This window comes from Bufo bufo, chromosome 5, assembly GCF_905171765.1.
Source record: "Bufo bufo chromosome 5, aBufBuf1.1, whole genome shotgun sequence".
NCBI classification, from domain to species: domain Eukaryota; kingdom Metazoa; phylum Chordata; class Amphibia; order Anura; family Bufonidae; genus Bufo; species Bufo bufo.
The window spans coordinates 99,502,895-99,647,073 of record NC_053393.1 but is presented as its reverse complement, the minus strand read 5'-3'; positions in this window follow the sequence as shown (position 1 = coordinate 99,647,073).

The following is a 144,179-nucleotide window of genomic DNA, read 5'->3' as shown; positions in this document are numbered from 1 at the left end:
AGCAGAGAATCAAGCTTCATGTCATAACAGAGAATCAGGCTTCATGTCACCCACCACTGGAACAGGCCACTGTCAGATATTTTTAGGCCCCGCCACCCAGACAGAGGAGAGAGGCCCCATAGCAGAGATTCAGGCTTCATGTCATAGCAGAGAATCAGGCTTCATGTCACCCACCACTGAAACAGGCCACTGTGAGATATTTAGGCCCCAGGACCCAGACAGAGAATAGAGGTCCCATAGCAGAGAATCAGGCTTCATGTCACCCACCACTGGAACAGGCCATTGTCAGATATTTTTACGCCCCGGCACCCAGACAGAGGAGAGAGGTCCCATAGCAGAGAATCAGGCTTCATGTCACCCACCACTGGAACAGGCCATTGTCAGATATTTTTAGGCCCCGGCACCCAGACAGAGGAGAGAGGCCCCATAGCAGAGATTCAGGCTTCATGTCATAGCAGAGAATCAGGCTTCATGTCACCCACCACTGAAACAGGCCACTGTGAGATATTTAGGCCCCAGGACCCAGACAGAGGAGAGAGGTCACATAGCAGAGAATCAGGCTTCCTGTCATAGCAGAGAAACAGGCTTCATGTCACCCACCACTGGAACAGGCCACTGTCAGATATTTTTAGGCCCCGGCACCCAGACAGAGGAGAGAGGCCCCATAGCAGAGATTCAGGCTTCATGTCATAGCAGAGAATCAGGCTTCATGTCACCCACCACTGGAACAGGCCATTGTCAGATATTTTTAGGCCCCGGCACCCAGACAGAGGAGAGAGGTCCCATAGCAGAGATTCAGGCTTCATGTCATAGCAGAGAATCAGGCTTCATGTCACCCACCACTGGAACAGGCCACTGTTCAGATATTTTTAGGCCCCGGAACCCAGACAGAGGAGAGAGGCCCCATAGCAGAGATTCAGGCTTCATGTCATAGCAGAGAATAAGGCTTCATGTAACCCACCACTGGAACAGGCCATTGTCAGATATTTTTAGGCCCCGGCACCCAGACAGAGGAGAGAGGTCCCATAGCAGAGATTCAGGCTTCATGTCATAGCTGAGAATCAGGCTTCACGTCACCCACAACTGGAACAGGCCATTGTCAGACATTTTTAGGCCCCGACACCCAGACAGAGGAGAGAGGCACCATAGCAGAGATTCAGGCTTCATGTCATAGCAGAGAATCAGGCTTCATGTCACCCACCACTGGAACAGGCCATTGTCAGATATTTTTAGGCCCCGGCACCCAGACAGAGGAGAGAGGTCCCATAGCAGAGATTCAGGCTTCATGTCATAGCAGAGAATCAGGCTTCATGTCACCCACCACTGGAACAGGCCACTGTTCAGATATTTTTAGGCCAAGGAACCCAGACAGAGGAGAGAGGCCCCATAGCAGAGATTCAGGCTTCATGTCATAGCAGAGAATAAGGCTTCATGTAACCCACCACTGGAACAGGCCATTGTCAGATATTTTTAGGCCCCGGCACCCAGACAGAGGAGAGAGGTCCCATAGCAGAGATTCAGGCTTCATGTCATAGCAGAGAATCAGGCTTCATGTCACCCACCACTGGAACAGGCGATTGTCAGATATTTTTAGCTCCGGAACCCAGACAGAGGAGAGAGGTCCCATAGCAGAGATTCAGGCTTCATGTCATAGCAGAGAATCAGGCTTCATGTCACCCACCACTGGAACAGGCCACTGTTCAGATATTTTTAGGCCAAGGAACCCAGACAGAGGAGAGAGGCACCATAGCAGAGATTCAGGCTTCATGTCATAGCAGAGAATCAGGCTTCATGTCACCCATCACTGGAACAGGCCACTGTCAGATATTTTTAGGCCCCGACACACAGACAGTGGAGAGAGGCACCATAGCAGAGATTCAGGCTTCATGTCATAGCAGAGAATCAGGCTTCATGTCACCCACCACTGGAACAGGCCATTGTCAGATATTCTTAGGCCCCGGCACCCAGACAGAGGAGAGATGTCCCATAGCAGAGATTCAGGCTTCATGTAATAGCAGAGAATCAGGTTTCATGTCACCCATCACTGGAACAGGCCACTGTCAGATATTTTTAGGCCCCGACACCCAGACAGAGGAGAGATGTCCCATAGCAGAGAATCAGGCTTCATGTCATAGCAGAGAATCAGGCTTCATGTCACCCACCACTGGAACAGGCCACTGTCAGATATTTTTAGGCCCCATCACCCAGACAGAGGAGAGAGGCCCCATAGCAGAGATTCAGGCTACATGTCATAGCAGAGAATCAGGCTTCATGTCACCCACCACTGGAACAGGCCACTGTCAGATATTTTTAGGGCCCGGCACCCAGACAGAGGAGAGAGGTACCATAGCAGAGAATCAGGCTTCATGTCATAGCAGACAATCAGGCTTCATGTCACCCACCACTGGAACAGGCCACTGTCAGATATTTTTAGGCCCCGGCACCCAGACAGAGGAGAGAGGTCCCATAGCAGAGATTCAGGCTTCATGTCATAGCAGAGAATCAGGCTTCATGTCACCCCCCACTGGAACAGGCCACTGTTCAGATATTTTTAGGCCCCGGAACCCAGACAGAGGAGAGAGGCCCCTTAGCAGAGATTCAGGCTTCATGTCATAGCAGAGAATAAGGCTTCATGTCACCCACCACTGGAACAGGCCATTGTCAGATATTTTTAGGCCCCAGCACCCAGACAGAGGAGAGAGGTCCCATAGCAGAGATTTAGGCTTCATGTCGTAGCAGAGAATCAGGCTTCATGTCACCCACCACTGGATCAGTCCATTGTCAGATATTTTTAGCCCCCAGCACCCAGACAGAGGAGAGAGGTCCCATAGCATAGAATCAGGCTTCATGTCACCCACCTCTGGAACAGGCCATTGTCAGATATTTTTAGGCCCCGGCACCCAGACAGAGGAGAGAGGCCTCATAGCAGAGATTCAGGCTTCATGTCATAGCAGAGAATCAGGCTTCATGTCACCCTTCACTGAAACAGGCCACTGTGAGATATTTAGGCCCCGGGACCCAGGCAGGGGAGAGAGGTCCCATAGCAGAGAATCAAGCTTCATGTCATTACAGAGAATCAGGCTTCATGTCACCCACCACTGGAACAGGCCACTGTCAGATATTTTTAGGCCCCGGCACCCAGACAGAGGAGAGAGGTCTCATAGCAGAGAATTAGGCTTCATGTCATAGCTGAGAATCAGGCTTCACGTCACCCACAACTGGAACAGGCCATTGTCAGATATTTTTAGGCCCCGGCACCCAGACAGAGGAGAGGTTCATTCAACTTTGGGCTGCCCCGCAATATAATGGTAAAATTAAATAAAAAGGATTGAATGAGGAAGTGCCCTGGAGTACAAGAATATATGGTTAAGGGGAGGTAGTTATAAATGTCTAATTTGCACAAGGGATGGACAGGTCCTGTGGGATCCATGCCTGGTTCATTTTTATGAACGTCAGCTTGTCCACATTGGCTGTAGACAGGCGGCTGCGTTTGTCTGTAATGACGCTCCCTGCCGTGCTGAATACACGTTCTGACAAAACGCTGGCCGCCGGGCAGGCCAGCACCTCCAAGGCATAAAAGGCTAGCTCTGGCCACGTGGACAATTTGGAGACCCACAATGTATGGGGCCAAACCATCAGTCAGTACGTGGAGGGGTGTGCACGCGTACTGTTCCACCATGTTAGCGAAATGTTGCCTCCTGCTAACACGTTCCGTATCAGGTGGTGGTGCAGTTAGCTGTGGCGTGGTGACAAAACTTTTCCACATCTATGCCATACTAACCCTGCCTTTAGAGGAGCTGGCCGTGACACAGCTGCGTTGGCGACCTCTTGCTCCTCCTCTGCCTTCGCCTTGAGCTTCCACTTGTTCCCTTGTGACATTTGGGAATGCTCTCAGTAGTTGTACTCGCGCATCTTCCTATCACGCTCCAGTGCAGGAAGTAAGGTGGACGCATTATCACTCTCCAGTGCAGGAAGTAAGGTGGACACATTGTCTTTGTACCGGGGATCCAGCATTAAAATGTGGGCAACCCTGCTGTCGTTGCGCAGGCACTGCATTATGTAGTCGCTCATGTGTGCCAGGCTGCCCAGAGGTAAGGACAAGCTGTCCTCTGTGGGAGGCGTATCGTCATCGTCCTGCGTTTCCCCCCAGCCACGCACCAGTGATGGGCCCGAGCCGCGTTGGGTTCCACCCCGCTGTGAACATGCTTCATCCTCCTCCACCTCCTGCTCATCATCGTCCTTCTCATCCTCCAGTAGTGGGCCCTGTCTGGCCACATTTGTACCTTGCCTCTGCTGTTGCAAAAAACCTCCCTCTGAGTCACTTCTAAGCGACTGGCCTGATAGTGCCAAAAATGACCCCTCTTTCTCCTCCTCCTCCTCCTGGGCCACCTCCTCTTCCATCATCGCCCTAAGTGTTTTCTCAAGGAGACATAGAAGTGGTATTGTAACGCTGATAACGGCGTCATTGCCACTGGCCATGTTGATGGAGTACTCGAAACATCGCAACAGGGCACACAGGTCTCGCATGGAGGCCCAGTCATGTGCAAGGTGGAGTTCCACCTGGTGGGCACGTCGCATATGAGGCGGTGAGCGGGAAGGCCGAAGTTACGCTGTAGCGCAGATAGGTGAGCAGCGGCAGGATGGGAACGCCGGAAGCGCGCACAGACGGCCCGCACTTTATGCAGCAGCTCTGACATGTCGGGGTAGTTGTGAATGAACTTCTGCACCACCAAATTCAGCACATGCGCCAGGCAAGGGATGTGCGTCAAACCGGCTAGTCCCAGAGCTGCGACAAGATTTCGCCCATTATCGCACACCACCAGGCCGGGCTTGAGGCTCACCGGCAGCAACCACTCGTCGGTCTGTTGTTCAATACCCCGCCACAACTCTTGCGCGGTGTGGGGCCTGTCCCCCAAACATATGAGTTTCAGAATGGGCTGCTCACGTTTACCCCGGGCTGTGCTGAAGTTGGTGGTGAAGGTGTGTGGCTGACTGGATCAGCAGGTGGATTAAGAGGAGGAGGAAGCCGAGTAGGAGGAGGAGGCTACAGTAGGCAAAGAATGTTGCCCTGCGATCCTTGGCGGCGGAAGGACGTGCGCCAAAGAGCTCTCCGCCTGGGGCCCAGCCGTCACTACATTTACCTAGTGTGCAGTTAGGGAGATATAGCGTCCCTGTCCGTGCTTACTGGTCCACGTATCTGTAGTTAGGTGGACCTTGCCACAGATGGCGTTGCGCAGTGCACACTTGATTTTATCGGATACTTGGTTGTGCAGGGAAGGCACGGCTCTCTTGGAGAAGTAGTGGCGGCTGGGAACAACATACTGTGGGACAGCAAGCGACATGAGCTGTTTGAAGCTGTCTGTGTCCACTAGCCTGAATGACACCATTTCATCGGCCAGTAGTTTAGAAATGCTGGCATTAAGGGCCAGGGATCGAGGGTGGCTAGGTGGGAATTTACGCTTTCTCTCAAATGTTTGTGAGATGGAGAGCTGAACGCTGCCGTGTGACATGGTTGGTGACGGAGGTGGTGGTGTAGGTACATCCTCTGTTTGCGGGGCGGCAGGTGCCAACGTTCCTCCCGAGGCGGAGGAAGAGGCCGAGGCGGCAGCAGCAGAAGAGGTAACAGGGGGAGCCTGAGTGAGTTCCTTGTTTTTAAGGTGTTTACTCCACTGCAGTTCATGCTTTGCATGCAGATGACTGGTCATGCAGGTTGTGCTAAGGTTCAGTACGTTAATACCTCGCTTCAGGCTCTGATGGCACAGCGTGCAAACCACTCGGGTCTTGTCGTCAGCACATTGTTTGAAGAACTGCCACGCCAGGAAACTCCTTGAAGCTGCTTTTGGGGTGCTCGGTCCCAGGTGGCAGTGGCTAGTAGCAGGCGAACTCTCTTGGCGGCGAGTGTTCTGCTTTTGCCCACTGCTCCCTCTTTTGCTACACTGTTGGCTTGGTTTTACCACTGCCTCTTCCTCCGAACTCTGAAAGTCAGTGGCATGACCTTCATTCCATGTGGGGTCTAGGACCTCATCGTCCCCTGCATCGTCTTCCACCCAGTGTTCCTCCCTGACCTCCTGTTCCGTCTGCACACTGCAGAAAGACATAGCAGTTGGCACCTGTGTTTCATCATCATCAGAGACGTGCTGAGGTGGTATTCCCATGTCCTCATCATCAGGAAACATAAGTGGTTGTGCGTCAGTTCATTCTATGTCTTCCACCGCTGGGGAAGGGCTAGGTGGATGCCCTTGGGAAACCCTGCCAGCAGAGTCTTCAAACAGCATAAGAGACTGCTGCATAAGTTGAGGCTCAGACAGTTTCCCTGATATGCATGGGGGTGATGTGACAGACTGATGGGCTTGGTTTACAGGCGCCATCTGTGCGCTTTCTGCAGAAGACTGGGTGGGAGATAATGTGAACGTGCTGGATCCACTGTAGGCCACCCAATTGACTAATGCCTGTTCCTGCTCAGGCCTTACCATCCTTAGAAAGACATTGGGCCCCACCAAATATCGCTGTAAATTCTGGCGTCTACTGGGACCTGGGGTAGTTGGTACACTAGGACGTGTGGCTGTGGCAGAACGGCCACGTCCTCTCCCAGCACCAGAGGGTCCACTAACACCACCACGACCATGTCCGCGTCCGCGTCCCTTACTAGATGTTTTCCTCATTGTTACCGTTTACCACAATAAGAAAAAAATTATTTGGCCCAATGTATTGAATTCAAATTCAGGCCTTTTTTTACAGGCCTATTTTAGTACTGTATTACACTAATACAGGTACAGCAGTAACCACAGATTTAGCTGAATATAAATTGTAGGCCTAGTATTTAGGCCCTGGATGACAGGTATCCCTTTACGGACAGAAATAGATTTGGAGATGTACGATAGCGTGTGAAGTTATTGAGGATGACCCTATCAGCACCTTCAATGTAATATACCCTTTTATGGATAGATTTAAACTTGGCCTGCTACAGCAGAAAACACTGATTTAGGGAATTGCTAATTTGGGAATTGTATTTCAACCCAGAAAAAAATATATCCTTTGCCAGACAGCAGACAGTATTACAATTGGCTAGCCACAGCTGAAACACCAGATTTAAAGTACTGCTATTTTGGCAATTGTATTTCACCCCTCAATAAAATAGCAAGCACAGCCAAGCCCCTGATGTAGGATATAGCAAAAAACAACAACACACTATTGATGGTTAAATGGACTTGGTGGCAGCTTGTGCTGGCGCACCACAAGACACAAAATTGCCGCCGATCACCCCAGAAAAAAGTGACAGAAAAACGCTCTGGGCAGCCTAAAAACAATGAGCAATTAACTAGCAGAAGTTGAATGATACACAGCTGTAGATCGATTACTTCAGTAAGTGTTTTTGATGAGTAAATCCCTGCTTAATCACGCCCCAAGCAGCAGCAGCTGCATCCTATCCCTACACTGATCAGAGCAGAGTGACGTGCGGCGCTACGTGACTCCAGCTTAAATACAGGGAGTGCAGAATTATTAGGCAAATGAGTATTTTGACCACATCATCCTCTTTATGCATGTTGTCTTACTCCAAGCTGTATAGGCTCGAAAGCCTACTACCAATTAAGCATATTAGGTGATGTGCATCTCTGTAATGAGAAGGGGTGTGGTCTAATGACATCAACACCCTATATCAGGTGTGCATAATTATTAGGCAACTTCCTTTCCTTTGGCAAAATGGGTCAAAAGAAGGACTTGACAGGCTTAGAAAAGTCAAAAATAGTGAGATATCTTGCAGAGGGATGCAGCACTCTTAAAATTGCAAAGCTTCTGAAGCGTGATCATCGAACAATCAAGCGTTTCATTCAAAATAGTCAACAGGGTCGCAAGAAGTGTGTGGAAAAACCAAGGCACAAAATAACTGCCCATGAACTGAGAAAAGTCAAGCGTGCAGCTGCCAAGATGCCATTTGCCACCAGTTTGGCCATATTTCAGAGCTGCAACATCACTGGAGTGCCCAAAAGCACAAGGTGTGCAATACTCAGAGACATGGCCAAGGTAAGAAAGGCTGAAAGACGACCACCACTGAACAAGACACACAAGCTGAAACGTCAAGACTGGGCCAAGAAATAGCTCAAGTTTTATGGAAATGAGAGTGAGACTTGATGGGCCAGATGGATGGGCCCGTGGCTGGATTGGTAAAGGGCAGAGAGCTCCAGTCCGACTCAGACGCCAGCAAGGTGGAGGTGGAGTACTGGTTTGAGCTGGTATCATCAAAGATGAGCTTGTGGGGCCTTTTCGGGTTGAGGATGGAGTCAAGCTCAACTCCCAGTCCTACTGCCAGTTTCTGGAAGACACCTTCTTTAAGCAGTGGTACAGGAAGAAGTCTGCATCCTTCAAGAAAAACATGATTTTCATGCAGGACAATGCTCCATCACACGCGTCCAAGTACTCCACAGCGTGGCTGGCAAGAAAGGGTATAAAAGAAGAAAATCTAATGACATGGCCTCCTTGTTCACCTGATCTGAACCCCATTGAGAACCTGTGGTCCATCATCAAATGTGAGATTTACAAGGAGGGAAAACAGTACACCTCTCTGAACAGTGTCTGGGAGGCTGTGGTTGCTGCTGCACGCAATGTTGATGGTGAACAGATCAAAACACTGACAGAATCCATGGATTGCAGGCTTTTGAGTGTCCTTGCAAAGAAAGGTGGCTATATTGGTCACTGATTAGTTTTTGTTTTGTTTTTGAATGTCAGAAATGTATATTTGTGAATGTTGAGATGTTATATTGGTTGCACTGGTAAAAATAAATAATTGAAATGGGTATATATTTGTTTTTTGTTAAGTTGCCTAATAATTATGCACAGTAATAGTCACCTGCACACACAGATATCCCCCTAAAATAGCTAAAACTAAAAACAAACTAAAAACTACTTCCAAAAATATTCAGCTTTGATATTAATGAGTTTTTTGGGTTCATTGAGAACATGGTTGTTGTTCAATAATAAAATTAATCCTCAAAAATACAACTTGCCTAATAATTCTGCACTCCCTGTAGAGGCTGGGTCACATGCTGCACTGGCCAATCACAGCCATGCCAATAGTAGGCATGGCTGTGATGGCCTCTTGGGGCAAGTAGTATGACGCTTGTTGATTGGCTGCTTTGCAGCCTTTCAAAAAGCACCAAGAAAGCGCCGAACACCGAACCCGAACCCGGACTTTTACGTAAATGTTCGGGTCCGTGTCACGAACACCCCAAAATTCGGTAAGAAACCCGAACTATACAGTTCGGGTTCGCTCATCCCTAGTCACAGCCCTATAAATAGCGGCAGCCATCTTAGATTCTGCCATTTACCAGTGCAGGGAGAGACGTTTGCAGGCAGTAGGGACAGTGTTAGAAAAAATGTCATTGTGCTGAAAAAAAGATTTATAAGTGCAGGGAAAGGATAGGGAGGAATCGTTCCACAGCATTTATGTAGAACAGGGTTCAGTAGGGGAGGTTGACTGGGTAATAGGAACAATCCTATTACACCTTGGTGCCCTGACTGGGGATCCAAATTGCCATTATACAGCTCTTTCACTCCAGCAAACCGTTCTTATTAGGGTGCAAGTGCTGTTTGATACAGCCATTAGCAGGGTTTATTACAAGGAAATATTTCTACAGTACGTCCTATTTGCCCTTGTGCGGTGCAGTGATATATTCTACAGCCCTGTTTGCCATGAATTAGTGGCAAAATAAAAATATATTCGCCGTTCTGCGTTACACTTACAGTATATGTTGAAAAGCCTTTTGTGTTGTGTCAAAGTAGAGAATAATTTGTGCCTAATTGCTGTGCAGCAGTGCAGTGATTTACTCTAAAGGCCTGTTTGCCGTGTATTAGTGGCAAAATAAAAATATATTTGATCTAACATTTGGTTATTTGATCTAACAGTATGTCAGACAGAGAAGTGCCAGGCCCTGCACAGGGGAGTGGCAGAGACCTAAATGTTTCTGGCGCAGACAAAGTCGCAGCAGAGTAAGGGGGTGTGGCAGCAGGGGTCGCCGCGAGAGGCCTGATCTAGCAGTCGTGTCTTGACCAGCAACCCAGCGGATCTTGAATGGTTGACTCGGTCATCCACTTCGTCCCAACTGACACAACGCTTAGTTGGCATGGCCCTGGAGCAATCCCTGTGCCCCCAGCTGTACTGAACCTTCCTCTCTCATTTTCAGTTCCCTCATTGCGAGAAGTCATATATACTGTAGGCTCGGCTCCACTTATCAGCGAAGAAGAGCTACTAGAGGGCAGTCAGCAGCTACTGCCCAACCAAGATCTGGAGAAGACATCCGCCGTTTGCTCCACTAGGCGGGCAAGTACAGGTAGTGCAGAATTATTAGGCAAGTTGTATTTTTGAGGATTAATTTTATTATTGAACAACAACCATGTTCTCAATGAACCCAAAAAACTCCTTAATATCAAAGCTGAATATTTTTGGAAGTAGTTTTTAGTTTGTTTTTAGTTTTAGCTATTTTAGGGGGATATCTGTGTGTGCAGGTGACTATTGCTGTGCATAATTATTAGGCAACTTAACAAAAAACAAATATATACCCATTTCAATTATTTATTTTTACCAGTGAAACCAATATAACATCTCAACATTCACAAATATACATGTCTGACATTCAAAAACAAAACAAAAACAAATCAGCCTACCTGCCCTGCGTCAACATATGCATCATCACCATAAAGTGGTCTCGGAGAACCGTGGCTCCGATGTGGTGGTCCTGCCTGCTGCAACAACCGCTGCATCACCTAGTGGCACGCACCAGGTTTCAGGAAGTCAAGGCTCCACCATCTCAGAAGAAGGAAGCTGTCTGTCATTCCCATCATCTGCTTGTCCTGATGCTCCTGCTCCTTCTACTCCTTGTCACTCATTCTGTCAGCAATCGATCACCAAAGAGATTGCTAAGAGACAACAGGTCATCCAACGGTGCAGAAGCTGAATGTTCTCCTGTGCAAGTTGCTGGTGCTACAGTCCTTCCCTTTCAAAGTGGTGGACTCTCCACCTTTCAGACAACTGATGGCTTGTGCCAAGCCGAGGTGGAGTGTCCCAAGGCGTCATTTCTTTGCAAAAAGGCAGTACCAGCCCTGCACACACATGTGGAACAGAAGGTGGGCCAATCCCTAAGCCTGTCGGTGTCTGCCAAAGTGCACGGCAGCGACGACGTGTGGAGCTGTAACTACGGCCAGGGACAGAATATGTACTTTACGGGCCACTGGGTGAATGTGGTTTCTGCACAGCCACATCAGCAACTTGGCCAGGTGACGCCGCTTCTGCCTCCACTTTGCCATGTCGTTGGTCCAGCGACAATGTCCTCCTCTGCCTCCTCATCCTCCACCGTGTCCTCAGCCTCCACTGCAGGGACAATTCAGTGCCCCTCCAGCATACCACATGTGCAGGGCACGGCGCTGTCACGCTGTTCTGCACCTTGTTTGCCTGGGCGAACGGAGTCACACAGGGGAGGAACTGCTCCATGTCCTTCAGCAAGAAATCGAATCCTGGCTTTCTCTGCGACAACTGAAAATCGGAACCATGGTTACCGACAATGGAAGAACATTGTGTTGGAGCTGTGTCAAGCGGTTCCTGAAATCTTCCACCTATCTGCAAGACATCCTAAAAATGGCCAGGAAACTTTGTATGCACTTCAGCCACTCGTACACCGCAAAGCACACCCTCCTTGAGCTGCAGTGGCAGAACAGCATCCCCCAACATAGGCTGATATGCGACATTTCCACCTGTCTGAATTCCACGCTCCATATGTTGAACCGACTGTACGAATAAAGAAGGGCCTTAAAGCATTTCCTGATGATCAAAGCGGACAGGAGTACTCCCCTGTGTAACTTCGATGTCAGCCAGTGGCAGCTCATCCGTGACAACTGCCGTTTTCTCAGGCCCTTTGAGGAGGCCACGTTATTTGTTAGTCGCCAGGACTACGGGATGAACTACGTCATTCCACTGCTTCATGTCCTGGAACAGATGCTGGTAAATCTGGCTGGTTAGGGGACGGGAGATGTGGCGCCTAGATCTCACGGCCACATGAGCCCTGTGGGGGCTGAACTGGAGGAGGAGGACATTGGAGCACAAGCAATGTGTAACAAAACATAGGTAACACGAGAGGAAGAGCAGGAGGAGCAGGAGCACCTAGAGGAGCTACAGGGCGATGAGGAAGATGAGGCAGAGGACCCAGACACATCGTGGCAGTATGCAGTGGAGATGGAGGCAGGGAGTCCTTCTGAGTCACTTGCGCAAATGGCCCACTGCATGCTCACTTGCTTGGGTAGTGACAGCCGAATTGTCACCATTCGGCAGAGGGATGACTTCTGGCTATCCACCTTGCTAACCGTCCAAAATGGGGGCCTTTTTTACACCCGCTGAGAGGGAGGACAAACTGAACTACTATAGAGACATTCTATTTAGTCAGTTGGCTGCTGCCTATCTGTGTCATCGTCCATCCTCTCGCAGGTCTGATTGGGGGGGGGCCCTCTGGGATCACGTTACACTGCCATGGCTGCTGGGGAGGGATGGGGTGGCAGGAGCAGTACCAGCTCCATCAGCAGCAGCCTGAGTCTACAGTCGCTGATGAGCAGCTTTCTTCATCCGCCTAGTGAAGAAACTATTAACCAGCAGCTACACGTAGAGCAGAACCTAAACCAGCAGGTAGTGACATACTTGGAGTGCACCCTGACAGCCATCCTTGAAGATCCGCTGGACTACTGGGCAGCCAAACTTGGTTTGTGGCCGCAACTGTCCAAGTTTGCCCTGGAAAAGCTGTTCTGCCCGGCCAGTAGTGTGGCATCAGAGTGGGTGTTTAGTGCGGCGGGGGCCATAGTTAACACAAGAAGAACTCGCCTGAGCACGGGGAGAGATTGATCTTTGTCAAGATGAATCAGGCATGGATCGGCCAGGATTTCCACCCACCAATTCCTGATTTATCAGACTAGATCATCCATGGTGCCACACCAACACTTTGACAAAAGAGACCAGTTTCTTCTGGCTGCCTGCCTCAGCTACTATTCTGCTGCTGCCACCCGCCTGATGCCACACATCTGATGCCAAGTGCTCCTTCTTTCACCCACCATCTTCAGCGGGTACAGGTATTGCCACCTACCTCCACACTATGTTACCTTGCCACTCTATGGCCTCCTAATGCTGCCGCCACCTGCACACTATGTCACCTTGCCACTTTGTGGTCTCCTCATGCTGCTGCCACCTCCACACTATGTCACCTTGCCACTCTGTGGCCTCCTGATGCTGCCGCCACTTCCACACTCTGTCACCTTGCCACTCTGTGTTCTCCTCATGCTGCTGCCACCTCCACACTCTGTCATTGTGCCACTCTGTGGCCTCCTGATGATGCCGCCACCTCCACACTTTGTCACTGTGCAACTCTGTGGCATCCTGATGCTGCCGCCACCTAAAGACTCTGTCTTTGTGCCCCTCTGCAGCCTCCTGATGCTGCCACCACCTCCACACCCTGTCATTGTGCCACTCTGTGGCCTCCTGATGCTGCCACCACCTACAGACTCTGTCATTGGGCCACTCTGTGGTCTCCTCATGCTGCTTTCACCTCACCACTATGTCATAGGGTTACTCTTTGGACTTCTCATGCTGTTGACACCCTCCCCCCTTCATGACTGGGCCACTATTTAGCCTTTTTGGCTTGGCTGACATCATCATTTATTTGACCCTTCCTCTGATATGGAAGGTAAAATGAGATGCACAACGGATCCTCTCTGTGTAGCAGCTGTAAGTTCTCTATGGTCCCATCAGAATTGGCTTATGATTTAGTAGCCAAAAGCAGGAGCGCAAAATAATCAGTGATTTCAACACAAACTTACTGCTGACACCCTCTGTCGGGGGGTGGGGGGGCTCTACTTGTATAAGTGTTTAATAGAACAGGTTCTGTTGACATCTATGTGGAATTAGCTGATGATGGTATAAAAGGAGTTTGCTTCTTCTTGGCGCTAACATCGACCTGTAAGGCTGAGTTCATACTTCAATTATTGGGTCAGTTTTGGCCCTGTGACTACCCAAATATGTGAAGTGTGCAGTGATTCTAAGAGCGACGCCTGTCATCTGCATGTCATACTGACTCACAGTATTATTTCACTACCACAGCAGACTCCCTATGTGTGTTACTGCAAGGCACAGTGTTCTACATCACTATAAAGGCTCTCTGCAGCCAGGAAATAAACGTTTTTAAATGTATTTCACCGCAAATTTATTCGGATAAAACCAAATTTTCCCCCCAAAATTTGGCGAACCATTGAATCGAATTTTTGAAAAATTCACTCATCTCTAATTATTACACTCCAGAAATATATCCAGGCCCCTCTTGAACTCTTTTAGTGAATTCACCATCACCACCTCTTCAGGCAGCGAGTTCCATAGTCTCATTGCTCTTACCGTAAAGAATCCTCTTCTATGTTTGTGTACAAACCTTCTTTCTTCTAGATGCAGAGGATGTCCCTTCGTCACAGTCCTGGGGAGAAATAGATGATGGGAGAGATCTCTGTACTGACCCCTGATATATTTACACATAGTTATTAGATTTTCCCTTAGTCGTCTTTTTTCTAAAGTGAATAACACTAATTTTTAAAAAAAATCTGGGTACTGTAGTCCACCCATTTCAGTAATTATTTTAGTTGCTCTCCTCTGAACCATCTCTAGCTCTGCTATGTCTGTCTCGTTCACAGGAGCCCAGAATTGTAGACAATACTCCATGTGTGGTCTGATGCATGATTTGGTATAATATACCATACACATGTATTCAGAATACTGCTAATGCTTAAACTAAAAACTATTCAGTTGTGTAGACTAGCTTGAAAAATTGTGTCCCTCATTGTCTATCCAAAGGTTGGGAGGTGTATCTTTAACCTGTTGCGGACACATGACGTACCGGTACGGCATGATGTCCTGGTACTTAAGGACACATAAGGTACCAGTACGTCATGTGTAGTTCCGATCACCACCGCCCGGCAGACGGTGATCGGAACAAGGTGCCTGCTCAAATCATTGATCAGGCACCCGGGGACAATGCGCGGGGGGGTCCTGTGACCCACCCGTGTCGGCGATCGCCGCAAACCGCAGGTCAATTCAGGCCTGCGGTTTGCGGCTTTTACAGGTTGCGGCGGTGCCATCAGGTCCCCGTGCAGCTGTAGGTGGGAGCTGATGGCATGGAAGTCAGCGCGATGCCTACCTTAGGCATTGACGCTGCCTTCCGGTGACGAGCCTGTGAGATCCAGCCCCCTGGATCTCACAGGCTGGAAGCTGTATGAGTAATACACACTGTATTACTCATACAGCTAATGCATTCCAATACATTGGAATGCATTGTAAAGGGGATTAGACCCCCAAAAGTTGAAGACCCAAAGTGGGACAAAAAAGAAAGTGAAAAAAAAAGTTTTCCCAAAAAAAAATTTAAGTTTCAAATAAAAATAACAAAAACAAAAACGTCATTTATCCCAAATAAAGTAAAAAAAAATTGGTAAAAATTAGGGGGGAAAAAAAGACATATTAGGTATCGCCGCGTCCGTATCGACCGGCTCTATAAATGACCTAACCCCTCAGATGAACACCGTAAAAAAAAATTATAAAAACGGTTTAAAAAAGCTATTTTTTTGTCACCTTACATCACAAAAAGTGCAATAGCAAGCGATCAAAAAGTCATATGCACCCCAAAACAGTTCCAATCAAACTGTCATCTCATCCCGCAAAAAAATTCGACCCTACCTAAGATAATCGCCCACAAACTGAAAAAACTATGGCTCTCAGAATATGGAGACACTAAAACATGATTTTTTTTTTGTTTCAAAAATGAAATAATTGTGTAAAACTTAAATAAACATAAATAAAAAAAATTGAATACATATTAGGTATCGCCGCGTCCGTGACAACCTGGTCTATAAAAATACCACATGATCTAACCTGTCAGATGAATGTTGTAAATAACAAAAAATAAAAACGGTGCCAAAACAGCTATTTCTTGTTACCTTGCCTCACAAAAAGTGTAATATAGAGCAACCAAAAATCATATGCACCCTAAAACTGCCACCCTATCCTGTAGTTTCTAAAACATTCATTATTGTGGAACACTTAAAGGGTTAATAAAGTTTGTAAAATCAGTTTTGAATACCTTGAGGGACGTAGTTTCTAAAATGGGGTCACTTTTTTTGGAGTTTTTACTCTAGGGGTGCATCAGGGGGGCTTCAAATGGGACATGGTGTCAAAAAACCAGTCCAGCAAAATCTGCCTTCCAAAAACCGTATGGCATTCCTTTCCTTCTGTGCCCTGCTGTGTGCACGTACAACAGTTTACGACCACATATGGGGTGTTTCTGTAAACTACTGAATCAGGGCTATAAATATAGAGTTTTTTTTGGTTGTTAACCCTTGCTTTGTTACTGGAAAAAAATTATTAAAATGGAAAATCTGCCAAAAAAGTGAAATTTTGAAATTGTCTCTCTATTTTCCATTAATTCTTGTGGAACACCTAAAGGGTTAACAAAGTTTGTAAAATCAGTTTTGAATACCTTGGGGGGTGTAGTTTTTCGAATGGGGTAATTTTTGGGTGGTTTCTATTATGTAAGCCTCACAGTGACTTCAGACCTGAACTGGTTCTTTAAAAAGTTGGTTTTTGAAAATTTCTGAGAAATTTTAATATTTGCTTCTAAACTTCTAAGCCTTGTAACGTCCCCCAAAACTAAAATGTCATTTCCAAAATTATTCTAACAAGAAGTAGACATATGGGGAATGTAATGTAATGTAGTAATATCCATTTTTGTAGGTATTACTATGTATATAGTTTTTATAAATAAAAATGCATTTTTTTTACTCCATTTTACTAGTGTCATGAAGTACAATATGTGATGAGAAAACAATGTCAGAATTTCCTGGATAAGTCAAAACGTTTTAAAGTTAACACCACATAAAGTGACACTGATCAGATTTGCAAAAAATGGCCTGGTGAAAATGAGCCCGTTCCCTAAGGGGTTAATATTATATTTAAATATACAAGCTAGAATGTTTTACATGAAGGTGGTGTTATGTTATTCTGTTATGGCTAAAGAGGTTTCCTGAACTCCAACCTAAACTTAATTAAAGGTTATATTTAAATGGTCACTAACATTTCACACAACTTTGCATAAATCAGTAGTATAAGCGACCACAAGAAAATTTGTAATATGTCTTATGAGTGATAAATGTCTAGTTCTAATGCTATCATCTGTTTACCTCCTGGTAACCACTTTGGTTTTCTCTTTGAAATATGTTTTTAATCCGTCCCGGACGAATCCACTCCACTGAAAGATCGTATTACATATGTCACTATAAGTCTATGGAGATGGGAGGGGAAGGAGTTAGCCAGAGTTGACTGAGACTTCTGCAGCTAAATAGGAAGTTTATATTTCAACATAAGTGTTTTATTCACAGCCATACAGGTCAGTACTTGTTGACAATGTCCTCCATGATCCTGGTGCTGCTTCTGAGTGAGAAAGAAGGTTAGGAAGCAGATTCTCCTCTACTTTAGGTGTGCAGGGGATTGTCACTGATATCCATTCACCACTTCTGGGAGAACTGCATAGTAGACATTCAGCATACACAGGGAAAACTGGTAAAAATGCCATATACAAGTCATATAGTGGCCAGAAATAGTGTTATTCCTAATGCACACACACTGTAATATTGATAAATGCAAATTTTTTTTTAAATGTTAGGCACTCTTTAAAGTTTGGAATTTGTTTAAAATAAATAAATAAATAAATTCACTTAATGAAAGCAGTTTTCTACCAGTACTGAGGGTCCCCACCATTTCCAGTCCCCTGTGGAATGGAATTGTGACATCCCATAGGTTCTCACTTGCACCGCTGCAGCCACTTACTGGCAGTAGCATGTGGCCACTAAGCCTCTGCAGTCCTGTGCCACTTAGGAATCATCTCTGAAACCAATGAATGGGTACAGCGATGCAGGTCACCACGGATGAAAATTCACACTTCTGGTCCACAGGGGGCCAGAACCAGTGGGGATGGGGCTCTTGTGCTGAAGCAGAGCTGCTTACTGGAGGTAAATGTCTTTTTTTAATTTAAAGAGAGTCTGTCACCTGGAAATGTACTGTTAAACTAGGCACAATGGGGGAGATTTGTATGTCAGACTTGATTTCCTTCTTTATTAAGAAGCAGATGCTAGGGCCTGGAGTACACTTGAGCTACAGACTGGTGTAGTAAATCAGACGGGCTTCTATAGGACCCACCCCTCCTACTAAGCTCCACTCCTTTTCTTGCCACTTCAAAAAAGTGATGAGAAGCTGAAAAAGTTGCAAATTATGGCACAAATATGTCATATGCCATATTTAGCGACTTTTTAATGCCATAATAGTGGAGTAAATAGCATAATAAATGTCCCCCAATGTCTTGTAGATCTAGCTGAGCTAAATGTAATGATACCTTTCATATAGCAATTTAATGCTTCATTTTGGTAAAAAGGTGTATATGAAAGTGAGCAGTTATGTTGACAAAGCCAGACAAGATGACTATGCAGGAACCTACTGCTGTCAATCAAGATCTACAATGCCTTGCAAAACTATTCACCCCCTTGACTTTATTCGTGTTTTGGTACCTCGCAACCTGGAATTAACATAGATTGTTTGAGGATTTGCATCATTTAATTTACAGAACATGCCCACAAATTTGAATATGTTTTTTTTTTATTGTGAAGCAAACAACAAATAGAACAAAATAACACAAAAAGTCAATGTGCATAACTATTTACCCCCCTAAAGTCAATACTTTGTAGAGCCACCTTTTGTGGCAATCATAGCTCCAAGTCGCTTTGGATAAGTCTCTATCAGATTTCACCATCTTACCACTGGGATTTTTGCCCATTCCTCCTTGCAAAACTGCTCCAGCTCCTTCAAGTTGGATGGTTTGCGCTTGTGAACAGCAATCTTTAAGTGTGACCACAAATTTTCTATTGGATTGAGATCTGGGCTTTGACTAGGCTATACTAACACAATTACATGTTTCCCCTTAAACCACTCAAGTGTTGCTTTAGCAGTGTGTTTGGGGTCATTGTCCTGCTGGAAGGTGAACCTCTGTCCTAGCCTCAAATCAAGCACAGAGTGGTATATGTTTTGCTCGAGAATATGTCACCATCGGTGTGGGGGAAAAATTCCACACTTAACACAGGAGGTAAGGAGAACAGTAACTGGGCCTGGAAAGTAGGGAAGGAACAGGACACCTCCTAAACAACCCTGATTCGGGCACTAGCTACTTATCAATATGAATAGACCTTAAAGGTAGGAATATTCATATGCAGTATACCTAGGCCCTTTTTCCCTATAAGGCCCTGGAATAAGGTTAGGACCAGAGACAACCCATTCCTCCCCAGATGGACAAACTGAAGTCTCTGTCTCAGGCCCAGATACAAACAACAGGGAATATAACAAACTCAAACAAACGCGACACTTAACTTATGTAGAGATGGACGAGCAGGAACACCATAGACAACCTCACACCTGCTCAGCCAAACCCAAATTAAATCTATCTACCGCATAGTCAGAAGGGTGGGGGTCAGACAATAAAGGGTAGAAATGATAACCACTGAGCAACAGCTGAGAAAAGGGAAGTGGTCATTAACACTATCAATACTGAATCAAGAGAAATCAAGGAGGCTGTTAGATTCATCCACGCTCAGTCAGTCTACTTGATCTCCTGACATCAGTCACCTGAGAGACTGTGACAGAATATCCCTGTATTTAGCACCATCCATCTTTCCCTCAACTCTGACCAGTTTCCCAGTCCATGGCTTTCTTCTGGCCACTCTGCCATAAAGCCAGACTCTATGGAGCGTATGGCATATTGTCATCCTATGTGCCGATACTTCAGTCTATGCTATGGAACTCTGCAGCTTCTCCAGGGTTACCTTAGGTCTCTGTGCTTCCTCTCTGATTAATGCCCTAATTGCCTGGTCCATGAGTTTTGGTGGGCGGCTGTCTCTTGGCAGGTTTGAAGTTGTGCCATGTTCTTACCATTTGGTTATGATAGATTTGATGGTGCTCCTGGGGATCTTCAAAGATTTGGATTTTTCTATAACCTAACGCTGACTTGTACTTCTCAACAACATTGTCCCTTATTTGTTTGGAGAGTTCCTTGGTACTGTTTGGTTAGTGATACCTCTTGCTTAGGTGTTGCAGCCTCTGGGGCCTTTCAAAAAAAGGTGTGTATATGTAATGACAGATCATGTGACACTTAGATTGCACACAGGTGGACATAATTTCACTATGTGTCTTCTGAAGGTAATTGGTTGCACCAGAGCTTTTTATGGGCTTCCTAACAAAAAGGTTGAATACATACGTCAAAGCCAAATTTCTGTTTTCTATTTCTAAACAATTTATATATTTTTCTCATTTCACTCCACCAACTTAGACTATTCTGATCCATCATATAAAATTCTGATTAACAAAACATTGAACTTAAGGCTGTAATGTAACAAAACACAAAAAAAGTCACTTTTGCAAGGCACTGTATTTCATTTTTGTCCAAAATAAAGCTAAACATCACTAACTCCCATTCCGGACTCAATGAAAGTTGGTGTAGGGTGGGTAAAGCATTCTTTCATTCTTGCCCAGCACTATATTCTGGTTTAGTCATGTTAACTGTTTTTCCAAACTACTTTGAAGAGGTTGAAGTCAGTTTGCCATCTTGAAATGTCATATGTCATACTGCTTCTAGATAATCTCTAACAAGAATCTGAGAATTTCTAGTGCTCATGGGAACACAAAAAAGTGCTATTATATCTGTTTAAAATAATTGCAAGTGGTCATATGCACTAGGTATAGTACATGGGTTTCATCTAAGCTGAAAGCAATAATATACAGTATCAACCATTTTTAATTACTGAAAGAATCCTATCCCATGGGGAAACCAAATTTACAAAGCAGGTCATTGTAATTGAGGAACCTCTACACTCCAGTAACTAATTAAAATATTATTTAGAATGGGTCTTGGCACCTGTTACATTAAATGGGGCTGTATTGAATCTGACAGCTTTTATACTGTATATCAGCAATTTCTAAACACTGGAATAATCCTGTCTTAGGGTTGTCAAATTTGCCAAAGTTGATCACTGCCAAATCTTTGTGACTATGCCACCGTGAAATCATTTAGTTTGTTGGTTTAGACCAATTTTTGTTAGGCTTACAAGTTTAATGAATTTATTGGCATGGACAGTGAAACCGTGGTGATTGGATATCTTCATCTATGCTTCCAACATCATGCTTATGATACCTAGTTGCATGGATGCTTTCTCTGTCTGTCTTAATTTTTCAGAAGAATTCTGATTTCTTGACATTTTACATCAACAATAGCCTTAAGGTATGTTTCTCCATTTTTTCTCTGCCATTAAACACCAACATTTTAAACAAGTTTCCTTTATACTTAAATGAAATGCTACACATTAATGCTCAGAAGCCATTTATCTTCATGATTTTACATTATGAAACTTTCCTCCCTTTTCACCCCGCTTCTTTCTGTCAACTGCAAAGCATAGAATCAAATATGGGAAATTGTGAAATTGCTTTTAACCACATCTTTGAAGGCTTTTTGTCCCAAAGGGAGCTAAATAATGATAAACATATTCAATTAATTTTCATTCACTGCTTTCTAAGCACAATCTAATTTACGGTGTATTCACATGCATCAAAGAGCCATTCATTTTCTGTTTGTAGTAAAGAATAATATCAGCAGTATTTATAAAGAAAGTGTTCAAGTGCAGAAACTGCCAGGTAGGTACCTTGAATACCTGTAACTAACATTCAAAGGGAATAGAAATAATAATACAAATAGTCCCACATACTGTACATAAAAAAAGCATTTACTGATTTCGCATTAAAAAAAAATAAAAAAAAAGCAGGCAGCTTAGTAGACCCTAGCATCCAAATTACACATAACTCTTAGGTTGAATTTACATCATTATGTTGCGGCCTTGTGCTAAAATTAAAAGAAAAATAGTAATAAAGTTTTCCCCCATTAAACTGCACTCAGTCCCCTTTCATGCATATGTAAAAATAGAATTTGCAAATTTATAAAAAAGGAAAAACTAAAATTTTGCATGGATATAAGTATTCATATCCTTTGTTATGACATTTGACATTTAGGTTAGGAGTAGGGTTGAGTGAACCTGAACTGTAAAGTTCGGGTTCGTACCGAACTTTAGCATTTTTGGACCCTGGACCTGAACCCGAACTTTTCAGTAAAAGTTCGGGTTTGGGTTCAGTGTTCGGCGAGTTAATGGCGCTTTTTGAAAGGCTGCAGAGCAGCCAATCAACAAGCATTTAACTCGGGTGCCCTTAGAATCCATCACAGCCATGCCTACTAATAGCATGGCTGTGATTGTCCAGTGCAGCATGTGACCCAGCCTCTATATAAGCTGGAGTCACGTAGCGCTGCACGTCAATATACTCTTATTAGTGTAGGAATAGGATGCTGCTACTGTGATGGAGAGAATAGGAAAGAATCTTTTATCAGAAGTGCTTGTTAACTCAGCGATCTACAGCGATTTTGTTTTGTTTGTGAAGTGCACAATATTTTTTACCCTGCCCTGAGCCCAGTGACACAGAAAAATAACTTTTATCCGTCTGTTAGTTAGGTGGGCGTCGGCGGCCATTTTATGCAAGTTCAGTGCACCAGCACAGCATACAGTATGTGCATTTGTGACAGTCAAGTACAAGCTTGAAATACTGCAATTATATTCTGGGTTTTAAAAAATCACCCATTTTAGGACCCTTGCAGCATTTGTCACAGTGAAATACAAGCTTGAAATACTGCAATAATTTTCTGGGTTTAAAAAAAACACCCATTTTTGGCAATAACCTACATCTGGGGCCTTTGCTGCATTTGGCACTGTGAAATACAAGCTTGAAATACTGCAATAATATTCTTCTTTTTAAAAAAAACACCAATTTTTGCAATACCCTACATCTGGGGCCTTTGCTGCATTTGTTATTGTGAAATACAAGCTTGAAATACTGCAATAATATTCTTGTTTTAAAAAACTCCCAGTTTTGCAATACCCTACATCTGGGGCCTTTGCTGCATTTGTCACTGTGAAATACAAGCTTGAAATACAGCAATAAAATTCTGGGTTTAAAAAAACACCAATTTTTGGCAATATCCTACATCTGGGGCCTTTGCTGCATTTGTCACAGTGAAACACAAGCTTGAAATACTGTAAAAATATTCTGGGTTTAAAAAAAACACCCATTTTTAGCAATACTCTACACCTGGGGCCTTTGCTGCATTTGTCACAGGGAATACAAGCTTGAAATACTGCAATAATATTCTTGTTTTAAAAAAACACCCATTTTAGGCAATACCCTACATTTGGGGCCTTTGCTGCATTTGTCACAATGAAATACAAGCTTGAAAAGTTGTACTAATATTCTGGGTTTAAAAAAACACCCATTTTGGGCTAGATAATAAATTTGCGGCCTTTGCTGCATTTGTCACAGTGAAATACAAGCTTGAAATACTGCAATTATATTCTGGGTTTTAAAAAACACCCTTTTTTGAAAATACCCTACATCTGGGGCCTTTGCTGCATTTGCCACTGTGAAATACAAGCTTGAAATACTGCAATAATATTCTTGGTTTAAAGAAACACAAATTTTGGGCAATACCATACATCTGGGTCCTTTGTTGCATTGGACACTGCTTGAAATACTGCAATAATATTCTGGGTTTAAAAAAAACACCAATTTTTTGGCAAGATACAAAATTTCCGGCCTTTGCTGCATTTCTGACAGTCTAATACAAGCGTTATATACCGCTGTTATATTCCGGTATTTAAAAAAACGCCCATTTTGTGCAAGATACTAAATTTGCGGCCTTAGCTGCATTTGTCACAGTGAAATATAATCAATCAATACTGCAGTTAAATTGATGGTTGAAAAATTAACATTTTTGGGACCGTGAAGTAATTGTATGAAATTCGCCTGTCACACTGTTGTGTGACGATAGGAATTTTTCCCCTTTATGACACCGGCACTGCCTTACTCTCAGTGAACATTTTTTGCCTGACATAAATCATCTGTTAGTTTGGTGGGTAAACGCAAAGAATGAGGAGAGGGTTTAAATAAGGGACGTGGTCCCGGTCGTGGTGCTGCTGGTGGAGCACCTGTTGCAGGGAGAGGACGTGGTCCATCTGTGCCAGCTACACGCACAAGTGAAACACCTTCCTCAGGAGCGAGTAGGCGACAGAACCTTCAGCATTATTTGGTAGGGCCGAATGCGGCTCTACAGATGGTGAGGCCAGAACAAATACAGGCGATAGTAGATTGGGTGGCTGATAGTGCCTCCAGTTCCGTAACATTGTCTCCCACACAGTCTCCTGCTGAAAGATCAGCGTTGGCACCTGCAGCCAATGTCCATCAGTCCTTCACCTCACCCCCTTGCAAATCAGCCAAGCAGTCTGAGCCCCAAGTCATGGAGCAGTCTCTTCTGCTTTTTGATGACTCTGCTAGCAGGGTTTCCCATGGCCATCCACATAGCCCTGCCCCAGAAGTGGAAGACATTGAGTGCACTGATGCCCAACCACTTATGTTTCAGGATGAGTACATGGGATGACCACCGCAGCACGTCTCGGATGATGACGAAACACAGGTGCCAACTGCTGTGGCTTTCTGCAGTGTGCAGACTGACAAGGAGGGCAGGGGTGAAGACTGGGTGGAAGATGATGTGGAGGATGATGAGGTCCTTGACCCCACATGGAATCAAGGTCATGCGAGTGACCTGTGTAGTTCGGAGGAAGAGGCGGTGGTCGCCCAGAGCCACCAGCACAGTATGCCTGCTACTACCCACTGCACCAAGGGACCGAGCACACCAAAACCAGCTCCCAGGAGTTCCCTGGCGTGTCAGTTCTTCAGATAATGTGCTGACGACAAGACACGAGTGGTTTGCACTCTGTGCAATCAAAGCCTGAAGTGAGGCATAAACGTTCTCAACCTGAGTACAACCTGCATGACCAGGCATCTAAGTGCAAAGCATGAGCTGCAGTGGAGTAGACACCTCAAAAACAAAGAAAGGTCTCGGGCTCCACCAGCTTCCTCTGCTGCTGCAGTCTCGGCCTCTTCATCCACCTCTGGAGTGACAGTGGCACCTGCCACCCCACAAACAGAGGATCTGCCAGCAACGTCACCACCTGGGTCACCAAAGATCTCCACAATGTCCCATGGAAGCGTTTAACTCTCTATCTCCCAAACACTGGAGCGAAAGAGAAAGTACCCCCCTACCCACCCGCGATCCCTGGCCATAAATGCCAGCATTTAAAAATGACTGGCCTTTGAAATGCTGTCATTCCATCAGGTGGAGATGGAGAGTTTTCAAAGCCTTATGGCGGTGGCTGTCCCACAGTACACGACTTTTCCAGGTGAGCCATCCCTTCCCTGCACAACCAAGTGGGGGACAAAATCACGTGTGAACTGCGCAACGCCATCTGTGGCAAGGTCCACCTAACTACGGATAGGTGGACCAGTAAGCACGGTCAGGGACATTATATCTCCCTTACAGCATACTGGGTAAATACAGTGGCGGCTGGGCCTGAGGCGGATAGCAGTTTGGCGCATGTCCTTCCACCACCGAGGATTGCAGGGCGCTTCAGTTTGCCTCTTGTTTCTTCCTCCTCCTACTCCGCTTCCTCATCCTCTACCGGTCCTCATCCGGTCAGTGCAACACCTTCACCACCAACTTCAGCACAGCCAGGGGTAATCGACAGCAGGCAGTTTTAAAACGTATCTGTTTGGGGGACAAACCCCACACCACGCAGGAGCTGTGGACGGGCATGGAACAACAGACCGATGAGTGGTTGGTGCCAGTGAGCCTCAAGCCCGGCCTGGTGGTGTGCGATAATGGGCGAAATCTCGTAGAAGCTCTGGGACTAGCCGGTTTGACGCACATCCCTTGCCTGGCGCATGTGCTGAATTTGGTAGTGCAGAGGTTCCTTAAAAATTACCCCGATATGTCAGAGCTGCTGCAGAAAGTACGGGCTGTCTGTGCACGCTTTCAGCGTTCTCACCCTGCTGCTGCTCGCCTGTCAGTGCTGCAGCGTAACTTTGGCTTCCCGCTCACCGCCTCATATGTGATGTGCCCACAAGGTGGAACTCCAGCTTGCACATGCTGGCCAGACTGTGCATGCAGCAGCAGGCGATAGTGGAGTTTCAGCTGCAGCACGCACGGGTGAGTTGCTCTGCGGAACAGCACCAGTTCATCACCAATGACTGGGCCTCCTTGCAAGACCTGTGTGCCTTGTTGCGCTGTTTCGAGTACTCCACCAACATGGCCAGTGCCGATGACGCTGTTCTCAGCGTTACTATCCCACTTCTATGCCTCCCTCGGGCAATGATGGAAGAGGATGTGGCACAGGAGGAGGAGGAGGAACAGGGATCATTTCATAGGGTTTCAGGCCAGTCATTCACAAGTGGCTCCGAGGGTGAGTTTCTGCACCCACAAACGCCAGGTACACAATTGTACAGCCAGGGCACAGTTCTGGAGAATGACAATGTGGAGGATGAGGAGGAGGAGATGGAGGAGGAGGAACCGTGTTCACAGCAGACTTGCACCCAAACCAGGTCATGGCCATCACTGGCGCGTGGCTGGGGGGATACAGAGGACGCAGACAATACACCTCCCACAGAGGACAGCTTTTCGTTGCCTCTAGGCAGCTTGGCACACATGAGCGAATTCATGCTGCAGTGTCTCCGCAACGACCGCCGAGTTGCCCACATTCTAACTTGTGCTGATTACTGGGTTGCCACGCTGCTGGATCCCTGTTACAATGAAAACGTACAATCCTTGATTCCGTCACTGAAGCGTGATCGTGAGATGCACGAGTACAAGCGCACACTGGTAGACGCGCTGCTGGTGGCATTGCCACCTGACAGCGGGGGCACAGTGGAAGCACAAGGCGAAGGCAGAGGAGGAGGAAGAGGTCTCCAACACAGCTGGGGCACCACCAGCACCTCAGATGGCCGAAATGTGGAAAATCTTTGTCAGCACGCCACAGCAACCAGCACCACCAGCTGATATGGAACGTCTTAGCAGGAGGCAGCATTTCAGCAACATGGCGGAGCAGTATGTGTGCACACGCCTACACGAACTGGATGATGGGTCTGCCCCCTTCAACTTCTGGGTCTCCAAATTGGGCACCTGGCCTGAGCTTGCCCTGTACGCCTTGGAGGTGCTGGCCTGCCCTGCAGCCAGTGTATTGTCTGAACGTGTGTTTAGCATGGCAGGGGGCGTTATCACAGACAAGCACAGCCGCATGTCCACAGCCAATGTGGACAAGCTCACATTCATTAAACTGAACCAGGCATGGATCCCACAGGACTTGTCTGTACCTTGTGCAGAATAGACATGTATACCAGCCTTACTCAGCCATTGTTATACTACAGCGCAATTGCTCATTGTTGTATTTTTGATATTTCCCACTCTTTTGGGGTGTAACCTAATAAAATAAAAAAATATATATTTAAACCAAAAACCAGTGTTGACTACCTCGTCCTCCTCCACCGCCGCTTCTACCTACACTGCTACGTCCACTACCTCCTCAACCTCCTACTCCTTATGAGCCTCCACCTCATACATCAAGATTATTTTTTGTTAATTTTTACGTATTTTATTTTATGTCATTTCACTCATTTGTCTGATACATTGTTGGATTACATATCCCAAATTTTTGGCTGTGATATACCCCTGCTCTACCTAGTGGACAGGTTAATAAATTTCACTAATTTGTCTGTTACATTGTCGGATGAAATTCACCAATTTTTGGCTTTGATATACCCCTGCTCTACCTAGTGGAAAGGTTAATAAATTACACTAATTTGTCTGTTACATTGTCAGGTGAAATTCACCAGTTTTTGGCTGTGATATACCCATGCTCTACCTAGTTGACAGGTTAATAAATTTCACTAATTTGTCTGTTACTTTGTCAGGTGAAATTCACCAATTTTTGGCTATGATATACCCCTGCTCTACCTAGTGGACAATGAAAAAACATTTCACTAATTCGCCTGTTACATTCTTGGATGACATTTTATAATTTTTGCTGTGAATAAACCCCTGCTCTGCATAGGTGACAGGGACTTAAATTGCCAAAAATCGTCTGTTACATTGTCAGGCGACATTTTACCAATTTTGCCGTATACAAACCCTTGCTCTGCATAGGTGACTGGGACCTTATTTTTTGTAAAATCGTCTGTTAAATTGGTGGGTGACATGAACACAGTTTTACCATGAATAAACCCCCGCTCTACATAGTTGACAGGGCCCGAAATTTTTTTAAATCGTCTGTTTCATTGGTGGGTGACATTAGCCAATTTTTGTTGATGAAAAAACTCTGTTCTGCATAGGTGATAGGGACTTAAATTTTTAAAATTCGTCTTTAAGTGGCCCTTTCATTCCATCCTTCCGCTTTACTAACTTGTCCCACATTTCAGCTCGATCACATTGCAGCCATTCACTTCCCTTGGATGTAGTATCCCTTTCTCATGCTCCCTCTCCGGCGTGGAACCCTGATTCGCCTCTAACCGTGATCAACATGGTAGGCGCAGAAAAGAACATCGAAAGTTGATAGAGAAGATATCCAATTGGATCGGGGACGTCACGGGGACGTGCGATCAGGCAGAAGTTATCTAGAGTTAACAAAGCGGCAGCAGGGCCTCTCCTGTCTAACGTTTCCAAATCCAAAATACCCCAGTGACATTCCCTATCATTTTTTAATAATCATTCCAATAACAGGGCATCTTAAGAGTCCTGTATTGTTATTTATTGTCACTACCTCCCCTATTCGGAAGTGGGTAATTGCCGCTCGCCCCCTCCTTTACTTTGAAGCTTCGGCTTCAATAATTTGTCCCACATTTCCGCTCGATCACATTTCATTTCATCCATTTACCTCCCTTGGATGTGGTATCCCTTTCTCACGCTCCCTTTCCCGCGTGGAACCCTGATTCGCCACTAACCGTGATCAACATGGTAGGCGCAGAAAAGAACATCGAAAGTTGATAGAGCAGATATCGAATTGGATCGTGGACATCTCGGGGACCTGCGACATGGTGGGGCAGTATGTGTGCACACTCCTACACGAACTGACTGATGGGTCTGCCCCCTTCAACCTCTGGGTCTCCAAATTGGCACATGGCTCGAGCTTGCCCTTTATACCTTGGAGGTGTTGGCCTGCCCTGCAGCCAGTGTATTGTCTGAACGTTTGTTTAGCACGGCTGGAGGGGGTTATCACAGGTTATATTTCCCAATGTTTTGGGGTGTACCCTAGTTAAAATAAAAAATTAAAAAATTAAAACCAAAAGCCAGTGTTGGCTACCTCCTCCTCCTCCACTGCCGCTTCAACCTACACTGCCACATCCACCGCCTCCTCAACCTCCTACTCCATATGGACCTAGATTAAGATTATCATTTTTTATTTTTGCATATTTTATGTTATTTTAAGTCATATACCTATCCACATTTGTTTGCAAAGCACTTGCCATACTCTTAACCACATTCTGATGCCATTTGCAGCCCTCTAGCCCTTTCCATTACTTTTTTAGAGCCATTTTAGTGCTCAAAAGTTCGGGTCCCCATTGACTTTAATGGGGTTCGGGGTCAAGTTCGGCCGAAACCGTCGAACCTGAACATCCAGGTGTCCGCTCAACTCTAGTTAGGAGGCCTCCCATTTCTCTTGACCATCTTTAAATTTATTCTGTCACCAGTTTTCTGCTGCCCTCACTTATAAATCTCCAGCACCTACCAATGTGTTCCGATATTCATGAGCTCATGGCTCTCCCCGCTCCCTGCCTCTAAATGACAGATGCTTAGATTCTTTCAACACGAGTCACCTCTTTTATCAAGGCCCTTTTCCCTGATTACTTGGTTTGGTGGGGTGGCCAGCTCTAGGAAAATTCCTGGTTTTTCCAAGCTTCTTACATTTAAGAATTATAAATCCCACTGTACTCTTGGGAACTTTCAGTGCAGTAGAAATTTTTTATACCCTTCTCCAGATCTGTGCCACCACACAATCCTGCCTCTGAGCTCTACAGGCAGTTCTTTCTTTTGTTTAGGAAAAACTCAATTTGTCACAAATCTCGAATTTCCTTAAGCTTTGTGGTAAAGAATCGTCAAAATGGCTGCTGCATGTGTTACACAGTCAAAGTAAGAAACCCAAGAATGTGATATGACCCATAATGCGGTGCAGCCAGCCAACTAGCAGATATTCCCTGTGATGTCAAAGCCCTATAAAAAAAAATCCTGATCCTGCATGGTCTCTGACATTTCACTATTAGCTGAGCTTAGGGAAAGATGTGACGAGTGCTTATGTGCTAGGGACAGTGTTTCAGAAAGATTTTTATTGTAGAATATTGGATAGGAAGAGTGTAGCGACAGTGCAGGTAGATGGTAGGGAGAGCATAGGGAGACTGCAGGGACAGTGTAGGTTGAGTGTAATCACCGTGTGTATCTTGTTGAACTGCTGCAACAATCCCAGTTAAATTGTTACTTTATATATATAATTACTATGCCTCAGTTTTAAAGGGTGGCCTAATATATCACCGCGTTTATCTTGTTCAACTGCTGCGACATTCATAGTTAATTTGTTACATTACTGATATAGTTACTGTACACTTTGGCCAACAGACTGTTGCATGGGCCCTCAAAAGTAATGGGAAGTGGCAAAAATGTTGCTGTAGCTGGCACAAGTAGCAGCAAATGAAAGGGTGTTGGTAGCAGCAACAGGCCAGAGTTGCCACTGTCATCCAGCGGTCATGTTTTGAACAAAAATCACAGAGAAAAATAAAGATAAAAAACATTCTTCATGATATGATAAATGAATATGCGGATGTGCATGGATACATTTATGGAAATAAAAAAAATCACAGAAAATAATGCACTAACACTATAGATGCAAACATTATATATGGACTAAGCCCTCAATCTGAGACTCTCAGCCAGGGGCGTAACTACCATAGTGGCAGACCATGTGACTGCTATGGGGCCCAGGGCAAGAGGGGGCCTAATTGGGATCATCCCCTCTTCTACTGGGAGTAAAAACTTGGTCAGGACTCTACCATCTAAAGAAACAACTTTTAGCAAATGAAGCAGTGGAAAAAATAGCCCAAGGGTCATTGAAAGGTGTTTATGTGGAAACCCTTCTGTCCTGTGTGGGGGCCTGGTTTGATGCTTGCTATGGGGCCCTTACTTTTATATGTACGCCAATATATTTTGATCAAAATACATCTGTTCCCGCCTACCAGCGCCAAGGTAGTCTCAGTCAGGCGGGTCCCACTCTAAACCTATCTATTGAGCATCTACATTCAGGAGAGCAAACCCTGCACATATAATGTGCTGCTTCTTGTTACCTCTGTGTGCAATAAAGCGGTCGTGTTTTGACCAACAATACAGCTATACTGGAAAGGTTGGCTCTCTCTTCAACATATCGATTTCTTTATTGATGACACTGAGCAGTTCCTGCCTGGTGTGGCTCTGTTAACCAAGGCAGAACAGGTGCAGAACTGCTTGACATCGCCTAGCTTTGCATAGGTGATATGCAGCAGAACCTCATTGAGCAGGTGGTGGCATACTTGGACTGCACCCTGTCGCCCATGATCCAAGATCCCCTGGACTACTGGGCATGAAAACTTTAATTGTGGCCGCAACTGGCCGAGTTGGCATGCTTTCCTACCCAGCCAGTAGTGTAGCATCAGAGCAGATGCTCAGTGCAGCAGGCGTCATAGACACTCCTAAGAGAAATCACCTTTCCTCTTAAAATGTTGAAAGACTAACCTTCATAAAGATGAATCAGGAGTGAATCAACTCGGATTTCCAGACACCAGTGCCTGGTGCAACAAAATAAATTATTCTGACACTAATGAGCATACTGTAGTGTGCTGCCACACCAGAATATTCTACAAAGTGGGCTGTTACTTCTGGCCAGGTGCTGTTGCAATAGGCGGCCTCCCCCCAGGGCCCTCTATATATCGCGTCCCAGGTGCAGGAAATGCAGAGTGTAAATGTATCTTATTGTGTGTCACGGTGCTCCTACCTGGATACCGCTGGACCCCAGGCTGATGGATAAAAGTATAACTGGAGTCCAGACCTTTAGATGAGGTTCGATGGCAGATTTACTTTACGTAAACGTTCTCCAAAACGGTTTACAGACTTTGTCTTGGTTCCAGCAGGCTTTAGCATGAAATTGGCAGGCAAACTCCACTCTGCTATATCTGCTTCTCTCTGACTCTGCTGTACTGACAGGCTGGCTGTATAACTCAGCTTCTTCTGTATGCTGCACTTCACTTTGTAGTCTGACTCTAGGTTATGCCAGGGAACTTTCCTTCTGTCTCTTGAGGCTTTAAGCTTTGGCCTCCATGGCCAGCAGAGCTTTAGGTGCTCTGGCTGGTGTGGGCACGTCCAGCAAAGACAAGCCCCTGCACACCCTTCCCCTAGCTGGGGGTAAACTAGACTAACTAGAAACTGGACCTCACCCTTCCTGCAGAAAGTGGGACTCGCCCACCTCTCTCCAGAGGTGGGTTAGAATGGAATTGGAAGCTCCAATGTACCTAAGAACAGCTATTCCGTGTTTGCTTCCACCTGCTTGTGAACCAGGCACATTACATGTGAACATAACAGTTGCAAACAGATTAGGAATGCACAGTATGGAGGACCTGGAAATAAATGCATAGGATGACATTCAGGTTAGACCAATAAAGACAGTAACAAGGTGTAGAAGTGGTAACACCACTCTGGGGTCTTACACTTTTGCCACTATTCTGATGCTGCCACCCGCCTGCTGTCTCCTACAAGGGGCTTCTTGGCCTATTGATATATGCATGTTACATTTTTAAAAGGATATGCATGCCACTGGGCCTTGCTATCACACTGCTGTTTTTAGGTTCTGCTACTACTGTAATCTGCCACCATCTTATGCTGTATGCCACTGCTGCAGCCCCCCCATCCCACTCTGTTACGGGGCCACTATTAGATATGAGCGAATTTATGAAAAGTTTGATTTGGCTGATCCGCCGAATAAAATAAAAAAAATTGCTTTGTGAAGAATTACTACGTCATTAAGCGCATTTTCTTGTAAGCAGCGGTTGCAATGAATAGGAGCTGCGATAGCGCCACCCCACGTCATTGTACCCCTCAGATGCTGCGTTCATACATGATCCATTTGCTCACGAAAGACCGGCCGCCACCATCTTGCTTGAAGATCTGGAGTGAAATCTCGCACAGCGCGAGATTACATCATCATGCCGGCCAGCGTAGTGACATCATACGTCACCACGCACTGGATTTCGGCCGAGATCTTCAATCAAGATGGCGGTCGGCGGCCCATCGTGAGCAAATGGAGGAGGTATGATTTTATTTTTATTTTTTACACTATTTCAGGTTGAATTGATTCACTAACACGAAACACAAGGGAATTCGGCTTCGAGTCAAATCGAATGTATCCTAAAATTTGGATCGAATTCCACTTCGTGGGATTCGATTCGCTCATCTCTAGCTATTATTGTCCCTGTTACTGCCACTGCTGCTGGTCCCCATTAGTGATGAGCGGGAGGTGCCATATTCGATTTCGCAATATTTCGAGAACATTCGATTGAATATTCGTCTTATATTCGCCGAAATCGAATATTTGTCATTATTCTATTTATCTCGAATAATATGCGATTACATTTTTTGCTTATTGCGATTTTCTTTAAACTGTATAGGGCAACTTTCATATTGGTTGGCTAATATGTGTATTTTACGAATATTCTGTATTGCTATAACTTTGTTTTTTAGAATATTACGAATATTCTAAAATACTAAGTTATAGCAATATATTGAATATTCGTAAAATACACATAATTTAGCTAATATAGTGCTATAATCTTTTTTTTTTATAGTCAAATTTTTTTGTCTCTTCTGACACTGGAAAAAATTGACACTATTAAAAAAAATGATACAGCACTATATTAGCTAAATTGCAGTCTATATGTGTATATTACGAATATTCGCTATATTGCTATAACTTTGATTTTTGTAAAAATATAGCGAATATTCGGGATATACAGATATAGACTGCAATTTAGCTAATATAGTGCTGTAGTATTTTTTTTAATAGTGTAAATTTTTTCCAGAAATGGAGTTCAGAAGAGACAAAAAAATCAGACTATAAAAAAAAAAGATTATAGCACTATATTAGCTAAATTGCAATCTATATGTGTATTTTATGAATATTCGCTATATTGCAATAACAGTTTTTTCGAATATTCGTAATATACAAATATAGACTGCGATTTAGCTAATATAGTGCTGTACATAAAGAGGAAAATTATAAATCAGTAATGAGAATCGTTACTGATTTATAATTTCCCTCTTTATGTAGGATAGTTTATGTTATGCGACAAATAGGCAATTACATATGCGAGTGAATCGGGTCGCATAAGTGCTGTATGCTATTGGGTTGGCTTGGTCGAATAGACGAAGATAGAGAATATAGTGCAATATTCGCTATATTCGACAATTCTACCAAGCCAACTGTAAGTAACTGTTGGCTTGGTAGAATTGTTGAATGTCGAATATAGCGAATATAGCGCTATATTCTCTATCTTCGTCTATTCGACCAAGCCAACCCAATAGCATACAGCCCTTATGCGACGCGATTCACTCGCATATTTAATTGCCGATTTATCGCATAACATAAACTATCTTACATAAAGAGGAAAATTATAAATCAGTAATGAGAATCGTTACCGATTTATAATTTTCCTCTTTATGTAAGATAGTTTATGTTATGCGATAAATAGAGCAATTAAATATGCGAGTGAATCGCGTCGCATAAGGGCTGTATGCTATTGGGTTGGCTTGGTCGAATAGATGAAGATAGAGAATATAGCGCTATATTCGACAATTCTACCAAGCCTACTCATTAGTGATAGTAGTAATTTTTACTATCACAAAATTTGTGATGCTAAATTACTAGCACTAATTTAGTGATATTAAAGTAAATTACTAATATGACTAATGGGTTCAGATGGGAAAAAAACAAATATTCGTTATAACGAATATATTATAATATATTTGAAATATTCGCGAATTTACAAAGTTGTAATATTCGTACGAATATTTTGCTATTCTAATATTTGCGCTCATCCCTAGTCCCCATCCCCACTCTGTTATGGGACCACTATTGTCCCTGTTTGTCCATGTTGATATCACTGTTTATTTTTCTGTTCTTGTGATCCATCAGAAGAACAGGAAAAAAAAAAGGATATTGTATTTTGAGCATCCGTAAGGCCTCTCACAGCCAGTATTTGGTCAGTATTTGTAAGCCAAAAGCAGGAATGGGTCCAAAACACAGAAGAGATGCAAATATTTATATTACATTTTGTCTCTGTTTTGGACCCACTCCTGGTTTTGGCTTAAAATTACTGATCAAATCCACACATGGAGTACTGTGTACAGTTCTGGGCTCCTGTAAACAAGGCAGACATAGCAGAGCTGGAGAAGGTCCAGAGGAGGGCAACTAAAGTAATAACTGGAATGGGGCAACTACAGTACCCTGAAAGATTATCAAAATTAGGGTTATTCACTTTAGAAAAAAGACGACTGAGGGGAGATCTAATTAATATGTATAAATATATCAGGGGTCAGTACAGAGATCTATTCCATTATCTATTTATCCCCAGGACTGTGGCAGTGACGAGGGGACATCCTCTGCATCTGGAGGAAAGAAGGTTTGTACACAAACATAGAAGAGGATTCTTTACGGTAAGAGCAGTGAGACTATGGAACTCTCTGCCTGAGGAGGTGGTGATGGTGAGAACAATAAAGGAATTCAAGAGGGGCCTGGATGTATTTCTGGAGCGTAATAATATTACAGGCTATAACTACTAGAGAGGGGTCGTTGATCCAGGGAGTTATTCTGATTGCCTGATTGGAGTAGGGAAGGAATTTTTTATTCCCCTAAAGTGGGGAAAATTGGCTTCTACCTCACTGTTTTTTTTTTCTTGCCTTCCCCTGGATCAACTTGCAGGATAACAGGCCGAACTGGATGGACAAATGTCTTTTTTCGGCCTTATGTACTATGTTACTATGTTACTAAATACTGACTGTCTGAAAGAGGACTTATGGATGCTCAAAATACAGGTTTCCTTTTTTTTTATTTTCTGTTCTTCTGATGGCTCAGAAGAATGGAAAAATAAACAGTGATGTGAACACAGCCTTACTGTCACTGATGCTGCCACCCTCCCCACTCTGTCATGGGGCCACTTCTTGAATATTGGGGCATTGCACAGTTAAGTCCATGGCAATAAATTAGAACTCATGGTAAGGGCTCATTCAGACGGCCGTATGCTGTCCGCAAAAATACTGAATGCTATCCGTTTTTTTGCGGATCCGCAAAAAAAATGAAACATGTCCTATACTTGTCCGTGAAAATCAGGACATGGCCCCATTGAAGTCTATGGGTCCGCAAAAATACTGAATGCTATCCGTTTTTTTGCAGATCCGTTTTTTTGCGGATCCGCAAAAAAACGGATAGCATTCAGTATTTTTGCGGACAGCATACGGCCGTCTGAATGAGCCCTAACAGTGATCTGTAATACTGACGCACAGTAAATCTACAGCTAACAGAAGGGAATAAAAAGCATGTGTTTGGACTGCCACAAAATGCATTAAAAGATTTTTTTTTTCTCCACTACTTTATTGGCGCTGCCTACATTTCTTTATTTGGTTCCACTAAGGAGCCATTGCACTGCAGGGGCGTTCAGGTTTTTTGCCTTACTGAAGGGTGCTGTGTGCTTTTCTTTTTGTTTATTAGAAGGGATTAGCCATGACTCTTGGTGCACTGCACAATGATGTAGACAGTGATAAATTACACCTGTAATATTGACAGCACTGTACCTACAGAACAGATTAACTATGAATGTGGGTGCACTAGAATGTGGGTTCACACTGAAATTGTGCTACTAAGTGGAATGAATGCAATTAGACAGTGTGGCCTGGGTATACCTGATTTATCACAATTCGTGAGGTGACCAAGAAACCAATGGTCACTAGTGATGAGCGGCAGGGGCAATATTCAAATTTGCGATATTTCGTAAATATTTTGTAGAATACTCATCATATACAGTTGGATGCGAAAGTTTGGGCAACCTTGTTAATCGTCATGATTTTCCTGTATAAATCGTTGGTTGTTACTAAAGATGGGACGGGGGATTCGTCGAATCCACGAATCCCTCGAATCTTGCTGGATTCGTGGGATTCGTGGACTCGAATTCAGACGTAATTTGCCTGGAAACGAATCCGACGAATCCGGTGGGAGGGACTGGGAGGCGGAGCTGGGGGCCGGTGCGTTCACTGTGCTCCGGCCCCTCCGCTCCAGTAGTTATATAATGTGTAATTGTGATTAATAATCATGCTGCCCCCTCTGTGTGTAGTATTACATTCAATAAATCTTACTTACAGCCGGCTACTGCTATCGTAACAGGCCGGCCGGGCAGACGAGCGGCAGCGTCACTGACTGACGTCACCTGCTTGCGCCGCTTCATTCATAAAGCAGGCGGCTCAGGCAGGTGACGTCAGTCAGTGACGCTGCTGCTCGTCTGCCCGGCCGGCCTGTTACGATAGCAGTAGCCGGCTGTAAGTAAGATTTATTGAATGTAATACTACACACAGAGGGGGCAGCATGATTATTAATCACAATTACACATTATATAACTACTGGAGCGGCAATGGGGGGGTCTGTGGATGACACTGTTAAGGGGTGGGTAGGGGGGTCTGTGGATGGCACTGTTATAGGATGGGGGGGTCTGTGGATGGCACTGTTATAGGATGGGGGGGTCTGTGGATGGCACTGTTATAGGATGGGGGGGTCTGTGGATGGCACTGTTATGGGGTGGGGGGGGTCTGTGGATGGCACTGTTATGGGGTGGGGGGGTCTGTGGATGGCACTGTTATGGGGTGGGGGGGGTCTGTGGATGGCACTGTTATGGGGTGGGGGGGTCTGTGGATGGCACTGTTATGGGGTGGGGGGGTCTGTGGATGGCACTGTTATGGGTGGGGGGGTCTGTGGATGGCACTGTTATGGGGTGGGGGGTCTGTGGATGGCACTGTTATGGGGTGGGGGGGTCTGTGGATGGCACTGTTATGGGGTGGGGGGGTCTGTGGATGGCACTGTTATGGGGTTGGGGGGTCTGTGGATGGCACTGTTATGGGGTGGGGGGGTCTGTGGATGGCACTGTTATGGGGTGGGGGGTCTGTGGATGGCACTGTTATGGGGTGGGGGGGTCTGTGGATGGCACTGTTATGGGGTGGGGGGTCTGTGGATGGCACTGTTATGGGGTGGGGGGGGTCTGTGGATGGCACTGTTATGGGGTGGGGGGGGTCTGTGAATGCCAGGGGGAGAGGTGAGAGGCACTATGATACTACTGGCACATTGGGGGGAGGCACTATGATACGGGCACATTATGGGGGGAGATGGCACTATGATACGGGCACATTATGGGGGAGATGGCACTATGATACGGGCACATTATGGGGGGAGGTGGCACTATGATACGGGCACATTGGGGGGGAGATGGCACTATGATACTGGCACATGGGGGGAGGAGAGAGGCACTCCGCACTTGATACTGGCACATGATTAGGGGGGCATCTATGGGGACACTTACTGGCACATTATTGGGTGGCACTGTGGGGGCATCTACTGAGGCCACAAAGAAGGGGTATTTTATATGGGGGGCTCTGTGTGGTACTAGTATTATCAGGGGTAGTTTCTGCAGTATAGTATTGGGGAGCACAGCGGCACAGTATTGGGGGTGTTAGGATGATTTGTCCAGAAGATGGGAGGATGATGGAAAAGTAGTAAACTAAGATTTTTTTTTTTTTGTCAAGCTGCAGAGACGAAAAATGGCTGAAAACTGGTGGTCTGGTCTGAAGGTCTGAAAGAAGAAGATGAGGAAAGAGAACATCTACAAGAGACGTCACTGGATGTAAGAGGTATGTGGCTGTATTACCCTGTATGTTCTGTAGTGATAGGAGCAGGGGTCATCGCGGTCATATAGGGTGCGACCGTGACTGGGAGGTGGAGGTTCAGACAAACTGACGCGGTCTGACTTTGTTTCTTACACCGTTCACACAATTATGTACAGGATTCGTAGGATTCGAGATTCGAAAGATTCGATATATTCGAGAACCTTTTCGGATTCGGATTCAGATTCGGAAAAATTTGGATTCGTCCCACCTCTAGTTGTTACGATAAAAAATTTCGGTTAAATATATCATATAGGAGTGTATTGGATTTACATAAAGTGTGCTATAATTGTTTAAACAAAATTAGGCAGGTGCATAAATTTGGGCACCACAGAAAAGAAATGAAATCAATATTAAGTAGATCCTTCTTTTGCAGAAATTACAGCCTCTAAACGCTTCCTGTAGGTTCCAATGAGAGTCTGGATTCTGGTTAAAGGTATTTTGGACCATTCCTCTTTACAAAACATCTTTAGTTCATTCAGGTTTGATGGCTTCCGAGCATGGACAGCTCTCTTTAAGTCACACCACAGATTTTCAATTATATTCAGGTCTGGGGACTGAGATGGCCATTCCAGAACGTTGTACTTGTTCCTCTGCATAAATGCCTTAGTGGATTTTGAGCAGTGTTTAGGGTCATTGTCTTGTTGAAAGATCCAGCCTCGGCACAGCTTCAGCTTTGTCACTGATTCCTGGACATTGGTCTCCAGAATCTGCTGATACTGAGTGGAATCCATGCGTCCCTCAACTTTGACAAGATTCCCAGTCCCTGCACTGACCACACAGCCCCACAGCATGATGGAACCACCACCATATTTTACTGTAGGTAGCAGGTGTTTTTCTTGGAATGCTGTGTTCTTTTTCCTCCATGCATTACGCCCCTTGTTATGGCCAAATAACTCAATTTTAGTTTCATCAGTCCACAGCACCTTATTCCAAAATTAAGCTGGCTTGTCCAAATGTGCTTTAGCCCACCTCAAGCGGCACTTTTTGTGCTGTGGGCGGAGAAAAGGCTTCCTCTGCATCACTCTCGCATACAGCATCTCCTTGTGTAAAGTGCGCCGAATGGTTGAACGATGCACAGTGACTCCGTCTGCAGCAAGATGATGTTGTAGGTCTTTGGTGCTGGTCTGTGGGTTGACTCTGACTGTTCTCACCATTCGTCGCTTCTGTCTATCCGAGATTTTTCTTGGTCTGCCACTTCGAGCCTTAACTTGAACTGAGCCTGTGGTCTTCCATTTCCTCACTATGTTCCTAACTGTGGAAACAGACAGCTGAAATCTCTGAGACAGCTTTCTGTATCCCTCCCCTAAATCATGATGGTGAACAATCTTTGTCTTCAGGTCATTTGAGAGTTTTTTTGAGACCCCCATGTTGCTACTCTTCAGAGAAAATTAAAAGAGGAGGGAAACTTACAATTGACCCCCTTAAATACTCTTTCTCATAATTGGATTCACCTGTGTATGTAGGTCAGGGGTCACTGAGCTTACCAAGCCAATTTGAGTTCCAATAATTAGTTCTAGTGCCCAAATTTATGCACCTGCCTAATTTTGTTTAAACAATTATAGCACACTTTCTGTAAATCCAATAAACTTAATTTCACTTCTCAAATATCACTGTGTGTGTCTCCTATATGATATATTTAACTGACATTTTTTATCGTAACAACCAACGATTTATACAGGAAAATCATGACGATTAACAAGGTTGCCCAAACTTTCGCATCCCACTGTATTCGAGAATTCGAGATTATATTCTTGATTGCGAAAATCGACAATGTAATATTCGCGTAATGCGTGTGAAATACAGGCGTAGGTCACTTATGCTAAATTTTTCAAGCTGGTATAAGCCTCCTGAGACTGGAGAAAATGGTTTGCACAGCAGAACATTAAAATAGCTTTATATGCAGATAGAGTGCTCCAGTGCTTTAAGTGGGCCAAAAGAGGTGCCGGTACTCTATTAGGCGCCGGTGCTCCCCCCCCCCTGCACATCAGACCCCCCCATCACACACATATATATTAGTTCCTCTATGTACCAGTACAGTACCCCCCCCCACCACCGCACATTCGTTCCTCTCTGTACCAGTACCCCCCTGCACATCAGACCCCCCCCCCACTCATCACACACACACACATTAATTCCTCTCTGTACCAGTACCCCCCTGCCAGGGGGGTACTGGTACAGAGAGGAATTAATGTGTGTGTGTGTGTGATGAGGGGGGGGTCTGATGTGCAGGGGGGTACTGGTTCAGAGAGGAACGAATGTGCGGTGGTGGGGGGGGGGGTACTGGTACATAGAGGAACTAATATATATGTGTGTGATGGGGGGTCTGATGTGCAGAGGGGTACTGGTACAGAGAGGCACTAATGTGTGGTGGTGGTGGGGGGGGGGGGGTACTGGTAAAGGGAGGAACTAATGTGTGTGATGAGGGGGGGGGGGTCTGATGTGCAGGGGGGTACTGGTACAGAGAGGAACGAATGTGCGGTGGTGGGGGGGGGGTCCTGGTACATAGAGGAACTAATATATATGTGTGTGATGGGGGGGTCTGATGTGCAGGGGCCCCCTACACATCAGACCCACCCATCAGACACATATATATTAGTTCCTCTATGTACCAGTACCCCCCCCCCCCGCACATTCGTTCCTCTCTGTACCAGTACCCCCCTGCACATCAGACCCCCCCCCCCCCCCCCTCATCACCCACATTAATTCCTCTCTGTACCAGTACCCCCCTGCCAGGGGGGGGGGGGGGTACTGGTACAGAGAGGAACTAATGTGTGTGGGGGGAGGGGGGGTGCCTGTCACTCACCAGTACTCTTCAGAAGTTGGATTCCAAAGCAAAGTCGATGTTCTTTGCTGCACCGTCCGACTCCTGACTCCAAGGAGGACCAGTCACTGGTCGCCGCACTGATCGCTCCTCAGTCACAGGCGCGCGGGAAGGAGTTGACGTCACCTAACGTGAGGTCAACTCCCTGCCTGCGCCAGCCTGAGCCGTACTCTGCAACGACCCGCCCCCCTCCACTAGCTGCCCAGCCAACGACATTAGGGAGGAGATACTGCCAGCTCTCCGCTGCGCTCCGGTACCGGAAACCCACGTACTGGGCGCACGGAGAGGTGCTGGTACTCTCCAGGGCAATTTTTGGAAGTGGCGGTACTGAGTACCGCCGCGTTCCGGCCCACTTCAAGCACTGGAGTGCTCAATATATTCACGCTTGCAAATTTTTGGCAATAGTAATGGGTATGCAACTTTTCTATTTGTTGCTAGAGATGTTGCTAAGCTGTGACAAAGCCTTCTCATTGGCCCACAAGCTAGAAGAAGGGAGGGATGATCACCTGATGTGTACTGTGTTAAAAAAAATCCACCAATCAGGGTCTCCTCATTAAAATGCACATGAAAGTTTGCAAAAAAAGCACATAAAGGAAACAATATTTTCTGGTCTGATTAAACCAGAATAAAACTATTTGGCCTCAATTCTAAGCATCATATTTGGAGGAAAATAGGCCCTCCCCAATACCATCCCTACAGTGAAGCATGGTGGTGGTGTAGTACCCTAGAGTCGGCACTACCATTCCTACACCCTGCTACTGTCTCTAATGGCTAACTATTAATGTCATCTGTGTATTTATTCCAGGTCCTTTGATATTGTGCCTTAATAGTATTGCTATGTAACTGTTATTTATTGTGTTACATGCACTGTGCCTGGTTATTGAGCAGATGGCAGTGTCCCTTGGGCAGAATTGGGCTAGTCCTGTTTCCTACCAAGGGAGGGGTTGCAGGAAGCTATAGTAGTCTAGAGTTGGAAGCAGACAAGTCCAGTCATGGTGCAGTGAGGGGAATGCCCACCCCCCCCTCCTACAGCAGGAGTCTCCTAAGGTAAGCATCTCATACAGTACCATGACTCTTTACAGTTTACAGAGTATTATGAGGGGGTCAACAGCCAAAGGCACCCCGCTCAAAGGTACCAGAGCTGCTACAAAGTCCAGCTACCAGACCGCAGCCAGAGATTAGCACAGCAGACAAGGATAAAGCAAGGTATCCAAGTTTGCCTGCCAATTTATCCCACAAACTGCTGGAGTCAAGAGAAAGACGAAATATTGTCTGGATGCAAGTTTATTCAAGTAAAGCTGTCAAACTTTTACCAAGTCTGGAATCTTACTCCATCAACTATAACTCTCACCTTTATTGCTATGGAGGCTAACCCTAGGGAGCGATGGTATCCAGGTAGGAGTACCATGACACACAAAACTAATAAGGCCGAATCAAGACTCGGCATTCCTTAAAATGTGTGTCCCTGCTATCTACAGCCCACTGCGATGCAGGCCACACTGCTCTTCCAGCCTGCAGCTCAATTTGCTAGCTCAATGTCTTAGGAAGTCACAATAAAGTCAATGCACCACCTGCTGCTTGTCCCTGATTTGCAACCGCCTGTGCTGTTCTACTGCATGATAGGCCTCATGGCCTTGAACAGCGGGACAGAGCCATTACATACCTCCCAACTTTTAATAAAAGGAAATCTGTAAACAGATATGTATACAGTATAACCCAGACATACTATGTCTGCAATACGCAGCCCTGATATACAATACATTCCTGTATGAAGCTTCTATACAGCATACATGCCAAATACACCAAATATCATATTTACAGCTAGATATACTATGCATCCCTGTATAAAGCTCATGTACACCACATCCCTGTATTCAGCCCAGATACACCAAATGTCACTTATATACAGCCAGATATACCATACATCCCTGCATAAAGCTCATTTATACCACATCCTTGTATTCAGCCCAGATACACCATATATCAGCCTATATATAGCCTATACAAATACAGCCCAGGCATACCCCTCTACGTATACAGCCATATTCGATATATATCTAACATTGTTCAATATGGTCCAGATATAGCATACTTCACCTCGGCACGTATAGGCTATAAACCATATACTTTCTTTAAATGTACCCACCTACAATAAAGAAAGTCTCTGCAAAGCTTGGCAGGGCGTGAGACACACCTAACAGGACAGCCCTGCTGGATCTTTGAGGGGTATGAATATGTTATACTAGTTAATACCAGTTAATACTGTAAAAAAAAGTTGGCTCCCCCAATATATAATTAGACAAGTACATGCATGTCTGCTCCTCCTCTGATGGGACATACGTGCAACTCTCCCACTTGTCAGCTTCCCAGCAGGGAGAGACTTATTACTGGTGATGAGCGGCAGGGGCAATATTCGAATTTGTAATACTTCGCGAATATTTGGGCGATTATTCGCCATATATTTGCGAATTCGCGAATTTGTTATCTCCAGTCATTATTTTCTTGATTGCGGAAATTGAAAAATTTACATAAGAAAAATTCGCAATCAACACTACTCCTAAATTCAAAGATATTGCAGCCTTCTCATTGGCCCACTAGAAGCAGGGAGGTATCATGGGTACTGATAAAAAAAAAATCTTGAATATTCGAAATTACGAATATATATCACTATATTCAAAATATTCGCTATTACTCGAAGTGCCGATATTCGCAATAAAAATTAGCAATTCGAATATTCGTGATCAACACTACTTATCACTAGGGCACCCAGGATTGCTGGAAGAAGCAGCCATTTTAAAGACCCGACTACAGCTCATTGTAACAGGAGAGATTGGTCTAATTCTTGGCTTTGTAAGACATGTGAGCAGAGCTGAACGCTATTATCACTCTGTTTTCTTACTGACTGGCTCATCCCAGCAACACTTATGCGGGCAGTTCACGAACTGCTGTGCACTCTGCAGCATTGGAGCTTTTTTATCAGTACGTAAAATATTGGTATAGTCGGTGGCCATTACATCCGGGATCCAAATCTCAGATGTTTAGACCTAGCGACACCCCAGTAATAGTGCCACCACAGAGAAAATAACATAATGGGAGGCAAAAGTTCCTGCAGATTTAAGAAGTTAATTAAAACCACTCCCAGCTAATTGGGTATGTTTTCTGTAGTCAGGGAGGATTCTCATACAAAGTAACCCTCACAATTTTGGGGCAGGAGAGCATGGTCCTACATTACTCTTTTCATGACCTATGTAGGACAATGTGATGGCTTGACTCTGGTTATTTTCCAGACCTTTTTGGTATTTATTGGTGTGGTTTATTTTGGATGGGATGAGCCCATTGTAGAGAGTAATAGAGTAGTACAAGACAAGCAATGCTATGTGTCTGCAAAACTAATATTTTTTACTTGATTACAATTATGGTGCAAACTGTAACTTTAAAGACCTCATCCCACAAAGGACATGTATCCCCTATCCACAGGAGTTGTGGGCATACCTGAGATGTGTTCTTCTGTCAGAGAGTCCATGAATCCTGACACCACTTGGGACCAATGGACAGTCCACTTTTTGCTTGAGTATTTAGTCCACCGCCTTCTACAACCACACTTCAGCAATGTAAAATAAACATTTTTTCATCTTTTATTAATGTACTAGCAGAAGGACCCGAGTTTGCACGGGTATATTTCATCTATTTCATTTAATGTTTGTGTATGTCATTAAACGATATTGACAGTATCCACATAACAGTGACCTCTACAGCACCCCACCCCTTTAAAGCTGACCTACAGCAGTGAAGAAAAATAGCTGGGTTTTTATGGAAACCTGGTGTAAATCTGTGTGTATGTGGAGACTAAGGGCCTGGAGACTATTGGAGACTATTGGCTGATAAGGGACATGTGACCAGGCTTTTATTGGGTAATGCATTTTTTGGGAATATCTCATGCAGGGATGTCCTTTTGAACAGCTCATTTTCAGACACCAGCACTGTGCTGTCTGAGAGTGAGCTGCAGGGAGAAAGTCACCCTCCCTCCCATTACTGCAGCTGAAGTTGATTTTTACCTTCATTTTTTCACTCCCTGTCGGCTGCAGAGTGGGAGGGGGCATGGGCTAACTGGATTAGGGTGTTACTTAGCGGGTTCTGGGGGGGGGGTTAAGTCCGTTTTTTGAGAGTGGCCTGAATGGCTACCCTACCTGCCCCCTGAACTGTAACCTGCACAGCACTCCGCTCCCTCAACAGTGTCATCCACAGCGCCCTGCCCCTTTAAAGCTGCCTGCAGCAGTGAAGAAAAATGGCTGGGTTGTTATAAACATGGTGTAAAACTGTGTGTATGTGGATACTAAGGGCCGGAGAGCTTCTATTGACATGTGACCGTGTGTATGGCAGTTGGGATATGAAGAAAAAGACCTGCAGGCTTTTATTGGCGAATGTAGATCGTGTGATATGCCATATTTGTATTCTTTTGGGAATATCTCAGGAACGGTACGTGCTAGAGAGCTGTGACCCCGACAAGATTTCTTTCCAGGTAGCAAGGTATGTGTATACCAAGTTTCGTTGAAATCGATGGTTGCATTTTTGAGTGATCGCAGAACATACTGTCACGGCCACGGTTTTGGCCGTGACTCCTTGGGAGCCGCATACAGTTGCCCGCGGTTTGGGTTGTTGATTCAACCGCAGCTTGAGGCTTGATGTTGTCTGCCTCAAGTGCGGTTGCCGCGGACAACAGGTATGTGTGCGGTCCCTTTGGAGTTTGTGTGCGTGTATGTATGCACTGTCGTTTGTCTGTGTGCACTCTGTGTAGTGTGTGGTGTGCACGGACACCTTTCCTGCACTGTGGTTGCCCGTGGCAACGTTTGTCGTTGTGTACATGTGGTGGCAGTGTCCCGGCCTTCGGGCTGACTCCCAGGACACGGTTGCCACCCATGTCGTTGCCTGCAGCAACAACCACAGTGTGTTTGTTGTGTTGGACACTGTTCCTTTAAGTTGGTGTTTTCCCTTTCCTGTGGTGTTGGAAGGGTTAACTCCCTTCCCAGTGTGTGTGATGTCACTGGGTGTGTCTGACCGTTGGGTGTGGCCTCTTAGGCCTATAAAGCCTCTCACTTTGGCATGGCTCAGTTGGTTGCTTCAGTCATGCTTTGCTGTTGCAGCCTCCTGTGATTTCCATCTTCTTGTAAGGGCCACCCTTCTGGTCATAAGTTCTAATACCGTGATGTGTTGTTGATGTCTTGTGTCTTTGGTTTTTGTGCAGCTATGGATGTCCTGGTCCCTGTGTGTCTTCATGTGTGTGCTGTTTACCTTTGTCTGTGTGGACAGCCTTTCCTATGCACGGGTTCTAGTCAGCAAGGCTGAGACAGGTTTGTGTGGAACTGTTTGGTTCACCTGTCTTATCCATAGTCCTGTTTATGTACCCCCTTCTTCATGCTGCTTGGCCAGTGGGACTCCTGCTCCTCCGTGCCTAGGAGGAGTGGGTTGTCTTACCCTGCTCCTTAGCCCAGGGACCGGTCGGAGGGTAAGTCAGGGATCCGAGGTTCCTGCACATGGGTCCTCCTACCATCAAGGTCGGCCCATGCAGGTAGGAGACAGGGTCAGCGTTAGGGACGCAACAGGAGGTGACCTGCTCCCTGATTCTGTGTTCCTGGTGAGTAGCGACTGGACATCTTCCGTCACCGCACGGCTGAGGATTTCCCCCATCCTCAGCCGTGACACATACATACATACAGTACAGACCAAAAGTTTGGACACACCTTCTCATTCAAAGAGTTTTCTTTATTTTCATGACTATGAAAATTGTAGATTCCCACTGAAGGCATCAAAACTATGAATTAACACATGTGGAATTATATACATAACAAACAAGTGTGAAACAACTGAAAATATGTCATATTCTAGGTTCTTCAAAGTAGCCACCTTTTGCTTTGATTACTGCTTTGCACACTCTTGGCATTCTCTTGATGAGCTTCAAGAGGTAGTCCCTTGAAATGGTTTTCACTTCACAGGTGTGCCCTGTCAGGTTTAATAAGTGGGATTTCTTGCCTTATAAATGGGGTTGAGACCATCAGTTGTGTTGCGGAGAAGTCAGGTGGATACACAGCTGATAGTCCTACTGAATAGACTGTTAGAATTTGTATTATGGCAAGAAAAAAGCAGCTAAGTAAAGAAAAACGAGTGGCCATCATTACTTTAAGAAATGAAGGTCAGTCAGTCAGCCGAAAAATTGGGAAAACTTTGAAAGTAAGGGCTATTTGACCATGAAGGAGAGTGATGGGGTGCTGCACCAGATGACCTGGCCTCCACAGTCACCGGACCTGAACCCAATCGAGATGGTTTGGGGTGAGCTGGACCGCAGAGTGAAGGCAAAAGGGCCAACAAGTGCTAAGCATCTCTGGGAACTCCTTCAAGACTGTTGGAAGACCATTTCAGGGGACTACCTCTTGAAGCTCATCAAGAGAATGCCAAGAGTGTGCAAAGCAGTAATCAAAGCAAAAGGTGGCTACTTTGAAGAACCTAGAATATGACATATTTTCAGTTGTTTCACACTTGTTTGTTATGTATATAATTCCACATGTTTTAATTCATAGTTTTGATGCCTTCATAGTCATGAAAATAAAGAAAACTCTTTGAATGAGAAGGTGTGTCCAAGCTTTTGGTCTGTACTGTACATTAAGTGGGATGCGAAAGTTTGGGCAACCTTGTTAATCGTGATGATTTTCCTGTATAAATCGTTAGTTGTTACGATAAAAAATTTCAGTTAAATATATCATATAGGAGACACACACAGTGATATTTGAGAAGTGAAATGAAGTTTATTGGATTTACAGAAAGTGTGCTATAATTGTTTAAACAAAATTAGGCAGGTGCATAAATTTGGGCACTGTTGTCATTTTATTGATTCCAAAATCTTTAGAACTAATTATTGGAACTCAAATTGGCTTGGTAAGCTCAGTGACCCCTGACCTACATACACAGGTGAATCCAATTATGAGAAAGAGTATTTAAGGGGGTCAATTGTAAGTTTCCCTCCTCTGTTAATTTTCTCTGAAGAGTAGCAACATGGGGGTCTCAAAACAACTCTCAAATGACCTGAAGACAAAGATTGTTCACCATCATGGTTTAGGGGAAGGATACAGAAATCTGTCTCAGAGATTTCAGCTGTCTGTTTCCACAGTTAGGAACATATTAAGGAAATGGAAGACCACAGGCTCAGTTCAAGTTAAGGCTCGAAGTGGCAGACCAAGAAAAATCTCGGATAGACAGAAGCGACGAATGGTGAGAACAGTCAGAGTCAACCCACAGACCAGCACCAAAGACCTACAACATCATCTTTCTGCAGATGGAGTCACTGTGCATCGTTCAACCATTCGGCGCACTTTACACAAGGAGATGCTGTATGCGAGAGTGATGCAGAGGAAGCCTTTTCTCCACCCACAGCACAAAAAGTGCTGCTTGAGGTGGGCTAAAGCACATTTGGACAAGCCAGCTTAATTTTGGAATAAGGTGCTGTGGACTGATGAAACTAAAATTGAGTTATTTGGCCATAACAAGGGGCGTTATACATGGAGGAAAAAGAACACAACATTCCAAGAAAAACACCTGCTACCTACAGTAAAATATGGTGGTGGTTCCATCATGCTGTGGGGCTGTGTGGCCAGTGCAGGGGCTGGGAATCTTGTCAAAGTTGAGGGACGCATGGATTCCACTCAGTATCAGCAGATTCTGGAGACCAATGTCCAGGAATCAGTGATAAAGCTGAAGCTGCGCCGGGGCTGGATCTTTCAACAAGACAACGACCCTAAACACTGCTCAAAATCCACTAAGGCATTTATGCAGAGGAACAAGTACAACATGGCCAGCGCTATAGCATGGGAGAATGAGACGCCGTCACGTTCCACTGGGTGGAGCCTAACTATGAAGATACCGGAGGCTATAACGGGAGAATGAAGTGGTGCCCAGGTATAACAGTAAATGCAGGGGGATCGCTGGGCGCCGCTCTACATGTCTGTATAGTTAGTTTAGATGTTTTATTCTGGTGAAAGGTCCTCTTTAAAGATTGCAGTTCACAAGCGCAAACCATCCAACTTCAAGGAGCTGGAGCAGTTTTGCAAGGAGGAATGGGCAAAAATTTCAGTGGTAAGATGTGGCAAGCTCATAGAGACTTATCCAAAGCGTCTCGGAGCTGTGATTGCCGCAAAAGATGGCTCTACAGAGTATTGACTTTAGGGGGGTGAATAGTTATGCACATTGACTTTTTCTGTTATTTTGTCCTATTTGTTGTTTGTTTCACAATAAAAAATAAAAAAAACATCTTCAAAGTTGTGGGCATGTTCTGTAAATTAAATTATGCAAATCCTCAAACAATCCATGTTAATTCCAGGTTGTGAGGCACCAAAATACGAAAAAAGTCAAGGGGGGTGAATACTTTTGCAAGGCACTGTATATGTATGTACAGTGGGATGCGAAAGTTTGGGCAACCTTGTTAATCGTCATGATTTTCCTGTATAAATCGTTGGTTGTTACGATAAAAAAATGTCAGTTAAATATATCATATAGGAGATACACACAGTGATATTTGAGAAGTGAAATGAAGTTTATTGGATTTACAGAAAGTGTGCTATAATTGTTTAAACAAAATTAGGCAGGTGCATAAATTTGGGCACCACAAAAAAGAAATGAAATCAATATTTAGTAGATCCTCCTTTTGAAGAAATTACAGCCTCTAAACGCTTCCTGTAGGTTCCAATGAGAGTCTGGATTCTAGGTGAAGGTATTTTGAACCATTCCTCTTTACAAAACAACTTTAGTTCATTCAGGTTTGATGGCTTTCGAGCATGGACAACTCTCTTTAAGTCACACCACAGATATTTCAATTATATTCAGGTCTGGGGACTGAGATGGCCATTTCAGAACGTTGTATCCCTGGGGGCCGCTCTACATGTCTGTATAGTTAGTTTAGATGTTTTATTCTGGTGAAAGGTCCTCTTTAAGTCTGACCACAGATTTTCTATTGGATTGAGATCTGGGCTTTGACTCAAGTGTTGCTTTAGCAGTATGTTTGGGGTCATTGTCCTGCTGGAAGCTGAATCTCCATCCTAGCCTCAAATCACACACAGAGTGGGACAGGTTTTGCTCAAGAATAACTCTGACCAGTGTCCCAGTCCCGGCTGCTGAAAAACATCCCCACAGCATGATGCTGCCACCACCATGTTTCATTGTGGGGATGGTGTTCTTTGGGTGATGTGATGTGTTGGGTTTGCGCCAGACATAGCGTTTTCTTTGATGGCCGAAAAGTTCAATTTTAGTCTCATCAGACCAGAGCAACTTCCTCCATACATTTTGGGAGTCTCACACGTGCCTTTTTGTTTTTAGCTGAAAGTAATGTCTTTCTTCTGGCCACTCTGCCATAAAACCTAGCTCTATGGAGCATATTGTCATCCTATGTACAGATACTCCAGTCTCTGCTGTGGAACTCTGCAGCTCCTCCAGGGTTACCTTAGGTCTCTGTGCTGCATCTCTGATTAATGCCCTCCTTGCCCGGTCCATGAGTTTTGGTGGATGGCCGTCTCTTGGCAGGTTTGCTGTTGTGCCATGTTTTTTCCATTCGGTTATGATAGATTTGATGGTGCTCCTGGGGATCATTAAAGATTTGGATATTTTTTTATAACCTAACCCTGACTTGTACTTCTCAACAACATTGTCCCTTACTTGTTTGGAGAGTTCTTTGGTCTTCATGGTAGTGTTTGGTTAGTGATGCCTCTTGCTTAGGTGTTGCAGCCTCTGGAGCCTTTCAAAAAAGGTGTGTATATGTAATGACAGATCATGTGACACTTAGATTGCACACAGGTGGACATCATTTCACTATGTGTCTTCTGAAGGTAATTGATTGCACCAGAGCTTTTTATGGGCTTCCTAACAAAGGGGGTGAATACACACGCACATGCCAGTTTTCTATTTCTAAACGATAGTTTTAGGCCTCATGCACACGACCGTTTTTGGGGTCCGCATCCGAGCCGCAGTTTTTGCAGCTCAGGTGCGGACCTATTCACTTCAATGGGGCCGCAAAAGATGCGGACAGCACTTCGCATCCTTTGCTTCGTTCCGTGGCCCCGCAAAAAATATATAGCATGTCCTATTCTTGTCCATTTGGCGGACAAGAATAGGCATTTCTACAATGGGCCGCCCGTTCCGTTCCGCAAATTGCGGAAGGCACACGGGCTGCTTCCGTTTTTTGTGTATACGCGGTTTGTGGACTGCAAAAAACGGAACAGTCGTGTGCATGAGGCCTTATATATATTTTTTTCTCATTTCACTTCACCAACTTAGACTATTGTGTTCTGATCCATTACATAAAATTAAGATTAACAAAACATTAAATTTAAGGCTGTAATGTAACAAAATACGAAAAAAGTGAAGGGGGGGTGAATACTTTTGCAAGGCACTGTATACGTCCTTTTTTTTATATATATATATATATATATATATATAAAAACGTCCAACAATAAAGTATCAAGAGACATAAACTATTCTCATATCACAAGAGACATCCATTTGCTTTAATAATGCATTATACATATACCAAATCCTAGTACGAAAACAAAACGACTAAATTAAAATTCCATATTTCATGTTCTCTTTAATCACTGACAGCTCTGTTTGCCCTTTGCATGGACTATGCAGTGTTCTCCACTACTTAAGAAATTATGACATGCGGCAATTTTCGCTGCCTGTATTAAGCCCAAAGTCTTATGAAGAAAATATATGGTTTTTATTACCAAATTGTTCTTGTTTACAATTCTAATATTGCCTTCATTATCTCTTTTGCTAGACATTTTAGGCAGTGCTGAAGACCCGGGGCAGCTCTAGTCCTGTCATAAAAAGAAATTAATGTTGTTAAAGATGGCCTTGCTGCCCTGTGGGATCACTGAAGATGTAAAAATATAGGGCTCTGTCTTTAAGGAGGAAATGATTAAAGGTGCAGGCACCTCACCGTCCATGCTGCACTAAAACTTTTAATAACATACTTCAGCACAAAAAAAGGCTTATTTGTTCCCGCTATACTTTCATTCCTTTTTTTTATGTAAAGAGAACTTTGTTCTAGAAGAAAAGCTTTCTGTAAAGATTAATAGGCGTAAAAATGATCTCATCATTATAAAGAAGATATTCGCCTCAGGAACAGCTCACTTAATAAAGACTGGATAATAGGAAAGCCAGTAGTACTGTCTTCTATTAGCTGGTTAGCTAATTAGTGGCATTGTTAGAAGAGGCCTTACAAAAACTGACAAGCGCAAGCCATTTTGCCACACATACAGTAAATGAGAGCACTGTAACAGATGTAAAGTAGTTTTCTTCTACAAGGTGTCTTTGACTTGGAATATTACAATAAAAAAGAATTGCATACCCCTATCTTTAGATATTGTTAGAACAGGTCTTTCGACCCAGGCCCAAAACCTTGCTTAAGTGGTTATGGACTATGTACCTCTTCGTGATGCGATTGTTTAGATCATTAGTGGAAAATGGAAGGAGACAGAACACAAACTGAGAGCATAACCTTTGTCTTCTAAGGGATGGACCACTGCTGCTAAGAGCTTCACCCTTGCAATTTCACACACCTCAGTAATTTCTGCCTGTGGTGAAGTATACATCAACAGTTAAGAACAAGGCTGTAAATTCATCCGTTGGACATACTTAAGAAGACAGTTTTATATTTAGAATCGTCCTCAGATACAGATTAATATTATAAATATTTTGGGAACTAAGTACATATGGGCAGCACGGTGGCTAAGTGGTTGGCACTGATGCCTTGCAGTGCTGCCGTCCTGGGGTCGAATCTGACCAAGGACAACATCTGCATGGAGTTTGTATGTTCTTCCCATGTTTGCCTGGGTTTTCTCCAGGCACTCCGATTTCCTCCCACACTCCAAAGACATACAGTACTGATTGGGAACTTAGATTGTGAGCCCCATTGGGGACAGCTTGATGCTAATGTCTGTAAAGCGTCTCCGAATATAGTAGACCTATATAAGAGCATAATCAACATATGTGACGTTTCAGGGACCATTGTTTTCTGTACATCTAAACTTACCATATCCTTAGTACAAAATGATGTACAGTACATGTCAACATTGGTGGGATGTAGTTGTCGCAGAATGCCATAGCTGTACTTCATCCATGATCAGAAGCAGGAATTTAGCTGTTATTGACAATCATACTCCTGTACTAATGCCTGGGATTCTCAGAAAACTCCTATATCTGGCTTTTTTCACCCCTGAAGTACCACTGTCCTACCTATTTCTGTACACTCCAGCAACGTGATTGCGTGGGCTGGGCCTAATTAAGGTCCATAGGGATTTTGTCAGTGTCTATTAGGGCATTGTTTAGAGCATGTTCATGCAAGTCCACTTCCATGTGCTGCCCGAGCGTACACCGAAAAGCACAAGGACTGAACATTGATACAATGTAGCCAACGGGCCAATTCACATGTCCGATTTTCTTTACAGTCCATTGTTCCCCCCAAAGCAAATCACAGCTTAGACTACTTTGGTCCTTCTCTTGGAGCATAGACTCGCTCATTGAAGTGAAAGGGAGAAATGGACAGCACCTGGATGCACATATGCAATTTTTGCATCCAGGCATGTTTTATATCACTTGTCTGAATCTGGCCCTAAAAGAAACGTGTCACCGAAACTTTTATCTGCCAGTTATAACCAGACAGTGACACATATGTTTTTTTCATAATTCGTTTTTCTGATTCCAGATTTTTTGGGGCAGCCATCTTGCCTAAGCTGTTCTTAACAGCATTTAGAAAGCATTAAGAAAATTGCTTTATTGCAGCCCCATGGTCCATAGACACAATGGTCAGGAGGGGACCTCATTAACTTCTATGGGAGAGTTTTCTAAGCATGCTCTGTGACCTGTGCAGAGGTCATTGTACAAGGAAAGAATAGATAAGCTTTGACAATCACCTATTGTGAATGGTGGATCCTGTCTTATCTATACACAGAAGTGATATCATTCCAGACAGGATTAGAATTAGTGTTGAGCATGAATATTCTAATAGCAAATTTTTATCTCAAATATCGGCACTTCGAGAATTTGCAAATATTTAGAATATAGTGCTATATATTCGTTATATAGAATATTCTGCATTTTTTTCCATCTGAACACATGATTACTCTCTGCTTCTTGCTTGTGGGCCAATGAAAGGAAGCAATGTCAATATCATATGTGAATAGGGTTGGGCGTCACTCAGTATCGGGCAATAATATAGACAATACTTAGTGCACCAATCAGTAATCTGTAGTCAGACCTGCTAAAATGTGAAGTTGCACGTAGTGCAAAAAAATATTCTAATCACTGCCAATTAGCACAATTGCGAATATATTGGAGCACTTGACTCTATCTGCATATAAAGTTATTCTAATGTTCTGCCGTGCCAACCATTTTCTCCAGTCTCAGGAAACTTACGCCTGTATTTCGCATTACGAATTTGCATTACGCGATTTTTACATTGCCGATTTTTCGCATGCAATAAAATAATCTCGAATTCTCAAAATTCGCGAATATATGACGAATATTCTACAAAATATTTGTGAAATATCGCAAATTCAAATATAGCCCCTGCCGCTCATCACTAATTAGAATGACAGATAAGCAGGTAACTGCAGTAAGGACATCTGGACAGATCAAGAAGTGGTGCGTATTATTAGGCTTAGTGACCAGTGCAAAAACTACAGGGTTTTATGTTTTTTGTGAAAATATAAATATTGATGTGGAAAATTTGAGATTTTCCTTGCTGCTTGTGCAGGAAAATATGGATTTTAATAAGGACATGAGGCGAGCATTATGCGTAACTTTCTTTATACTAAACTGCAGCAGCTAAAGACAAAATATTAGTAATCATGAAAAAACTTGACTAGGTACAACCTAGATTGCTGTATATGCAATAACAAATGAGGGCACAGTACAGGTAATATCAGGTCCACAGGTGCAAACAGATATATAACATACAATGGAGAAGTCTCTATGAAGAAGAAGGCATCGCTGAAATCAGGAACAGCAGAGATAACATCAGAAACTTGTAGTGAACAAGTAGGGTAACAACAGGAAACAGTTCATGTAGATAGAGGTAAAGCTGATAGGGTTGAAGATAGAATAAATCCGGAAGGTGTGGAGTCATCCATCGAGGTATCTGAGGGAAGAACAGCCGATGTGGGAGTATCTATCTGTTACTGCAAGGCTGAAAGATAAGAACAGAAAATATAGGGATGGGTTAACATGGGTGGGATAATGCTCGCCTTGTGTTCTTATTAAAATCCATATTTCCCTGCACAAGCAGCTAGTAAAAGTTCAAATTTTATATTAGGACACAATGCTTCTCATTATGCGAGTTTAAAGCTCAGCATCATAAACATAAGATAATAAACTCATTATACATTTTTAAATATCTATACTAGAGACATGGATATGTGAGGGTCAGGTCTGAAATAGAATGTCCAAAGGACCAGTTTGCCACTTTGAGAAGGTCGGCTAAAGAACCACCAGATTGTATGAGTTTGGTAGAAACCACTCCTCAAGTTGAATGGGCTCCAAATGAGGAAATGTCGATGCCAGCTAGGGTCATTGTTTGTCTCACCCATCTAGCTAGAGTGGGGGAAGAAACAGGCAAATGTGGTTTGCAGTAAGATATAACAAGTTGGTAAGAAGATGGAGAACTAAGGGATTCAGTCTTAGTTTCATATGATCGAAGGCAACGCTCTACGCATCATTTTTCATTATGAGGAAAAGTAGGGTAAAAGACCGGGTGTAAATTCGTTTTTGTTCATCTGAAGATTGTAAAATGGACACCATGAGGTGAGTATGATCTATGACATATGTCCAAGGCTCTGATATGACACTCTTTTGTAGGATATTAGGCATAATAAGGTAAGTTTAAAGGATAAATGTTTTAGGACAGACGATCGTTGTCATCCCAAGATGAAAGTAATTCTAGTAAAGAGTTGACATCCCAGACCGGTATTTGGGAAGGGGAGGTCTTTGAAAAAACGTATAACCTTAAGTAGAGTACAAACTAGAGGTAACGAGAATACTGAAACCCGGGAGATATTCTGCCTTGATCACAATATTTCTGTCCAGGCAAAAGTGCCAAAATTCTTTGGCAATATTAGAAAGAATTTTTGATCTCGTGCCTCCGAGGCGATTGATGTACAGGACAGCCGAAATGTTGTCCATACGCAGGAGGATACAGCAATGAGATCTGTCGTATGCAAAGCTCTTGAGGGCGAAAAACCCAGCCAAGAGTTCCAGAGAGTTGATGTGTAGGTGAGCTTCAGACGGAGACCACTTTCCTCCGGTGGACTTGGATCCACATCTGGCACCCCAGCCTGACAGGCTGGCATCCGATTCTATAGCCAGATCTGGATTGGAGTTGAAGATCGTCTTCCAGTTCCAATCCTGAACGTGTTGGAGCCACCAAAGAAGCTCTTCTTTGGCATCCCAGGAGAGAAGAATCTCATCTGAGTAGCCTAAGCCATTCCCCAAATGTTGGATCTTCAGACGTTGCAATGCTCTGTAATGTAAGGGTGCTGTGAAGATGGCTTGGATGGATGCCGAAAGAAGGCCAACAACTCGAGCGATTGTCCGAAGGGAAATCAAATTCTTGTTGAGAATGGATCGAATCTCTCTCCGGATAACCTTCACCTTCTTGGGAGGAAGACTCAACATAGCTGATTGGGTGTTGACTAGAAAGCCCAAGAATTCCACTTCTCAAGAAGGAGAAAGGACTGATTTCTTGAAGTTGATGAGAAATCTGAGATTTATTAGGAGAGATAGGGTCCAAAGCATGTGAAGACGAAGCAGAGAAAACGAGTTTGCCATAATGAGGCGGTCGTCTAGGTAGATGATGAGACGGACACCTCGAGACCAGGTGGAAGCCACCACAGGTTTTAGGAGTTTGATAAAACACCAAGGGGCTGAAGAAAGGCTGAATGGAAGGCAAGTGAATTGCCACCTCTGATTGTTCCAGAGGAATTGTATGTAAGTTTGAGTAGAAGGATTAACTGGGACTATAAGGTAAGCATTTTTCAGATCTATCTTTATTAGCCAATCGTCCTGAAGGAGAAGATCCCTCAAAAGATGGATTCCTTCCATCTTAAAATGTCTGTATTGGACGAAGTTGTTTAGGAGGTGTAAATTTATCACTGGGCGAAAACTTCCATCTTTCTTTTCTACAAGAAAGAGGTTGCTGAGAAAGCCGGATGAGTGTAGAGGAACTTGGATTATAGCTTTCTTGGAACATAGTTCCTTGATTTCTAGATCAATCAGTGATTGATCTTCTGAGGAAAAACAAATGTGATGGGGAAGGCTCCACTGGATTGGAGGTGACACAAAGTCTATGTGGAAACCTAAAACAGTGTTTAGAATCCAACAATCTGAAGAAATTGTAGTCCAATTTTGGAAAAAATTGAGTAATCTGCCTCCTAATAGTATTTGGGAAAAATAAGGAGGAATTTGACTTACCAGAAGAAGCTCTTGGTCTGGAGAATCCCTGTTCTCCTCTGGCACACCACGGTTTTCCTTGGTAGGGAAAAAACAGGGTAGGTTGGACAACTGGTCCACTAAAGGACTGTCTGTCTGACTGAAAGGAGCCTCGATGTTGTGATCTTTGATAGGCCCGGCTGGGCAAAATAATCTGAAAAAAGTCTTCCAAAGGAAGGTTTTCAGTCGGGCTGGGTAAGGTAGTAGGGGCCCTACTACCTTACCCAGCCTGACTGAAAACCTTCCCTTGGAAGACTTTTTTCTGATTATTTTGTGCTCTATCAAGGGAGGAAAACAGTCCCACAAACTTGTTGATTTCCTTCAAAAATGGTTTTCCGATCAAAAGTCCCTCAGTAGGGAGTGAGGGTTCGGAGGTCGCCAGGTGCGACAGTTGGGGATCCAGTCGCATCAGAACAAATCTGCGACATTCAGCATTTATGGCTGTGTTAGCATTCCCTAGTAAACACATGGTATGTTGCGCCCATCCTTTTATGGTGGGTAGGTCTATCGGATTGCCCGAGATAGAAGCCTCTTCTGTGAGGTATAAAATCTTTGTCACTGGCCCCAATACATCTAAAAGTTTGCCTTGAGCCGCTGTAAATGAGCGGTCTATTCCCTTCTTGGGATTTTTACAGATTTTTAAAAGATATTTAATTAATAACGGGTCTATATCAGGGGTAGCTGTAGAAAACTCAGGTAATGAGGGGTGATGGCACTCGGCCCGTAGCTTGTTTCGGGAGGAACGATCCAAGCTTTTGTTCAACCATGTAGAAATTAATTTTTGAAACTGGGTATTAGGGACCCACTCTCCAGAGCGGGGATGCTTTATCAGAGAGGGGTTACAAAATGGAGTCCCCGTACTATCTAAAAGTAAGAATTCGGTACTGGTAGAATCCTGGGAACGGTCCTCATCAAATACAGAGGCCTCATCTAGATCAGAATATTGATTATCTGATGTATCAGGATTGTCATCAGAGGATATGTCTGAATATTTGACAAAAGAATCTGGCTTCACCCTTTTAGTGGTGGTCCAAGTCCGTTTAGTATTAGTATCATCCTCACTGGCGGAGGGTAGGGGGTGCGATGTATGCGCACCAGTAAATTTGCTACACGATTGTCATGAGCCGTCATAGAAATCTTGACCTGTCCCTTTTTTAACAGATTTTTTTCTGTTTGGTGGGGATAACGGTCGTCATGAAAAAAACTGCCTTTTTTTAGGGTATATTTTTTAGATTTTTTTGAAGCCTTTGGCTAATGTAACGGCAGAATTGTCAGCTGAGAAAAATACATCTGACGGTGTATTGGGAGCCATATGATGAGAATTCCTGGGGGCTGATTGAGCAATAGCCAATGCAACTGAATTTGATATAGTTTCTTGCATGTTAGTCATGGCCAACCGTAGTGCGGACTGCACGGATTGAGATACTGATAAATCAACCATGTCTTGAATTTGAGCTCCTGACATATATTCAATGTCTGCATTTTTTGGTTGCTCCTCAGACATATTTTATGTATGTATTATCTATAGTTTATGTGGAAAAAACACTTGGGGAATGCAATCGACCAGATAGCGGAGGTATCCTATATATACGTGTATATATATATATATATATATATATTGGCTAAATAAGTAGTAGTCAAAGTGTGACACGCTGGAGATATAAGATATCACCAATGAAAAAGAGCCAAATTCAATAGTTGACTGTTATATAATGAACAACTATCTGCCCTGTGGAGGGAAAACCACAAGGTGGCAGCGACTATCAGGTAATAAGTACAAGATACACTGTGAGGTAACTTATAGGAATAGCTCCAGGAGCATATTTCTAGTCAGAGAGATCCTCTCACACTGAAATTCTGAAAAGACACAGAGCAGCTGATTACCAGCTGGTGTAGGTCACGTGATGCCCAGTGATTAACCCTGCATCGTCACAGAGACCACTGAACTTGTAATGGAGGTGGCGCAGCAGGGGGAAAGAGAAGACTGCTGCACACAGCCGACGGGGAAAGTCGTCAGCTAAACGGTAATAGTCGCAGCCGGCGGCGATAGCGGAGACCGGTCGCGGAGATGTTAAAGGGGGGAGAGTGTACCAATTGGTAAACACAAGGAGAAGTCAGAAAAGTAAGTGCCTGGGATTTTGAAGAGTAAGGCCTCTTTCACACGGGCGTGGTTTTGAAGAGTAAGGCCTCTTTCATACGGGCGTTGCGGTGCGTTGCGGGAAAAGATGCGTGTGCGTTGCGGGAAGGAAAATTACCTTTGGTGACGTCACTGCGCTCATCACATGGTCCATCACATGTTCCATCACCATGGTGATGGAGATGTGATGAGCGCAGTGACGTCACCAAAGGTCCTTTTCCTTCCAGGTCCTCAAAGAAGAAGAAAGAAGACGAGCCGGGCTTCGCGAACAAGTGGATGAGGTGAGTTTAATTATTCGTTTTTATTTTTTAACCCCTCCATCCCTGATTTACTTAGCATTCTGTATTAAGAATGCTATTATTTTCCATTATAGCCATGTTGTAAGGGAAAATAATAAAACACCGATCCCAAACCCGAACTTCTGTGAAGAAGTCCGGGTTCGGGTCTGGGTACCAAACATGCCGATTTTACTCAAGCGCATGCAAAACGCATTAAAACGCTTTGCAGCGCACATGCATCTTTTCCCGCAACGCACGTGTGAAAGAGGCCGTACTTTTCAAAATCCCAGGCACTTACTTTTCTCACTTCTCCTTGTGTTTACCAATTGGTACACTTCCCCCCCTTTAACATCTCCGGTATCGCCGCCGGCTGCGACCATCCCGATTGTCACTTTGGAACCATGCGTTAAAATCACACCGCATCCACACTATTTTCACGCAGCCCCATTCACTTCTATGGGGCCTGTGTTGCGCGAATAACTTACAATATAGAGCATGCTCAGATTTTCACGCAATGCGCAAGTGATGCGTGAAAATCACCGCTCATGTGCACAGCCCCATTGGAGTGAATGGGTCTGGATTCAGTGAAGGGTGCAATGTGTTTACCTCACACATTGCACCCGCACGGAATTCTCTCCCATGTGAAAGGGGCCTAAGAGGGTAAATTATGTAATGGTAAGGGTAGTAAAGGAAGGAATATGATTATGGAAAGAAAATGTATTAGAAATATGGCCATAATAAGGGTAATATTACAAGTAATAGAGAGACAATACTTATCTGACTTCAATCTGTGGCAGCAGCTAAAGGAAGAGGGTGGAGTTTGCACATGTGGACCTGATATTACCTGTTCTCTGCCATCATGGGTTATTGCATATACAGCATCCTAGGTTGTACCTAGTCAAGTTTTTTGTGATTACTAATGTTTTGTCTTTAGCTGCTGCAGTTCAGTATAAAGAAAGTTCCGCATTATGAGAAGCCTCGTGTCATGATGTAAAATTAAAAATAACATCATCAAAAATTATTTAAAAGTATGTTAAATTGTGTTGGACGAACATCGGCCAGGACGATTCCCGAATGCGAACGTGCGTTCGCGATCAAATGTTCGCGAACCGCGCGTTCGCGGCGGGCCCCATTCACTTTAATAGAAGGGTGAACCTGAAAAACCTTCAGGTCATATTTGCAGCCAGCAAACACTTACTAGAAGTACACAAATAGTCCCACAACATGGACAGTGAAATACTAGAGGGCAAAAATTCCCACAAAAATATGTATTTTAATCAGGGCCATTTTTATGCGTCTTAAAGGGAAACTCTCAAAAATGTGCCCTACTGGAGCCTAGAATTTTTTTATTTCCTATAGGTTTAATATATACAAATGTGCAGCACTCCACATATATGTGTCCTGCAGATTCCATTAAAAAAAAGCATACGTTAACGTAAAAAAAATTCTACTATCGAACTGTATGATGAACGGACGCCTCTGTACGGCATCAGTCTGAGGCATCTGTTAACGTATAAATTATGGTATGTATGAAATGGATGGCAAAAATAGGATGTGAACCCAGCCCTAGTGTCAGAATAAGCACCAGTACACAGTGGAGCAGCGTGGCAGAGAGTGGAGGCCGCCATGTACTGACAGAGCGCTACCTGGTCCTGATGGTCAGGGATGAGGACTGTGTTTCCCAAGGATCATTTTCTACTGGGAAATACAGGGCACAGTATAATACACTATAATCTACACTCACCTAAAGAATTATTAGGAACACCTGTTCTATTTCTCATTAATGCAATTATCTAGTCAACCAATCACATGGCAGTTGCTTCAATGCATTTAGGGGGGTGGTCCTGGTCAAGACAATCTCCTGAACTCCAAACTGAATGTCAGAATGGGAAAGAAAGGTGATTTAGGCAATTTTGAGAGGGGCATGGTTGTTGGTGCCAGACGGGCCGGTCTGAGTATTTCACAATCTGCTCAGTTACTGGGATTTTCACGCACAACCATTTCTAGGGTTTACAAAGAATGGTGTGAAAAGGGAAAAACATCCAGTATGCGGCAGTCCTGTGGGCAAAAATTCCTTGTGGATGCTAGAGGTCAGAGGAGAATGGGCCGACTGATTCAAGCTGATAGAAGAGCAACGTTGACTGAAATAACCACTCGTTACAACCGAGGTATGCAGCAAAGCATTTGTGAAGCCACAACATGCACAACCTTGAGTCAGATGGGCTACAACAGCAGAAGACCCCACCGGGTACCACTCATCTCCACTACAAATAGGAAAAAGAGGCTACAATTTGCACAAGCTCACCAAAATTGGACTGTTGAAGACTGGAAAAATGTTGCCTGGTCTGATGAGTCTCGATTTCTGTTGAGACATTCAAATTGTAGAGTCCGAATTTAGCGTAAAGAGAATGAGAACATGTATCCATCCTCTGATGGCTACTTCCAGCAGGATAATGCACCATTTCACAAAGCTCGAATAATTTCAAATTGGTTTTCTTGAACATGACAATGAGTTCACTGTACTAAAATCGCCCCCACAGTCACCAGATCTCAACCCAATAGAGCATCTTTGGGATGTGGTGGAACGGGAGCTTCGTGCCCTGGATGTGCATCCCTCAAATCTCCCTCAACTGCAAGATGCTATCCTATCAATATGGGCCAACATTTCTAAAGAATGCTATCAGCACCTTGTTGAATCAATGCCACGTAGAATTAAGGCAGTTCTGAAGGCAAAAGGGGGTCCAACACCTTATTAGTATGGTGTTCCTAATAATTCTTTAGAGGAGTGTATATAATATAAAGATATTAGCCCTACCACCGAATAATAATACAATTAGGTGGTCATTTATTATATAGAAATACGTCTATGTTAGGTGTATTTCTGACACAGATTGTGGCGCAAAGGACCTTAGCACCGTAATCTGCATATTTTTCATGTTAGGTCTAAAAAAGGATGGCGTGGACAGGGGAAGGGATACAGTTATGGCCATTCAGTAATTAGATACCATCTCCATACATTGACCGGATAACACCTCTATACAGTGACAGGATAACACTGGCATACCTTGACCAGACAAAAGGGTATAAGAGGGCACAATGCAGGGTATAAGGGGGCACAGTATGGGGTGAGGGGCACAGAACAGGTTGGGGGCACAGTCACATGGCCCTGTGACACTAAAAGGTCCTTATGGTGAATATGGTTCATACGCCACCATAATGAGAGGCAGAGGAGTGAGACAGGGTTGTGATTATGTGGCTAGAGATTAAAAATGTAACTGTCGGCCAGTACAGGTCCCAAAAAATAGGCATTCACCTGACATAAAAGGCCTTTTATGCCACTGTATATACATAAGGCAAGGACCATTCTTTGTTCTGGGTGGTGGCGGATATGTGTGGGATGGTATGAGGAAATAAAATGACACGTGGTCATCACAATTGTTGAATTCCTCCGAGATCCATGTCTTATTCATTTTTAGAAACTTAAGGTAGTCCGAACTGTCGTGGGCTAGGCGGGTGCGCTTATCGGTCACGATCCCCCCTGCTGCGCTGAACGTCCTTTTGGACAGGACACTCGACGAGGGGAAAGCCAAGAGTTCCATGGCAAATTGCGCCAGCTCTGTCCACAGGTCAAGCCTGCATGCTCAGTAGTCAAGGGGTTCCTCGCTTCTCAGAGGGTCCACATCGGCCGTTAACACAATATAGTCGGACACCTGTCGGTCTAAGAGTTCCCTGAGGCTGGATCTAGAGGGTGGCTGTCGATGGGTTGGCTGCAAGAATTATCTCATATCCGAAGAATCCAACACATCTTCAAACCTCCATCTTTTTGCAGGTGCGGTAGGATAGGTACCCGCAACTGTTTTGCTGTGGGTGGAAATTCCTCTGCTAGTGCCCGCAACAGCAGAATGCAGAATCTCTCTCAGCAAGGCCTGGAAATGCTGCATTATGACAGCCCTCTGTGATGCTGGTAACATTTGGAGAAAATGAACAGATGGCTCACTGTGGACAATCACGCTTGGTGCTCTGGACAAAAAGTAAATAGTAAATGGATATTGGACCGGCACTCAAAACATTAAGAGAAATGTGGGACCAAACTTATTTATTTAAACACAATAAAATAAATCGAGTGTGTATACTGATATCAATAGCACAGTATTATCAATAGAATATCGATTATAAAAAATCGATTATGATAAATCGATCAATTAAAACCAAACCAGTAAAATACATACATAAAAATGAAATAAAATAAATGCAATATTCTTAATCGATTGTTGCTCGATTTCTTCTAGAGACCTGAATATATCTCAATTAAAGTCCCAATACAAGAAACCCATATATATGGGTGAGTCCCAGTGGAAAATATCAAAGCTGTATCTTCAGTGCTTATATAACGGGCACAGTTTCGCCTTTTCAGGCCTGCATAGTTAGTCAATACAACCAGCTTTCATGAATAGATATATGTTTTTAGTTTACTCACAACCTTTTGCGCTGATCGGGGGATTCTTTGTATGGGAGTTATTTCAGCTCTCAGGATCTCGTCTCAAAATCTCATGGGACTTGGTCCGTCTATAGGTTTTCGTGAGTCAAGCAGAATTCCTCTCTTGCGTAGTTGATTTTAGTACATGGCCATGTGTAAATCGCAGTCGAGTTTCACGCACAGGTACTCCGCCCAGGCGCGTTTCGAGATAGCTTATCTCTTCCTCAGTGAGATTTTGAGACGAGATCCTGAGAGCTGCTGCAGAGGGAAACCAACATTGCTGGATTGGGATGTGAATGGTGGGACGCCACCTGAAATAACTCTCATACAAAGAATCCCCCGATCAGCGCAAAAGGTTGTGAGTAAACTAAAAACATATATCTATTCGTGAAAGCTGGTTGTATTGACTAACTATGCAGGCCTGAAAAGGCGAAACTGTGCCCGTTATATAAGCACTGAAGATACAGCTTTGATATTTTCCACTATTGGGACTTTAATTGAGATATATTCAGGTCTCTAGAAGAAATCGAGCAACAATCGATTAAGAATATTGCATTTATTTTATTTCATTTTTATGTATGTATTTTATCTGATCCGATTTTAATTGATCGATTTATCGTAATCGTAATTTTTTATAATCGATATTCAATCGATAATACTGTGCTATTGATGTCAGTATACACACTCAATTTATTTTATTGTGTTTAAATAAATAAGTTTGGTCCCACATCTCTCTTAATGCTGGTAACATGTCCACCATTTTGTGTTTGTACCGGGGGTCTAGGTACGTTGCCACCCAGTACAGGTCCTTGACCGTTATGCTTTTTATACGTGGGTTCCTCTTCAAACACTGGAGCATGAAGGCCCTCATTTGCACTAAATTGGAAGGGGTGGAGCGGCCTAGCTCCTTCTCATCGACTAGGAGAATGTTGTCCTTGGTCTCCTCCCCCAGCCACGGACAACACCAGGAATCCCTGAAAAGTTTAAAGCCTGCTCTTCTTTCTCCTCCTCCTCCTCCCCCCAGCCACCATTCTCCTCTGACTCCTCTTCAGACTCCTGCTGACTTATCTCAGGTGGAGTAGCCCCTCCTGGGAATTCATTCAGCATTGTGACTTCCTCATCTTCCAGCTCCTGCTGCTTGACGGCTTGATCAATGACACGACGCAATGCACGCTCCAGAAAGAAAGAGTAAGGTACAATGTCACTGATGGCACCCTGGCTGCGACTGACCAGTTTGGTAATCTCATCAAATGGCTGCAGAAGTCTGCAATCGTCGCGCATTAGCAGCCACTGGAGCGGTGAAAAGAAACCAAGCTCCCCAGAAACTGTCCTGCCACAGAGTTCATACAGGTAGTCGTTAACGGCACGTTTCTGCGGCCTATCAAGCATATACAAGGTGGAGTTCCATCACGTCGGGCAGTCGCAAATCAGACGTCTGACGGGCAAGTGGTGTCGCCGCTGAACGTCAGCAAGGCGACCCATGGCCGTGTAAGATCTTCTAAAATGGCCAGAGATTTTCCTGGCCTGCCGCAAGACATCCTGGACCCCGGGGTATTTGGCAACGAATGGCTGCACGACTAAGGACATGCTCGGCACGTGTGTGATTTTGCCCTGTTTCAGCGCGCACAGCAGATTGGCACCATTGTCGCACACCACTTTACCAACTGTCAAATTGAGCGGGGTTAGCCACTGATCGGCCTGTGACCGCAAAGCAGAAAGCAGTGCAGGACCGGTGTGGCTCTTGGCTTCCAGGCACAACAGCCACAGCACAGCATGGCAACATCTCACTTGGCACGTCAAATAGGTTCTGGGTAGCTTGGGGGGTGCAATGGAAGAGGAGGTAGCAGTGGAAAAGGAGGAGTCAGCCGAGGATGAGACGGAAGATGGAGTAGGAGAAGAAGAAGAGGCAGGCCTGCATGCAACCTGTGGCGGTAACACCAAATCCACACGGGTGCCACGGGTTACATGCTTGATGGCCATCAGAAGGTTCACCCAGTGGGCAGTAAAAGTTATGTACCTTCCCTGCCCCTGTTTGCTAGACCACGTGTCTGTGGTCAGATGTATCTTGGCACCGACACTGTGTGCCAGAGATATATTAACTTGCCGCTGAACGTGGCCATATAGTCCAGGGATGCCCTTCTGGGAGAAATATTTCCTTCCGGGGACCTTAAATTGCGGTGTGCCAATGTCCACATATTTTCTAAAGGCCTCCGAGTCCACCATATTATATGTGAAACACAGAGAGGAAATGCACCAAACAGAAATGCTACTGACTATACTGGGAAGTCATACATGCAGGTATTAAAAGCTGAGACTTTCGCCAATATGTTCCAGTCAGGAAGATATCGGAGCCCATCAATGCACCACGTCACGGTCACTCAGCATGGCAAAGGGTCCTAGCCGCTACTCTAACTATGGTGTGAACATGGTCTGGGGGTGATATAATTCAGCACACAGCCAAGCCTCCACACAAAGGCCCAGCATGAATACTGTGGTAGTACAATGTGAATGAGGCCAGGCCGTGAGCCACACCTATGCCAGACCATGTGATGGAGGTTACCAGGTGCAACAGAGTGTCCAAACACACTCAAATCTAACAAGACAAAAACACAGAGATGAAGTGGCAATTCTGGAGGAGCTGCTCAGCCCCTGACACTGTGGCGTGTCTTTTATTGGGGGAGCAGCCCCACCGCATGCGGACCGCAATAATCGACTAACCCCAGCAAAATATGCATACAATGGAGGACGTCGACGCGGTCCACATGCACCACAAGAGCAAACTACACAGAATGTAGCAAATAAACATATGAAACACAGAGAGGAAATGCACCAAACAGAAATGCTACTGACTATACTGGGAAGTCATACATGCAGGTATTAAAAGCTGAGACTTTCGCCAATATGTTCCAGTCAGGAAGATATCGGAGCCCATCAATGCACCACGTCACGGTCACTCAGCATGGCAAAGGGTCCTAGCCGCTACTCTAACTATGGTGTGAACATGGTCTGGGGGTGATATAATTCAGCACACAGCCAAGCCTCCACACAAAGGCCCAGCATGAATACTGTGGTAGTACAATGTGAATGAGGCCAGGCCGTGAGCCACACCTATGCCAGACCATGTGATGGAGGTTACCAGGTGCAACAGAGTGTCCAAACACACTCAAATCTAACAAGACAAAAACACAGAGATGAAGTGGCAATTCTGGAGGAGCTGCTCAGCCCCTGACACTGTGGCGTGTCTTTTATTGGGGGAGCAGCCCCACCGCATGCGGACCGCAATAATCGACTAACCCCAGCAAAATATGCATACAATGGAGGACGTCGACGCGGTCCACATGCACCACAAGAGCAAACTACACAGAATGTAGCAAATAAACATATGAAACACAGAGAGGAAATGCACCAAACAGAAATGCTACTGACTATACTGGGAAGTCATACATGCAGGTATTAAAAGCTGAGACTTTCGCCAATATGTTCCAGTCAGGAAGATATCGGAGCCCATCAATGCACCACGTCACGGTCACTCAGCATGGCAAAGGGTCCTAGCCGCTACTCTAACTATGGTGTGAACATGGTCTGGGGGTGATATAATTCAGCACACAGCCAAGCCTCCACACAAAGGCCCAGCATGAATACTGTGGTAGTACAATGTGAATGAGGCCAGGCCGTGAGCCACACCTATGCCAGACCATGTGATGGAGGTTACCAGGTGCAACAGAGTGTCCAAACACACTCAAATCTAACAAGACAAAAACACAGAGATGAAGTGGCAATTCTGGAGGAGCTGCTCAGCCCCTGACACTGTGGCGTGTCTTTTATTGGGGGAGCAGCCCCACCGCATGCGGACCGCAATAATCGACTAACCCCAGCAAAATATGCATACAATGGAGGACGTCGGCGCGGTCCACATGCACCACAAGAGCAAACTACACAGAATGTAGCAAATAAACATATGAAACACAGAGAGGAAATGCACCAAACAGACATATTATATGGCAGTAGTTGGCGGGCTAGCAGTTCCGACAAGCCAGCTGTCAGCCGTTGTGCAAGAGGATATTCCGGCGACATATTTTTTTACGTTTGAACATTTGGGCCACGGAAGCCTGCCTTGTGCCAGATGAACATGACAACGGCACAGTGGACGGTGGAGTGGAGGACAAATGGGAGGAGAGAGGAGAAGGAGAAAGATAAGAAGCAGGATGTGGAGTGACGGTAGTGTGGCTTTGCTGGGCACCGTGATGGGAGGCCAGGTGCCTTCTTAAGGTGGTCGTCCCTAGGTGAGTGTTGGGCTTACCGTGACTTATGCGTTGACAGCATAGGCTGCAGATGGTAACACTATTGTCAGCAGCTGACACGTTAAAAAAAAGTCCACACTGTGGAGCCATGTGCCGGTGTCCTGGGAGCGCAAGATGTGACCGTGCATGGTGGATGGCTCGTTCCAGATACATTTGCAGTCTGCTTTTTGTCTCCTGTGCACTGCAAGTTCTGCATGCTTCTCCTCCTTCTCCTCCCTATCTGCTGCTCCGTCTCTCCCTCTGAAATCCCCTCCTCTTCCTTTCTTGTGGGCACGCACGTGACGTCCATCGACACGTCATCATCGTCACCTTCACCACCACTGACATTAGAGATCTCGGAGAAGGCAGCAACAGCGGGGACCACCCTCCTTGGGCTGATCTGGGTACTGTCGTGAAACTGCTGGGTGGCGGCCGTTGCTACCTCCTCTTCCTCATACGTTGCCAAGAATGGCTGCGCATCGGTAAGGTCTGGGAATTGATGGGAAAATAATTCCTCTGACTCAAGTAGAGGGGCTATGGTGGTGATGGTGTCTTTAGGGGTGCACATAGTAGAGAGTGAGGAGGGTGCAGATACAGAGGATAAGGAGGGTGCAGAAGCGGAAGGCTGAGTGAGCCACTCAACCAACTCTGGTGCGTCCTTTGACATAATCGCATGCACCTTCTCCAACTTCCCACTTAGGCTCCGGCCTGGTGCACCTGACCAACCCCTACCACCACTGCGGAGCGACCTGCCTCTTCCTCTGCCTGTCATTTTCAAAATGACCCTGTGCCAAAGTCTTTAGAGATGAGCAGTATTTGTGAAAGCTGATATATGGCAGACCTCAATCAGTTGTTAGTTTAAGCTGGTATATCACCCTCAAGCAGTAATTTTGTAGATGCAGGTATATGGAAAAGCTATATCAGTATTTTGTGGAAGCTGATATATGGCAGGTCTCAATCAGTTGTTAGTTGAAGCAGGTATATAAAAACCCGCAATCTGTAATTTGTGGATGCAGGTATATGGAAAACCTCTATCACTATTTTGTGGAAGCTGATATATGGCAGGCCTCAATCAGTTGTTAGTTGAAGCAGGTATATCAAAACCCTCAAGCAGTAATTTTGTGGACGCAGGTATATGGAAAACCTCTATCACTATTTTGTGGAAGCTAATATATGGAAGGCCTTAATCAGTTGTTAGTTAAAGCTGGTATATCACCCTCAAGCAGTAATTTTGTAGAGGCAGGTATATGGAAAACTTCAATCACTATTTTGTGGATGCTGATTAGTGATGAGCGGCAGGGGCAATATTTGAATTTGTGATATTTCACGAATATTTGGGCGAATATTCACCATATATTTGCAAATTCGAGAATTCGTTATCTCCAGTCATTTTCTTGATTGCGGATATCGGCAATTGAAAAATTTGCGATAAACATTTGCATTATAAAAATTTGCATTACGAAAATTCGCAATCAACACTACTCCTAAAGTCAAAGATTTTGTAGCCTTCTCATTGGCCCACAAGCTAGAAGCAGGAAGGGATCATGTCTACTGATTAAAAAAAAATCTCGAATATTCGAAATTACGAATATATTTTACTATATTCTAAATATTTGCGAATTCTCGAAGTGCCGATATTCGTGATAAAAATTTGCAATTTGAATATTCGTGATTAACACTAAAGCTGATATATGGCAGGCGTCAATCAGTTGTTAGTTGAAGCTGGTATATCACCCTCAAGCAGTAATTTTGTGGATGCAGGTATATGGAAAACCTCTATCACTATTTTGTGGATGCTGATACAGTATATGGCAGGCCTCAATCAGTTGTTAGTTGAAGCAGGTATAGCAAAACCCGCAATCTGTATTTTGTGGATGCAAGTATATGGAAAACCTCTATCACTATTTTGTGGAAGCTGATATATAGCAGGCCTCAATCAGTTGTTAGTTGAAGCAGGTATATCAAAACCCGCAATCTGTATTTTGTGGATGCAGGTATATGGAAAACCTCTATCACTATTTTGTGGAAGCTGATATATGGCAGGCCTCAATCAGTTGTTAGTTAAAGCTGGTATATCACCCTCAAGCACTAATTTTGTGGACGCAGGTATATGGAAAACCTCTATCACTATTTTGTGGATGCTGATATATGGCAGGCCTCAATCAGTTGTTAGTTGAAGCAGGTATATCAAAACCCACAATCTGTATTTTGTGGATGCAGGTATATGGAAAACCTCTATCACTATTTTGTGGAAGCTGATATATAGCAGGCCTCAATCCGTTGTTAGTTGAAGCAGGTATATCAAAACCCGCAATCTGTATTTTGTGGTCGCAGGTATATGGAAAACCTCTATCACTATATTGTAGAAGCTGATATATGGAAGGCCTCAATCAGTTGTTAGTTGAAGCTGGTATATCACCCTCAAACAGTAATTTTGTGGATGCAGGTATATGGAAAACCTTTATCACTATTTTGTGGATGCTAATATATGGAAAACTGAAAATCACTATTTTGTGGAAGCTGATATATGGCAGGCCTCAATCAGTTGTTAGTTGAAGCAGGTACAGTATATCAAAACCCGCAATCTGTATTTTGTGGTCGCAGGTATATGGAAAACCTCTATCACTATATTGTAGAAGCTGATATATGGAAGGCCTCAATCAGTTGTTAGTTGAAGCTGGTATATTACCCTCAAACAGTAATTTTGTGGATGCAGGTATATGGAAAACCTTTATCACTATTTTGTGGATGCTGATATATGGAAAACTTAAATCACTATTTTGTGGATGCTGATATATGGCAGGTCTCAATCAGTTGTTAGTTGAAGCAGGTATATCAAAACCCGCAATCTGTATTTTGCAGTCGCAGGTATATGGAAAACCTCTATCACTATATTGTAGAAGCTGATAGATGTCAGCCCTCAGACAGTATTGTCTGGAAGCATACCAATGCACTATAATATACTTTATATGTTTGAAAGTATATTATAAGTATACCACACCCCTCTGTGTATCACACGGCTACCAGTCCTTAAAATGACTTTTTTGGCTCTATAAGCCAGCATTTGGTGTCTCTAAGTTCCTAACAGCCTGTCCCTGCTCCAAAACACAACCTCTCCCTACAATGGACAAACACATGTAAAATGGCTGCCAGATCGGGTTCTGTTAAAGGGTTGGGGGTGTGTCCATGTGCTGAAACATCTCAATTGGCTGTCCTGTCACACCTGATGGATGCGTCATGGGTCAAAGTTTGGCGCAATGCAAAAGTATATGGCGCGTGCTGACATCGCCATATGTTCGCATGTTCGGCGGATTGCGACCGCGCAAAGTTTGCCGTGAACCGACCACCGGGCGAACCGCAAGGCCATTACTAATGTTAAACATGAAAACCACATTTAAATAATAGATCATTTTCAGATAACACATTCCCTTTAACGCTTCCCCAAATAGATTTTACATGCATAGACAGTAATATATTGTCATGCCGACATATGACAGTTCAATATATTTAAAACTGAAGAATAAAAATTCCTTAAGGACTAAAAAAAGTAAAAATAAATAAAATAAAAACTACAAGTTGTACTCTCTAGTGGCACTATTTAATATTGCATATGATGTATTAGGAAGCTGGAAAAAATTCCAAATGGGGTGGAATTATTTTTCTTTTAATCGCCATATTCTGCCCCCTTTAACTTTTTTTAGTTATGTGTACAGAGCTGTAGGAGGCCTAATTTTTTCTGGATGATCTGTACTTTTCAGTGATGCCCTTTTGAAGTGTGTAACTTTTTGATTACCTTTTATAGCTCTTTTTGGGGGAAGTGAAATGACAAAAATAGTGAATTGCCATTTAGATTTTTTTCCATTATGCCATTCGCCATATGTGATTTTAATAGTACGGGTGTTTTTGGACATGGTGGTACCCATGATTTTTTTTTTATTGTTTTTATTTTGGGGAAAGGAAAGGGATTTGAACTTAAATTATTTTATATTTTTAAAACCTTTTATTTTCTATTTCTTTAAATCACCCTGGGCGCCTATAACTGGTAATCATTAGATTACCTATTGTGTTCTGTGATGGTTATATATCCATTTACTATATACCAATACAGTACTGCCACCTGTTAGTCTGTATTGGCATATTCTAGTAATAGCTACCGAAGCCTGCTTGATACGGACACTGGCCATTTTCACAAAATGCACAAGAATAGGACATGTTCTCAAATTTGTGGAACTGCCACACAGCTGCGGACAGCACATGGATATCATCAGCACTTTTTGCGCCCCATAGAGATAAATGGATCCAAAAAATGTGGATCAGACCCAATATATGGTAGTGTGCATGAGGCCTTAACCTCTTAAGGACCCTGACATTTTTTACCTTAAGGACCAGGCCATTTTTAGCAAATATGACATGTGTCACTTTATGTGGTAATAACTTTAAAACGCTTTTACTTATCCAGGCTTATCTAAGACTGTTTTCTCGTCACATATTGTAATTCATGACAGTGGTAAAATTGAGTCAAAATATTTCATTTTTTAAAATAAAAAAATTAAAAATTTATCAAAAATTTGGAAAATTAGCAAATTCCCAAATTTCTAATTTTTCTACTTTTATAATAGATAGTATTACCTACAAAAATAGTTATTACTTTTAGTGTTGATCGAGCATCGTAGTGATCAGGTGCTCGGGCCGAACACATTGTGATATTCGGGTGCTCAACCGAGCACCCGAGTATAATGGAAGTCAATGGGAGAACCCGAGCATTAAACCAGGTACTACCTGCTCTGAAGAGGGGAGGGTGCCTGGTTCATAAGAAAATTTCAGAAATTGTTGGTAACACCACCAAAATGGTTCTGTAACATGGGGAGGATCTATGGATGCATCTTGGACTCGCTGGTCGCTGCTGGGAACTATGTTGTCCGAATAGTATGCCACTTTTACATAATGACAATAATACACACACAACCAAGGGGAAAAAAAATCGATTTTAGAGGAAAAATCAATATAAAACATTCTTTCCTGAATATTTAGTTGTATATAAAGTACAAGTGCTGCCAAAAATTAGGCATTAGTTACACATAAAGGAGGACATCATACACACCCTTTAAAAATTATGATTGATGGCCTGCTGGTGACCAGTGGCGTACCGCCAATATAGGCAGACCATGCTGTTGCTATGGGGCCCGCAGCACAGGGGGGCCCGGAGCGCAGGGAAGGCCCCGCCCCCTCCGCTTATTTTAGCCAGTACTAGTAGTACACTACACACACTGTGGCGCAGGTGGCACGCGGCACTTGTCTTTGATCGGCGGCCTCGCCCCCCTCCCCCCGCGCGTCTTGTATTAACCTGCCTCACTGCATGAACTTGATTCTCCCGGCCAGGCTGCAGGCGTGTTCTCTTTTCACACTGGCCAATCAGCACAAGTCAGCAGCACAAAGAGGCAGCTGTTGATTGGCCAGTGTTTGCAGGCAGCAGGAGAGGGCGCCGCTTAAATCCATTTATTCTCTGACCTGACCCTGCACCGAGCCCAGCCCCAGCCCCAGACTTAAGGTCAGTATGCCTGCCCGCCCGCTCCTGACCGGACACGGAGTCCCGGACGGTGGTCACCTTCTATTGATTGGTTGGTGTGCCGTGGTTGGTTTGTAGTTGTGTATGGGAACGGGAAGGGATAGATTAATGCAGCATTGCCTGCCACTGCCAGGCAGCAAGAGAACTCATAGGGAGGGGGGCTCATAGAGGACAGTCTGCTTTCCTCCTACTCTGTCCTGTATTAGCCTTTCCCCCCTGAGTCCTCTATGAGCCCCCCAACCCCTAATGCCCCCCAAAATGCCCAGGGCCATGGGGGAGAGGAGTAGAAGGAAAGCACACTGTCCTGAGCATTTTGGGGGGCATTAAGGGTTTGGGGGGCTCATAGAGGACAGTCTGCTTTCCTCCTACTCTGTCCTGTATGAGCCCCCCTAATGCCCCCATTACCCCAAAATGCCCAGGGGGGGAAGAGTAGGAGGAAAGCACACTGTTCTGCGTCCCCCCCCCCCCCCCCGAGTCCTCTATGAGCCTCCCAACCCCTAATGCCCCCATTACTCCAAAATGTCCAGGGTGGGGGACACTGTCCTCTATGAGCCTCCACCCCCCCTCCTAAGTCCTCTATGAGCCCCCAACCCCTGATGCCCCCCAAAATGCCCAGGGGGGAGAGGAGTAGAAGGAAAGCACACTGTCCTGAGCATTTTGGGGGGCTCATAGTGGACAGTGTGCTCTCCTACTCCTCCCCCCCCCGGGCATTTTAGGGGGTATTAGGGATTCTTTAATGGAGGTGTGGCATGGGAGGAGCCAGGACAGAAGGTGGGACGGACCAGGGGTGGGTAGTGGGCGGGGTTAGGGGGCCCAATTCAGATGCTTTCTTTGGGGCCCAGTGATTTCTATGTACGCCCCTGCTGGTGACCCTTAAAAACATTAGGAGCAAGGGCCTGCTGATCTGACCATCTAAAACATTATGGGCGGTGGCCTGCTGTCGCTTTGGTGACTCTAGTTAACCTGGGGCCGATGGCACGTCCCCGTGATGGCGACGATTTATTCGGACGTCTGGCCTATCAACTTTCGATGTAATTGTCAGCTCAAAACCATTGTAAACTACGGGTAACAGGGAATCAGTGTTTGATTCCAGAGAGGGAGCCTGAGAAATGGCTACCACATCCAAGGAAGGCAAGCGGGTGGCGCGCAAATCACACACTCCCGACTCGTGGAGGTAGTGACGATAAATAACAATACAGGACTCTTAAGATGCCCTGTTATTGGAATGAGTAATAAAAATTGCAGGGAATGTCACTGCAGTATTTTGGATGAGGAAATGTTATACAGAGAGGCCCTGCTGCCGCTTTGTTGACTATAGATAACTTCTGCTTGATCGCACGTCCCCTTGACGTCCACGATCCATTTGGATATCTTCCCTATCAACTTTCGATGTAACAGTCAGCTCAAAACCATTGTAACTGCGGGTAACGGGGAATCAGTGTTTGATTCCGGAGAAGAAGCCTGAGAAACGGCTAAGGCTACCACATCCAAGCAAGGCAGTATTCGCACAAATTACCTATTAGGTATAATTAGCTGAGGGCCTGCAGGCGAGCTGACACTTTAAAAGATTTGAGTTGCGGGCCTGCTGGTGAGCTGAGGTGGAACCGACATACCCAACTTGATTTTGATTGCTGCATTAATCTGCAGGTGACCGTCATACAGCTCTACAGATTTTTTCCCATCTGCACATTTCTCAACAATCTGTGGTCTCAGTCTTTTATCCAGACTCAGTCATTGTGCCACTATGTGGCCTCCTCATGCTGCCATCTCCACACCATGTCACCTTGCCACTCATTGTTATCACCATGCTGCTGCTGCTGCTTAAAAGGCCTTAAAGTGATCACCAGGCCCACATATTAATTAGGTTTTGGAATTGATAAACCCAAATTGATTTTGTGGGCTGCATCAGTGGCGTAGCTAGAAATGACTAGGCCCCACAGCAAATTTTTGAATGGGGCTCTATCTCACAGTAATTTTTTAGCGACCCCTTTCTTTCACCTTGCCACTCATTTTTATCACCATGCTGCTGCTGATGCTACATAAAAGGCCTTAAACTTATCACAAGGCCCACAATCTAATTAAGGTTTTACGCACAAAACCAAAGTAAAAAATCGATTTTATAGGAAAAAAGGAAGAGTCACTCCGATACAACCTGTATATCACATAAAGGAGGGCCTCATTCATATTGGGGCCTGCAAGTGAGTTGACCCTGTAAAAGATTTGAGTTGCGGGCTTGCAGTTGAGCTGATCCTGTAAAAGATTTGATTTGCAAAAAATTATATGTGAGGACCATATATGCGAGGGCATTATATGTGACGAATAAGCAATGCATGTTGATATGACGGAAGAGGAGGAGGAGAATGAGAAAAGGAAGAGTCAACCATATACCCTTGTTTGTGGTGGAAGGGGTGTATGGGAATACAGTCTATTAACTACATTAAAAACAACACATGTAAAGTGCCTTTATGTTCATCAGCATTCCTCTGGTGGAGTTGAAAAGTCATGGTCAATCCAGGCCTTATTCATTTTTATATGAGGCAACCTGTCAGCATTTTCAGTTGACAGGTGGATACACTTATCTGTTATAATGCCACCAGCAGCACTAAATACACGCTCAGACAAAACGCTGGCGGCAGGGCAGGCCAGCACCTCCAAAGCGTAGAGCGCAAGTTCGTGCCACGTGTCCAGCTTGGACACCCAGTAGTTGTAAGGCACTGAGGAATCATTGAGGATGCTGACACTGTCTGCTATGTACTCCTTCACCATCTTCCTAAAATTTTCTCTCCTTGTGGCAGTAGGCCACACATCAGGGTGAAGGTGCTGGCGGGGTGTCATGAAGCTGTCCCAGGCTTTGGAGAGTGTTGCCCTGCCTTTGTTGGAACTGCTCTGTGTTCCCCTTGTCTCCCCTCCTCTCCCCTCCTCGGTTGGCCAAGGAAGTACAGACTCTGCCGCCAGCGTTGTCAGATGGAAAATTTTGGAGCAATTTTCCAACAAGGATCTTCTGGTATTGCACCATTTTGCTTGTCCTCTCCACCAGAGGAATGAGAGATGAGAAGTTCTCTTTGTAGCGGGGGTCGAGAAGGGTAAACAACCAGTAATCCATGTTGTTTAAAATGCATATAACGCACGGGTCACGGGAAAGGCAGCCTAACATGAAGTCAGCCATGTGTTCCAGAGTACCAACAGGCAAGACTTCGCTGTCGTCATCAGGAGGATCACTCCCAATCTCTTCATCCTCTTCCTCCTCTTCTTCCCACCCACGCAGAACAGATGGAATTAAACTTCCGTGGTTACTACCCTCTGCAGCTGAGGCAACTGTCTCCTGTTCCTCATCCTCGTTCTCTTCAGCCTCCAATTCGCTCTGAGAAGATGAACTGAGGGTGGTCTGGCTATCATCAACCTGTGTAATGTCTTCCCCCATTTCCTCCTCTTCCACATGCACAGTGTTGTCCTTAATTGTGAGCAGCGAGTGTTTGAGAAGACACAGAAGTGGGATGTTGACGCGGATAATAGCGTTATCGCTGCTCACCATCTGTGTTGATTCCTCAAAGTTGCGTAAAACCTCACAGAGGTTAGACATCCATGCCCAATCCTTGCTTGTGAATAGCGGAAGCTGACTGGAAAGGTGACGACCATGTTGCAGCTGGTATTCCACAACTGCCCTCTGCTGCTCACAAAGCTTGGCCAACATGTGGAACGTGGAGTTCCAGCGCATGCTCACATCGCACAACAGCCGGTGAGCTGACAATCTCAAGCGCTGCTGCAGCGTTGACAGACCGGCTGAAGCTGTTGGTGACTTGCGGAAATGTGCACACACGCGGCGAACCTTCACCAGTAGTAGTAGCTCAGCCAAATTGGGGTATGTTTTTAGAAACCGCTGAACCCCAAGGTTGAATATGTGGGCAAGGCATGGGATGTGTCTAAGGTCGCCCAGCTCCAAAGCCGCCACCAAGTTACGGCCATTATCAGACACAATCATGCCTGGTTCTAGGTTGAGTGGAGAGAGCCAAAGCTCAGTCTGGTCACTTATCCCCTGCCACAGCGGTGTGCTGTTTGTCACCTAGGCAGATCAGCTTCAGCACAGCCTGTTGCCGCTTCCCCACTGGAGTGCTAAACTGCTTCCAGCTACTGACTGATGACTGACTGGTGCTGCACGTGGATAATTCGGAGGTGGAAGTGGAGGAGCAGAAGTGGCGGTTGGAGCCACTAATGTAGTTGGTTGCGGAAACCATGATGGAATTGGGGCCCGCAATGCTTGGCGTCGGAATCACCTGTGCCATCCCAGGGTACGAGTCGCTCACGGCCTCCACAACATTCACCCAGTGTGCCGTCAGGGAAATGTAGCGTCCCTGGCAGAAAGCACTTGTCCATGTGTCCATGTGTTCCCAGTAACTGCGTTGGTCAGGGCGCGTGTGATGTTAAGGGACACATGTTGATGTAAGGCTGGCTTGGCACACCTTGAAAAATAGTGGTGGCTGGGGACTGCGTAACGAGGGACGGCCACCAACATCAGGCGGCGGAAAGCCTCAGTGTCCAGAAGCGTAAATGGCAACATTTTCAGAGCCAGTAATTTGGAAAGCTGCGCATTATGTGCTATGACCTGTGGGTGGGTGGCAGGGTATTTGCGCTTGTGTTCAAATGCCTGGGGTAATGACATTTGGATGCTGCGCTGGGACAGGGAAGTGGATGTGGTCGCTGATGGTGCTTGCAAAGGTCCAGGTGCAGGGCGGGAGGCATTCGGGCCTGTGTCTTGGACAGGGGATTGGCCAGCACGTAACACAGGAGAAGAGGAGGCAGTGGTGTGACCCACAAACACAGATTGTGGACTCAGGCATTCAGCCCACCTATTGTGCTTTGATGCCATGTGGCGGATCATGCTGGTGGTGGGGAGGTTGCTAGTGTTCACACCCCAGCTCATTTTGGTGTGGCACAGGTTGCAAACAACTATTCTTTAAGCGCCATACTGCCGAATACCTACCCCTTGGCAAGGGAGATTTACACAAAGGGGTGCTCCGTGGAACAGTTGCGGGCCTGTTAGATGGTGCCCGACTTCTACCTTTTTCCACCCCACTGCCTCTTCCAGCCTGTTGCAGTGCTGCAGATCCCTCCCCCTCTGTACTGCTTTCCTCACTTGGCTTGTTGCCACTTTACCAGGTTGGGTCAGGGACCTCGTCGTCCAGCACCTCCTCTTCCACTTCCTCACTCTGATCATCCTCCTGATTTGTTGACCTAACTACAACCTCAGTGATTGACAACTGTGTGTCATCCTCTTCCTCAACCTCTTGATACAGTAATTGCGGTTGTGTCATTGGCAACTGTGTCTAATCATCATCTACCTCATTAAACACCAATTGTCGTTCCCCAGCATCATGTTCTTGTTACTCTAGATGCTCAAGAGGTTGGGAATCGGGGCACAAGATCTCAGGTCCCTCTTCAAGCGTGCTTGGCGAGAGGGCCAAATCAATTAATTACGATGCAAAGAGGTCCTCGGAATATCCGAGTTTGGGATTACTTGTTTGGCCAGACTGTAAATGGTGGGAGGAATGAGGATCAGGGTGAGGATTGTGTGGACCAGACTCCTGGCTACTGAGACTGGACTTGGTGGAAGACAGGGTGGTGCTTAACCGACTGGAAGCACTATCTGCTGCAATCCAAACAACCACCTGCTCGCACTAGGCTGACTTCAAGAGTGGTGCCCTGCGCCGCCCTGCAAACTGGGACATGAAGCTAGGTATCTTGGATGATTGTTTTTCTTGTGCTCTGGCAGCAGGCACAGTTTCACCGCGGCCATGGCCACCACCTCTGCGTGCACCATCAGCATCACGGCCACTTCCCCGTCCCTTAATGCTCGCCTTCTTCATATTAAATGTTATATGTTATAAGGGACCATTTATAGGAAAAATGTGGATAAATTTTAGAAAAAATATAATTGTTTTCGCTAATATTTTTCCCAATATCTGGCCTTGGCACACACACACGCTATTGCAGCGCAGATGTGACAATTCACTGCAGACACCGTTTATAGGCAAAGTGTGGATAAATTATGGAAAAAATATATTTGTTGTCAGTAATATTTTTCCCAATATCTGGCCCTGACACACACACACGCTATTGCAGCGCAGATGTGACAATTCACTGCAGACACCGTTTATAGGCAAAGTATGGATAAATTATGGAAAATATATATTTGTTGTCGCTAATATTTTTCCTAATATCTGGCCCTGACACACACACACGCTATTGCAGCGCAGATGTGACAATTCACTGCAGACACCGTTTATAGGCAAAGTGTGGATAAATTATGGAAAAAATATATTTGTTGTCAGTAATATTTTTCCCAATATCTGGCCCTGACACACACACACGCTATTGCAGTGCAGATGTGACAATTCACTGCAGACACCGTTTATAGGCAAAGTGTGGATAAATTATGGAAAAAATATATTTGTTTTCACTAATATTTCGCTAATACTGTTGGGTCTTTGAAACATTTTTCTATTAAATATATTGCGAACACACTCCCTACACTATCTGTCCCTTCCTAAGCGCAGCTCTCCCTGACTCACAATGAGCCGAACCCGCATCATCGGGTGCTATATAGCACCCGATGACGCGTTCCGGCCAGCCAATCACTGTAATGCCAGTAGCCAACATGGCTACTGGCATTACAGTGATGACAGTACTTATCTGCATGTTTATTGGCTGCTTAGCAGCCGCAAATTGTGCGGAGAGGAGACCGAGCATGGCGCTCAAACACATGCGGTACTCAGCCGAGCACCGCTATGTGCCGAGCATAGCGATGCTAGAGCGAACAGATATTCGGCCGAGCATGCTCGCTCAACACTACTGAGAGACATATTCTGGAAAACAGGCCCCTAAAGCCTGCGCTGATGAAAAACTGCTATCAAGGTGAATGTTTGTGTTCTGTGGACTTTCCATGGTGTGAACAAACACCAAGACTGCAAACTGTTATTTGGTTTTGCCTTCTGTGTGAATAAACACTGAACTATTTAAGTTAAAGACTTTGTGATTGCCTCTATGCTGCGTCCGCTAACCTGCCTACCAGAGCGAATCCCCACAATTGGTGTTGGATGCTGGCAAACGCAATGAGGAAGGCCTGAAGGCCGAAAAGTTTTTGTTCTTTCCTGGCACGAGTGTATGTCCTATATTAGGCTGGCAAGGTTACGACCCGTGTCCCCTGACAAAATGGAGGCGGTCGTGAAATGGAGGCTAACAAGCAGCAGCAGGAAACTAACCAGTTGCTATTACAACATGTGATGGCGTTGCAAGCGGCAGGAGCGTCCCAGAACATCCACGATGCCCGGAAAGCTGTCCGCGCGGCGATCCCTAAGATGACCCCCTCGGATGACGTAGAGACCTATCTGGCGGTGTTTGAAAAGGTGGCCGTGATGGATAGGTTACCCCGAGACCAGTGGGCTGAGGTTGTCGCTCTGTTCCTGGTGTCTGGACCCCAGCAAGTGTTGTTAGATCTACCCGATGATCAAGCGGCCCACTAACTGACCGTAAAAGGTGAGATCCTGGCAAGACTGGGGGTGAATGTATTGGTCCGGGCCCAGCGGGTGCATCAGTGAGAATTTAACCCAGCTGAAGTCACCAGACCACAATATTATGACCTGCTATACCGTTTTCAAAAATGGCTGCAGCCTGACGTATTGACTCCCACTGCTATGCTGGACCGTCTGTTGGCAGATGTGTTCTGGAGGGCTTTGCCGTACCCTCTCCAGCACTGGATCGGCCAGGTGTCTACTGGTAATGCCTTAGATATGGTCGACCTGGTGGAGCGCTACAAGGCCACTAGTAAACTACAGGGGGGTTATTTTGGGAGGGGGCCCGTCAAACCCTGGAAATCTCCACCCCAGACCCGGCGGCTGGTGCCAGTAAAACCTGCCCAGGACGTACCCCCTGCAGACCCAGCCCCAGTGGTCTGCTGGCGGTGTCAGGAGCCTGGACACATAAGGGCCGACTGACCTCATTGGGGTGAACCTATGTATACCAACTATGGCTACCATCACTCATTGTATGCCAGGAAGCTGTGTGCCACATGTACCTCTGAGACTATAGACAATAGCCACCTGTTCCAGATGGAAGTGGGGGAAACTCTGGCAGTGGCATTGCTGGATTCAGGGAGCCTGGTGTCCCTGGTAAGAGCTGCCCTGGTGCGGCCCGCTGAGTATACTTGTCGAAAAAAGTCGGAGTGGTGTGCATTCATGGAGACTTAAAGGACAATGGAGACTTAAAGGACAATCCCACCACCCTGGTCTTTCTGTCAACGGAGGCCGGCAGGTGGCCGGCGCCACAAAATTACAGTATGAACTAATAATTGGGAGAGACTTCCCCAGTTTCCCTCCAATAGCAAAAAAATATGGGTGGACAGCACTCCTAAGTAGTGATGTGTCGGGTGCTCGTCTCCAGGAGGGGTGGTAAAAACCCCTAGTAAAGCAACTTGTAGAAATCCAGAAAAATAAAAAAATGGAGACAGCACGTCCAAAAAAGGTGCAAAAGGTGGAATTTATTCCGGGTGCAACGTTTCGGCTATGTTAGCTTGAAAAACGTTGCACCCGGAATAAATTCCACCTTTTGCAACTTTTTTGGACGTGCTGGATTTCCCCAGTTTCCCATCACTGTGGAATGAGGCGAGAGTCACCAATACACATCAGACAGGAATAACCCTAGCAGAGTGGCCCGGCTTTGGGGAGAGACCAGAACCCTGGGAAACTGAGACCGAAGGGCCAGTAGTAGGGGTGACCGCCACTTCGGTGGAAGAGGGGGAGACAACCCCACTAAGTGTGATGGTGGGAGACGTGGAGGACTTGCCGCTGGGTCCGGAGTTGGCTGACCGGATATAATTTTGGTACAGCACCAGGACCCAACTCTATATCGAGCCTGGGAAAATGTGGTAGTAGTTGAGGGTGAACCGCAAAAACCGGGGGCCGAGTCTATGTTCCCCCACTTTGTGGTTCAACAGGTGATGCTGTATCAGGTAAATCAACTACGAGGAGAGCATATTGAACAGTTGGTGGTGCCCAAGGCATATCACAAGCTTGTGTTGGAGTTAGCCCTTGTCACGAGTTGGAGGTCCCAGGACAGAACACCGCGTCATCAAGCAATAAACAAATGGAAATCAGGTACAGACACATAAGAGTTTATTGCACAAACAAAAAGCAGGGAAGGCAGCACAGACAAAACATGTAAAATACAAAAAACAGAAAGTCAGTCCTGTGTCCCAACACGGACAGTTACTTGCGCTGCTGCTGGTCCCGGAATAGTGTGGTAGGTCGCTCACACTGGTTTAGACAAATCAAAGGGTTTTGGAACCGCGCTGCTAGAGACTATGTCTCCCGGTCAACAGTGGATAGCAAAAGGGTATCAGCCCCTCTCCTCGACACCTAAAGGATCCGATCCTCCCCAGACCTCCTCCTCTGCAGGGTTTAAAGAAGATAGGCAGAATAGTGAAGCACCCTTTGCAATCTTTTTATAAAAGGTTTTATTCTACTCACAAAATTCGGTAGACAAAAGGCATAAAATACAAATCAGTCGTCACGTTCCTGCCCGACCCGGGTTTCGCTGCCTCGCTTCTTCAGGGGCGATAACTGCGCATGCTTGCAGTCGGGCCCTTTAAATAGCCCAGCTGATCTCATTACACAAGCTGGTGTAGTTCCGGACCATATACCAAAATTCCAAAAGCAACATTTACTTTACATAATAAAATCACAGTCAGTGATCCTTTAATACAATCACTCTTAAGACATTAAAATAAAAATAAAAATGAGAGAGGATTTCCTCTCCCTATTACCAATTCATATATATACCCTTTCGGGTTACCGCCATTACCTATATTCAGTGCATATCTTCAGCCTCCTTACAAAATTACTATCCCACATCATAACCGTACCATCCAGTGTCCTAAATTGCTTCAACTTAAACTATAATATTAATAATACCGTCCCCTGGGCTCCGCCCACTCCTGGGACGTTATTCATGTATTCTCCACCCACTCCTGGAGCGTCATTCAGGTGTTCTCCACCCACTACTGGAGCGTCATTCGGGTGTTCTCGACAGGGCCGCCATCAGGGGGGTAAAGCCGATACTCCAGTAAGGGGCCCGGACCCCGGGGGGGCCCAGCCGGTCCCGAGCCATATATATTTTTTTGTGTCAGTGTGTTAACTTTGCGTTTTCAAGCGCCGCCCAGCTCATCAATATTCACTTTGCTGGGCGGCTTCTGCTGTCCCCGACGCTCCGAGATCCCGCGCATGCCCAATATAAAGCCATGGGCATCGGCCTCACTTGCAGCTTCTGGGCATGCACGGGATACCTTGCCACTACATGTCTTGCTGTGGATATGTGTGAAAAAGCGCCTGCGTCGGGGACAGCAGAAGCCGCCCAGCGAAGTGAATATTGATGAGCTGGGCGGCGCTTGAAAACGCAAAGTTAACACACTGACACAAAAAAGTATATATGGCTCGGGACCGGCTGGGCCCCCCCCGGGGTCCGGGCCCCTTACTGGAGTATCGGCTTTACCCCCCTGATGGCGGCCCTGTCAAGAACACCCGAATGACGCTCCAGTAGTGGGTGGAGAACACCTGAATGACGCTCCAGGAGTGGGTGGAGAATACATGAATAACGTCCCAGGAGTGGGCGGAGCCCAGGGGACGGTATTATTAATATTATAGTTTAAGTTGAAGCAATTTAGGACACTGGATGGTACGGTTATGATGTGGGATAGTAATTTTGTAAGGAGGCTGAAGATATGCACTGAATATAGGTAATGGCGGTAACCCGAAAGGGTATATATATGAATTGGTAATAGGGAGAGGAAATCCTCTCTCATTTTTATTTTTATTTTAATGTCTTAAGAGTGATTGTATTAAAGGATCACTGACTGTGATTTTATTATGTAAAGTAAATGTTGCTTTTGGAATTTTGGTATATGGTCCGGAACTACACCGGCTTGTGTAATGAGATCAGCTGGGCTATTTAAAGGGCCCGACTGCAAGCATGCGCAGTTATCGCCCCTGAAGAAGCGAGGCAGCGAAACCCGGGTCGGGCAGGAACGTGACGACTGATTTGTATTTTATGCCTTTTGTCTACCGACTTTTGTGAGTAGAATAAAACCTTTTATAAAAAGATTGCAAAGGGTGCTTCACTATTCTGCCTATCTTCTTTAAACCCTGCAGAGGAGGAGGTCTGGGGAGGATCGGATCCTTTGGGTGTCGAGGAGAGGGGCTGATACCCTTTTGCTATCCACTGTTGACCGGGAGACATAGTCTCTAGCAGCGCGGTTCCAAAACCCTCTGACAGACAAAACATGGGCTCTATGTACCATCAGCACAGTGGGAGAAAACCCCCACTGCGCCACTGTCTAGTAAAATTCCAGAGGGGCATGACTAAGCAACTCCTGGTATTCACTAGAGCCCTAGATAGTAGGGTTAGACTTTGCAGCAGGAAGTTGCCAGGGTCCACTCTGGAGCGTGAACTAGACAGTGACAGCAGGAACGAATGGGCAACAGGTACCAGAAGGTACCGACGGCACAAAGGCAAACATAACAGACAGGCAAATACAAAACAGGGCAACAAATAACACAAGTAGAAATACATAGCAAGGAAACAGGAGTGACAATGAGCAGAGAAGGACTTGCTCCACCAGTGGTATACTGCGTGGCCTTGCGCATAGCACTCTGCAGCTAGGCGCTTGCTGAACCGAGACATATGAATACACACAAAGAAACTAAAACATAACTGGCAGAACAGATAACAGAAAGACAGGAAAGAGGACGGGAAAAAGGACATCAATGAACAAGTAGGAAACCCACAGAGCACAGACAGACAGACAGGGATCCCAAGGGTCAGCAGCATGGGAGAGAGAGTACAAACAGGAGCAGGACAAGACAACACACACCAGGAGAGCTGACCCAGAACTGAGGAAACCTCAGCCTTATATACAGGTTCCATGGGTGCAGCAGAGAAGCCACACCCATGGAGCAGACAGAGGATTAACTCCTAATAGGAACACAGGGGAGTTAACCCATACAGAACCACAAATAACACACAGAAACAAAACTTCAGCGAGGAGCGCCGAACGAGCACGGACGGAAGGTCACAGCCAGAGATAGTGGCTGTGACAGCCCTCCAACATGTTCTTGGGGGACATCTGGGCAGCAGGACCAATTCTACAGCGGTTCTACTGGCCCAGTGTGTTCAGAGGGGTGGAAAAGTATTGCAAGTCTTGCCCAACCTGCCATATAACCAGCCCCCATCCACATTTTTGTAGTCCCCTGGTCCCTCTCCCAATTATTGAGGTTCCATTCAAGCGGTTCACTATGGATCTCATAGGTCCAGTACCGAAGTCCGATAGACGGCACCAACACATCTTGGCAGTCCTGGACTATGCCACTCGATACCCGAAGGCGGTGCCACTGAGACATACCTCGGCCAAACTCAGCCAAAGAGTTAGTGGAGATGTTTTCCCGAGTGGGCCTACCAAAAGAAATGTTGACCGACCAGGGGGCCCTTTTTATGTAAAAAGTCATGAGGGAACTCAGTAAACTACTCCAGATCAAACAGTTCCAGACGTCCATAAATCACCTGCAAACGGACCTGGTAGAAAGGTTTAATCAAACTTTGAAAAACATGTTAAAGCGGGTGGTGTCTAAAGATGGAAGGGATTGGGATCTGCTACTGCCCTATCTCATGTTCGCAGTGCGAGAGGTGCCCCAGGCCTCTACGGGGTTCTCGCCCTTCGAGCTGCTGTATTGCCGACATCCGCGTGGGTTGTTGGACATAGCCAAAGAGGCGTGGGAACAACAACCCTCACCGTATAAAAGTATGATTGAGTATGTCACTCAAATGCAAGAGCGGATGGAGACAGTGTTATCGCTGGTTAGGGAACATATGGAGGCAGCCCAGCGAGCCCAGAGTAGGGTCTATAATCACCAGGCTCAGGTTCGGAATTTTAACCCGGGAGATCGGGTTTTGGTTCTGGTGCCGACGGTGGACAGTAAGTTCCTAGTTAGGTGGCAGAGTCCCTACAAAGTGCTCGAAAAAGTTAGGGAGGTAAACAACAAGGTACAACAGCCCGGGCGGAGAAAGCCGGAGCAGGTGTACCGTGTAAACTTGTTGAAACCGTGGAAAGATAGGGAGACCAGTATGGACAACAGCCCCTGGCCGGGTTTTCTTGGGGTAGAGTTTACAGTCCCGCGGTCTGATATGAAGGAAGCAGTTGCCACATTAAAGATTGTTGACAACCTTTCCTCTAAACAGACTCAGGATGCCAGGGAGTTCATCAGCAGAAACATGGATATGTTTTCGGACTTCCCTGGACGCACTTCTATCATTCCGGGCCAGAATACGGTTGAAACCATACCGGGTACCTGAGTCGCGGCGACAAGCCATCTCGGAAGAAGTGCAGCTGATGTTATAGCTAGGTGTCATTGAGGAGTCAAAAAGTGAATGGGGCAGTCCGATAGTCTTAATACCCAAGCCGGACGGAACATTACGATTCTGTAACGACTTCCGCAAACTTAATGAGGTTTCCAAGTTTGACGCATATCCCATGCCCAGAGTGGGTGAGCATATTGAGAAGTTAGACCAAGCCCAGTATTTTTCTGTGTTGGACCTCACCAAAGGGTACTGGCAAGTACCCTTGAAGGAGGTTACCAAGGAAAAAAGGACTTTCATCACACCAGAGGGGCTGTATCAGTACAAGGTATTACCCTTTGGTCTACATGGCGCTCCCACCATGTTTTAAAGGCTAATGGACATTGTACTCCATCCACATCATTGGTACTAGGGTTGAGCAAACCCGAACTGTAAAGTTCGGGTTCATACCGAGCTTTAGGATTTTTGGACGCCGAACCTGAACATTTCAGTAAAAGTTTGAGTTCGGTGTTCGGCGATTTATTGGCGCTTTTTGAAAGGCTGCATGGCAGCCAATCAACAAGCATTTAACTCCGTGCCCTTAGAAGCCATCAAAGCCATGGCTGTGATTGGCCAGTGAAGCATGTGACCCAGCCTCTATATAAGCTGGAGTCACATGCTTAGTGTAGGGACAGGATGCTGCTGCTGTGAGGGAGAAAATAGGAAAGATTCAGAAGTGCTTGTTAACTCAGCTATCTACATAGATTTTGTTTTGTGGGTGCAGTGCACAATCTTTTTACCCTGCCCTGAGCCCAGTGACACAGAAAAATAACTTTTATCTGTCAGTAAGGTTAGCGGCGGCGGCCATTTTATGCAAGTTCAGTGCACCAGCACAGCATATCTGCATTTGTGACAGTCAAATACAAGCTTGAAATACTGCAATAATATTCTGGGTTTAAAAAAACACCAATTTTTGGGAATACCCTACATCTGGGGCCTATTTTTGGCAAAATACTAAATTTGCAGCCTTTTCTGTATCTGTCAGTGTGAAATACAAACGTTAGATACTGCTGTTATATTTTGTTATTTAAAAAACACCCATTTTGGGCAAAATACTAAATTTGCGGCCTTTGCTGCATCTGTCACTGTGAAATACAAGCTTGAAATACTGCAATACATTTTTGGGTTTAAAAAAAAACATCCATTTTTGTCAATACTCTACATCTGGGGCCTATGCTGCATTTGTTAGTGTGAAATACAGGCTTGAAATACTGCAATAATATTCTGGGTTTTAAAAAAATAATACCATTTTTGGCAATATCCAACATCTGGTGCCTTTGCAGCATTTGTCAGTGTGAAATACAAGCTTGAAATACTGCAATAATTTTCTGGTTTAAAAAAAACACCCATTTTTGGCAATACCCTACATCTGGGTCCTATGCTGCATTTGTTAGTGTGAACTACAAGCTTAAAAAATACCGTAATAATATTCTGTTATTAAAAAAACACCCATTTTTGGCAAAATACTAAGTTTGCGTCCTTTTCTGCATCTGTTAGTGTGAAATACAAGCATTAGATACTGCTGTTATAGTTTGTTATTTAAAAAACACCCATTTTGGACACGATACTAAATTTGCGGCCTTTGCTGCATCTGTCAGTGTGAAATACAAGCTTGAAATACTGCAATAATTTTTTGGGTTTAAAAAAACACCCATTTTTTGCAATACCCTACATCTGGGGCCTATGCTACATTTGTTAGTGTGAAATACAAGCTTCAAATGCTGCAATAATATTCTGGGTTTAAAAAAAATATATTTTTGGCAATATCCTACATCTGGTGCCTTTGCAGCATTTGTCAGTGTGGAAAAACAGGCTTAAAATACTGCATACATTTTCGGGGTTTAAAAAACACCAATTTTTGGCAATACCCTACATCTGGGGCCTTTGCTGCATTTTTCAGTGTTAAATACAAGCTTGAAATACTGCAATAATATTCTGTTATTAAAAAAAACTAAAATTTTTGGCAAAATATTAAATTTGCGGCCTTTGCTGCATCTGTCAGTATGAAATACAAGCGTTAGATACTGCTGTTATATTTAGTTTTTTTTAAAAACACCCATTTAGGGCAAAATACTAAATTTGCAGCCTTTTCTGCATCTGTCAGTGTGAAATACAAGCGTTAGATACTGCTGTTATATTCTGTTATTTAAAAAACACCCATTTTGGTCAAAATACTACAATTGCGGCCTTTACGGCATCTGTCAGTGTGAAATACAAGCTTGAAATACTGCATTAATTTTGTGGGTTTAAAAAAACTACCATTTTTGGTAATGCCCTACATCTGGGGCCTATGCTGCATTTGTTAGTGTGAAATACAAGCTTGAAATACTGCAATAATATTCTTGGTTTAAAAAAACACCCATTTTGGGCAAAATATAAAATTTGCGGCTTTGATGCATCTGTCAGTGTGAAATACATGCGTTAGATACTGCTGTTATATTGTGTTATTAAATAAACACCCATTTTGGGCAAGATTCTAAATTTGCGCAGAATGAGGAGAGCGTCAAATAAGGGACGTGGCCCCGGTCGTGGTGCTGGTGGTGGAGCTCCTGTTGCAGGGAGAGGACGTGGTCAATCTGTGACAGCTACACGCACAAGGGAAACACCTTCCTCAGATTAGAGTAGGCGACAGAACCTTCAGAGTTATTTGGTCGGGCCTAATGCAGCTCTACAAATAATGAGGCCAGAACAAGTACAGGCGATAGTAGATTGGGTTGCTGACAGTGCCTCCAGTTCCTTTACGTTATCTCCCACCCAGTCTCCTGCTGAAAGATCAGAGTTGGCACCTGCAGCCAATGTCCATCAGTCTTTCACCTCACCCCCTTGCAAATCACCCAAGTCATGCAGCAGTCTCTTCTGCTTTTTGCTGACTCTGCTAGCAGGGTTTACCAGGGCCATCCACATAGCCCTGCCCCAGAAGTGGAAGAGATTGAGTGCACCGGTGCCCAACCACTTATGTTTCAAGATCAGTACAAGGGAGGACCAATGTAGCATGTCTCGGATGATGACGAAACACAGGTGCCAACAGCTGTGGCTTTCTGCAGTGTGCAGGCCGACAAGGAGGGCAGGGGTGAAGACTGGGTGGAAGATGATGTGGAGGACGATGAGGTCCTTGACCCCACATGGAATCAAGGTCATGCGAGTGACCTGTGTAATTCGGAGGAAGAGGCGGTGGTCGCACAGAGCCACCAGCACAGCAGAAGAGGGAGCAGGGTGCAAAAGCGGAGCAGTCATCCCCTAGACAGTGCACCTGCTACTGCCCAACGCAGCAAGGTGCCGAGCACACCAAAGCCAGCTCCAAAGAGTTCCCTGGCATGGCAGTTCTTCAGACAATGTGCTGACGACAAGACACGAGTTGTTTGCACGCTGTGCAGAGCCTGAAGCGAGGCATAAACATTCTCAACCTGAGCACAACCTGCATGACCAGGCATCTAAGTGCAAAGCATGAGCTGCAGTGGAGTAGACACCTCAAAAACCAAGAAAGGTCTCTGGCTCCTCCTGCTTCCTCTTCTGCTGCAGTTTCGGCCTCTTCATCCACCTCTGGAGTGACAGTGCCACCAGCCACCCCGCAAACAGAGGATCTGACAGCAAAACCACCAACTGGATCACCAAGCATCTCCATAATGTCCCATGGAAGCATTCAGCTCTCCATCTCCCAAACACTGGAGCAGAAGAGGAATTACCGCCCTACCCATCCGCGATCCGTGGCCCTGAATGCCAGCATTTCAAAACTACTGGCCTTTGAAATGCTATCATTCCGTCTGGTGGAGGCAGAGAGTTTTAAAAGCCTTATGGTAGTGGCTGTCCCACAGTACGTCGTGCCCAGCCGCCACTAGTTTTCCAGGCGAGCCATCCCTTCCCTGCACAACCAAGTGGGGGACAAAATCAGGTGTGCACTGCGCAACGCCATCTGTGGCAAGGTCCACCTAACTACGGATACGTGGACAAGTAAGCACGGTCAGGGACGTATATCTCCCTAACAGCACACTGGCTAAATGCAGTAGCGGCTGGGCCTGAGGCAGATAGCAGTTTGCCGCATGTCCTTCCACCACCGAGGATTGCAGGGCACTTTAGTTTGCCTCCTGTCGCTTCCTCCTCCTTCTTCGCTTCCTCATCCTCTACCGGCTCCTCATCCGGTCAGCATAACACCTTCACCACCAACTTCTGCACAGCCAGGGGTAAACGACAGCAGGCAGTTTTAAAACGCATCTGCTTGGGGAACAAACCCCACACCGCGCAGGAGCTGTGGACGGGCATGGAACAACAGACCGATGAGTGGTCGGTGCCAGTGAGCCTCAAGCCCGGCCTGGTGGTGTGCGATAATAAGCGAAATCTCGTAGCAGCTCTGGGACTAGCCGGTTTGACGCACATCCCTTGCCTGGTGCATGTGCTGAATTTGGTGGCGCAGAGGTTCCTTGAAAATTACCCCTGCAGAAAGTGCGTACTGTCTGAGCGCGCTTTCGGTGTTCTCACCCTGCTGCTCGCCTGTCAGCGCTGCAGCGTAAATTCGGCCTTCCCGCTGACAGCCTCATATGCGACGTGCCCACAAGGTGGAACTCCACCTTGCACATGCTGGCTAGACTGCGAGCAGGAGCAGGCGATAGTGGCGTTTCAGCTGCAGCACACACTGGTGTCATGGTCTTACCTTCTTGCTGTTCTCCTTCGTTTGACATGTGCTGGCGGTCATCTTGGTTTCTGGGTTTCTTGTGCCTTCCACCCTGCGGCTCCTCCTTCCCACTGGGAGGAGCTGGATGCCTAGCTCATATATATAGGAGGTCTGTGGCTTCAGTTCCTTGCTTGGTCCTCCTGTGTTCACATGCTTCTAAGACTGCTGCTGCTTCTGGTTCCTGATCCTGGTTTCGTCTGACTACCCTGCTGGTTCCTGATCCTGGCTTCGTCTGACTACCCTGCTGGTTCCTGATCCTGGCTTCGTCTGACTACCCTTCTGGTTCCTGATCTCTGGCCTCTCAAAGACTCTGCTTCGGTTTCACCATTCGTTTGGACTTTTGCTTTACAGCTTTATTTTCAATAAAGCCTTCTTATTTTCACTTATCTCTTGTTGTACGTCTGGTTCATGGTTCCGTGACATTAGGACCAAGCCATGAGTTCTGACGGTACAGGGCCATCCTCGCTACCCATGCTGGTTGCCAGACTTGATCAGCAGGATCACCTGTTGGGTCGGTTCGCTGTGGCGTTGCAAACCCTGCTTGAACGCACGGCTCATTTCGCTCCCGTTGCCGATGGGTCGGTTGTCGCTCCTACTGCCGCTCCGGTTGTTGCGCCAGAGTCTACCCCGACACCTGTTGTTGCGCCTGCGGTGTTTCGGGGTATGACCGGTTCTGCCCCTCTTCCACAGCGCTTTGGGGGAGAGCCAACTCAGTGCCGAGGTTTCCTTAACCAGGTGGGCATTTATTTCGAGTTGCTGCCACATGCCTTTCCTACTGAGAGATCAAAGGTGGGCTTCTTGATCTCGCTGCTCTCGGACAAGGCCTTGGCCTGGGCCAGCCCTTTATGGGAGAACAACAATCCGGTGGTTGCCGAGTTTTCCGATTTTGTTGCTTCTCTTCGGAAGGTATTCGATGTGCCGGCTCGTGCTGCCTCTGCTGCGAAGCTCCTTATGTCCATCAGACAGGGTTCACGATCCGTAGCTGAATACGCCATTGAGTTTCGTACCCTGGCAGCAGAGGTGGGCTGGAATAATGAGGCTCTGGTCGCTGCTTTCTCTCATGGTCTCTCGGATGCCTTGAAGGATGAGGTTGCAGCTAAGGACCTACCAGTGGAGCTCGAGTCTCTTATTTCTTTCCTGATTTTGATTGACACCAGACTCAGGGAGAGACCTTCCTTTAAGGAGAGCCTGCGGAGGTCTGCTAACAGATTGGCGCCTACGTTTGCTGTCCCACCCGTGCCTCCCTCTCCTCCCACGCCTCCTGGGGATGACTTGTCTGGGGGTGAACCCATGCAGCTGGGGTTTGCTCGCCTGTCCGAGGGGGAGAGGGTACTCCGGAGACGCGAGGGTCGATGCATGTACTGTGGTCTCGGTGGGCATTTTCGGTTGGCATGTCCGAACCGTCCGGGAAACGCTCGTACCTGAGATCCTGTCGGGGGCAGATCTTGGGTGGAGTCTCCTCGTCCCCGGTTTCCCGTATTGACAAAACACTGATCACTGTTGTCCTCTCCTGGGTCGGGGGCTCGGTGACGACCCAGGCGTTGGTGGACTCTGGTGCTGGTGGTTTGTTCATTGATAGTGTGTTCGCTGCCGCCAATTCCATTCCTCTGCAGGCTCGAGGTTCCCCACTGGCTCTTGAGGCGATAGACGGCAGACCCCTTCTGTCGTCACACGTGACTCATGAGACCCTTCCAGTGGGGATAGCCATTGGTGCCGTTCACAGAGAGTCGGTCTGTCTCCAGGTTATTTCGTCTCCACACTACTCGGTGGTCTTGGGGTACCCCTGGCTCCAGAAGCATAATCCGACTTTCGATTGGAGATCGGCCGAGATCCTCTCGTGGTCACCGCAGTGTGGGGCTAGTTGCATCCATGGGTCTGTCAAGTTGCTGTGTACTTCCTCGGACTCTCTGTTGCCTCCTGAATACGAGGAGTACCGGGATGTATTCGATAAGGTGCGCGCGGTTGCCCTACCTCCGCACAGTCCATACGATTGTGCCATAGAGTTACAACCTGGTGCCGTTCCTCCTCGTGGCAAAGTCTATCCACTGTCGGTAGCGGAGAATGAGGCCATGGAGGAGTACGTGAGGGAGGCGCTTTCACGCGGACACATTCGCAAATCCTCGTCCCCGGCAGGGGCTGGATTTTTCTTTGTGAAAAAGAAGGGCGGTGAGTTGAGGCCTTGCATCGATTACAGGGGTCTCAATCGCATCACGATCAAGAACGCTTACCCGATACCCTTGATTTCCGAGCTGTTCGATCGCCTTAAAGGGGCCACGGTCTTTACCAAACTCGACCTGAGGGCGGCATATAACCTGGTAAGGATCAAGGCGGGCGATGAGTGGAAGACCGCGTTTAACACCAGGACCGGTCATTATGAATCCTTGGTTATGCCCTTTGGGTTGTGCAATGCGCCCGCAGTCTTTCAGGAATTCATCAACGATGTTTTCCGTGACCTGTTGCAGCAGTGTGTGGTGGTCTATTTGGATGACATCTTGGTATATTCTGAATCCATGGAGGCCCACATTCTGGATGTCAGACGAGTGTTGCAACGATTACGAGAGAACAAGCTGTTCGGTAAGCTTAAGAAATGCGAATTTCACCGATCCCAGGTAACCTTCTTAGGTTACATCATTTCCGCTGAGGGGTTCTCCATGGATCCTGAGAAGGTTTCGGCTGTCTTACAGTGGCCCCAGCCCAGTGGTCTTCGTTCCCTGCAGCGCTTTTTGGGCTTCGCCAATTATTATCGGAAGTTCATCAGGGACTTTTCCATGCTGGCCAAGCCTCTCACGGATCTGACCAGGAAGGGCAGTAATTCCCAGGTCTGGCCGCTCGAGGCCATCCGAGCTTTTGAGGCCCTAAAGTCCGCTTTTGTGTCGGCTCCGATTCTGTCGCATCCCAACCCTGGGTTGCCCTTTGTCCTCGAGGTGGACGCGTCTGAGACGGGAGTAGGCGCCCTTCTGTCTCAGCGTAGAACACCAGAGGGTCCTCTGCTTCCTTGTGGGTTTTACTCCCGGAAACTGTCTTCCGCGGAGTGCAACTATCAGATTGGTGACAGGGAGTTATTGGCCATCGTGCAGGCCCTTAAAGAATGGAGGCACTTGCTCGAGGGTTCGGTGGTTCCGGTCCTCATCCTGACGGACCATAAGAATTTGACCTACCTTTCTGAGGCCAAGAGATTGACACCACGTCAGGCCAGATGGGCTCTGTTCTTGTCACGTTTTAATTACGTGGTCTCCTACCTACCCGGTTCCAAGAACATCAGGGCGGATGCCCTATCACGGCAGTACTCCGAGCTGTCCAGGGAGGAGTCGATTCCGACTTCGGTCATACCTCCGAATCAGATCCTGGCCGCCATTCGCACCAGCCTGACCTCTCCCCTGGGTGAGCAGATTTTGGCGGCTCAATCTGGTGCTCCCTCTGGGAGACCCAACGGCAGATGTTTTGTGCCTGAGGAGTTGCGCACTCGGTTGTTGCGAACCTACCATAACTCCAAGACCGCGGGGCATCCTGGAAAGAATCAGCTGTCCTGGGCTGTTTCACGTCTGTTCTGGTGGCCTTCCCTACGTTCCGACATCGCCGCATATGTAGCGGCATGCTCCGTTTGTGCCCAGAGTAAGTCCCCTCGGCACCTTCCGTTGGGCCTTCTGCAACCCATAGCCACCGGGGAGCGCCCATGGTCACACCTGGGGATGGATTTCATTGTGGACCTCCCTGCATCCCGAGGCCATACGATCATTCTCATGATTGTGGATCGGTTTTCCAAAATGTGCCACTGTGTTCCTCTCAAGAAGTTACCCTCTGCACAAGAGTTGGCCACGATTTTTGCCAGGGAGGTCTTCCGGTTGCACGGTTTGCCCAAGGAGATTGTGTCGGATCGGGGGAGTCAGTTTGTGTCCAGGTTCTGGCGCGCCTTTTGCTCCCAGTTGGGGATTCATCTCTCCTTCTCCTCGGCCTACCACCCTCAGTCCAATGGGGCCGCAGAACGATCCAATCAGGCCTTGGAGCAATTCCTTCGTTGCTATGTCTCCGATCACCAAGACAATTGGGTTGACCTTCTGCCTTGGGCTGAGTTTGCCAGGAACACGGCGGTGAACTCTTCCTCTGGGACGTCTCCCTTCATGGCCAATTATGGGTTCCAACCTGCCGTGTTACCGGAGGTATTCTCTCCCCAGGATATTCCGGCGGTGGAGGATCACCTTTCCGTCCTACGTGCTTCTTGGGTACAGATCCAGAAGTCCCTTGAGGCCTCTGCGCAGCGCCAGAGACTCCAGGCTGATCGCAGACGAGCGCCTGCTCCTTCCTACCAGGTCGGAGACCGTGTATGGTTGTCCACCCGCAACCTCAACCTTCGAGTGCCCACTCCCAAGCTGGCGCCTCCCTTTGTTGGTCCCTTCCGAGTGCTTCGCAGGGTAAACCCGGTAGCCTATGCCCTTGCGCTTCCTCCTGGCATGCGGATCTCTAACGTGTTTCATGTCTCCCTGTTGAAGCCACTGGTGTGTAATCGTTTCACTACCTCGGTTCCTCGGCCTCGTCCGGTCCGAGTAGGCAATCATGAGGAGTATGAGGTGAGCAATATCCTGGACTCACGCCTGGTCCGCGGTCGGGTGCAGTTTTTGGTCCATTGGCGTGGTTATGGTCCAGAGGAGCGTTCCTGGGTTCCCTCCGCAGATGTCCATGCTCCTGCCTTGCTCCGAGCCTTCCACGCACGCTTCCCTCAGAAACCGTTTTTTGCTCCGCGGAGAAGGGGCCCTTGAGGGGGAGGTACTGTCATGGTCTTACCTTCTTGCTGTTCTCCTTCGTTTGACATGTGCTGGCGGCCATCTTGGTTTCTGGGTTTCTTGTGCCTTCCACCCTGCGGCTCCTCCTTCCCACTGGGAGGAGCTGGATGCCTAGCTCATATATATAGGAGGTCTGTGGCTTCAGTTCCTTGCTTGGTCCTCCTGTGTTCACATGCTTCTAAGACTGCTGCTGCTTCTGGTTCCTGATCCTGGTTTCGTCTGACTACCCTGCTGGTTCCTGATCCTGGCTTCGTCTGACTACCCTGCTGGTTCCTGATCCTGGCTTCGTCTGACTACCCTTCTGGTTCCTGATCTCTGGCCTCTCAAAGACTCTGCTTTGGTTTCACCATTCGTTTGGACTTTTGCTTTACAGCTTTATTTTCAATAAAGCCTTCTTATTTTCACTTATCTCTTGTTGTACGTCTGGTTCATGGTTCCGTGACAACTGGTGAGTCGCTCTGCGGAACAGCACCACTTTAACACCAATGACTGGGCCTCAATGCGAGACCTGTGTTCCTTGTTGCGCTGTTTCGAGTATTCCACCGACATGACCAGTGCCGATAACGCCGTTCTCAGTGTTACTATCCCACTTCTATGCCTCCTTGAAATAACGCTGCTGGTGATGATGGAAGAGGATGTGGCACAGGAGGAGGAGTAGGAGGAAGAGGGATAATTTCATAGGGTTTCCAGCTAGTCATTCACAAGTGGCTCCGAGGGTGGGTTCCTGCACCCACAAATTCCAGGTACACAATTGTCCAGCCAGGGCACAGTTCTGGAGGATGACAAGGTGGAGGATGAGGAGATGGAGGAGGAGGAACCATGTTCACAGCAGGATGGCACCCTGACAAGCTCATGGCCATCACTGGTGCGTGGCTGGGGGGATACAGAGGACACAGACGATACACCTCCCACAGAAGACAGCTTTTCGTTGTCTCTGGGCAGCCTGGCACACATGAGCGATTACATGCTGCAGTGTCTCCGCAACGACCGCCGAGTTGCCCACATTCTAACTTGCGCTGATTACTGGGTGGCCATGCTGCTGGATCCCCGTTACAAGGACAACAAACCGTCCTTAATTCCCTCACTGGAGCATGATCGTAAGATGCGCGAGTACAAGCGCACGCTAGTAGACGCGCTGCTGGTGGCATTCCCAACTGACAGCGGGGGCACAGTGGAAGCACAAGGCGAAGGCAGAGGAGGAGGAAGAGGTCGCCAACGCAGCTGGGGCACCGCAAGCACCTCAGAAGGCAGGGTAAGCATGGCCGAAATGTGGAAAAGCTTTGTCAGCACGCCACAACAACCAGCACCACCAGCTGATATGGAACGTCTTAGCAGGAGGCAGCATTTCAGCAACATGGTGGAGCAGTATGTGTGCACACGCCTACACATACTGAATGACGGGTTTGCCCCCTTCAACTTCTGGGTCTTCAATTTGGACATATGGCCTGAGCTTGCCCTTTACGCCCTGGAGGTGCTGGCCTGCCCTGCATCCAGTGTATTGTCTGAACGTGTGTTTATCATGGCAGGGGGCGTTATCACAGACAAGCGCAGCCGCCTGTCCACAGCCAATGGAGTAGGAGGTTGAGGAGTCGGTGGACTTAGCGGTGTAGGTGGAAGCAGCGGTGGAGGAGGGCGAGGTAGCCAACACTGGTTTTTGCTTTTTATTTTTTTTTATTTTTTTTTATTAAATTAGGGCACACCCCAAAAGAGTGGGAACTATAAAAAATACAACAATGAGCATTGGCACTGTAGCATAACAATGGCTGGGTAAGGCCGTTATACATGTCTATTCTGGACATTGGCTGTCCACAGCCAATGTGGACAGCCAATGTCCGTACCTTGTTTAGAATAGACATGTATAACGGTCTTACCCAGCCATTGTTATGCTACAGTGCCAATGCTCATTGTTGTATTTTTTATTGTTCTCACTCTTTTGGGGTGTGCCCTAATTTAAGAATTTAAAAAAAAAAAAAATTAAAAGAAAAAAACAGTGTTGGCTACCTCGCCCTCCTCCACCGTCGCTTCCACCTACACCGCTAAGTCCACCGACTCCTCAACCTCCTACTCCATATGGATCTCTACCTCATACATCAAGATTATTATTTTTTTATTTGTACGTTTTTTATTTTATGTAATTTCAATAATTTGTCACAATTTGTCAATTTGTTACATTTTCGGGTGAAATTCACAAATTTTTGCCTGTGATATACCCCTGCTCTACCTAGTAGACAGGTAAACAAATTTCACTAATTTGTCTGTTACATTTTCAGGTGAAATTCACTAATTTTTGGCTGTGATATACCCCTGCTTTACCTAGTTGACAGGTTAATAAATTTCACTATTTTTTCTGTTACGTAGTTGAGTGACATTCACCAATTTTTAGCTGTGATATACCCCTGCTCTACCTAGTAGACAGGTTAATAAATTTCACAAATTTTTCTGTTACATAGTTGGGTGACATTTACCAATTTTTGGTTGTGAAATACTCCTGCTCTACTTAGTAGACAGGTTAATAAATTTCACTAATTTGTCTGTTACATTTTCTAAGAGATGCTATCTTGGAGGATCTCAGCGAAAACAAGCAAATAACATAATATCAGCATGGCTTCATGAGGGATCGGTCATGTCAAACTAATTTAATGAGTTTCTATGAGGAGGCAAGTTCTAGACTTGACAGCGGCGAATCAATGGATGTCGTATATCTGGACTTCTCCAAAGGATTTGACACTGTACCGCATAAAAGGTTAGTATATAAAATGAGAATGATCGGACTGGGAGAAAACGTCTGTATGTGGGTATGTAACTGTCTCAATGATAGAAAAGGGTGGTTATTAATGGTACACCCTCAGATTGGGTCACTGTCCCTAGCAGAGTACCTCAGGGGTCAGTATTGGGCCCTATTCTCTTCAATATATTTTTTAATGATCTTGTAGAAGGCTTGCATAGTAAAATATCCATTTTTGCAGATGACACTAAACTATGTAAAGTAATTAACACTGAAGAGGACAGTGTGTAGCTACAGATGGAACTGGATAGATTAGAGGCTTGGGCAGATAAGTGGCAGATGAGGTTTAACACTGACAAAAGTAAGGTTATGCACATGGGAAGGAATAATGCAAATCACCCGTACATACTAAATGGTAAAACACTGGGTAACACTGACATGGAAAAAGACCTAGGAATTTTAATAAACAGCAAATTAAGTAGTAAAACCAGTGTCAGGCAGCTGCTGCCAAGGCCAATAAGATAATGGGTTGCGTCAAAAGGGGCATAGATGCCCGTGATGAGAACATAGCCCATCCACTTTACAAATCACTAGTCAGACCACACATGGAGTACTGTGTATAGTTCTGGGCTCCTGTGAACAAGGCAGACATAGCAGAGCTGGAGAGGGTTCACAGAAGGGCAACTAAAGTAATAACTGGAATGGGGCAACTACAGTACCCTGAAAGATTATCAACATTAGGGTTATTCACTTTAGAAAAAAGACGACTGAGGGGAGATCAAATTACTATGTATAAATATATCAGGGGCAGTACAGAGATCTCTCCCATCATCTATTTATCCCCAGGACTGTTACGAGGGGACATCCTCTGTGTCTGGAGGAAAGAAGGTGTGTATACAAACATAGAAGAGGATTCTTTACGGTAAGAGCAGTGAGACTATGTAACTCTCTGCCTGAGGAGGTGGTGATGGTGAGTTCAATAAAAGAATTCAAGAGGTGCTTGGATGAATTTCTGGAGTGTAATAATATTACAGGCTATAGCTACTATAGAGGGGTTGTTGATCCAGGAAGTTATTCTGATTGCCTTATTGGAGTCAGGAAGGAATTTTTCCCCCCTTAAGTGGGGAAAATTGGCTTGTACATCACAGTTTTTTTTTGCCTTCCTCTAGATCAACTTGCAGGATAACAGGTCGTACTGGATGATCAGATTTCTTTTTTCGGCCTTATATACTATGTTACTATGTTACTATGTTACATTGTCGGGTGACATTTACCAATTTTTGGCTGTGATATACCTGTGCTCTACCTAGTTGACAGATTAATACATTTCACAAATTTTTCTGTTACATAGTTGGGTAACATTCACCAATTTTTGGAGATAAAAGAGAGATAGGAGGCAGCGCCTCATGTGTGGTATTGTCTCGTAATAGGTGCAAGAGATAGATAAAAAACTCTTACCAGAAGATGTTGTGAAGAGTCACAACACCTATATGAAGCTTGTGCTGATTTTCCCGATCAGCGTGCGGGGTGCCTGCGCTGCTGCCTAGGTTCCAGCCCCGTGCCTTGGAGGCATTCGTCGGGGAGAAGTAAGTTGCAGAAGAAGAAAGAAGATGAACCTTTGGATGGCGCTGTCAGCAGGAGTCGGAAGCAGGTAGGTATTGGTAACAATACTTTTTTATTTTCAGTCAACGCGTTTCAGGGGCGGAGAGCCCCCTTTATCAGGACAGTATATAATTGTCACGGCCATGGCTATGACCGTGACTCCTGAACCGCATGCGGTTGTCAGCGGTTTTCTTTGGTGTTCAATCACAGGTGAGGGCTGTGGTATTTGCCTCACCTGTGGTTGCCGCTGGCAACAGTGTGTATGTGGCAGCGTAGCAGGCTGAGCTGTGCCATTGCAGCTCGCTACGTTGTGCATGCGGTTTTGTGTTATGTGTGTATGTGTGCACTTCCTTTTTATGTTATTGTGTGCACATCTCCTTTAAGTGGTGTTTTCCCTTCCCTGGTGTTGGAAGGGTTAATCTCCTTCCTAGTGTGTGTGTGCACTGGGTGTGTCCGACTGTGGGGTGTGGCTTCTTGGCCTATAAAGCCTCACTGCTTTTGCAGGCCTGCAGGTTGCTTCAGCCATGCTTAGCTGAGAGCAGCCTCATGTCTTTATTACCTGCCAGTAAGAGCCACCCCTGTGGTCATAACCATAATGTCGCTTTAAGTTATTTCTAGTTATGTGTGATGTCCGTGTGATGTTTTATATGTGATTTTGTGCAGCTATGGATCTGGGTTCCTGTGTGGGGATGCGTTTGTGATCTGCACCCTGCTTACACAGGGATCCAGTCAGCAAGGCTGTGGCAGGTAGGTGGAACTCTTTGTTCACCTGCCATATCCATAGAGCCGTTTATGTCTCCCCTTTTCCTGCAGCTTGGCCGTTGAGACTCCTGCTCCTCCGTGTCTAGGAGGAGTGGGCTTGTCTTACTCAGCTCCTAGGTGAGGGTCATCTTGAGGGCTAGCAGGGACTTTTAGGTTCCGGAGCATGAGCCCTCCTACCATCAAGGTTGGCTCATGTAGCTAGGAGCCAGGGTCAGGTTAGGGATGCGTTTAGGAGGTGACCTGCTCCCTAATCCTGTCTTCATGGCCAAGCAGCCGTAACATCACCGGGCTCCACACGGCTGAGGATTTCCCCCATCCTCAGCCGTGACAATAATATACTGAAAATAAAAAAGTATTGTTACTAATACCTACCTGCTTCCGACTCCTGCTGACAGCGCCATCCAAAGGTTCATTTCCTTCTTCTTCTGCAATTCACCAATTTTTGGCTGTGATATACCCCTGCTCTACCTAGTAGACAGGTTAATACTTTTCACAAATTATTCTGTTACATTGTCGGGTGACATTCACAAATTTTTGGCTGTGATATACCCCTGCTCTACCTAGTAGACAGGTTCATAAATGTCACACATTTTTCTGTTACATTTTTCATTGACATTTTACCATTTTTGTAGTGAATAAACCCCTGCTCTGCATAGGAGACAGGTACCGAATTTTAATCATCTGTTCCATTGGTGGGTGACATTAACCCATTTCTGGCGATGAAAAACCCCTGCTCTGCATTGGTGACAGGGACTTAAATTTCAAAAATTCGTCTTTAATTGGCCCTTTCATTCGATCCTTCTGCTTTAATAATTTGTCCCACATTTCAGCTTGATCACATTGCAGCCATTGACCTCCCTTGAATGTGGTATCCCTTTCTCACGCTCCCTCTCTGGCGTGGAACCCTGATTCGCCGCTAACCGTGATCAACATGGTAGGCGCAGAAAAGAACATCGAAAATTGATAGAGCAGATATCCAATTGGATCGTGGACATCACGGGGACGTGCAACATGGTGGAGCAGTATGTGTGCACACGCCTACACGTACTGACTGATGGGTCTGCCCCCTTCAACTTCTGGGTCTACAAATTGGGCATATGGCCTGAGCTTGCCCTTTACGCCTTGGAGGTGTATTGTCTGAAAGTTTGTTTAGCATGGCTGGAGGGGGTTATAACAGGTTATATTTCCCAATGTTTTGGGGTGTACCCTAATTTAAACAAAAAAAATAAAAATATATAAAACCAAAAAGCAGTGTAGGCTACCTCCTCCTACTCCACCGCCACTTCCACCTACGCCACCACATCCACCACCTCCTCAACTACCTACTCCATATGGACCTCGTCCTCCAAGATCAAGATTATTATTTTTTATTTTTACGTATTTTATGCTATTTGAAGTCATTTCCCTATCCACATTTGTTTGCAGAGCACTTGTCATGCTCTTAACCACATTTTGCTGCCATTTACAGCCCTCTAGCCCTCTCCATGACTTTTTTACAGCCATTTTAGTGTTCAAAAGTTCGGGTCCCCATTGACTTCAATGGGGTTTGGGGTCAAGTTCGGCTCCCGAACTCGAACTTTTTTGTGAAGTTCAGGCGAACCCGTCGAACCCGAACATCCAGTTGTCCTTTCAACTCTACTTGGGAGGAGAGACTCATGATGCCTGGTGACGAGCCCATGCAGCTAGGGGGAGCTACCCCTGGGCCTGCTTGCAAGAGTTCTAGTCATAAGAAGGGAGTATGTTTTTTCTGTGGAAAAAAGGGACATTTTGTTAATGTTTGTCCTTACGTTTTGGGTCAAGGTGAAAACAAGTAGAAAATGTTTTCCCATCTCACTCTTGGTGGTGTGGGTGGGGAGTCAGAGAACTCACTTTTGCCATTTACTGGTAGTACCCAATTTCTTCTGTCTGCCGAGGTGGTTCTAGAGTCCAAAACTATGGGATTTGAGGTGTTTATTGACAGTGGGGCAGGGGTTAACCTAGTTCATCCGTATGCATGGATTGACAACAGGTGCATTAGAGAAAAATATTTTGGTGTTCGCAATAGACTCCGCACCACTTACTCAGAAATGTTTGTCACAGATGGTATAGGACATCCGTTTAAGAGTAGGTGATTCTTATCAGGAATCCATTTCGTGTTTTGTACTGGAGGGTCTGCCTACTCCATTGGTTCTGGATTTACCATGGTTGAGCAAACATAATCCTACCATTGACTGGCAAGCGAGACAGATTCTCGATTGGAGTGATTATTGCATGGACAACTGTCTTAATACATCTCTTTCTGTCTAGACCACTAACGCTGTTCCCTCTTTTATTTCAGATTTTTCTGATGTATTTTCTGAGAGTGGTTGCCAGGGGTTACCCCCACATTGGGAATATCATTGTCCTATCAATCTTATTCCCAGAGCAAAGTTGCCCAAATCAAGAGTATATTGCCGAGAGTTTGGCTAAGAGACATATTAAACCTTCCAAGTCCAAAGTGGAGGTGGGGTTTTCTTTGTAAAGAAGAAAGACAGAACCCTTAGGCCATGCCTGGACTTCCGTGAGCTCAATCGTATTATGGTCCATGATCCGTACCCCCTTCCTTTGATTCCTGACTTGTTTAATCAGATTGTGGCTGCCAAAGTGTTCTCCAAGTTGGACCTTAGGGGGGAATATAATCTGGTCAGAATCAAGGAAGGGGATGAATGGAAGATGGCGTTTAATGCCCCGAGGGTCGTTTTGAGAGTCTGGTCATGCCGTTTTGATTAACTAATGCTTCCGCGGCTTTTCAGCATTTTGTTAATGATATCTTTCATCATCTGGTGGTGAGGTTTATTGTTGTATATCTGGATGACATATTAATTAATTCTCTAGATACGGAGACTCATCAGGATCAAGTGAGACAGGTGTTACAGATCCTAAGAGAGAATAAATTGTATGCTAAGATGGAAAAGTGTGTATTTGCAGTTCAGGAAGTGCAATTCCTGGGTTACCTACACACATCTTCAGGTTTTCGTATGGATCCTGAGAAGGTCCGTGCTGTGTTGGACTGGGATCGACCCGAAAATCTGAAAGCACTTATGTGGTTTTTGGGATTCACCAACTACTAACGTAAATTTATTTTGAACTACTCGACTTTGGTCAAAACTTTGACGGACATGACTAAGAAAAGTTTGGATGTTTCAGTCTGGTCTTATGCGGCATTACAAGCCTTTTCTGCTGTAAAGGAGTGTTTTGCTTCTGCTCCTATACTGGTACAACCTGATGTGTCACAACCATTCATTGTGGAAGTTGAAGCATCCGAAGTGGGGGTAGAAGCAGTTTTGCTGCAGGGTCCTTCACCTAGTAAATGTGCTTTCCACTCTAAGAAACTCTCAGCTGCAAAAAGGAATTATGATGTGGGTAATAGAGAATTGCTGGCCATTAAGTTGGCTTTTGAGGAATGGCATCATTGGTTGGAAGGAGCTATTCATCCTATTACTGTGCTTATTGACCACAGAAATCTGGCTTATCTGGAGTCGGCTAAATGACTGAACCCATGGCAGGCCAGATGGTTGTTGTTTTTCACCAGATTTAATTTCATTGTCACCTATCGCCCTGGGGTTAAGAACGTCAAGGCTGATACTTTGTCGCGTAGCTTCCCTAGGGACGGTGATTCGGAAGATCCTGGTCCTATATTGTCTGAAGGGGTAGTCATATCCACCCTATATCCCGACCTTGAGGCAGAGGTGTTGGAGGCTCAGGGAGATGCACCAGATTCTTGTCCTTCAGGGACGTTGTTTGTTCCTTCTGAATTAAGTCATAAGGTGTTCGAGGAACATCACTGTACGGTTCTCACCCTGTGAGCAGATCCACTGTCGATCTCATCTCTCGTAGATTCTGGAGGCCCGAGTTGCGTAAGAGTATTGAGGACTATGTGTCTGCTTGTAGTACTTGTGCATATGCTAAGGTGACACATACTCGGCCCTCCAGGTCTTTACTTCCATTGCCCATTCCGTCCAGACCTTGGACTCATTTGTCCATGGATTTTATCACAGTCTCAGATTTTCTTAATTCTTCAGGAAAAACTATGATTTTGGTGGTTGTTGATCGCTTTAGTAAGATGGTGCATGAAGGGTTAAATAGAATTAGCTGTAAGATCTGTATGAAGGACAGGAGGTTGGGTGACATGGATGTATAAAAGGCCTGTATGGTAAGGAATAAACAGAACTGTTACTGACGTCATACTGCATGTGTCACTGACAGTTCTCCAGGCGCCTGTCTTCGGGGACAAAGGAAGGAATCAAGGTGCATTGAGAAGGAAACAACACTTTCAGCTGGGGGTTCGTCCGCGGAATAGAAAATACAGGAATTCGGTGAGTACGGAAGATTCCTGTCTAACGACTGGGGACATTCCGATGCTTTCTGGAAAATTTTCTGTTGCTTCTATTTTGAATCCGCTTTAGACACATTGAATGAAATGGAATCTATCTTTAGGTAAGATAGAATGAAAGAAATGGTATCTATCTTTAGGCAAGATAGACTGTAAATAGACTACTGGCCAAGTCTAACAGATAAAATCTTTAGGGAAGGATTTACCAGAGGAATTCTTTTGGGAAGAATTCATATAGAGTCTGCACCTTGATTTCTCTTGTCACCCACTGTCTATTGTTTCTTTTCTGTCGCTTTCTTATGCTTTCTGTTATGTTATGATGTTATGAAGCATTAAGTAATTTATGTGCTGAAGGTAAGCAGCAAATGAGCTGAAGGTAAGCAGCAAATGATACTGTGACAAATGTACTAACTTTATTGTGTGTGTCCTAGATGACCCACTAACCCAATAACTGGCGAACGCAAGTAACTGTTTTAAGGGATAATACTAACAGACAGTTGAGAAGGAAGTTGTGCATAGACATAAGTCCTTCACGGTTCTGTACAGCCAGTCCTGGGGACAGTTTTGCTCTGCCTCCGTCTCAATTAAGTTATAAGAAATGGGTACAAAGCAAGGAAAGGTCTCTCCACCCCCTCCGAATGCAAGACATGCAGTCAGGAGGGGAAAATTAGCTTACTTATGCACCATATTGGTATCATAGACCAAATAAAACGGTTTACAAACAGAAGGCGGTGAACCAGGAGGGATATAAATAGGTACATGAGTTAGAAAAAGAATTGACAAGGGGTTCACTCCAGAAGCCCCCTCCTCCCTATTTAGGTAATATCCCACAGATATATCCGTCCCTTCCAAAAGATGACTTAGATTAAAAGAGCAGTACTTTGAGGCCCAGGCATTATTTCATTGGCTCAAAAGGGAAGAAGTGATAGGAGGAGAGGAGATAACACTCTAGCATCCTTTGACAGTGCACACTTCTTCATCAAAGCATCTGTTGGGAGATAGTTCAGATGCTGCCCACAGCGCAGCTCCCTGCCCCCCTTCCTCTCCTCATTGCGTTGCATAGACAGAGCTTGAGTAACAGCAGAAAGGGGAGGGGGGTGGCTCCTGAGATAAGAAGAAGTTTGTGTCAGCTTGGGATTGACCAGTTGCTGTCCTAGAGATACAAAAACATATAGAATACAATTCACACATTTCTAACACTAGAGATGTCATAGCTCCCATGCGCCTTAGATCACAAAAAATATTTTCCCAAACCTGAACATATACCTCATCATGATGAGGACAGTGACCTTGAGGAACAGTTCACTTTTATGACTGTAGGGGACACCTTGTTAAAGGAACCTATTGAAGTAGATGATATTAATAAGATTGTTATTATACCTACAGCCCCTGTGGTTCCAGACGTACCATCTCTGCTATCAGCTATCAGTTTTTCTCTGTTATTGATTTGAAGAATGCATTTTTTTTTTCTGTCCCAGTTGACAAGGAGACACAGCCACTTTTTGCTTTTACATTACTTGGTGGAATGCCTCAGGGTTATGTAGACTCCCCAGTAGTTTACTCCATTGTCCTCCAAGTTACACTGCGCCCTTGGACTGCCCTTCATGGTTCTGTCCTTCTACAATATGTGGACGATCTCCTCATATGTAGTTCTACTCGGGAGGCCTGCCAGGCAGACTGTGTTAGTTTATTACTGTGGTTATGTGAAAATGGTCACAAAGTTTCTAGGAAGAAATGACAATGGTGTATGGAAGGTGTCGAGTATTTGGGCTTTGTTCTCAGTAAAGGTGAGAGGAAAATCAGCCATGCCAGAATTACCTCCGTACTGGGTCTGCCCCGCCCACAAACCAAGAAATACATGTTGACCTTTCTTGGCATGATTGGTTACTGCTGCCAATGGATTGCTGATTGTTCCTACTATGATAATATTCTGAGACAAGCCACTAATACTGATATGCCTGACTTCATTAAATGGTCTGATGACATGTTACAAGCTTTTAGTCATTTGAAATGTGCAATGGTTTCAAGTCCTGGTTTGGGCCTTCCCGACTATGGCGTGATGTTTCACTTATTTGCCAGGGACAATTGTAAAACCATGGCCATGAAGGAGTACCTGATGTTTTTGTGGATGGATCCTGTTCCCGCCCTAATGACAACACTTATCATGCAGGATACGCTGTGGTTCAGCTCCCTGATGTTATACTGGAATCGAATCCTTTGCCTTTTCAGTCGGCCCCAGCAGCTGAACTGATTGCCCTCACTAGAGCTTGTTGTCTTTTTGAGGGGAAAAATGTAAATGTATACACCGATTCCAAGTATGCCTTTGGGGTTGTACATGATCATGGGGTAATCTGACAGAGGAGAGGCTTCATAGCTGCAGATGGGAGACAAATCTCACATTCCGCCCTAGTACATGATCTCCTGGCCGCCATCCAATTACCAAGCAAAGTTGCTATTATCCATTGTAAGGCACATACTGGTCTACAAACGCACATAGCTAAAGGGAATGCCCTAGCTGATCAGGCAGCAAAAGAGGCTTCTATTAGAATGGCAGCAACAGTTCAAATGCCCTCCCTAGTTCCAGACATTACCCTTACTGACAATCTATTGCTCAGCCTCTAGGATTTGGCTACCAGTAGTGACAAAATAGAATGGCAGTCGGTAGGTGCAGTACAAGACCCTAATACGGGTCTTGTCTGCAAAGAGGGTATCATGGTCTTGGCCATAGGGGAGCACAGGCAACCACTGACCTCATTCAGAGAGATTTTTTTATACCAGGTCTTAGATCAAAGGTACAATCTTATGTTTCACAGTGTATTATATGTCTCAGAAATTAGGATGCAGCCTAATAAGAATACTGGTTACTCACCATTTGAGGTCCTAATGGGAAGACCCTTCCCCACCCCTTGGGGTCCAAAGGCCCCTGTGATAGAAAAAGGGGATCTAGAAGTAGTACAGGCAGAATATGTGAGGAAACTTGTAGAAATCTTAGATCAATTTGAACAAGATATTGCTCGTGCCTCTCCTTTCTCTCCACAGGAACCTACGCATCCTTTCCAACCAGGAGACGTGGTGATAGGCCAGCACCTGGCAAAAGGACGAAAACAGACTGAGTTCCCGTTTGGACCACCCACCCGGGTGGTAGCAGTCACCAGAACAGCGATTCTCAAAGAAGAGGCTCCAATCTGGATTCACGCTAGCAGAGTGAAAAGGGTCCCTGAGGCTTCTTCTCCGGTGACGGACAAAGATAAAGAGGGTGAAGCAGGTGTGAAATCCCTGAACAAAGAGGGGAGCTCAGAAGAAGTTTCCCTGAAAAGTGCCTTGCCACAGGCTGAAGATGATGACCCCACAATATTCTGGGAGATTTGTTTGTCTGCTGATAATTATTAATCTTTGTGTTTTCTTGCCAGTCTGGCTTATTACTACATGTATTTATCACCCAGAGGAGATGAGTTTCTTCTGCGGTGCACCAAAATAAACGGCCAGTATATAAAAGAGCTCAGGAGCAAGATCCCTTTGCTCCCGTCCCCTTTTTTTCTGAACAGAATAGTATAGTCAGGATGGCAAATGCCCTAAATGTTAGTTCATTGTGCCTTAAAGACTTACAGACCCCACAGGATCTTATACAAACATGTGTTATTGCTGTGCCTACACCCGATGAATCCCTCCTTGAAGTCTGGTCGATGGCTAACAATACACAATCTTTTATTCCCTTGTATGACTTCTGTGGGGAGTGTCAGAAATTAGGAAATAGCAGGGATAATATTAGAATAACTAGTATGAACGTGACTGCAGCAGAAACTTGTTTTACCTTTTCCCAGGATATGACTTTATATTGTGATAATAGAGACATAAAAAGTGGATTACCTAAGAATAGTGTATATGATTATATTGACGACACTTGTAAAAAGAATAGTAGGCTTGCTAGCTCCCTGGATAATTCCATGAGTTGTAATAAGACCATTGTGACTCCCAGTTTTATCTATAATATAATTCTCCCTAAGGGATGGTTTTGTCTTGTGGTAACAGCACTTACAATTACATTCCAGCTAATGTTATTGGAGGTCCCTGTGCGTTATCCAGGCTGACTTTGGCTCTTCCCAGTCAACCCCCTATCAGGAGAGCGTACAGATCGGTTACCAAGACTTTATATGAAGACTGTGACTCTACTTTACCCCTTCTCAGCCGTACAGAATATACAAGTTTGGGCGCCTCTATATTAGGAGTGCCTGGACTGGCTATATATAATACTCGTACTATAAATTCTATTGCATGTGACTTAGCTAAATCTCTGAATCATACCTCTATCGCCTTATCAGACATGCTTTTATATATACAAGGCGTAAGAGGAGCAGTGCTAGAAACTAGATTTGCTGTAGATTATCTGTTACTGAAGCATAATATAGGATGTCAAGATTTTAAAGGAATGTGTTGCTTTAATTTATCCGATAATTCCAGATCAATCCAGTCCCATATTCAAGCGTTACATGAAATTGCTAATAATATCAGGAAAGATGTTGATTCATCATCTTGGTGGGACTGGTTATTGAGCTGGCTGCCGGATTTGAGTTGGTTAAGAACATTATTGATCAGTATTATAATTATAATTGCTTCCTTGATTGTCATATGTTGTTGTATCCAATGTATCCCTTCCCTCATACAGATGTTTTGTGTAATGTGTCCAAAACCCACAGACCCTGGACAATCATATGCTACTTACCTCTCTATGAGAGAAAGAAGATAAGTCATATTCATGACTTAAGAGGGGATTGAAGGGTTAAATAGAATTAGCTGTGTGATCTGTATGAAGGACAGGAGGTTGGATGACATCATATTAAAGGGTGACTATATTTACATTGACCTTCTGTCTGTAGAAGGAAATGTTCCTAGTCAGCATTATTGTAATGAGAGCTGCAGCTGTTCTTGTATGTATGCATGGATGTATAAAAGGCCTGTATGGTAAGGAATAAACAGAACTGTTACTGACATCATACTGCATGTGTCACTGATAGTTCTCCAGGCGCCTGTCTTCGGGGACAAAGGAAGGAATTAAGGTGCATTGAGAAGGAAACAACACTTTCAGTGCATTTTGTAGCATTGCCAGGTCTACCTAATGCTAAAACTCTTGCACAAGTGTTTGTCGATAACATTGTGAAATTACATGGTATTCCTTCTGATGTCGTGTCTGATAGGGGGACTCAGTTTGTTTCCAAATTCTGGAAGGCGTTTTGTACTTGTCTGGGGGTATAATTGTCCTTCTCTTTGGCCTTTCATCCTCAGTCGAACGGACAGACTGAATGCACTAACCAGAATCTGGAGACCTATTTGAGATGTTTTGTCTCGGAAAACCAGGAGGAGTGGTCTTAATTTTTGTCCTTACCCGAATTTTCCATAAATAACTGGACTGGACTGGAGTCCACTGATAAGTCGCCGTTTTTTGAGGCATATGGGTTCCACCCACAATTTGGCACATTTTCTGGTAAGGAAACTTCTGGTATACCGGAAGAGGAACGACTTTCCTCTTCTTTGTCATCTATTTGGCGGAAGATTTAAAATAATCTAAAAAAAATGGGAAATAAGTATAAACATATGGCTGACAAGAGACTTATGAATGGTCCGGATCTGAGAGTGGGTGATTCTGTGTGGCTGTCCACAAGAAACATTAACCCTTAGGATACCAGCGCCGTACATGTACGGTGCAGAAATGTGGGACAGAAATTCCAGTGCAGTACAGGTACGGCGCGCTGATCGGACAGGTGCAGGAGCTGCGCCCGTCTGATCAAAGGCAGGGGTCCGGCTGTCACTGATAGCCCGACCCCTGCAGTATGCTCCGGCATTGGTGAAAACACCAATGCCGGAGCATTAACCCTTGCACGGCCGTGGGCAGCGCTGACCGTGGCACGTGCGGTATCCTCACGGGTGCCGGTGTCCATGGGATTCCTGCGCTGCTGTGACGGGAACCCCATGGCAGGGAAGGTAGCCTGATGACTTCCTTAGGCATCGTGGCTGCCTTCCGGGAGAGGCTGTGAGATACAGCCCCCTCGATCTCATAGGCAAGCAGGCTGTAAGCGTATGACAGTGGTAATACACTTACAGCCAACGCATTACAATACAGAAGTATTGTAATGCATTGCAAAGGGGATCAAACCCCCAAAAGTTGAAGTTCCAGAGTGGAACAAAAATGAAGTGAAAAAAAAAAGTTTAAAAAAGAAAGTAAAAAAAAAAAGTGAAAATTTCAAGTAAAAAAAAAAAGCGTCCTTTTCCCAAAATAACGTAAAAAAATAAAGATTGTAAAAGATAGGGAAAAAAGAAAATTAGACATATTAGGTATTACCGCGTCCGTAACAACCTGCTCTATAAAAATAAAAATACCATATGTCCTAACCCCTCTGGTGAACACCGTAAAGAAATAAAAATAAAAAAATAAAAAAAAATTGTCACCTTACATCACAAAATGTGGAATACAAAGCATTTAAAAAGTCATATTCACCCCAAAATAGTGCCAATCAAACCGACATCTCATCCTGCAAAATTTATACCCTACCTAAGACAATCACTCAAAAACTAAAAAAACTATGGCTATCAGACTATGGAGACACTAAAACATGATTTATTTTTTGTTTCAAAAATTATATCATTGTGTAAAATTTATATCAATAAAAAAAGTATACATATTAGGTGTTGCCACGTCCGTATTGACCTGCTCTATAAAAATATCACATGACCTAACCCCTCAGGTGAACACCGAAAAAAATACTAATAAAAACGGTGTCAAAAAAGCCATCTTTTGTCACCTTACATCACAAAAAGTGTAATACCAAGCAATCAAAAAGTCATATGCACCCCAAAGTAGTGCCAATAAAACTATCATCTCATCCCACAAAAAATTAGATCCTACCTAAGACAATCGCCCAAAAAATAAAAAATAAACTATGGCTTTCAAAAATGCCTAATAATGTAAAACTGAAACAAACAAACAAACAAACAAACAAAAAAATATGTTTTATTTGGTATTGTCGTGACCAGAACAACATGCTCTATAAAAATAGCACATAATCTAACCTGTCAGATGAACACTGTAAATAACAGAAAAAAAAAAGGTGCCAAAACAGCTATTTTTTGTTACCTTGCCTCACAAAAAGTGTAATATAGAGCAACCAAAAATTATGTGTACCCTAAAATAGTACCAACAAAACTACAACCTTATCCCTTAGTTTCGAAAATGGGGTCTTTTTTTTGTTTCTACTCTTGGGGTGCATCAGGGGGTCTTCAAATGTGACATGGCAGCTTAAAATTATCCCAGTAAAATTTGCTTTCCGAAAACCATATGATGTTCCTTTCCTTCTGCGCAATGCCGTGTGCCCGTAGAGCAGTTTACAACTACATATGGGGTGTTTCTGTAAACTACAGAATCAGGGCAATAAATGTTGAGTTTTGTTTGGCTGTTAACCCTTGCTTTGTTAGTGGATTTTTTTTTAGTAAAATGGAAAATCTGCTAAAAAAGTGAAATTCTTGTGGAACACCTAAAGGGTTAACAAAGTTTGTAAAATCAGTTTTAAATACCTTGAGGGGTGTAGTTTATAAAATGGGGTCATTTTTGGGTGGTTTCTATTATGTAAGCCTCACAAAGTGACTTCAGACCTGAACTGGTCCTTAAAAACTGTGTTTTGGAAATTTACTGAAAAATCTCAAGATTTGATTCTAAAGCCTTCTAACGTCCCCAAAAAATAAAATGGCATTCACAAAATTATCCAAACATGAAGTAGACATATGGAGAATGTAAATTAGTAACTATTTTTGGAGTTATTACTATATATTATAAAAGTAGAGAAATTTAAATTGCTAATTTTTGTAAATTTTTTGTAAATTTTGTATTTTTTATAAATAAAAATGAATTTTTTTGACTCAATTTTACCACTGTCATGAGTTACAATATGTGACGAGAAAACAATCTCAGAATGGCCTGGATAAGTAAAAGTGTTTTAAAGTTATTACCACATAAACTGACATATGTCAGATTTGCAAAAATCGGCCTAGGATTTAAGGTGAAAAGTGACTTGGTAGTGAAGGGGTTAAGTTGAAAGTACCCTCTTGGAAGTTGGGTTTATTGATCCATATAAAATCATTGTAATTATTAACCCGGTTGCCTTTCTTTTTGAACTCCCTCAGGCTTTGAAGATTTATAATGTGTTCCATAAGTCGTTGTTGAAGAGATATGTCAAACCTGTTAAACCATCCTCCTTTTCTCCCGCACCTGTCATGGTGGACGATAATCTAGAATTTTAAATAGCCAGGATCGTGGACTCCCAAATTCTCCATAGATCCCTCCAGTATCTCGTCCACTGAAAGGGTTAAGGACCAGAGGAGAGGATGTGGGTTTCAGCAGCCGATGTTAATGCTAATCGTCTTGTGAAAGCTTTTCACAGGGTTCATCCGGATAAAGACGGTCCTGGGTGTCCGGAGGCCACCCATAGAAGGGGGAGTACTGTCATGGTCCTGCCTGTGACAGGGACTAGAAGATCAAGGAGACTGGCTGCACATGATTGACAGCCTCTTTGGCTTCACCTTTCTGTGTTGTTGCTGGGAATGACCACACCTCTTTTCTTAGGTGTAGCTTAAGTGGTCATTCCTTCTCCTCTATTTAGTCCAGCCTCACCCATAATGCTATGCGGTTAATAGATCCTTGTTTGTGGAAGTCCTGTTGTTGGTTCTCTCTGAGTTCCTGCTTATCTGCATACTTCTGGAAGTTAAGTTTATCTACTTTGTTGTTTGTTGTTTTCCCCTACCTGCTGATATTTGGCCTGAGGGGGCCTCCTATTCCTTCATCTGAAAAAGGAATAGGCCATCCGTGTTCTGACACTATCTGCACGGCCCTGTTAGGGTTAGATAGGGCTTAGGTTCCTACGTATGAACATTCCTACCATCAAGGTCTGTTCATACTGATTAGTGATGAGCGGCAGGGGTCATATTCGAATTCGCGATATTTCACGAATATTTTGTAGAATATTCGTTATATTCTACAATTTTTTTACTCTAAAAATCGACAAGGTAATGATCGCATAATATGCGAATATGCAAATCTTCATGATGCAAATTTTTGTAAAGCAAATTTTCGCAATGTGAATTTTTAAATTGCCGAGTAAAAACATGATTCCTCCCTGCTTCTTGCTTGTAGGCCAATGAGTCATTGGCCCACAAGCAACTTAAGCAGGGAGGAATCATGACTTTAAATGGGAAAAATGACGAATATTCTAAAAAACAAATATATAGCACTATATCGAATATATTTGTTTTTTCGAATATTCATAATATTCTAAAACGAGAATATATAGCAATATAGCGAATATTCGAAAAAAAAAAAAAAAACGAATATAGAGCAATTTAGCTGATATAGTGCTATAATTGTCTTTGTCTAATAGTTGTAATTTTTTTCTCATTTGAAGTTCAGATTGGAAAAAAATAACAACTATTTAAAAAAAAGATTATAGCACTATATTAGCTAAATTGCTCTACATTCGTTTTTTTTTTTTAATATTTGCTATATTGCGATATATTAGTTTTTTTGAATATTCATCATTTTTCCCATCTAAAGTCATGATTCCTCCCTGCTTAAGTTGCTTGTGGGCCAATGACTCATTGGAATCATGTTTTTACTCGGCAATTTTAAAATTTGCGATAAAAATTCCCATTACGAAAATTCGCAATCAACACTACTCCTAAAGTCAAAGATACTGCAGCCTTCTCATTGGCCCACAAGCTAGAAGCAAGGAGGGATCATGTGTACTGATTAAAAAAAAAATCGCGAATATTCGAAATTACGAATATATATCACTATATTCTAAATATTCACGAATTCTCGAAGTGCCTATATTCGCGATAAAAATTTGCAATTCGAATATTAGTGATCAACACTAATACTGATAGCAGTCAGGGCTCGGCATAGGGACTCACTAGATGTGACCATTTCCCTTTCCCTAGGTTCCAGGCCTTATTACTTTTCCCTTCCCTTCTATGTTCAGCATAGAGTGTATTTACCACACGGCGCAGTGACACCAAAACTGCCTTCCCTCACTTTACATACACACTTGGTTTAGCCAGCAGCTTTCTGCCAACCAATCAGATTGGATTACTGAGAGACACTCTGAAGCCTAATATAGGAATGCATTGTGAAGGGACGAACCTCTATCTTCTGTTTACACTAAAGGGAAGACAGACAAGCCCTAGCAACGGCCTTTTAAGGGACCAGTGGAAAGGGTCAGGGGACATTAATGAAAGTTGTTATTATAAGGGAATTGCCCATCTTTTGGCGATCATTGACAAACTAACTCAGGTATACATGCCTAGCTCTAATAAACTAGCAAATAAAAAATATATATGACAGTTACACTTTAAAGGATCAAGAGAAGATTAATGCATGTGTCACCTGCAAGATTCCAGAAAGACTGGCTGTGTTCAGAGTATGCTGAAAAGCCTGCAGACTGACGAGTTATACCGTATCACTAAGGCTAGTTTTAGACTAGCGGTAAATTCTTCCTCTGCCGGGACAGCCTGTCAGAAGACATCGTATCCAGCATAGCCGAAAAGGCCAGGGCAATGGCAGGCCCCATTGACTATAATAAGACTCAGCGGATCCGGTCTGTTTCCTTCATTAGTGCTAGGATTCGGCCAGACAAATATCTCTGCCAGAACCGCCTACCAGAAGAATTTCTTGCTAGTGTGAAACAAGCTTAATTTATAGGTTTACTGTTCCTTTGGATATTCAGCAGGTAAAATTATATGTACTTATCAATATGCAGTTAATATAACATATCAACCTGCATTTCCATAGAAACAGTAACATGTGAGTGCACATTACTAATTTAAAGTGTACTGGCGTGAAACAGGCTTATTTATTTGCTCAATGGATTTACCCAGTGTTTGCGATCTGAGCCAATGATGCAACTTTTTGCCATACACCGGATTACCTAGTACAGTTACTTGTGAAACAATAACTACAGAAGATACAACTATCTGAAGAAAAAGCTTCTGTGATTGTCTGCAAGCTATCGGAGCATTAAATGTAAAGAAAATGAGTCTCAGCAACGGATTGAAGATGGGGACAAAACATTTAAAGTTTTCTTCACCAAATCTGGGGACTTAGTGTGATTCTGGATGATGGACAAAAGAAGGATTACAAGCTTAAACTGCAAAGGTAAAAATACATTGAAACAAAACTATCGGAAGAAAAAAATATATATTTTGTTTGACCTAGCCATAGGGAGTAAAATAGGTTTACTAAGGGCTGAATGGAAAGTCAATCACATTGCTTCTCTCATTTACAGGGCACAGCACGACACAACCCTGGCATACTAAGTGGATGCCATTATCCATATGTTTGTATTTATGAATAACAGCTTGAGATGCTATAGTGGCCCATGTGGCAAGCTTACAAGGATGATTGTTCTTCAAGAACATTGTCATTGTCTTGTCATGTATCATCATAACAGTATCTGCCATTAATAGATCCCAATTTTGTCATAAATGGACAATTTCATATCTAGGTAGTGCAACCATTGGTTAAGAGGATAAGATTTTTAAAGAACTGCAGCAATTTATTTTTATTTTTATGTGTGTCCATTTACCATATCGAACAAAACAATTTCATAGAAAAGATAGAAGACAATTCTGACATTCGCTTTCGTTCCAGGCTCACATATGATGAAGGGTGAATATTGAATTACCATTAGAGATGTCGCGAACATAAAATTTTCCTCAAATGTTCGCGAACGGGCGAACCGGGCGAACAGCCATAGACTTCAATAGACAGGCGAATTTTAAAACCCACAGGGACTCTTTCTGGCCACAATAGTGATGGAAAAGTTGTTTCAAGGGGACTAACACCTGGACTGTGGCATGCCGGAGGGGGATCCATGGCAAAACTCCCATGGAAAATTACGTAGTTGACGCAGAGTGTGGTAAGTTTAATTCGCAATGCGATTAATATAACCTGCATTAATCCCATGCGAATTCAACTTAGAGCTAAGTTCCTAATGGTTGTATTGCTAGAATTGACGAATATAACGAATATAGTACTATATTCTCAATCTTCGTTATATTCTAGCAATACAACCATTAGGAACCCAGCTCTAAGGCCTCTTTCACACTTGCGTTGTCCGGATCCGTCGTGCACTCCACTTGCCGGAGGTACCCGCAAGTGAACTGAAAGCATTTGAAGACGGATCCATCTTCAAAATGCGTTCAGTGTTACTATGGCACCCAGGACGCTATTAAAGTCCTGGTTGCCATAGTAGTAGTGGGGAGCGGGGGAGCAGTATACTTACCGTCCGTGCGGCTCCCGGGGCTCTCCAGAATGACGTCAGAGCGCCCCATGTGCATGGATGACGTGCGATCACGCCATCCATGCGCGTGGGGCGCCCTGACGCCACTCTGAAGCGCCCCGGGAGCCGCACAGACGGTAAGTATACTGCTCCCCCGCTCCCCACTACACTTTACCATGGCAAACAGGACTTTAGCGTCCTGGCAGCCATGGTAACCATTCAGAAAAAGCTAAATGTCGGATCCGGTAATGCGCCAAAACGACGTTTAGCTTAAGGCCGGATCCGGATTAATGCCTTTCAATGGGCATTAATTCCGGATCCGGCCTTGCGGCAAGTGTTCAGGATTTTTGGCCGGAGCAAAAAGCGCAGCATGCTGCGGTATATTCTCCAGCCAAAAAACGTTCCGTTCCGGAACTGAAGGCATCCTGATGCATCCTGAACGGATTTCTCTCCATTCAGAATGCATGGGGATAATCCTGATCAGGATTCTTCCGGCATAGAGCCCCGACGACGGAACTCTATGCCGGAACACAACAACGCAAGTGTGAAAGAGCCCTAAGTTGAATTCGCAATGCGATTAATATATCCTGTATTAATCGCATTGCGATTACAACTTAGATCTGAGTTCCTAATGGTTGTATTGCTAGAATTTACGAATATAACGAATATAGCACTATATTCTCAATCTTTGTTATATTCTAGCAATACAACCATTAGGAACCCAGCTCTAAGTTGAATTCGCAATGCGATTAATATAACCTGTATTAATCGCATTGCGATTACAACTTAGTCAAATTTGTGACACTGCAGCTTCAGAATGAATCTAAGATGGATGCTGTCCTTGCTTTTTGATAGGAGGTGGGAGGGTCTGGGAGGGAGGGTATGCTGATTGGCTGGAATGTGTCTGCTGACTGTGAGGTACAGGGTCAAAGTTTGCTCAATGATGATGTATAGGGGGCGGACCGAACATCGCATATAATCGCCCGCCGCAGTGAACGCGAGCAAGCTATGTTCGCCGGGAACTGTTCGCCGGCGAATAGTTCGGGACATCTCTAATTACCATGTTACGGTCAGGGCCGCTGATAGAAATCATGGGGCCCCGTACAGCATACATGACGGGGCCCCCTTCAGCTCCACCCCCTGATCCCTCCTTCAGCCACACCCCTGGCCCCTCCCCAGACGCCGCCTTGAAACAACATGCAGATTTGTCTACAAGTGATATTTATTTTTCTCCAGCCAGTTATAAGTTTTATTATCCAAAATAAATACTGTTTTCAGATGAGAACAGACCTCTTTAATATCAATATGTAATAAAAAAACATTAATGAATAAATGAAGTGGTATTTTGAAAAAATTAGGAAGATTAAACAAATGATAAAGGTGGAAAAAAAACAACAAGCCAGGTCTCGTTAAAGATAGTTTACTGTAGACAACTGGGTAAACATAAGTGCGCCAACAGGCACAAAAACAACAGGAGTCAAACGACCCAAGTTCAGAGTGCAATTGAACATTCACAGTCTGCATATGTGCATATATTTATGGCTTCACCCAAAAACACTGACCAGTTTCACTAGTCCTTTCCCATTTTGCCAAAGGTGTTACAAATTTGTAGTGGACATTCTTCGTACCTTTGCTTCAGCAAACTCATTTATAAGGTCTTTAAAGTTTAGCTGTCTTGCAAGTTCATGCTCATGCCATCCACAGATCCCCCCCATAACAGTCATCCACAGATCCCCCCATAACAGTGTCATCCACAGATCCCCCCCATAACAGTGTCATCCACAGATCCCCCTCCCTCCATAATGGTGCCATCCACAGATCCCCCCCATAAGTGTCATCCACAGACCCCCCGGCCCCCCCCATAAGTGTCATCCACATGACAGACCCCCCCCCCCCCATAACAGTGCCATCCACGGATCCCCCGCCCTCCCTATAACAGTGCCGTCATGACGTCATCCATATAGATCCCCCCCCCGCCACTCACAGTAGTATACATTAATAAATCGGTGCAGCCGTGCAGGCTGCAGACAGTAACTTTAATTTTAGCACAGGCACAGCGCTCATCTCTTTACTAAAATACTACCTTACATTCAGCTCCTGCCTCCTCCCTCCACCCTCCAGCCTCCAGTAACAAGTGCGGGCGGCAGCGCTCACTCACTGACGTCACGCGCCTGCGCCGCCTAGTGGGAGGAGCAGGCGTGTGACGTCAGTGAGTGAGCGCCGCCCCCACACTGCCTGCTGTTACTGGAGCCAGCCCACTGACAGCAAAAAAATTAAAATGCAGTGCTCCAGACTAAAAAAAATACCTAGTAGCCATTGGCTCCTGAACTGAAAAATTTAGGAGCCAAATCAAATTTTTAGTCGCCAAATCGAAACTGAATCAAATCTTTGGTATCGTGACAACGCTACGCCGATCAGATTGGCGTAGGGTTGTTTTGAAACCAAAATTTTGATTCGCTTTCGTCACCATAAAAAATTATTGCGATACTCAATACCGAGCAAAAAAAAACCCAAAAAAAACAAAAAAGCCGCGTGCATTTCGCATTTTATGAAACATTCGGCTCATAATAAAACAGTCCTATGCTATTTTTTGGGGTGACAAGGTGACTAAAAAATGGCTAATGCTCACCGCATAGGAGATATTTTTTAATAATTTAATAGTTTGGACAGCGCTATGTAATATGTTTATTTATTTATTGTTTATATATTTTATATGTAAAATTGGGAAAGGGGGGATTTAAACTTAATATTTTAAAGTACTTTCACACTAGCGTTTTTCATTTCCGGCATTGAGTTCCGTCACGGGGGCTCTATACCGGAAAAGAACGGATCAGGTATATCCCCATGCATTCTGAATGGAGAGTAATCCGTTCAGTTTGCATCAGGACGTCTTCAGTTCAGTCATTTTGACTGATCAGGCAAAAGATAAAACCACAGCATGCTACGGTTTTATCTCCGGCGAAAAAAAATGAAGACTTGCCTGAATGCCGGATCCAGCATTTTTCCCCATAGGAATGTATTAGTGCCGGATCCAGCATTCAAAATACCGGAATGCACCCGCACTAAATCCGGACCCATTCACTTCTATGGGGCTGTGCATATGAGCGGTGATTTTCACACATCACTTGTGCGTTGCGTGAAAATCGCAGCATGCTCTGTTGTGCGTTTTTCACGCAACGCAGGCCCCATAGAAGTTAATGGGGCTGTGTGAAAATCGCAAGCATCTGCAAGCAAGTGCGGATGCGGTGCGATTTTCACGCACGGTTCCTAGGTGACAGTCTATTCACTGTATTATTTTCCCTTATAACATGGTTATAAGGGAAAATAATAGCATTCTGAATACAGAATGCATAGTAGAAGGTCAATATAATAAACATTGGTGGCGCAGTGCGCCCCCCCATCACCCCAGTATAAACATTGGTGGCGCAGTGCGCCCCATCACCCCAGTATAAACATTGGTGGCGCAGTGCGCCCCATCACCCCAGTATAAACATTGGTGGCGCAGTGCGCCCCCCCATCACCCCAGTATAAACATTGGTGGCGCAGTGCGCCCCCCCATCACCCCAGTATAAACATTGGTGGCGCAGTGCGCCCCATCACCCCAGTATAAACATTGGTGGCGCAGTGCGCCCCATCACCCCAGTATAAACATTGGTGGCGCAGTGCGCCCCCTCAATATAATAAACATTGGTGGTGCATCGGGCAGTGCCAATGAGGGTTAAAAAATAAAAAAATAATTAACTCACCTCCTCCAGTTGATCGCGTAGCTGCCGGTCTCCTGTTCTTACTTCTTTCTTCAGGACCTGTGGTGACGTCACTGAGCTCCTCACATGATCCATCACCATGGTAATGGGCCATGTGATGAGCTCAGTGACGTCACCACAGGTCCTGAAGAAAGAAGTAATAACAGGAGACCGGCTGCTACGCTATCAACTGGAGGAGGTGAGTTAATTTTCTTTTATTATTTTTAACTCTCATTGGCACTTCCCACTGTGGGGGGGGGGGGGGGCGCACTGTGCCACCAACGTTTCTTATACAAATACAGGAGGCGGGTGCCGGAATCAAATAGCCGGCACCCGACCTCTGTGACAGGGAGCTGCGATCAGCTACAATTAACCCCTCAGGTACCGCACCTGAAGGGTTAACTCAACCGCAGCGGATCGTAGCTCCCTGTCACAGAGGTCGGGTGCCGGCTATTTGATTCCAGCACCCGCCTCCTGTATTTGTATTACAGCTCAGTTTTCTTCATTGGTGGCGCAGTGGCCACAGCCCTCCCCTCCTCCTCCTCCCGTCTCTCTTCTTATTGGCAGCGGCGGGGGCAGCACAGGGGGGAGGGAGAGACTCCTCCTGCGCTGCTGAGAACTATCATCAGCTCCTGTGCCCCGCCGCTGTATTGAGCAGAGCTGCGGCGGCGGGTCTAGTCGCAAATGGCGACAAGACTAAAAAGTCTTGTCGCCATTTGTAAATTCTAAGTCGCATTGTGGAGCCCTGAAATGGCTCGGGAGTCGGCAGCCCGGGCCCCCCTGCCAGCCGGGCCCGGTACAACTGGGCCAGCTGTACTGGCCTATCAGCGGCCCTGGTTACGGTCATTGGCTTTCCATTTTATATATTTACCCAATTCAATTTTTAACATTCTTATATTGATTTATGTCCAGATCCTGAGTCTTCCTGTTCTGCTGCATTTACAGTATTTAGCTGAACAGGAAGACTAAGGAACACATCTGGTTGGGACCTGAGAGGAAGAGCCCATATCCAGTCCCGGAGATCAGGTGAACGCAGCGGAGATGGCAGAATCGATGGTGTGATGGGAGAGTAAGTACAGAACACTAGAGATGAGCGAATCGAATCCCACAAAGTGGAAATCGATCCGAATTTCATGATAAAATTTGTTTCGCCACAAAGCCGAATTTCCTTGTGCTTCATGATAACGAATTGATTTAATCTGAAATAGTGTAAAAAACAAAAACAATCATACTTACCTCCTCCATTTGCTCATAATGGGCCGCCCGCCACCGTCTTGATTGAAAATTTCAAGACGGTGGCGGCCGGTCTATTGTGAGCAAATGGAGGAGGTAAGTATGATTTTTTTTCTGTAGATTTCACACTGTTTTTACTCTCAGATGCCACGATCATGTAGGAATGTGGCATCTGAGGGGTACAATGATGGGGAGTAACTGTATCACAGATTTCTGTCATTACACCTACTACTTACACAAAAATGCGCTTCGTGACAAAGTAATTAGTCACTAAGCAAATGTTTCTGTAAAATTCGTCAAAGCAGCTAAATCGAATTTCCCAATACTTCGCTCATCTATACTGAACACATTATCTTCTCTCTATACGTCAGCACACAGGAGAATTTTCACCAAAGTCCAGAGAACACCTTTGTTATACAGACAGTGATTTATTTAACTAAATCCCTAGTATAATGTGTATAGGCTGGTGCTGGGTTCTCTGTGTGCTTATTAATCCTTGTCTCTGGTGCTCTTGCATCAGGAATCAACGCCATGTATGACATTTAATGACATTAGCAGTCAATGCATGATGATGGATTCACTTTTGCTACCACCAGAGTCTGCTGTAAGTTGGAAGGCTATGCAGGAAAGACATGCGCTATATACACAAACAGTGGGTGTTTTAATTTGTAATTTATGGACACCAGTAATTATTTGTTTGTTCTAAACATGTTTGGAAATTGGCGATATAAACTGCCTGGTGTTATGAAATAGTACCCCCCCCCCCAGGATGAATTCTAGCGCGCCGAAACATGTGTCGTGTTGGACACCAACCATCAGGGACCTGTGCACCATAAGTTAGTACTTTGGTATTGTTTGCTGTATTTCCATGTCCTGCTCTGAGTCTTCCATTATAAGGTGAGGATTGACCTCTTCTATATACATTGTATTGATTATTCATGTACTATTAACTTTAATATATTCTTGGATTATGTAAAGATACACTCCCTACAAGACTAGGCATATGGAGTAGGCTATAGTAGTTTGCGCTAACACTTTCATCTATACAGATTGATCTTTTACAATTTATAACAGGATTGTGTTATGTTTATGTACATCCTGCAGATGGTGTCCTATATTATGTTGTGATGGACTTGTTATATTTAATTTTATGAAATGTTTAAATAAGGATATTAGAGATGGCCTTGCGGTTTGCCTGGCGGTCGTTTTGCGGTGAACTTTGCTCGTTCGTGATTTGCCAAACATACGAACATATGGCGGTATTCGCAAACACCATATTTTTCTGCATAGCGCCGAACTTTGACCAATGATACATCCATGAGGTGGGACAGGACAGCCAATTGAGAAGTTTCAGCACATGGACATACCCCCAACCCTATAACAGAACCCGATCTGGCAGCCATTTTATATTATGTGTTTTGCCAGTGTAGGGAAAGGTTGCATTTTGGAGCAGGGACATTTAGGGACACCAAACAGTAGCTAATAGGGCCACAAAAGTCCTTTTAAGGACTGGTATAGGTGGGCTATGGATAGGTGGGATATAGATGGGTGTGATATAATTATAATATACTTTCTAACAGAAATTATATTATAGTGTATTTGTATTGTGCAGCAGTTGTATGCGGTTCTGCTGAGATACCGCAGCTAGTTAGAGTGACAAACGCTATTGGAGTAACTAATTGCAATTGGTGTGATACACCTGTTGCCTCAAAATAAGGGCTTGAGAGCTGCGATATACCTTCTTCCGCAAAATCCTGAATGAGGGGTGCTATATACCTGTTTCCGACAAATACTGATTTAGGGGTGCTATATACCTTCTTCCACAAAATACTGATTGAGGGCTGTGATACACCTTATTCCACAAATAGACAGACCATTCCACAGGGATGGTAGGCGTCGGGCAGGTGCACCAGGTATGAGCCTAAGTGGAAAGTTGGAGAAGGTGCCTGCGATAATTTCAAAGGGCGCACCAGAGTTGGTTGAGTTGCTCATTCAGCCTTTCACTTCTGCACCCTCCTCATCCTCTGTATCTGCACCCTCCTCACTCTCTGCTGTGTGAACCCACAAAGACACCACCACCACCATAGCCCCTCCACTCGAGTCAGAGGAATTATTTTACCATCCATTCCCAGACCTTACCGATGCACAACCATTCTTGGCATCGGATGAGAAAGAGGAGGTAGCAAAGGCCGCTACCCAGCGGTCTGACGACAGTACCCAGATCAGCCCAAGGAGGCTGGTCCCCGCTGCTGCTGTCTGCTCCGATATCTCTAATGGTGAAGGTGACGATGATGACCTTCACGAGATGGAGCAGCAGAGCAGCAGGAAGGAGAAGGAGTAGAAGCAGGCAGAACTCGCAGTGCACAGGAGGCAAAAAGCATACTGCAAATGTATCTGGAGCGAGCCATCCACCATTCACGGTCGCATCTTGCGCTCCCAGACGGCAGCACATGACTCCGCAGTGTGGGATTTTTTTAATGTGTTAGCTGCTGACAATAGTGTTGCCATTTGCAACCTATGGTGTCAACGCATAAGTCGCGGTAAGCCCAACACCCACCTAGGGCGAATACCTTAAGAAGGCACCTGGCCTTCCATTACCGAGCACAGTGGGAGCAACATCGTCAGAACCCACAAAGCCACACTCCTGGCGCTCCACTTCCTGCCTCTTATCTTTCTCCTCTCTCCTCCCATTTGTCCTCCACTCCACCTTCCATCGTGTAGTTGTCGCATTCATCTGGCACAAGGCAGGCTTCTGTGGCCCGAATGATTGAGCGTAAAAAAATGATAATGCTGGATAATCCTCTTGCCCAACGGCTGACCGCTGGCTTGTCGAAACTGCTAGCCCGCCAACTACTGCCATATACAGTTGCAAGAAAAAGTATGTGAACCCTTTGGAATGATATGGATTTCTGCACAAATTGGTCATAAAATGTGATCTGATCTTCATCTAAGTCACAACAATAGACAATCACAGTCTGCTTAAACTAATAACACACAAAGAATTAAATGTTACCATGTTTTTATTGAACACACCATGTAAACATTCACAGTGCAGGTGGAAAAAGTATGTGAGGTTGAGGTCAGGACTCTGACTGGGCCACTCCAGAAGGCATATTTTCTTCTGTTTAAGCCATTCTGTTGTTGATTTACTTCTATGCTTTGGGTCGTTGTCCTGTTGCAAAACCCATCTTCTGTTGAGCTTCAGCTGGTGGACAGATGGCCTTAAGTTCTCCTGCAAAATGTCTTGATAAACTTGGGAATTCATTTTTCCTTCGATGATAGCAATCCGTCCAGCCCCTGGCGCAGCAAAGCAGCCCCAAACCATGATACCCCCACAACCATACTTCACAGTTGGGATGAGGTTTTGATGTTGGTGTGCTGTGCCTCTTTTTCTCCAAACATAGTGTTGTGTGTTTCTTCCAAACAACTCAACTTTGGTTTCATCTGTCCACAGAATATTTTGCCAGTACTGCTGTGGAACATCCAGGTGCTCTTGTGCAAACTGTAAACGTGCAGCAATGTTTTTTTTGGACAGCAGTGGCTTCTTCTGTGGTATCCTCCCATGAAATCCATTCTTGTTTAGTGTTTTACGTATAGTAGATTCGCTAACAGGGATGTTAGCATATGCCAGAGTCTTTTGTAAGTCTTTAGCTGACACTCTAGGATTCTTCTTCACCTCATTGAGCAAATGAGGGTTCAAATGGGGTCCTTCATGCTACAGTGTTTAACCCCTTAAGGACTCAGCCCTATTTCACCTTAAGGACTTGGCCATTTTTTGCAAATCTGACCAGTGTCACTTTAAGTGCTGATAACTTTAAAACGCTTTGACTTATCCAGGCCATTCGGAGATTGTTTTTTCGTCACATATTGTACTTCATGACACTGGTCTTCATGTTTGGATCATTTTGGGAATGATATTTTATTTTTTGGGGATGTTACAAGGCTTAGAAGTTTAGAAGCAAATCTTGAAATTTTTCTGAAATTTTCAAAAACCCAATTTTTAGGGACCAGTTTAGGTCTGAAGTAACTTTGCGAAGCTTACATAATAGAAACCACCCAAAAATGACCCCATTCTAGACACTACACCACTCAAGGTATTCAAAACTGATTTTACAAATGTTGTTAACCCTTTAGGTGTTCCACAAGAATTAATGAAAAATAGAGATACAATTTCAAAATTTCAATTTTTTGGCAGATTTTCCATTTTAATAATTTTTTTCCAGTTACAAAGCAAGGGTTAACAGCCAAACCAAACTCAATATTTATGGCACTGATCCTGTAGTTTACAGAAACACCCCATATGTGGTCGTAAACCGCTGTACGGGCACACGGCAGGGCGCTGAAGGAAAGGAATGCCATCCGGTTTTTAGAAGCCAGGTTTTGCTGGACTGTTTTTTTTTTTACACCATGTCCCATTTGAAGCCCCCCTGATGCACCCCTAGAGTAGAAACTCCATAAAAGTGACCTCATCTAAGAAACTACACCCCTCAAGGTATTCAAAACTGATTTTACAAACGTCGTTAACTCTTTAGGTGTTCCACAAGAATTAATGGAAAATAGAGATACAATTTCAAAATTTCACTTTTTTGGCAGATTTTCTATTTTAATAATTTTTTTACAGTTACAAAGCAAGGGTTAACAGCCAAAACAAACTCAATATTTATGGCACTGATCCTGTAGTTTACAGAAACACCCCATATGTGGTCATAAACCGCTGTACGGGCACACGGCAGGGCGCTGAAGGAAAGGAATGCCATACGGTTTTTGGAAGCCAGGTTTTGCTGGACTGTTTTTTTTTTACAGCATGTCCCATTTGAAGCCCCCCTGATGCACCCCTAGAGTAGAAACTCCATAAAAGTGACCCCATCTAAGAAACTACACCCCTCAAGGTATTCAAAACTGATTTTACAAACGTCATTAACCCTTTAGGTGTTCCATAAGAATTAATGAAATATAGAGATACAATTTCAAAATTTTATCTTTTTGGCAGATTTTCTATTTAAATCATTTTTTTACAGTTACAAAGCAAGGGTTAACAGCCAAACCAAACTCAAAATTTATGGCACTGATTCTGTAGTTTACAGAAACACCCCATATGTGGTCGTAAACCGCTGTACGGGCACACGGCAGGGCGCAGAAGGAAAGGAATGCCATACGGTTTTTGGAAGGCAGGTTTTGCTGGACTGTTTTTTTTTACACCATGTCTCATTTGAAGCCCCTCTGATGCACCCCTAGAGTAGAAACTCCATAAAACTGACCCCATCTAAGAAACTACACCCCTCAAGGTATTCAAAACAGATTTTACAAACGTCGTTAACCCTTTAGGTGTTCCACAAGAGTTATTGGCAAATGGTGATGAAATTTCAGAATTTCAATTTTTGGGAAAATTTTCCATTTTAATAAATTTTTCCCAGTAACAAAGCAAGGGTTAACAGCCAAACAAAACTCAATATTTCTGGCCCTGATTCTGTAGTTTACAGAAACACCCCATATGTGGTCGTAAACCTCTGTACGGGCACACGGCAGGGCGCAGAAGGAAAGGAATGCCACACGGTTTTTGGAAGGCAGATTTTGCTGGACTGGTTTTTTTGACACCATGTTCCATTTGAAGCCCCCCTGATGCACCCCTAGAGTAGAAACTCCAAAAAAGTTACCCCATTTTAGAAACTACGGGATAGGGTGGCAGTTTTGTTGGTACTAGTTTAGGGTACATATGATTTTTGGTTGCTCTATATTACACTTTTTGTGAGGCAAGGTAACAAGAAATAGCTGTTTCGGCACCGTTCTTATTTTTTGTTATTTACAACATTCATCTGACAGGTTAGATCATGTGATATTTTATAGACCAGGTTGTCACGGATGCGGCAATACCTAATATGTATACTTTTTTTTATTTCTGTAAGTTTTACACAATAATATCATTTTTGAAACAAAAAAAAATCATGTTTTAGTGTCTCCATATTCTGAGAGCCATAGTTTTTTTTAGTTTTAGGGCGATTATCTTAGGTAGGGTCTCATTTTTTGAGGGATGAGATGACAGTTTGATTGGCACTATTTTAGGGTGCATATGACTTTTTGATCGCTTGCTATTACACTTTTTGTGATGTAAAATGACAAAAAATGGTTTATTTAGCACAGTTTTTATTTTTTATTTTTACGGTGTTTATCTGAGGGGTTAGGTCATGTGATATTTTTATAGAGTCGGTCGATATGGACGCGGCGATATCTAATATGTATACTTTTTTTTATTTCTGTAAGTTTTACACAATAATATCATTTTTGAAACAAAAAAAATCATGTTTTAGTGTCTCCATATTCTGAGCCATAGTTTTTTTTTTTTTTGGGTGATTGTCTCAGGTAGGTGCTCATTTTTTGCGGGATGAGGTGATGGTTAGATTGGTACTATTTTGGTGGGCAAACGCCTTTTTGATCGCTTGCTATTGTACTTTTTGTGATGTAAGGTGACAAAAAAATGGTTTATTTAGCACAGTTTTTATTTTTTACGGTGTTCATCTGAGGGGTTAGGTCATGTGATATGTTTATAGAGCCGGTCTATACGGACATGGCGATACCTAATATGTATACTTTTTTTCCCCCTATTTTTTACCAATTTTTTTTTACTTTATTTGTGGAAAATGACGTTTTTGTTTATTTTTACTTGAAACTTTTAATTTTTTTGGGGGGGAAACTTTACTTTTTTTTTACTTTATTTTTTGTCCCACTTTGGGACTTCAACTTTTTAAAGTCTAATCCCTTTTACAATGCATTCCAATACTTCTGTATTGGAATGCATTGGCTGTATGAGTAAGACTGTGTGTATTACTCATACAGCTTCCGGTCTGTGAGATCCAGGGGACTGGATCTCACAGGCTCGTCACCGGAAGGCAGCGCAGATGCCTAAGGAAGGCATCGCGCTGCCTTCCATGCCATCGGGTCCCCCCTACAGCCGCATGGGGACCCGATGGCACCACCGCCCGCCGGATAAGGTAAAAGCCGCAAACTTCAGGTCACGGGAACCCCCCCCCCCCCCCCCCCGGCGTTGTGACAGGATGCCCACGGAATGATTTCAGCGAACATCCTGCTGCGATTTACCCCCCGCCGCAATCGCGATTTAAAGTTAGGACGTATCGGTACGCCCTGAGTCCTTAAGGACTTGGGAAACAGGGCGTACCGGTACGCCCTAAGTCTCTAAGGGGTTAAAGAGGGACCCCCGTAAAAAGCATAAAGGGCATGGACCAGTACTGGGTGGCAACGTACTTAGACCCCTGGTACAATCACAAAATGGCGGACATGTTACCAGAAACACAGAGGGCTGTCAGAATGCAGCATTTCTAGGCCTTGCTTCGAGAGATGCTGCATTCTGCTTTTGCGGGTGCTGGCAGGAATTTCCACCTACAGAGAAACAGTTGCGGGTACTAATCCTACAGCGCATGCAAGAGGGCGGTTTGAAGATGTGTTGGTCACTTCAGATATGAGATCATTCTCGCAGCCAACTCATCGACAGCCGCCCTTCAGATCCAGCCTCAGGGAACACCTAGACCGACAGGTGTCCGACTACATCAGGTTAACGTGCGATGTGGACGCTCTGAGAAGTAAGGAACCCCTTGACTATTGGGTGTGCAAGCTTGGCCTGTGGCCAGAGCTGGCACAATTTGCCATGGAACTCTTGGCTTGCCCCTCGTCGAGTATCCTGTCTGAAAAGACGTTCAGCGCAGCAGGGGGGATCGTGACCGATAAGCGCACTTGCCTAGCTTACAACAGTGTGGACTAATTCACATTTTTTAAAATGAATGAGGCATGCATCTTGGAGGAATTCAACACCTGTGATGACCACGTGTAATTGAATTTCCTCATGCCAGACCACACATATCCACTATCACCCAGAACAAAGATGGTCCTTGCCACATGTATATACAGCGGCATAAAAGACCTTTTATGTCAGGTGAGTGCCTAATATTTGGGGCCTGTACTGGCCAACAGTTACATATTTAGAAAAAAAGTGGGGGGTTGAGTCAGCACAACCTGCCTGCAGGTGCAGATCACTATGGCGAAATACATATACAAACGGAAAATGCAAATGTGATCGCACACTGCATCCAGCACTCTGCCCTCCATGCTGGATGAGACATTGGTTTATATTTTGGCCAAAGCATAGTAAGCCACTCACCGCGTCAAGGTCGTCTCAATTGAGTGGTCCCTAACTCTTGTTCCTACCTGTTCATGGGCCATGACAGCCACATAAAATCCAGGGAATGCAGGTCAGCATGCAAGCCAAGTACACTTTGCTTGTAACCCCGTCCGGTGCCATTACAGCTTTCATCGGATCCAGGGATGCAAGTACCAACATGCATGCTGAACCCACCATATACTTCTCCTGGAGCCAGATGGCTAATGGTAGGTTCTATATAAGCAGACTCAGTTTTATACTGACTTTAAAACCAGCCTCCAGGACAGATTGACTGGTCAGGTGTGCTTGACTCAAAGGAGATCGCCACGCCTCCAATATATGCTACAAAGAAAAAAAGTGGGGGGTTGAGTCAGCACAACCTGCCTGCAGGTGCAGATCACTATGGCGAAATACATATACAAACGGAAAATGCAAATGTGATCGCACACTGCATCCAGCACTCTGCCCTCCATGCTGGATGAGACATTGGTTTATATTTTGGCCAAAGCATAGTAAGCCACTCACCGCGTCAAGGTCGTCTCAATTGAGTGGTCCCTAACTCTTGTTCCTACCTGTTCATGGGCCATGACAGCCACATAAAATCCAGGGAATGCAGGTCAGCATGCAAGCCAAGTACACTTTGCTTGTAACCCCGTCCGGTGCCATTACAGCTTTCATCGGATCCAGGGATGCAAGTACCAACATGCATGCTGAACCCACCATATACTTCTCCTGGAGCCAGATGGCTAATGGTAGGTTCTATATAAGCAGACTCAGTTTTATACTGACTTTAAAACCAGCCTCCAGGACAGATTGACTGGTCAGGTGTGCTTGACTCAAAGGAGATCGCCACGCCTCCAATATATGCTACAAAGAAAAAAAGTGGGGGGTTGAGTCAGCACAACCTGCCTGCAGGTGCAGATCACTATGGCGAAATACATATACAAACGGAAAATGCAAATGTGATCGCACACTGCATCCAGCACTCTGCCCTCCATGCTGGATGAGACATTGGTTTATATTTTGGCCAAAGCATAGTAAGCCACTCACCGCGTCAAGGTCGTCTCAATTGAGTGGTCCCTAACTCTTGTTCCTACCTGTTCATGGGCCATGACAGCCACATAAAATCCAGGGAATGCAGGTCAGCATGCAAGCCAAGTACACTTTGCTTGTAACCCCGTCCGGTGCCATTACAGCTTACATATTTATCCTGTGACCGCCTAATGCACCTTCAGCCACAGAATCCAAAGTTCTTTGCAGGTGAATGCCTATTGGCTAATTTTGGGGCCTGTACTGGCCGACATTTACATTTTTTATCTTTAGTCACATAATAACACTCCTGTCTCACTCCTCTGCCTCTCATGTTGTATGCACTAGTTTTTGTAGGTTACAGTGAGAAACAGAAGTATTTGAACACCCTGAGATTTTGCAAGTTCTCCCACTTAGAAATTATGGAGGGGTCTGAAATTCACATTGTAGGCAGCGTGGCAGAGAGGGGAGGCCGCCATGTACTGACAGAGCGCTACCTGATCCTCATTCCCAGAATAAATTTTTAAAAATCAGGACATCACATTGTATGATTTTTAAAGAATTTATTTCTCTTGCACTTCTGAACATAAATATTTTAACACCTGAGAAAATCAGTCTTTAAATTTGGTACAGAAGCCTTTGTTTGCAAATACAAAGGTCAAACATTTCCTGTAGTTCTTTACCAGGTTATCACACACTGCAACAGGGATTTTGGCCCACTCCTCCACACAGATCTCCTCTAGATCTGTCAGGTTTCGGAGCTGTAGCTGAGCAACACAGAGTTTCAGCTCCCTCCAAGGATGTTCTATTGTATTTAGGTCTGGAGACTGGCTAGGCCACTCCAGAACCTTGATATGCTTCTTACGGAGCCACTCCTTGGTTATCCTGGCTGAGTGCTTCGGGTCTTTGTCATGTTGGCAAACCCAGCCACGATCCATCTTCAATGCTCTGACTGAGGGAAGGAGGTTGTTGCTCAAAATCTCACATTAAATGGCCCCATTCATTCTCTCCTTAATACAGTGCAGTCGTCCTGTCCCCTTTCCAGAAAAGCATCCCCAAAGCATGATTCACAGTAGGGATGGTCTTCTTGTTCTTGGGATGCAACTCATCCTTCTTTTTCCTCCAAACACGACAAGTGAAGTTTAGACCAAAGAGTTCTACTTTGGTCTCATTTGACCACAAGACTTTCTCCCATGCTTCCTCTGGATCATCCAGATGGTCATTGGCAAACTTCAGACGGCCTGGACATGTGATGACTTGAGCAGGGGAACCTTCCGTGCAATGCATGATTTGAAACTATGACGGCGTAGTGGTCTACCGACAGGGACCTTTGAAACTGTGGTCCCAGCTCTCTTCATGTCATTGACCAGATCCTCCCTTGTAGTTTTGGGCTGATTCCTCAGCTTTCTTATCATCAGTGATAACCCACGAGGTGAGATCTTGCATGGAGCCCAAGTCCGAGGGAGACTGACAGTCGTCTGTAGCCTCTTCCATTTTCAAACAATCACTCCAACAGTTGATCTATTTTCACCAAGTTGCTTGGAAATTGCCCCGTAGCCCTTTCCAGCCTTGTCTCTGGTGTCTTTTGACAGCTCTTTGGTCTTGCCCATGGTAGTAGTTGACGTCTGACTGACTGTGGGGTGGACAGGTGTCTTTAAAGACCTCAGACAGGTGCTACTAAGTTAGATTAATGAGTGGAGTAGAGGTGGACATTTTAAAGGCACAGTAACAGGTCTTTGAGAGCCAGAATTCTTGCTGTTTTTCAGGTGTTCAAATACTTATGTTCAGCAGTGCAAGACAAATAAATTCTTTAAAAATCATACAATGTGATTTCCTGCATTTAAAAAAAATTATAATCTGTCTCTCAGAGTGGGAATGCACCTACAATGTGAATTTCAGACCCCTCCATGATTTCTAAGTGGACTTGCAAAATCGCAGGGTGTTCAAATACTTCTGTTCATCACTGTATATATGCACTAGTTTTTGAAGATAAAAGGATCTCCAATTTTTTTTTTATGTTCATCTTTAACATTTTCAAAATCCCAAAAAAGAAAAAGGGCCCAAAGCAAAACATTGCGCACCCAGTATGGTTAGTACCTAGTAGCATCCCCTTTGGCAAGTATCACACCTTGTAAACACTTGTTGTAGCCAGCCAAGAGTCTTCAATTCTTGTTTGATGGATTTTTATCCATTCTTCCTTGCAAAAGTCTTCCAGTTCTATGAGATTCATTGGCCATCTTTTATGCACTGCTCTTTTGAGATCTAACAAGATATTTTAAATGATTTTCAGATCAGAGGAAAAGCACACAGCAGCCTTCAGTAAAGTAAAAAAAAAAAAAATACACGCTCCTAAAAGTGTCCTAATGACTCTATAGTGGAACAAAATAAGGACATGGAGGCAGCACCAATAAAGTAATGGAGGAAAAAAAAATGTTATTTTAATCCATGTTGTGGTAGTGCAAATACATGCTTTTGAATCCCTTCCGTTAGCTGTAGAATGATGGTGCGTCACTAATAGGCTTCATACTTAACTTATTTGGTCAGTTATTCTCATCAGTTATTGTCAGCCCAAAGCAGGTGCAGGTCAAAACCACAGAACAGGTTTAGATCTATTCATGATACCTAATCCGAGAGTAGGCTAGGTTCCTGAATTTGGCTCACAATAAGTAATGGAAATAACTGAACAAATAACAGGTCAATGTTAGCATCAGGTCTAATTTATCAGCATGGACTTAACCATGCAGTGGCCCAAATTTCGAGGAGTGGTCCCATGACAATGGGGAGGGTGTCATCATTAAGGCAGTGTTCACATCGCTGTTTATTTTTGCGTTCTTCTGATCTGTCAGAAAAACAGACCAAAAAAGCAGATGCTATATTCTGAGCATCCAGCTTCATGCTGCCAGCATTTGGTCAGTATTTGTAAGGCAAAAACAGAGGTGAGTCTAAAACAGAGATACGTGTAATGGAAATATTTGCATCTGTTCTGTGTTTTGGACCCACTCCTGCTTTTGGATGAAAATCCTGATGCAAAATTCTGTCTGTGTGATACAGGACTTATGCTCAGTTTGCATGAGTTTTGGCCAATTGCATCTGAAATCTGTTTCCTTCAGGTGGAAAAGAAGTCCTGCATGCAGGACTTTAATGGCCTCTACAGGGAGTTCAGAATTATTAGGCAAGTTGTATTTTTGAGGATTAATTTTATTATTGAACAACAACCATGTTCTCAATGAACCCAAAAAAATCATTAATATCAAAGGTTGAATATTTTTGGAAGTAGTTTTTAGTTTGTTTTTAGTTTTAGCTATTTTAGGGGGAGATCTGTGTGTGCAGGTGACTATTACTGTGCATAATTATTAGGCAACTTAACAAAAAACAAATATATACCCATTTCAATAATTTATTTTTACCAGTGAAACCAATATAACATCTCAACATTCACAAATATACATTTCTGACATTCAAAAACAAAACAAAAACAAATCAGTGACCAATATAGCCACATTCTTATAGCCAAATTCTTTGCAAGGACACTCAAAAGCCTGCCATCCATGGATTCTGTCAGTGTTTTGATCTGTTCACCATCAACATTGCGTGCAGCAGCAACCACAGCCTCCCAGACACTGTTCAGAGAGGTGTACTGTTTTCCCTCCTTGTAAATCTCACATTTGATGATGGACCACAGGTTCTCAATGGGGTTCAGATCAGGTGAACAAGGAGGCCATGTCATTAGATTTTCTTCTTTTATACCCTTTCTTGCCAGCCACGCTGTGGAGTACTTGGACGCGTGTGATGGAGCATTGTCCTGCATGAAAATCATGTTTTTCTTGAAGGATGCAGACTTCTTCCTGTACCACTGCTTGAAGAAGGTGTCTTCCAGAAACTGGCAGTAGGACTGGGAGTTGAGCTTGACTCCATCCTCAACCCGAAAAGGCCCCACAAGCTCATCTTTGATGATACCAGCCCAAACCAGTCCTCCACCTCCACCTTGCTGGCGTCTGAGTCGGACTGGAGCTCTCTGCCCTTTACCAATCCAGCCACGGGCCCATCCATCTGGCCCATCAAGACTCACTCTCATTTCATCAGTCCATAAAACCTTAGAAAAATCAGTCTTGAGATATTTCTTGGCCCAGTCTTGACGTTTCAGCTTGTGTGTCTTGTTCAGTGGTGGTCGTCTTTCAGCCTTTCTTACCTTGGCCATGTCTCTGAGTATTGCACACCTTGTGCTTTTGGGCACTCCAGTGATGTTGCAGCTCTGAAATATGGCCAAACTGGTGGCAAGTGGCATCTTGGCAGCTGCACGCTTGACTTTTCTCAGTTCATGGGCAGTTATTTTGCGCCTTGGTTTTTCCACACGCTTCTTGCGACCCTGTTGACTATTTTGAATGAAACGCTTGATTGTTCGATGATCACGCTTCAGAAGCTTTGCAATTTTAAGAGTGCTGCATCCCTCTGCAAGATATCTCACTATTTTTGACTTTTCTGAGCCTGTCAAGTCCTTCTTTTGACCCATTTTGCCAAAGGAAAGGAAGTTGCCTAATAATTATGCACACCTAATATAGGGTGTTAATGTCATTAGATGATGTGGTCAAAATACTCATTTACCTAATAATTCTGCATGCAGTGTATCACATGGTCTGTATTTGGTAATTTTTTTGCATCAGCATTTGATCAGTATGGGTAAGGCAAAAACAGGAGTGGGTCCAAGACAGAGATAACATGTGATGGAAATATTTGCATGTCCTTTGTGTTTTGGTCCCACTCCTGCTTTTGGTTTCCAAATCACAATCAAATCCTGATACAAAATTCTGACCTTGTGATAGAGTTCTCATGCTCAATTTGCATGAGTTTTGGCCATTTTCGTCTGAAATCGGTTCTATTCAAATGCAAAAGAAGTCCTGCTTGCAGGACTTTAATAGCCTCTATCACACTATCATTATTTGTTCAGTTATTTGCACCAGTATTTGATTAGTATTGGTAAGGCAAAAACAGGAGTGGGTCCAAAACAGAGATAACATGTGATGGAAATATTTGCATGTCTTTTGTGTTTTGGACCCACTCCTGATGCAAAATACTGACTGTGTGATAGAGGCCTTATGGACGCTCAAACAACAGAACCCTTTTTTTGTTATTTTTCTGTACTTCTGATGGATCATAAGAACGGAAAATTAAATGGTGTTGTCAACATGGCAAAACAGGGACATTAGTGGCCCTGTAATGGACTGGTAACAGTTGCAACTGCATTAAGAGTCACAATAGTGACCTATAACAAAATGGTGAAGGTGGCAACAGCATGAAGAGTGGCCCCGGAACAGAGTGGGGAGGGGCAGCAGCAGTGACAGTAACAGCACAAGATGGTGGCAGATCACAGTAAGAGTAGATGGCAGTAGAGGCAGCAGGCATGTGGCATAAGGCAGGTGGCAGAATCAGAATAGTGGCAGCATCAAGTAAACAGAAGTAACTGGCCATTTGTCACAATGTTCCGTTATGGCAGCACTCTACAGTCAGATCATTACTGCCAGAATGATCTAGTCTGTTGCATCAGGCAAATTCGCTTGATTCATCCTTATAAAGGTTAGTCTCTCAACATTATGTGTTGAAATGAAAGTACTGTTTGGGGTAACTATGCCACCTGCAGCACTAAACACTTGCTCTGATTACACAATACTGGCCAGGCAGGAAAGCTTGCCCAGGGCAAACTCGGCCAGTTGCATCCACAATTCAAGTTTGGCTGTCCAGTAGTCCAGAGAATCTTGAATCTGGGGTTACAAGGTGCATACTAAGTATGCAATCATCTGACGGTTCAGGTTCTGCTTCATGTCTTGCTGCTGGCTGGGTGATTTCTTTAGTAGGCAGCTGAAGAAACTGCTCATCAGAGACTTAAGAGCTAAGTTGCTGCTAATTGAGCTGGTTCTGCTCCTGCCCATCGTCCTCCAGCAGTTGTGGCAGTGGAGTGTGAGCTCAGAGTTTGTAGCTCCGCATGCTACTTCTTCTCCTCTCCTGTCTCTTGAGCAGATAAACCACCTAGATGTGTATAGAATTCCTGCACATTTATGTCCTCTTCCTCGTCTTCATCCTCCTCCTGTGCCAGTTTAGCATACACAGGGCTCAGGTGGCCATGAGATGTAGGCACCATGTTTTCGTCCCCTCGCCCATCAGATTTATCAGCATCCCCTCCAGGACGTACAGTAGTGTAATGACATCATTCATGCCATAGTCCTGGCGATTGACAAATAAAGTGGCCTCCTCTAAGGGCCTAAGCAAACGGCAGGTGTTATGCATGAGCTGCCTATTTTCGGCTGGGCATGCGCAGGGCACCCTCCTCCATTTTCGGAGCTTCATTCTCAATATAGGTGCGGGTTCCAGCAGTGGAACCCACACCTATGGGACAATGGGGGCATATCCTAGCAATATGCCCCCATTATCTAAGATGAGAAAACCCCTTTAAGCCACATTCTTATCAGTAAGATAAGGATTGAGCTTTATTGAGTGTTTATAATGTCAGAGAGCACAGATAAGAAGTCTGTCTGCTCCTCAGATGATGGAAAAGACAGCAAATCCAGAGGCTGCTTCTAGAGCGTGTCAGCCCTGTACAGAAAAAAATATTCCATATTTTTTATGAAGACCAATTGAAAAAATATATATTTTTAGCTCAAAATAAGTACAATGCAATAAATAAATAAAAAAATCGACCCTAATGGTGTACATTGCCTTTAACTTAATGCCTTTTGGAGATAATTTCATCTTCAAGTTTCAAGTTTATTTGTCACACACAGCACAATGCATAGTTTAACGAACAGTGAAATGCTTAAACAAAAGAAAGAAAGAGTTGCATTACATTACATTAAAAAACATTGATATTACAATAAAATGCCTCACGATTGTTTAGCTACAGGATGCACATTCATTTATTTATCTGTCCCTCTATGATGTTCTGGTTCAGCATCCAAATGGCTTGCATGAAGAAGCTCTTCCTCGTTCTCTCAGTGTTAGCAGTGTTATCTCTCAGGTGTAGAAGTTCTTTAGTAGCCTGAGGGCTAATTTGAAATCCATCAGGTGTCTGAGATGATAAAGACGCTGATGAGCCCCTCAACCAAAAAGTTGATATGACTAGCCCATGATCATTCTTGTGTAATATGTACACCCCAGTAATTAAAACTAGCCAAATGCTCCACTATATCCCCATTAATCTTGATGGGGTGATACATCCTCTTCCGCTTCTTGCTAAAATCCACCACTACCTCCTTTGTTTTGCTGACTTGCTTAACTGATCACAGTCACATTAATTTTGACCAGGGGTGCCCAAACCTTTGCATGCCACTGCATCTGTCTTATACTCACAGGGTAGTGTTTTACTTAAAAAGTACAACATGATAGTCACTTGTTGGGTGTGGATGTCTTGAAGGGTGTTTTGGTCAGTGGTACAGCTGACAGCCCAGTCATAAATAGACTATTTCCACAGAAACCAGAGCTACAAGAATGCTTAAAAATAAAACATAGTGTAGTGTACGGGAGTTGTAATACCCGTCACTACCAAAGTGTCACTTGGTGTGCTGTCGTCCCTCCTAATTATGGGGAAGTTGTTATATGTCAGTTTTATAAAATGTCATGTAATGTAATGCATGTATTTCCCTGTTGCTATGAAACTTGCAAGTACAGGCCGGCTAGGGGTGTCATTCCAGCTCTTAGGCATTAGAGGGAGCTAGGGAGCCCTAGTTTATATAAGGGCCAGACAAGGAAGGGAAAGTCAGTGTAACCTGATCTAGTGTGGAGTGCAGAAGTCAGTCTAGACCACAGCTCAGAAGTTTCTAGAGCCTGAGGAAGTTTCCAGAAGCTGAGAGAGACAGAGGCAAAGATCAGGAAAGCAAGAGGTACTCAGAAAGACAGAGGAGGTACTGATTAAAGCTATAGCCAAGGATATAAAGCCAGAACTAGGTTAATGGGCCTTGGTGAAGATATGCTATATTCCAGGATCAGACAGAATTAGAGTGCTAGCTCCTGTGCTGCAAGTCCTGTGTTCAACACTCTGTAATTACCTTGCTGTAACTGAATTGCCTGCATCGACCGAATTGCAAAATCGACTGTATGCCAAGGAACTGCGATTCCACTATTGTCTCTGCTGGAAAACTACTAAAGTTGGAGTGCTGTTTTAATACTACGTTTCCTCAATTTATTCCTGCATCCGCAAACGTCGTGCCACCGTTTACTTGGCACTGGCGTCACGAACTATTTCTACCTATACCTGCCCTTGCAGAGAGTCAGCTGTACCAGGTTAGTGTATATTGCACTACATCACCCAGAAACACCTACTGCACACAACTTGAGTACTCTGCACCTCTCTTTTGGCGTGTCACGAACAGGATACGCACGCTTTCTAGTGCAAGAAGCGTGAACTTTGTGCCTTATACCGTTGCCCTGTGACCAAAGTGACAATTTTCCTGTTTATTGAAAGTGAACTTTGTGGACTGAAAATTATACCCAAAGTGTACCAAAAACTTCCAAAAAGCGCTGTGCAGTATTGCGCTATACAGAGGAAGAAAATCGCCGCATTGGAGTGTGGATTTATAGACTTTTTACAATCCTGCTTGCTGTCAGTGAATGGACAGCGTTTTGCTAAAGATGGCCACCGGCTGCCTGGAGTAAAGTTTCCCGCGCCGCTGAGGACATTCGTGGGCGGATCCCTGCAAAGACACAGAGAGTCCCGCCCCTTTTCATCATCGCACCGCCGCGGCCCTGCTTCTCCTGCGTCATCGGGTGCTCAGGACGTCCGGAACCTCGCGAGACTTGACCTGCGCAAGCCCGACGATACCGGTAAGCACTTGTAACCGGAGGGAAGGGGAGTGTACCGGCCTCTTTAGTCGCCAGCGGCCACCTCTTAATAGACTACCATGTCAGAGCCAGGAGTGCCTGAGCAGCCGGCCCCAGGAGAGCTTGCGGCTCCTGGTCATCCGGCGGCCCCCAGCATGATGCCCTTTACCATGCCCTACTATTTCGGGGCCCCATGGTTCCCCCGCTACAGGGGGGAGACCCATACCCTAAGGGACTTTGAAGAAAAGTTGCTGGCACTATTCCGATTGTACCCTATAAATGCCGACCAGCAAATGGAAATCCTGCTGGCGCAGCTGGAGGGAGCTGCCCGCAGGGAAGTGTTATCCTGGCCTGCTACTGAGCGGAGTACTTTAGAACAGATCTTCACCCGCCTCAGAGCCACTTTTGAAACTAGGACTGCCTCAGAGATAAAGATGCACTTCTTTGGCCAGAGACAGAAGCCCGGTGAGTCCCTCCGTGACTATGCCCTATCACTTCAGGAGGCTTTAGGGGCTGTAATCCAGATAGATCCCAAAGAGGCTGATAACCGGGACCAGACCCTGAAGGAACAATTTATCAACGGGGTGTCTAGTGAACAAATAAGGACCCAGTTAAAGATGCTGTCCGCCCAGCACCCTAACAGTGCCTTTCTGGACTTTAAAGAACTGGCTATAAAAATTCTGGGGTCCACAGTATCTCCTGAGTTGGGCGCCCTATCTGAGTCATCAGCCTGCAAGCCAAAACCGCTTGTCACTAACCGAGCTGAGGCCGGCCAAGCTGTTCAAGTGTCAGCTACTGATACTATTGCCATGCTGACAGAGCAAGTAAATCACCTCACTAAAAGTCTAGAGAAAGTGTGCAGAAAAATAGAGGAATGGGAAAAACCCATAATGACAGAAGAAGAGTTCCTGTCACCTCCTAGGCCGTTCCCACCTCCTTACCAAGAGACTCACCCCAGGGATCCTGGGAGGCGTAATAGAGGTCGCAAGAAGCCCGTGTGTACATACTGCAAAAAGCTGGGACACACAGAATCCACTTGCTGGCAGTTAAACAGGGCAACCCCTGAGGCTGAGGACCATCCCTCGGGAGGTAGAACACTAGGTCCAGATGATCCAAATTGGATGCCGCGGTATGTAGGATCCCATCCTAAAATCAATATAGAGATCAACGGGGTCCCCTTTGAAGCCCTATTAGATACTGGGTCTCAGGTCACTACTATTCAGCTGCCTGCATTTGAAAAGTTCTGGGACACCAACCAGTTGACCCAACCGCCTGAATCCTGGGTGGAAATTATCGCCAGCAATGGCAAACCAGTAAAGATTCATGGATACTGGGAACCCACCCTGCAGGTGGGAGAAGTAACCTTGCCTCAACAGGGAGTGATCGTAGTACAGGCCGGTGACAGAGGAGGACATCCTGTCATTC